The sequence below is a fragment of the Sitophilus oryzae genome, unplaced genomic scaffold, assembly GCF_002938485.1.
Source record: "Sitophilus oryzae breed Bouriz unplaced genomic scaffold, Soryzae_2.0 scaffold_177_pilon_pilon, whole genome shotgun sequence".
NCBI classification, from domain to species: domain Eukaryota; kingdom Metazoa; phylum Arthropoda; class Insecta; order Coleoptera; family Curculionidae; genus Sitophilus; species Sitophilus oryzae.
In genome coordinates this window covers 9,854,936-9,998,169 of record NW_022146479.1, presented here as the reverse complement: position 1 = coordinate 9,998,169, position 143,234 = coordinate 9,854,936, and the positions used below count along the sequence as shown (strand labels likewise).

At 32.2% G+C, this 143,234-nt stretch overlaps 7 protein-coding genes across 14 annotated transcripts; 1 reads left to right on the top strand and 6 right to left on the bottom strand.

Annotated features, from left to right (window-relative positions):
* Positions 1-1,040: 1,040 nt before the first annotated feature.
* On the bottom strand, positions 1,041-2,232 carry LOC115882444 (transmembrane protein 205). Its single transcript, XM_030900509.1, has 3 exons — positions 1,828-2,232; positions 1,409-1,754; positions 1,041-1,348 (listed from the first exon to the last, which is right to left on the bottom strand). The coding sequence occupies exons 1-3, from the start codon at positions 2,064-2,066 to the stop codon at positions 1,055-1,057; spliced, it is 879 nt and encodes a 292-aa protein (XP_030756369.1). The 5' UTR covers positions 2,067-2,232; the 3' UTR covers positions 1,041-1,054.
* A 12,991-nt stretch (positions 2,233-15,223) lies between these two features.
* On the top strand, positions 15,224-22,537 carry LOC115882165 (rho GTPase-activating protein conundrum-like). Of its 6 annotated transcripts, none has more exons than XM_030900040.1 (11): positions 15,224-15,632; positions 17,352-17,508; positions 17,813-18,057; positions 18,113-18,240; positions 19,668-19,914; positions 19,972-20,148; positions 20,201-20,351; positions 20,401-20,745; positions 20,803-21,004; positions 21,075-21,282; positions 22,035-22,537. In XM_030900040.1, the coding sequence occupies exons 2-11, from the start codon at positions 17,412-17,414 to the stop codon at positions 22,131-22,133; spliced, it is 1,899 nt and encodes a 632-aa protein (XP_030755900.1). In that variant the 5' UTR covers positions 15,224-15,632; positions 17,352-17,411; the 3' UTR covers positions 22,134-22,537. The 6 variants fall into 6 exon arrangements, with proteins under 6 accessions (XP_030755900.1, XP_030755901.1, XP_030755905.1 ...); XM_030900041.1 differs by lacking the exon at positions 15,224-15,632 and adding an exon at positions 15,689-15,880; XM_030900045.1 differs by lacking the exon at positions 15,224-15,632 and adding an exon at positions 15,690-15,760.
* On the bottom strand, positions 22,530-23,714 carry LOC115882166 (putative hydroxypyruvate isomerase). Its single transcript, XM_030900046.1, has 4 exons — positions 23,617-23,714; positions 23,267-23,499; positions 23,106-23,217; positions 22,530-23,054 (listed from the first exon to the last, which is right to left on the bottom strand). The coding sequence occupies exons 1-4, from the start codon at positions 23,652-23,654 to the stop codon at positions 22,571-22,573; spliced, it is 867 nt and encodes a 288-aa protein (XP_030755906.1). The 5' UTR covers positions 23,655-23,714; the 3' UTR covers positions 22,530-22,570.
* A 465-nt stretch (positions 23,715-24,179) lies between these two features.
* On the bottom strand, positions 24,180-30,797 carry LOC115882348 (transcription factor Ken 1). Its single transcript, XM_030900371.1, has 4 exons — positions 30,436-30,797; positions 26,439-26,773; positions 26,049-26,387; positions 24,180-25,986 (listed from the first exon to the last, which is right to left on the bottom strand). Exons 2-4 carry the CDS (start codon positions 26,748-26,750, stop codon positions 24,973-24,975), a joined length of 1,665 nt encoding a protein of 554 aa, XP_030756231.1. The 5' UTR covers positions 26,751-26,773; positions 30,436-30,797; the 3' UTR covers positions 24,180-24,972.
* A 32,583-nt stretch (positions 30,798-63,380) lies between these two features.
* Positions 63,381-116,302, bottom strand: LOC115882386 (tyrosine-protein kinase Drl-like). Its single transcript, XM_030900437.1, has 12 exons — positions 116,167-116,302; positions 96,488-96,615; positions 85,225-85,337; positions 85,007-85,134; positions 78,521-78,686; positions 77,736-77,961; positions 72,220-72,385; positions 70,851-71,010; positions 69,926-70,072; positions 69,408-69,567; positions 67,295-67,431; positions 63,381-63,716 (listed from the first exon to the last, which is right to left on the bottom strand). Exons 1-12 carry the CDS (start codon positions 116,285-116,287, stop codon positions 63,605-63,607), a joined length of 1,764 nt encoding a protein of 587 aa, XP_030756297.1. The 5' UTR covers positions 116,288-116,302; the 3' UTR covers positions 63,381-63,604.
* Positions 116,303-117,375: 1,073 nt separating this feature from the next.
* Positions 117,376-121,926, bottom strand: LOC115882509 (protein 60A-like). Of its 3 annotated transcripts, none has more exons than XM_030900595.1 (5): positions 121,461-121,926; positions 121,205-121,408; positions 120,409-120,542; positions 120,170-120,354; positions 117,376-117,712 (listed from the first exon to the last, which is right to left on the bottom strand). In XM_030900595.1, exons 1-5 carry the CDS (start codon positions 121,813-121,815, stop codon positions 117,505-117,507), a joined length of 1,086 nt encoding a protein of 361 aa, XP_030756455.1. In that variant the 5' UTR covers positions 121,816-121,926; the 3' UTR covers positions 117,376-117,504. The 3 variants fall into 3 exon arrangements, with proteins under 3 accessions (XP_030756455.1, XP_030756454.1, XP_030756456.1); XM_030900594.1 differs by having other exon boundaries at positions 120,409-120,632; positions 121,461-121,924; XM_030900596.1 differs by having other exon boundaries at positions 117,583-117,712; positions 120,162-120,354; positions 120,409-120,632; positions 121,461-121,924.
* A 7,213-nt stretch (positions 121,927-129,139) lies between these two features.
* LOC115882452 lies at positions 129,140-138,264 on the bottom strand. Its single transcript, XM_030900517.1, has 3 exons — positions 138,063-138,264; positions 131,745-131,833; positions 129,140-131,643 (listed from the first exon to the last, which is right to left on the bottom strand). The coding sequence occupies exons 2-3, from the start codon at positions 131,799-131,801 to the stop codon at positions 129,862-129,864; spliced, it is 1,839 nt and encodes a 612-aa protein (XP_030756377.1). The 5' UTR covers positions 131,802-131,833; positions 138,063-138,264; the 3' UTR covers positions 129,140-129,861.
* Positions 138,265-143,234: the final 4,970 nt, after the last annotated feature.

Sequence of the window (143,234 nt, the reverse complement as noted above, 5' to 3'; positions counted from 1 at the left end):
GTCGACCGTTCGATTTTAAAATAATATTTGGACAGAACCTGGACGTCCATACGCGAGTTTCCGATTCCTATAATTTTAATCTAATCAGAACTATCACATCGCATCTCGTACCAAAAATATACCAGACGTTTAGTGTAACCCTTGTTTATATATATACAAGGGTGTAACGATTAAGAATTGTAAGTTAAGTTGCATAGGTAATTATATTTCATCTCCTGCCTACTCTCCCTAGAAAATTTGGGCTATTATTTCAAGGTTGTTGAAATTCTTCATACCGACATCTACCTATGTTGTACATTGTACAATCTGTGTGTACAATGTTCATGAAGAATTTCAAACAGTCTCAAACAAATATATCATTAAAAAGTTCAATGAAATAATTCTTGGTATAAGAAAGGATGTAGAGGTTTTAGAAGAATTACATGGTACAGGTACAATGGAGTTGAATATTTAGTACATATATCCTAAACTTTATAGTATTTAAGAGGTATATAATATAATCTATCAGGTTAGTTATAACTGTAAGTTGGCGTTTTAACATTGAGGATTTAGGTATACCAAGTTTCGGAGTAATAATAATGAAGAAATCTTGTATATCCTGAAGTTATTCCAAAAAGATTAAACAAGATTCGTACATATCGATGTGATATCGATAAGTGAAACTAAGTAAAGGTGTTTCGTTTGAAGAGTTTCTCAGTATAGGTGTATTAGTATTAGCTTTATGTTTTAATTATGTTCTTGCCTGGTGTTAATATGAGAGTTGAACTTTCTTGACATGAATTATAAAATTTCACTTGACTTGACCACCTTATTCGATTATTAAGTTTATTGCATTAAAACTATAACAAATTTAATTGATTCAAGTTTTATTATAAAAAAACAGTCCAAATATTTTTTGTTCAGTGAGAAAGGAACACAACAAACTGCTGTACCAAAACGTATAGCAGAATAATACTGATTTCATTATAAAAACCTAAATGTATAAATAAATACCTATAGTCTATGTCAGATCAGGCAACTTAAAATTAATAAATAAATAATTAAATAAAAGTGTCTATATAGATAAAGCACACAGTTTACATGCTAGATAATACAAGTGTAGTGATGTACAGCCTAACGCACACATATTTCCTATCGCCACAGTCATATGTACTTTTCTAAAAGCTTTCAAAATCTTTATATAATGAGGGCACTTGTGTAATTTTCCTAATTCAAATTGTCCTACTTCCATTCCAGTGCCTGCCTCCTTCTCGATGGCAGTTTTCGAAGAGATGAGAGCAGTGAGTGGAGGGACCAAATAGAGGAAGATGAGCAGCTCAATGAGAAAGCAAAAGGACATTGCAAACGCCTACAGAGGAAAGAACTATTAGTTGTTGTTTTTTGGTAAGTCTTTTTTAAATGTACCTACCTGAACTCCTATTTCCAAATTCTTCAATTCATTGGTTTTGACTCTTAGAAAAATAGCCAGAGTGACCATGCTGAGCATACTGTTAAGTAGAAAGTATCTAGGGAACAGTACTTTTTGAACACTTCCAAAAGTATGCCTTGGCAGTGAAAAATAGAGAGACAGTCCTGATATGAATGTCATCCAGATTTGAGCTCCAAAGTGAGCACTAAATGATCCTAAGTACAGCAGCGTCCATACAGGTGATATAGTTGCCACTGTCGACTTGTTGGACAGGTAGATATAGGCTAAGTAGAGGACAGATATTGTCACTACAAAATGAGCTGGTTGAGTTGTACTTGTGATTATTCTGAAACAAGAAATGAAATTTCTGTTAGGCCTTCACATTTCTAATTGGTTTAACATTCAGTAAAAGTACTTACCTATATGCTTTTGTACTTTGGAAACTCTTAATATAGTCGTTGATCATAAAGACGAGCACTTTGGTCCAGTAGGTCATCACAGCCAAAATATCTTGGGTGTATTCCTTATGGGAATCCTTTTTTTCAGACAGCAGACAAACATTCTTCAGAGAAGCAAGCTCCTTCAAGCTTGTTGTGGTGGTTGTAGATGAAGGCAGTTCATAACTGGTTTTCTCACTTGGTATATGACCCACGCACATTTTCTCGTTCAAATTTTTATCAGATAAAATACTATTTTAAAAATCACAGCGAGCGTTTTCACAGCACGAATTTTAAAATTACGCGACGTGAACGATCTACTTGCAGTCAGTCTCACTTAATGAGATACTTCAGTACTCTGATGTGGATCTTATAGTAAAAGGTTTTATAACTGAATGCCCCCCCCCTGCTCTCTAGAGCTGGGCATTTTGTTTTTAAAAAAATATATATTTTTGATATAACATAATCCGACTGACATAAATGCATTGTTGTAGTATAATATATATAGTTCTTTAATTTTTGTAAATTCAGTTTGGTAATATCAAGTAAATTTTCTTTATAATAAGGGCATGCAAATTTTTTTACTATGGTTCATGTATTGAATTAATTGATCTAATGTATTTAATTATTGATATCGATTTTTTATCCATTCTTAGTTATTTAACTTTTAATTGTTTCATTAGAAAATACCTTTTCACACGGCTCTTTCTTTTACAAAAAAAAATATATTATATATCTTTAAAATTATGCAATACAATTATATTAATCTACTGTCTATTGTTCTGATATAATCATTTTTTATTTTAAAAAAAATATGTATTTTAAAAGTTATTTGATATTTGTTTATTATTATCTACAAATTATATATTTTTATTATATTTGGTTTATATACATTTTCTTGATTTTTTTTAAATACTATACATATGTATAAAAATATAATTGTTTATCTAATCTGAATGATCATCGAGAATGTTTTAAGTTTATTGAATTTTGTAATAACATTTTGAAATTATTGCCATATTTTTGAAATTGTTTCTAGAATGAGGGGAGAATAGGTTTTTAATTTTTTATTTAATAAAAATAACATCATTAGTTATTTCATTTAAATAATTTTAATTTTAGTAACATTTATTTTATTATATTTAATTTTTAATGTGTATCGACTGTTGAAGAACTGTTGAAAAAAAAATTGTTTTTATTAAATGGTCATCTGAAATACCTAAAGCATTTATTGATATGTAGGGAGTTTTTTTTGCACATATTTTCAATGTGGTTCTACAAGATCCTCTTTGGTTCTTCTTTTAACGAAGAAGTAATTTTTAAAACGAATTCCAAGTCATTGGTGTAGGACATGGGGAAATTTGCTCCATTTATTTTAATTTTACCGTTATATTTGTGGCTGCATAGGAATAAGACAGGTGTAAAATGTTCAGATATAGGATTTGAAAAGCTATCGAAAAAAATTCTAAGATGCTACGTGACCAAAATGCTCGTCTCGTAATATTATATAATATTTCACCACCTTTTTCTGTGGGATATTTTGTATTTATGGTTCTAAAAATATACAGTTTTGAGTGCCATCTTTGTTTGTATAGTGGGATATAACGCCACTTGTTCAAAATGTATATTTTTTGCAATTGAACAAATTACATACTCTGAGGAGACATTTTCCAATCAAAAATAAATAGATCAAAGTCTGTTTCGGTTGATTTTCCAATAAAAAACATATTCTTATTTTAGGAATTTGAGTAATCCAAATGTTTTGACAACATTTCACTGTCTATTTGGAAATTCCAAGGATAATTTTCAAAATATCTTATCACTGATTCTTGTACCCGTAAAAATCTTTATATTTTTTATTTTTTTTATTATCCTCTTTTGACGTACGCGTTCTGGAAAACTACTATTACTTTACTATATCAACAGTAAATATTTATGAATCATCAATAATCATATGCTGTTTTCTTTTAATTTTCTTAAAATTATTTTCTCTAAACGTAAAACTACTTTTAGATGTTCCTAGAAGTACATATCTATTTTGCTAGTTAATAAAAAAAAACAAATAGAAAAATTACTAAAACCTTGAGAATATTTCTAATATAGTATTGTAAAGTTTTGTTATAGAAAAATATGAATGAACTCAAGAGGGGAATTCTGTTGTCCAAAAAGGATGGGCTATTTCGAAAGAAATATGATTTTTTCTCAGAAAATCCGATGGGTTATAACGTGAAACACTTAATTTATGCAAATTAATGTGGTAATTCTATAGACGCACGAGATGTGTTTCGATGAAATCATCCAATAGACACAAAAACCCTCGAACATGCACTATCAAATTTTATTTATCAGGTGATTTTTAATTTCAATAATTATTTATTGTATGTAGGGTTTCCAGACAAGTTTTTGTAAATTCCGGACCAGTGAGCTCTGAAATCCGGACTAAAAATAAATTATAAGTTTAATTAAGTATGTAAAGTTTGTCTCATCTGACAGTCAAGAGTGTTCTGTCATTTTAATTGATTTTTTCAAATTTCGACTGGATGGGCCACTCCGGACACCTTAAAAACCCGGACATGTCCGGGTAAGTCCGGACGTATGGAAATCCGGTCTATGTGGAATTTTCTGCAATTATCTTGCTATATTTTAATCTAACCAATGTCGAGTGTATGTTCTGGTGTGATGTTTTTGAATTAATTATGTATTTATAACTATTGAAAACAGGCCAATTCTATTGAAAATGAAGCTCTGTGGTTAAATTAACATTATTATGCACATACGCAAATATTGACGGCCTGAATAAATAATTTTTTTAATTATTAAGTCAGTGTAAAATATATTTAGCGCTCTTTGACAACTTCATTCAGTTATTAACTCACTAAACATGCTAAATACGTAGAGAAACATTGGGTAACAATTTAGTGACATCAGAAATAATTGTTTCATTTAAATTATTTATTAAATAATACTTTAAACATGTGTTCATTTATAAAAACAATATCGATTTGGGTTGCAATTTTCATTTAGGTCATCTCAATACAGCGTTTATAATAGTTGTTCAGATGCACATTTTGCACAAAATGTTGCATGCAAATGATACGTAACAATATTTCGTTAAAAATCTTGGCGCGACTTCTTTATGAACTGTTTTTATTAGCAGGAATTAGACATTTATTGACAGGTTTAAGGTGCGCTAGATAAAACTAATTGAAAAGCAAGCAGGTGATTTATTTACGCACAGTTGTATATTTTGGACTTAAAAAATTCTGAGAGTCTTATGACTAACAATCAAATAACACGTTTTATATGGAAAGTTCTCAAAAACGAATTCTGCTTGCGTATTTGGCCACTTACGTATTTTTTGCGTTTATTGTTATTAAATCTGATAAAAATTAATTATGTCGAATATATCGGAAGATTTACATTTCTATATCAGATTAATAGAATTTCTAGATACTCGAGACCTCTTGAAAAGTCGAAGTAGTTAAAAAAATCAAATCAGGGGGTCATACTTGTAGAAGTCACCAAATCTTTGTAATAGGCTACATAGGGTCGTAATCTTCTGTATATTATTGTTATAAGATATGTATGGCTTTCATACATAATATCTTATGTCATCATCATCATCATTTTCAGCTTATTCAACCATTTCCAATTATGGTGTAGCCTCCCTTACATATTTATATAATGTGCCATTTTGTCCATTTTTAAAGGTTTTGGAATAATAGTAAGAATTGGCCTAAAACTATGAAAATTTCAGCATTTGTAGGAAATTTTATGCAGATTCAGAATTTATACGCCTTGTTAGATACGCTTAGGTACCTTATTGGCTTTGTGAGAAAATTAATTTTTTGGACCCTTGTTTTTGAGCTATTTTTGAAGTCGGTTAAAACGTCCTCTATATCTCTTACTGTTTTCGTAACACTACATTGACCTATCTTTTCTTATTCTCCACCTTTTAATTAGTAATTGACAGCATTTTTAAATTTACTGGATTTTTCAGACGTTGGTTTAGTTGTACGTTTTCAATGCACATTGAATGTTTTGCAATCTTCTAACTAAATAGACAAATATATACATCATCAAGTGTATACGTGCGAATTTAGCGTCATGCTTAGTTCATTGAAACTATAACGGTTAAGTGACCAATTACGAACTCTCTATCATCCAATTGTTTCATTAATTTGGCAAATAGGACACCCATTTTGCTAAGTGCACTAGCAAGTCACAGTGGTCACTTGATTGATTTCTTTTTTAATTTTTGAACTTGTGACATATCTACAGTTCTTCCTTATTTATTATCTACATAAACGGTTTTTTAAATTCAATTTTAGGAAGTAGGAAATGTTCTATTTTCTATTTGTATCACGCAGAGTGGTAGCTTCTTGGAATTACTATTTATTTATATAGAATTCTTTTGACTGCTACACTTAACTAATTATTTAAAAAATATTAGAAATTATTCTATTTTTAATATTTCTATAACTTATATTTTTTGTCTTTAAAATAACGTTTCTATTGTACTTCATTTAAATAATTAAGAAAGGATAAATATACAAACTTAAAAACCTTGAAAGACGTTTTTTTCCTGTAAAGGATCTAAATATTTCATTAATATTAGTCACATTTTTTTATATTAATGAAAGGATAATAATTACGTGACTATTAAAATAATTGCAGATCTGGACTGGCCCAGTTTTCTAAACAAAACAATGAAAAATTTCCCAAAAGTGTTTTTTTTCTAAACACCCAACGTGTAGGCAGTTATATCGATACAGCCTTATCATTACATGAAATTTTCACTCGTTTTATGCCTTGGACTTAATAGCAATCTTGTTATGGTCGTAAAATTATAATACTTTTATTCCTGTTTTTTTAATAATAAACCAACTGAAATATTTTTGCATGTTATACAGCATTTAAATCGTGGGATTTTTATTTTTGTCACAAAACAATATTTTTCCAAGAAGTTCTACAGACTACAGTAGTTACCAGTAGTTACAAATTAGCTCGAATTTTTTTGGTATTAAAGTTATTATAGAAATTAAACAAATTATGAAAAATGGCATGATGGTCATTATGGTCCTACACAATATCTGCACGCGATGTAAATTTTTGAAAAATTAACAAAAAAAATTACAGCTTTATTATTTTGCAGTGCATGAAAGATAAGAGACCTAAATGTGTTTATGTTCTAGTCGGTTTATTTTTGATTTGTAATAATTATGTTGTACATTTGTTTTTCATGAGTTAAAATTCGATTAAATTTTGAAAATCATCTTTGTTTTTTGTTTCTCATCATTATACAAACCTTAGATCCAAATAGAAGAACTAGAAACCAAATCAAAACAATCGTGTTTAATAATCATGAATGATACTTTCTTTTATCTCAATTTTATGTGGGTAAATTGAATATTATAGAATCAAAGTTCGCCTTTAAAGGAAAATTAGGAATTAATAAAGATAAATTTGAGATTTTTATCATGTGCTGTCTATGCTGTGTCTGATTTTTACTGTGGCCGATGCACTATCAAACGGGAAATCAAAGTTTATTGATTGAATGAAAAATAAAAGACTTCTGGAATGTGGATGTTAGAGGAAATCTGTTTGAATACTTGGCTTAATTGGCCATGTTAATTAATTGGAACACGAGCAACTGAGTGGTTGGGTCGAATTACACACATGTTACGTCACGAGTCTCTGCTGCAGATTGTGTTAAAAGTCTGCGAGTGGTAGGGTAGCTTTCTTCATGGTCTACGTGATACTCGACTCGTATTCAAGCCTAGTGCGAATAAAAACCCAACCTGTCCGCAATTATATCGATACAGCCTTATCATTACATAAAATTTTCATTCGTTTTATGCCTTGGAATTAATTTAATGGCAATTTTGATAGGGCCGGGAGTCGCTGTGTCTGGACGACGGACGATACCGATTCTGACGAAACCACGGAATTATTGACCTGGCTCAAAGTTCAACAATTATTTTACAGCTTTTATTTTTGTCGTTTTATTTAATATGCATAGGTACGGTTTGGAGTAGGGGTTTCAATTTCCGAGATCGGGATTCCGTTTTGAAATTTCAGACTTGTTGCAGAGCTGCAACAAGTCAATTTTAAAAAGCTTTAAGTCTTAAGTCATTTCTAAAATCAAACTGATTTAAATCTTAAGTCAAATTCAACATAAAAATCAAATGATTTAAGTCTTAATAAGGGTTTGACTTGAATCATTTTCTTTTAAGTCAAGTCATTTTCGTAAAGACTTAAATCATTATAATGTAATTTAAGTCGTTTTTACGAGTTAAGTCGGCAAAATGACTTAAATCAAAATAACCACCGTCAAGTCAAGACACCCAAAATTCAATTTTTAAGTACTAGTCAAGTCGTAATTTTTTAATGTTAATACCTAAAACATTTCTTATATTACCGATTGTCGATTTCCTTATATTACCTATATTATTAATTTACTGTAGGTACAAATGAGACTAAAACAATTGTTAATTTAATCTACTACCTATGTTGCCATATTATCAACAAATTATATTTTTTAACTAAAAAAAGTTTCAAATTTTCTTTAAAAAAATTCCAAATTTTCATAAATTTTTTTTCGCGAAGACTCAACTTTCGAAGAAGACTCACCCTGTATATATGGAAATGTCGAAAAAATGCTCGGTTTTGACTATTTTTATTATTTAGTGCATTTTCAAAGACGTTAGACACATAGTAAACATAGTCATAAAATTACGAAAATTTTAGGATTTGTAGGAAATTTTATGTAGATTAAAAATATATAATATACTTTTGAAGGCTTAGATACATTGTCTTTATGAGAAAATACGTTTTTTGGACCCTTGTTTTTCAGCGATTTTTGATGAAGGTTAAAACGTCCTCTACATCAATTACTGTTCTCGTAAGATTACATATTTTCTTATTCTGTACCTTTTAATTAGGAAATAACAGAGCAGTTTTAATAAAATCGGTAACATGACGAAAATCGCCAATTTTGATGACTATTGAAATTGTAAATTTCTTTCTGAGAGGGGAGATGAGACCCCCATTATCCCTCCCGCGTATATTAAATATAGCAAACATGGAAATATAACCTTTTGATATCGACGTTCTGCTTAGTATAAATAAAATATGATCTTTGAAAGACTAAAGCGTACAAAGTCTAATCATTTTAGATAGGGAATTTAATTTTTTCGAGATTTTTGGGATCCCGGGATTTAATATCGGGATTTCGGCGATAAATATGACGGGATTTCGGGATCCCGGGGTCCCGGTTTAGAAATTATTAAATAATTCCTTAATTCTGGCATATCATATTATGGAGAAAGCACTGTGTACTTTCAATGAATTTATGGCTTTATTTAGTTCGTTAATTTGTGTTTGTAGTTCCTCAAGACTATTGACAATTAGGACTATGTCATCAGTGAATCTTAGCTTAGATGGTAATATAATATATTCTCCATCTTTTGTTGGTCCATTCTAGTTGACGGAAGATTTCTTCTAGTGTTGCTGTAAACACCTTTGGGGATATTGCATCTCCCTGTCGTACTCCTTTGTCAGTTGGGAATTCTGGAATTTTTTTATTTATCAATTTGCTTGCATCTGGTAGTAGGCTTTTTGGTCTATAGTATCTGATGTAGTCTTGCGGTATGTGTTTTGTCCTTAAGAAGCTGATGTATGTTTTTGCTTGAATTTTCCAAGTCCTTCTACCAACGTACTTAAGTATTTCAGCTGTTATTCCGTCGTTCCCTGCTGCTTTTCCATTTTTCATATCTTTAAGCGCCTTTTCTACTTCCAGGGGAACTCACGATAATATACCAAGACCTTTAAATGCTTAAATGTTTTTTATGTTACCTTTAAAATATATATTGTAAATCTAAAATTAATAGTTAGTTTAAAAATACTTTCCTAATATATTTTCTTTTTCTTTTCAGGCAACCAAAAGTTCAGCCTCGACTGTGTCAAGGTAAGTGCCCTTATGTTTTCAAAATGACTGGCAATTAGGTATTATAACCTTATGAAGTGTATGTATTTATTATTATTAATGGAAGGATCTTTGAGTTAATTGAACAGGCTTCCAAGATCAACAACTTATATCCGTGGAATATTTCTTAAAATATATTTTGCTTGCTGCACTTTTTCAAAAATATTTTCAGCTGTTTATATGTGCGTTCCAGATTTTTCCAGTGACAGTATTATTATTTTCCTTAACTTAAAATAATTTATTGTTATTTTATAATCCTAGGTGTTAAAAAAATTATTGAACGTAAATATTTTCTCGCCAGATACTAAAATTTGTGAATATACGTCGAAAATATATTTTTGTAAAAATGAAATAAATAAGTGTGAACGTCATAAATGAGAACGATTGTATCAGCATATTGTAAACTCATGTCAAAATAGAATTTATTGCATTTCCAGCTAAACTACTTCACTGATTAAACTATGACGTTTTTTTTTCATTGTTCCATGTCACAAAAGTTTAAAGTGCAAATAATTAAAAAGTCTCTTTTTCAAAATTCTTAAGGAAAGGTCATGTCTTTTATCATCTAATTTATTACATAATATTTTTTAGCAATATCTCCCTTAATGAGACATTGACTTTTGATCATCACATTAACAAATAAAACAACAACCTTCATCTACAGGGTGAGTAAAATTAATGTATTTTGTGTTTACGTGTTAAAAGTGGCTTAGTAAAGATGCTGTAATATATCCATATTGTTCTTTGTAAATTTATTTATATTTTCTTCAGTTTTGTTGCAAAGCTGAATGATCCCGTCAGTTCTCTAGACGGTCTTTAATTCAGTTCAGGTAAAACGGACCGTTTTGACTGAACAGCTAAAACGTGATGTGCATACGGGGCATTATATGAACAATAAAAGTAAGATTTTATTTAATTTCGGAGACTTGTTAATTTCTTTTAGCATACTGTATACACTAAATTAACAAATATTTGTTGATTTATATAGTAATAGGTCTCATGGAACCGTTGGAATCGGTTTTTTAGCCTTTCTTATCAAGGCTGAATTTGATAAGCAAATATGGATTATTGAGTTCAAAAGCTATAATAATACTTATTTTATCTGGAGTAAGTAATTGTACGCTGAAATCTTGCGTACGATACTCTTGTCACGTCGTGTATTATTGTGCAACAAGTTTTCACCAACCCCTGTATAAAAGAGCAATTTATAAAGGTGAAAGGTGGTATAAAAAGTTCGACAATGTAGGATCGGGTTTATTTTTGCCAGAAACTGCTGTATCTGTTTTGAAAAAATCGCGATCATGTGTCTTTAGTATTTATATATTTTTACACGCATGTGATGTACGTAACATCATACGTATATCACTCTGCCAAATAAATCTATCGGAAAAAATGTGCCTGGCCTGGCCTACACTGCTCTCATTGACTTTTTGTTTTATTTTCAAGCAGTTGAATCATATGTATATTGGCCCATCTTAATGCAGAATTGTTATTTTTATGCTTTAACATTTCGTCGGTACTGTGGATATTATTTTTGAAACGCTCAGTTACTGCCAAAAAGGATCATTCAACTCGTTTATGTCATTTAAAAACTTCGATATATCTCAGATCGAATCTTAATATCATATTGAAACTTTTTCTAAACATTGGATTATTTCAATTAAGGCCAAACAATTTCACGCTGTGTTAGAATTTGCAAAACTCGATATTGATACTTACTGCACAGTCATTAATTTTTAATTAAATATTTAATTAGTTTCACGAAGTTATTCTTAATTCTGTAGTAAATCTTTTTAAAAATAACGAGTGTCAGATATATATATTTTTTGACTTAATACTATAGGCAACTAACAATACACGGACGCTCAAAGATAAACTTATCATGCTTGGCTATATTATGAAAATTTGCCAATAGGACCACTTTAGTGTAGATCTCTAAAATCTAAAATCACATTAGCTGTCACTCAGGGCCTATTTTACCATAAGGCCCATAAGACCCGGGCCTTGGGCCCGGTGGTCTGGGGGGCCCGTTAAAGGTTGTAAAATATTCATAATTTTAGAATTTTATCAGAAAAGAGGGCCCGAATTTTTGCTTGGGCCTTAGGGCCCGACCAGATGAAAAATAGGCCCTGAGAGCATATTATTTCGTATATTTTTCATTTTATTGATTTTATGGAAAGCACTGTTCATTAAAATGTTGTATCCTATGTTATAGGGCTTGTTTCTCTCTACAATTTTCTGTCTCACAATGTACCGTTTGTGTCCAGGAAGAGTTCATAGTTTCATAGTTGTCGATTTTCGAAAGAAATCAGTACATGCATATTATTTCGTATATTTTTCATTTTATTGATTTTATGGAAAGCACAAAGCACTGTTGATTAAAATGTTGTATCCTATGTTATAGGGCTTGTTTCTCTCTACAATTTTCTGTCTCACAATGTACCGTTTGTGTCCAGGAAGAGTTCATAGTTTCATAGTTGTCGATTTTCGAAAGAAATCAGTACATGTATATTATTTCGTATATTTTTCATTTTATTGATTTTATGGAAAGCACTGTTCATTAAAATGTTATATCCTATGTTATAGGGCTTGTTTCTCTCTACAATTTTTTGTCTCACAATGTACCGTTTGTGTCCAGGAAGAGTTCATAGGTTCATAGTTGTCGATTTTCGAAAGAAATCAGTACATCCAGGGCCTATTTTACCATAAGGCCCGGGTTGTCTGGGAAGCCCGTTAAAGGTTGTAAAATATTCATAATTTTTGAATTTTATCGGAAAAGAGGGCCCGAATTTTTGCTTGGGCCTTAGGGCCCGATCAGATTAAAAATAGGCCCTGCTGTCACTCGGTAGATTTTTAAGATTTTTTTTTATTTCACTTTTTTAGAACATTTTTTCAAGTGAAACAATAATTTTTTTTTTCAAATTAAAATTGATTCGGATATGTAATTTTAAAATTATATAGGATTATTGGCCTTTCCTTGTTTTTGTTATTAAAATTCCTTATTTATAATAATTTAGTTGTAATTATTAATAGTTTACTTTCACGATATGACTTCTAAATTATTCTACGTAAGAAAACAGTTACATTTTTTATTGAAAATGAAACTTTTTCCGGTAAGGGTGTGGATCCGGTGGCTGACCTTGAAGGCCATATTTGCTGCATTTGATCATCGATACTACGCAAGCGCACATCTTCGATGTTGCCAATTTGCAGTTTATTTTCGAATTATTTGCAGTTGAAAAATTTTTTTTAGTGTTAATCAATAATAATACAAATTCTATATAATTAATTTTATAATTTCAGATTTATCTTGATATCCAAAATTAAGATAAGAAGAATAATGAAGATTGTGAAATGAAAGAATTATTAATATATCAAATTGTACTAATAATAACATTTATTTATATATATACATTAAAATTAAAAATTATCATGTACGGATTTCTTCTTAATGGTTTTAAACTTATTAGAATTATTTTATTTCTTTCAAGTTATTTAATTTCTAGTTATTTACAGGCAACAATAGTTTTGATTATATGTATTGATGTTTTGAAATACTACCATGACGAGTCTTATACATAGAACAATACACGTCATGTTACTAATATAATATACTTTGATTATAATATTTGTATCATAATTTCTTAAAAATATCAAGTTAGTGGATTAACAGCAATTTTAGACATATATTTTATCGAAGAGTGTGTTGATAAGACTAAAATAAGCTTTATGTTTTATCTTTTTCTCTTTAGAAGGGAGATGGTTTGTGTCGTAGAATACATTACAGTATTTAATATTGTGTACTTTGATATTCTTTTCTTAATTTACTGTAATTTCTTGCTATAATGCCAAATCTTGTCAATATGGTGAAGGTTGAGATATTTGATCTTATTAGTTTTACACCTGTGTTTATACAAGACCAAATTAAGATTAGTTTGTAATTAGTTTGTGATTTATATTAAGATCTTTCTTATAATATTTGTCATGTCTTAATCCTAATACTATATTATGCTTTGTCTGGAAAATAAATGTTAAAATATCTTAATTTTGCATATCCTATTCCATCCTTCCATTAGGAAAAATATGGTTTATAAATCATATTATGCTAAGAAAATCACATAAATTAGGTGTAAGAATAGAGAAATCTTAAGGTAGCAGAAAAATTAATGCAATATATGTATAAGCAGAATTAAACAAGTTAACTGTAAATGTTGCTCAAGATGATTCTACAGTTTTAATTACGGAGGCTAAAAGGCCTTTTAAGGCCTCCATAGTTTTGATGGAATGTTAAAAAAAACTATTATGAACATGACATGGAGCTACAGCATTGAAAAATAAAAAACAACTTGGACACATCCCTTTTAATATTTACCGAATTTTTAATAAAGCACTTTTTAAACGTATAGCATAATAATCTAGAGCAATTAGATTAATTATAGGAATCTAGAATTTTATTTCTATTTAATTTTATTGACTATAAAAATACATAATAAGCGTTCACGTTTCACGTGTTGTGCGAAATATTTAAAATAATAATATAAATAATTATAGTAATATAAATAAAAAATATAAATAATATACCGCGTACTATGATTGAAAAAAATAGCGTCAGCGATGACTATGAAATGAAGATCGCTGTCATTTTATATGGGAAATGTCCTCAATCGTCATTTCCCAGCCAACTGGACGCCGATTTTTCGATCATACTGTATATATTGACAAAAAAACACAGAAAAGCACATATATGTTTACTACTAAAAATAATTCCAAAATAACTTGCAATCTGGCAACATCGAAGATGTGCGCATGCGTAGTGTCTGTGACTATATGCAGCAAAAACTCGTTTCAAGGTCAGCCACCGGATCCACACCATTACCCTTTTTCCTAACATAAATGGGGAATTTAGAAGTACCATACTACCCTAAGTCTATACCATACTACCATAACTACCATAGCACTCTAACTACCATAGCACTCTAACTACCATAACCCTCCACCCTGCATAATCATGAATTCTTATCCTTAATCTAAGTTTATGACTATGGAGGGCTTTTAGCCTCCATATTCATAATACACCTTTCAATTTTTAGAGATCAACTGATATTAGGCAACTTACTATACACTATCGAGGATTTAAGGTAGTTTCCAGCTTGGGATAATGACGTCACTACAGTAGTTTCTTGCAATTTTTACGTAGATGGTGCTAGTGGTAGTGCATTAATTTTAGAAACTTTTTGAATGATTGGGTAGGGGATTGAAGCCACGTGGTATGGTTCTTCACGGTTATATCTATCTCCTTCTCTCATTAATGTCTGCATTTATTCTTTATTTTTTTCTAAGACGTGCCGGAGATGACTTAAATTTAAAATGAGTAGGACTGCCTTAAGTAGGCTTTGTTTTTAATAGCGCTCTGTTGACGTACAAAATGAAATTGTTGCTTGTTGCTGGCTTAATGTCTAGTGAAATAAGGCGATGGCTTTGAAATGCAATAGTACCATTTTTACTTAGTACTGTTTTATGTTTACGTTGAATTTACATCGGCCAGTCAAGGTTTTATAACAATTTCTTTATTAAGCGAAACCTGATTTTTTAGGCAAGGTGTTGGTGGAAAAGTAAAAGAACCCCGTGTTTTGATTTGCTTCTGAAAAATCTGGTGTAAATATTTATAATTATAATTCTATTATTTTTATCGGGGAGGTGATGATAAAATGAAGAAAAGTAAACAATAATATTTTTATATCCTTATCAAAAAGCGAGTGATCAATTAGTTATTAAAGAAACGAAGTTAGATGTTTATTGGGTAAGTGCATGTACTTTATTTGTTTGTAGATATAGAGTTATTAGCTGTATTATAAAAACAATCATATGTTAAAGATAAAACTGTGATAATAGCAGCACATAACATCAAACTTTTGACCAAGTTAAAAGGTATTTGAAGTGATATCTTGTTCGTGTTCTATTGTAGTCAGTTGAATGTTGGTATGTCCTCTTTATACACAGCTTGAATACATAATTAACGGTGCTGTAGGTACCTCAAAATTCCGCAAGGTGAATATAAATAAATATCTATTTGCGATTTGTCATTTAACACAGATATTTTATGTATTTGCTGTTTTATTTCCATAATTAAAACTATTTAATATGATAAATGTCTCTTAAAGATTATCAAGGAGTGCTGTTAAGGTAGAAATTATGTAACAAGTTATATGATTTTATTTATTTTTAATTATTCGCAGGAAAGAAATATTTATATTTTTTTAAATGTCGCGTTAAAATATTAAGGGGGATTCCAAAAAGTCCTTGTGAGGTAAATGTATATTTATTTGATCTAATTTTCAAAAATTGAGATACGTTTTATCAGAACAAATAAAAAAAATGTTACAGCACTGTATAACGAAACAAAACAAGGTTGTTAGCAAACATTGCTATCGGTTTATCTCATTCTACAGTTAATTTTTGTATATTCCTATGTTTTTAATATATGTTACAAACCTGAGTTAAATCAATTTTTGGTTAAGTGAAAGAAAAACCGTTTAAAGGTATAAAATTATAAATTATATTTTATCTAATACCTACATAATTTGCAAATTACTATGAATGCGATGCGCAATATATATGATAAAATTTTTCGAGTGACTTGATAAAAGCTGAAATCTGTGACGATTATTGCAAATATGTGTGTGTGTGTGTGTCATTTTGTTTTTTCTAAAAGTTTTTTTCGCTGTGCATTCTGAATAAAAATCAGTGCGACAGAAAAAAGACACAGCTGCCATTGTTTGTATTTTTTTTACCATAACTAATTTTATTCTTATTGTCTTTTAAGAGTTTGTGCAACGAAAATGTCTTTATTTGTCAATTTCAGTTCGTTCAACCAGAAAAGATCGGTCGATATTTCGCCGGTTCTTAAGAAATCCGTTATATAAAATTTCGACATGACTAAATTGCATTTGTAATTTTTATAGATCGGGTTGAAAGAGGAAGTTTTACTCAGTTTACTTCTTATAATTACTATAGCGATATGTAAATTAGAGCTATGCCGACGAGTTTTGTTATTAATTGCGATTAATTGCCCGTTTTCAAATAGTTTCTCGAAATTCGGGGTCAAATTTTATGAAAGTATTTCTACGCCATTGAATCGGTTCATTTTGTGCTGTAAATCATTCTATAACTTTTATTTTTACTCTCTTGTTATCTTGAATTATTTCGCAAGTCTTAATTTCATTCAAATTTCATTAAGCAAACATGTAAGTGAATCATTCTAAAGATTGCCATAAAAGATATTCTAAGGTCTGATCGGCCTAAAACTATATTCAAAATATTACCTATTTTAAAATCTTTCTTTTTTTATCTACCCCGTATAATCTAATCACTGACGTACTTATAAATATTTTAATGTCTGTTTGATTACTATTTGTGTATTTAAGTAAAGAGCACTTACAGATTTTTTTATGCTATGACAGTTTTATTTTTAGTATAGTTCTGTAATGTTAAATACTGGATTAAAAAATTGATTTTTTAGAAGCGAAATAAAAGATAATAGGAATGTCTCATCAAAAATAAATGTGCTAAAGTTTGAGCAATGGAATCGGAGGACGTCTTGAGATATTACCTTGATGAAGTAAAGGATACTCAAAATGATATTAGCAATTTAGAGGAGGAGGAACATATTCCTAACGGTAAGCGCCTAAACTCTTTAATTGGTCGCAATTGAATTAAACGAAAATGATTTTCGATAAACAATAGAACATTTTATGGCTTAGTAATCCTTTTAATCATTTTATTACACACATTAATAAAGTATATATACATACAGATTATTCAGATAATTCTATTTACTTGGTTTGTTCTTTGAGTCATGTCATGTCGAATTTGTTTTGACAAAGGGGGACATCATTAAATCACATCACATAATATTAAATTAAATCGTTATTTGGATGGCATGTACTTTTGTCGATCTAAAAAAATGTCCTGACCTTTTAGAAGCCGAACAGGCCACAGATTTTCTTTTGAAAGTCGGACTAGAAAACTTGAGTCAGTTTCACCAGCAAGGTAAAGAGATTCCAGAGAATGTGCTGATCGACTCTGTAAATCAGAGGCATTTGACTGAAAAACAGACGCAAACAATCCGATCTCGAGTAGCGACATTAAATAAAACTTTACGAAACAGACAGCCCAGGAGGAAACATAGACAAGATGTGAGAGATGTCGCCTGGGGGAACGTAGAGGTAAAACTCTATTCTAAAATGGACCTTTCTGTTTTTTTAATGACCTGGATTACAGACTTCTAGTACAGGATCTCGTTCAAGAAGCGCAACTCCAGACTCTCTGGATTCTGGGGATAATCCTAACTCAAACAACGAGGATCTTACGTCAGACGAAGATCAACAGCTTTCATCCTTACCTCCATTGTAAGTAACGTTTGATAAGTTGATACAGGCTTCTCTAAAATCCAGGGTAATTCAAATTCGGAGCCCCACCATTAGCATCTCGATAACTATACGGGCATGGCTAAATTAGGGCAAAGTTTTGGTTTGGTTTGGTTTTGGTCCCAAAATTGATTTTTCCAAGAAATATTTGATTTTTCAAAGAAAATAATATAGTGAAACACCTCTGCACTATTCAGCAAGTTATCTAAAATAAAGTTAATTAGTTCCGGAGATATTCGAGAAAAACCGAAAATTGAAAATTTTGATTTTATTTTTTCTGATTTTATTTGGTATCCCAAAACTAAAAGCACATTTTCATTGGCATTTCTTCCAGTTACACAACGTTGTTTTCAGATTTGTCATGCGACGTTTTGTCTTTTGCCCACCTTCATCGAATTTATATTTTCTTAAAGGTCCCATATTAGATTTTTACACATCTAAATAAATAATTTATTTGCGATTCTAACGATGTATGGCATATTCCTCGTATCTACTATAGTTTTCGAGATCCCAATGAAGGGGTTGTTTGAATTACTCTAGATACCAGAGTCACACCAGAGTATTTGGTAAGGTTTAGGTAAATATTTTACTTCTTCACTAAAAGAGTTGTTTTTAATCTTTGACGTTCATTTTATTAGAAACCGGGCGATGTTTTTCCCTGTATTTAATAAATCTGTTTTCCTTTCTATTTTTTGATCCCTATGGTGTCCCAAAAAGTGGGGGTGTTGTAGAAAAATACGAAAAAATATGATTTCCCATTATAGAAGGTCTAGCTATATTGGCAGTGGGTATGTTTGTCATGCCTGTTTGTTCAGTGTGTTTTTGTTTTCTGTTTATATGTGGCATACTAACCAATTTATTCTTTGTGTTTAAACTGCTTTATTTTTCTAGATTTTTTTATTGCTTACAGTAGTATTTCTCGTATTTCTCTTCAAATTTGGTGTTCTGGTTATTATTTTGAGATTTTTTTTTATTTTTGCTCTCTGACTATTTTGGTTGAATAGTCAGAGAGCATCTGTATTCGCGATTTTTCTATTATATGGCATCAAATCGCATATTTTTCTTAAGTTGGCAAGAATTTCCTATAAGGTACAAATTTAATTACCCCGATTGTTCTCTATCTGAAATATGCACATTTTATTATTAATTTTTAATCAATTTCATTATCTTCCTCTCAGTGTCTTTTATTAGCACATTTATATAGAGCATTTTCACACATTGTTCTTTTACAGCGAAATGAAACGAGCTTGTGCAGTTTTGTCATCCTTTTTTTTATTTTTGCTTTATTGTATTGATTATTACTCAAGGCCGTTAAATATAAAATATGTTGTTTTTTCTTTTTAACAAACGGTACACATCTATCTCATCGATATTTCGTCCTTTTTTTGTGATAAAAAATATATTTTTAGCACCTCAGATCATTCGACTCAAGTTAACCAAAAATCTAAAATAAAATGGACTTCAAGTGAGCCTCTTCAAACGAAAAAATTCACCAAGCACGATAACAAGGGAGACATCGCTCACTTGGGCTCTGAAAATGTCGTTTTAAAAGGGTACCAACAGCTAACTGAGAATGGTTCGTTACCACGACCTCAGAGATCAAGGAGTGGTAGCGATCCTACTACAGAAGTCCATTTAAACTCACATAAACACCAGGCAAGTGATAAATGCTAGTATACATTTATTTACGACTCTAACATTTTTGGTTTATAGGAATTATTTAGAGAGCCAGAAAATTTTCATACTCAGCTTACCAGAACTAATAATATAGTCACCACTCATAATAATTGCAGTACTGTGTACATCACTCCCATAGAAGTGAATGAGGATGTCACATTAAGTTTTGAAGGTGTCATTAAACAAAACGAAAATAATAACTTTCAGTCCACTGTAAGAAATTAAAAAAAAACAATTAAAATAAATTTTTAAAATATATTTTTAGGAATGGCAGTTGGATGAAGGCGTGTGCATTGAAGAATTCAGCGATGTTGAATATCAACATCTAAAACCGCTGTTATATGTTGAAGTGGTTGCCATATTAGATCATTATCACATAAGCTATCATAAGAAAAAGGCCAGTATCAAAAACAAAGGTTCGTTATCTGGTGAAAATCGTTTCATTTTCATAAAAAGCGTTTCTAGGCGGTAACGTCTTTGGGGTTAACCTCACTTCTTTGGTGATGCGTGATTTGGCTCGTCCCACTGACAACTCCATGGTACCTCAAGTATTTCAAAGTATAGTGGAACATTTGAGTAGCAGGTGTATCAACGAAGATGGCATTCTAAGACTGACTGGTCAGAAGCAAAAATTAGAACAGCTCTGTCATGAAATCGAATTGAAGTTCTATAATAACAGGAAGCACGTTGAAAAGTTGCTTAAGGAAGCTACAGTTCACGAGCTAACGGGTGTTCTGAAGAAGCTTCTGAGAGATTTACCAGATCCGATATTCACCATGGAATTGTTTGATATGTTTTATAAAACTGGCTGTAAGAAGTTTTCATTATATCCAAGTTTACAAATATATAATTTATTATGATTTTTAGCAATACCAAATATTGAAGACAAGGTCAGGGCTCTGAATTTGCTCGTTCTAATGTTACCCATCGAGCATAGGAACACTTTTAGGCTTTTGTTGCAATTCTTTTTGAAAATAATCGAAAATGAGAGTAGGAACAGAATGGGGTTAAGGAATGTCGCGATGATCACGGCGCCATCTTTCTTTCCTCCTAAACTACTTCTGCCCAAGTAATTTTATTAATTTTTTAATTGTTTTATTTCATTCAGTGTTCAAAGATTATATTAGTGGCGTTTTCAGGGATAATCGTAAACACTTCGATCAGAAAGTAACCAATGAGGAATTAGCAAAACAAATCAACGGTGCGGCTGTGTGTTGCTGTATTATGGAGACTTTGTTAAAGACAGGGGATAAACTATGGACAGTGCCCAATTATCTGGTCTTTCAAGCCAGAGAAGCTCAAAAGAAAGCTCAGGTTAAAAAGGATATGGGAAAAGACAAAAAACTTGTGAGTCTTTTTTATTCAATATTTGGTTTTACTATTTAATGTTTTATTAATCTTTGTAGCTAGACCAGAAGTAATATATCGTCAGTGAAACTTGTTAACCTGCTAACTTTTACTTTAATTAAATAATACGTTTAATACATAATTTTTACGTTAAATTTTCAACAAAATTTTATTGAGATTGAGTTTCGTTATTCCCCAACAAATATTATTATCTCTTGATCATATTAACGCGTGAATATACTTGCTATTTGCTACATGTGTACATATTTTTTATACGGTTTCTTTTCTCTGGTATAAAATCAGGAATAGAGTTTAACACATTTCACCGACGATATTAGTTTTTTCAGTAATGTTGTCTGCTTCACAATAAATCAAAGTAAAGGAAGAAATATCAGAAATACTAATTTTTTACTCTTGGCTTTTACTTTGGCTGCTCTACGCACATAACCCCGTATAAAAGGTTCCTGTATGGTGGGGGTACTTAACAGGGTGAAAAGTTCTTCCCTTTATACGGTATTCTGTCGCGCTTGAGTTTACTGACATTATGGAATTTATTCCATAATCTCCGCTTGGGCTCCCGTACTACTAGTTTTGTTTGAGATATTTATTATTTTGATTTACAACCAAGCATGTGGATGTTTTATGTTAAACAGTAGCGACCTTCAATAATGAGATTTATTTTTTGTTGTAACTTTGTGTGCGGAGTTTTTTTAATGAAGATTATCATTATTAAAACGTATTCTAATTTTTAGCGATCTGCTAAGACCAAATTGGTGAGAAGTAGTACTCAGTATGAGCCAGGTGCTATGAACGTGCCTAGAATGAAGAAGGACTTTTTATTTAATATTTAGACTTAGATTATTATTAACTCATTCCTTACTATAATAAGAACCACATAGGCGTACTTAAAAAAGATTTTTGAGCAATTTTAATAATTAAAGGCGACAATTATTTATCCGCGTGATTATAATTATAATTTGTCTTAAATTTTAAGTGAAAAAAAATGTGTTTGAAATGTGAAATTTTTTAAAGCAGTGTGGTTCCTAAATACTGATTCAGAACAGTGGGAAAGATTACTCAAAAATATTCAACCAAATACCCTTAAGTATCAGGAACAAATAGTATTAAATTTAGTCTGTAATGTCTTAACTGTTGCTCATCAATAACTTTTACATTGTGATCGTAACTTTATTAATATTTAATACTTATTAAAAATAGTTTTTATGTATTGTGCCAAAATAAAGACATTTTAAATGACAAAAAATCTGTATTTATTTGAACAGTAAAATCACAAAGTGTAGCCTAACTTTTTAACCCAACCCAGTCCGTCGACAGTTCCATTTAAAGGCGTATATTCTAACCCAATCCAATCATTGTATCCTATATTTTTGATCGCGCCAAGAACGTACTTGTAGTTTATTTCTCCAGGTGTGTCAGGTTCATTTCTATTAGGCGCCTGAGCGATTTGAATGTGCCCTATAAGGGATTTTAGCTCTTCAAGAGTGTGTGTTATATCTCCTCTTATCAGCTGTAGATGAAAAATGTCTAATTGAAGCTTTAAGTTAGGACTGTTCACACTTTTTAATACATTCACAGCTTTTTCATAAGAGTTGAGGTAATATTTAGGTACAGAATAATTATTGATTGGCTCTATGACCCCTAGTAGGTTTTCTTTTTCTAGTATTTTTGAAGCAAACTTAAGATTTTCTATGTAGGTTTTATCATGGTCATCTGTTACTTGACCTTCCACGCGTCCTGACATTATATGAATCCTTAAAAAAAGTTTATATATTCTCTCTGCTTATACATATTAAATAACTTACTTTCTTGCTCCTAGAGCTTTAGCATATTCCACTGTGGTGTTAAGTGATTGTTTAAATTCATTTTGTTTACCTGGTAGAGCTGCATATCCTAATTCTCCCTTAGTAACATCACCTATACAAAACACTTTTTATTTAGTATGAAGTTAGAAGTAATGCCTTACCTGTGAATATATTTATAAGAATTTGCTCAATGCCAGCAGCATTCTTAGCTTTGACCACTTGTTCTTTCGAAAAACCAAAAGGAAACCCCGATTCAACGGCGCTAAATCCGGCTTGTTTGGCGGCCGCGTATCTGTCCAAGAAGGGCGTTTCTTTAAAAAGGAACGCTAAATTTGCGCAAAATTTCGACATTTCTTGGGATAATCTTGCTTGAGGTAATACAAAGACACATAACCTTAAAACAAGCAAATCTCAGTACTGTATTAAGCAATTTTAGAGTTTTCTTAAAAGATAAGAAGATATCTAATAGCGAAAACAAAAAATATTGTTTTAAGTAAATAATGTTTCTTACAGGATAAATGAGTTAGCATGTTTAAATATGATGTTCATTTTGAACAAATATAAATGACCTTAAAGAAAAGCTTGTTTAATATAGTAATTTTATTTAAGAAAATTATGTTATATCTTGCAGATTTTTAAAAGCTACTTAAACCGCGAATATGCAGCGTAGACATCTAACGAGTTTAAATTATATTAACGTTCATTGATAAAGCAGTGATCTGTATTTTTTCTGTTCATAGATATACAAAGTTTATATATAAGTATTCTCCCGCTAGATGTCACTGTTTATTCCTAAAGTTCTTAAGCAATATACTGGACAAGAAATAATTCGGAATTGCTTGGCATTGTAATTTATTTTTTTTATATATTTTTCTTTAGCTGACCTTAAATATCGTGGGGATATGAGATTTTTTTTTATTTAAAAAAAAAATATAATTAAATTTAGACGATTTGGGTGTCATTGTATTTATTTCTTAAGGGAATTTGTACTTAGAAAGGGTGGTATATTAGGAGTAGCGTTTATAAATAAAAGTCTTGGAGGGCATTAGGTAGAGGGTTTTTAATAAAATTGCGGAAAAAAATATAACTTTATTGTCATTTAATTACACTATATACAAGCTAAGTTATTTACAAAAACTAAAAAAAATATTAAGTTACCACATTTGTACCACTTTTGTTGGCTACGTTGCCGTGCGTTGCGAATAATTTTTTTTTTCAAAGTGCAGCGATTTGTCTGGTTGTCGTTAAGTAAGTTAGGAGCTCGCCAAAAGGAAAGAAAGATGCATAAGTTAGATAGATTTATTATTGTAATTCTTAAAATTTATTTCTTTGGTGTGTATATTAAAAAAAATATACGTTCGTACGTTCCAGTTTTGTAGTAAAAACTATAAGCATGTTATATACAAATTTTTCACATACAGCAACTAAAAACGCTCCGTCCGGATTGGCTCTGATTCTAAATAAATTATCACCGATTCGTAATGCGTATGTAGTAATGTGTTTAATCCTTTGGCGCTTTTAGTTAGTGTATTATAAATGATCCACTTGTGATGTATATAACAGTGGACGGTTATCAAATGAGAATCTAATAAGTAAACATAATGTTCAATAAGTCGGACCAGCCGAATTTGAAAGCACTTGTCATACACACCACGCGTAGTTTTAGGTACGTAAAGTCAAAAATTGAACACATCGGTTGTATTTAATCCCTATTAGAAATACATATAAATTTGTTTCGAACAGTTAGCGAGTGCGAGATACTCAAAAGGCACTGATCTGTTAGCATATCACAACGTGCGATGCGTCGTTCTCAGATATATTCGTTTTACGACAGCATCGCAGACGGAATGTAAAAGGTATATGGACGCTACTTGAGCTCGTGCATGTTTTTGCTCAGAAGCAAGTTATTGTGGGGACCCGACAAGTGCCTGATCAGCTCCGGCAGCGATTCGAACGACAAAGGACAGAAACAGCAATTGAAGCGTCCAGAGCTGCCGTCGCTCGAGGAAATCACGTTCCGATGCACGGAACACAAGTGTTTTAGTAAGTGAGCTTTCTGTTTGAACATAGCGACGCATAGTCTACACGCGAACGGCTTTTCCCCCGTGTGCACTCGCAGGTGAGTCTTCAAATTCCACGACATCCCGAACTGCTTGCCACAGTACTCACAACGATACTCACGAACTTGGACGGCGGGCAAGGGCGCTTTACTGCCCGTCGCCTGCTGGGATGTCTCTGGTCCATCTTCCCCTCCCGCAAAGCTGGGCGGGGGTTCCCGAGACTCGTCGCCTCCCGAAGGAGGGTTCACTTGGGTCTGACACAGCGACCAGGGACCCCAAGTGTGCTCGAAGGCTGGGTAAGTCTCCGAAACGAGCCCCTGGTCCGCACTGGGAGGCCGGTACTTCACTAACACGTTATCGGGAGCCGAAGAGGTGTCTGGGTGAGTGCCAGGCGTCGGCGTGTGAGTCCTGTCTACGAGGAATGGCGGCGCCGATAGGGATAAGGGATGGTGAGCTGCTAGTAGCGGCGGCAAATTTTTATAGCGATGAGTGTGGTGGCTAGAGTCGTCTATGTACGATGGCGAGAAGGGTACAAATGGTGGGTTTTGGGCTGGCGAATTGTGGAAACCTGGACGTCGTTTTCGATGGGGCGTCACCACGTAGTTGTCCGGACTCTGGACTAGAGTGATCAGCTTGGAGTCAGGTATGGGAGGTTTTATTTGGGAGTAATCCTCTTGGTGCTTCAGGTCGATAGGCTCCATGTAAACGTGCTTGCGTTTCATTCGATGGTGGTGGAACTGGGACAGCTCGTGGACTTTAGGCGCGATCTTCACCGACGTCTGTCCGATTTTTAGGGCGTCCGAGTTTTTTTGTTCCCCTCTCTGAAATTAATGGAATACGGAACTGTATATATATCTTGAAATATTTCATATTTGCGAGTTACCTCTGAATTGGTGTCTTGATCTGGCGCCGGCTCGTTGATGTCCGAATTTTTCGTGGTTATCGACAAATTGACAGGATTGGGAGAGCCGTGGTTCTGGTCCTGCGAAGAGGCGTCTTCGTTCGGATCGTCCTCGTCGTCTTTGATCTCTCCCTCTTCCTTTTCCTCATCATCGGTCTCTCTTTTGATCGCCACAGGGTCACCCGTTTCGTTTTCTCTCTCCCAGCTGCCTCCGCCGTCATCAGACTGACTTTTGGCCTCTTCAGAACTCGAAGACTGCCAAACGTCCGACTGGATTTGGAACAGCTCGAAAAGCTCTTGGATGCTCTCAAGTTCACTAGACTGAAAACGTAAAACTTAACTTTTTTTGACGGAAAAGAAGGTGTTTCTTACTTTGATACAGGCCTGTCCATTGTACAGGAAGTCCAGCAGGTGTCTGAGATGGCAACTTTTGATACCCGGCAGAAGTACTTGTGTCGGATTGTTGGCATGAATGCTCTCCCCTAATATTCTCCTGACCAAAGGACTCGCCGTGGCTATGACGAGCTTGTGGGCGCTTAATGTTGTCTTGTCATCGCATACAAACGTCATGTCAGCATAGTTCTCTGACGTGAAGCAAGTCTTGATCTCGTCCACTATAGTAGCATGATGTTTGCCGTAGTGCAATGTCAAGAGCCCGTGCGAATCTTGTTCCTCTGAGTACATGGCGATTTTCGTTGTAGGACTACCTGAAATGTTCAACAACTTAAAAATTACAATCATTCATTTAATTTTCTTTAAACTGATATCAAAATATGTGATACTTTTTCTAAATACATTTGATTTGAATATCGCCCTTTAATTGTTAATTATCTACCAATTTAATTACGTATGCAGGATGTCCCAGAAATAACCACCTTTTTCTCCACCCCTTAAAAAAGTTCGGTTCTCTTCCAAAAAAAATATTTTTTGCTAAACCGCTGGATCTGTTCTGGATTTTCTTTCTTGTAAATTTAATCTAATACCTATGTTGCCATATTATTAAGAAATTATGTTTTTTAACTAAAAACTAAAAAAAATTCCAAAATTTTTTTAAAAAAATCCGATTTTTCAATTTTTTTTTTTCGTGAAGAAAACCTCAGAGGCGTGTTTCTGGGGTTGAACTATACTACCAGTTAAAACACTTGCACTCATTTCTGGGACACCCTGTATATTTGCGATAAAAAATACCCTAAAACATGTTTCGACGTTTGAAAAAGAACTTGAAGGCTAACAATAAAGAGCGGGACAAGGAAACAAAAATCAATAGCATAAAATGAATTATCAATTTTCTGATTGCATTCGAAACGTTCCAAATAAATTTCGTTTGATCGATTGGACGCGAAGAGAATGAAAAATAGCTCCGATTAAATATCAAATTTGCGTTTATTTCGATATTTCCACAGGTTTCTCGGCAAAGAGAAAAAAATAACAAAAAGAAAATAGTGACCCAGTTCGCCGTTAATACATTCTAGTTTTTCTAACTGTTGTGTAAAATCTAATCTATGTTTTTACTTTTATTTCGAAATGTGCAGTGAGATGCCAAACCTGAATTTAGTTCACATAAAAATGGGTTTATAATATTTTGACATACTTATCACAATATATTCTAAGGAAGATGCATAACGTACCTCAAAAAATACAATTTAAATATAAAAAAAATTATCAAGATAGTCTTAATACAATATATTTGAAGGTTAATCAATATCGTTTAAACATTTTTTCCATATATGGGGTATCCCCAAACAATTTTATATTGTACATATTGACAGGTATTCTCAAATAAACTATCATAATTCCTATATCTGTATGAAAAAGCTCTCTATATTGCATTATATTTTATAAACGATTTTTAATAGGTAGTTATGCGTGTCAGTTTTACAATTTCATTATATTACAGTAATTTTTTTCTCAATTCGAGCTTTCAGCGAGATGTGAAGATTTTAAAAGAAAATTTAAGGCATTAGGAAATACTGTTACGTCACGTTTCACTGTCCTCATTTTCTCATTCATCTTCCGTTTGCCTAGCGCTATTTATTAATACAAGATCGTGCTGCGAGCTGCCTTTACAGATATTTAGATCAACATACAGAGTGTGTCTAAAAAGCTAATCATCGCCATCTTTAGTGTCCAAAAAGAAAATTAAGCCAGACTCTTTATATGTGATGATTCTATTAGATACATTGTCTTATTTTTAATTCTAAATTTGATTTTAAGGTGTACTGTTTTCCAAATCAAACACTACCGTGACGCTGTTTTTTTTTCAATCGTATGGTATATTAATCTTAACGAGCATTTCCAGATGTTTGTCGTGTGTAAAACCAATCACAGATACTCTATTGTTTATGGAAAACGTCAGTCGCTGGTAAATTCTATTCAATAAATATTACATAATTTCTGTAGTTTTTCACTTTGTTTTATTGTACAATGATACGCGTTCCTTTTTTTCATTCTGACCTTGGCGTTGTTTAAACAAATTCGTTTTAAACCGCTCATATGCAAAAACTAATTGTATATCAAATTACTTTTCTAGTTAACTTGGAATGCGAATCTCTTGAAAATCTGCTGTTTTCTTGTCGTCGGGGAATCATAATTATGTCAGAGAGTGTACACTTAAATATTTTTTTAATGCACAGCAAAATGAAAATGACTTTCGTTTTGGTTTAGGGATTTTCTGAAGTCTTAAATTGTTCTAATAAATATCAGTCATTTGCTTGTGCTAAACAGAACGAACTATTATGTCACCGTTTAAGTTTGTCGAAAGTAAAACAGTTCTGTATTTCCTAAAAAGTAAAAGTGCTTTGGTAGAAGGTCGTAGCTACATTTGAATTTGTGTGTTAAACAGAAAGCTAGATAGATATATTTCTTTTTTTCCGCGGCTTAGCTAAAAAGTAAAAGTGTCTTAAATCGGAATTTATAACAATATTAATGTTTCCTAAATAGAGCAGCCGTAGTTGAAAAAGGAATAGTATATAAGGTTACCAAAGGCGAAGAATAGCGGCAGGTTTTGTAATTTTTTAAATTAGCGGCGAAAATAAAAGTTAAAATGAAAATACACGCCGTGTCGTAACGTTAATTATATAAAAAATACAATTATTGAATTAGCAGAAAGAATTAATGTTGCAAAATTAGTTCAAAAAAGTAAAAGTAGAACGAAGCTCTTGCAAGTGAGTGCGAAGCCTTGGTTCAATACCAGTGGCTCTCTTTTCCACTTTTGAACCACCAAACAACATATTATTACTCTAATAAAAGTTGTAGTAATTCTAAAGGGGTTGATATTTTATTTGGAAAAAGAAAAAGTAAAATGCAACAGGTATTAGCCGATACAGTGGGCAGCAATACATAAAAGTAGGCCAAAAATTATTTCAGATAATTTAGATAATCGGATAAAAAATTATGTTAGATAGAACAAGATATAAAATATAGTAATATTTTACAATATTCTCTATATCTATATTAGGACAAATAGATGATATTTCCAAGATAAGAAAATAGTGAAATTAGTACTGATATTAAAAGAATTTTACAGTTTTTCACTTGATAACGGTCAGAGATACGGACCGAAACGTTGTGTAAGTTAAAAAAAAATGATAATATTAGTCCGAAATTCTTTTAATATTAATACTGATTCATTGTCTACCACATTCAAAGTGAAATTAGTAGATATGACTTGACTGGAAAGCAAAGGAAGAGTGAGAGGAAGAGAAATAGTAAAATTAGCTAGAGAAGGCGGGGAAACATAAAGTAAATTATGGGGAATGGTTATTAAGAAAAAAGAAAAACTGCCGAGGTTATAATTACTTGTTGGGATGAAGGGTTTGTTAATGCAGTTAGTGATTTATGAGGAATTGTTAATTAGGTAATGGCCCATAAAGGACGAAGAGGATGTGAAAAAGGTGACAAAGGATTTGTTAATATGGCAATTATGAAAAAATATCAATGAACAATACGATTATGGCATAGCAGAGAAAGAAAAAAAATGGCGGTAACAGAGTTTAGTGGATTGTATGAAACTATCAATAAGCAAAGAGGCTGAGGGTAGACTTAACGGTGAGGTAAAATAATGAGACGCTGTGGAAGAGTGAGGGGGTGGATTACGAGGGATTATTGGTAAAAAAGTGGCTAAGGGTAGTCTTGGTGAAGGTGAAAAGATGTCAGAGGAAATATTGATGAAAAAGTGAAACTGCGAGAATATTTGGTGCAATTATCAGAAAAAGGCGAGAGAAGAAGTAGCAGCAGCGGTGCGCGGTTTCTATAGTGTCCGTGACGCAACTTGTAGAAACGCGAGTCGGGTTACGTAAGAGCACGAGGCGCGCCAAGGCGTGCGCGAGCGGGATTCGCAGCAGGAACAGGTGGTCGGCGCGACACTTACCCGATCAAATGCTAATCCAGGAGGCGAGCTCGGTCCAGGGAGCAGCCGCAGCCACTGGGAACACCACCGGAACAGTCCCGAGAGCAACACCGAGCCATGCTCGCACCACGAACGCACTGCACAGAGCCGCTGCGGTTGGCTGGCTGAGTCCTTCGCGCGACCAATGAAAGTAAAAGTGAGGCTGAGCGGCGCTCGTTGAGTATGTCGAGTCCTGTGGCGCGCACCCTCGACTCGACTGGACCGGACTGGCTCCTTCTCAATTTCTCCCTTTTCTTCCTCCCACTCTGGTTCTTTCTCTGCGAGGCCCAAGGTCGCGGCTCACTGCCCGTGCGATCCGCGTTTTCATGCTCTGCCGACGGCGGATGTGCGACAGAGAGATCTATTTCGGAGAGTTTGAACCGCGAACCGAGTCCGCGCTGGGGTATTTTCGCATTGGCGCGCTCGCTATTCATTTGCTTTCACCAAGCCGGCCAAGGAGACTCGTCTCGGGGCCCGGCGTGGGGCTCGCGCCCGGACTTTCACAACGAACCGAGCCTAGGAGAAGGGGGGCCGCGGGCCGCTCGCCGCTCGCGCTGTTGTATAATACGATGAAATAACAATCCCGCAATCCGGCGCCGCGATCGCAGACCTTTTATTCGGCTCTTCTTTGCCCGAGTCACCTCGTCCCCTTCATCCTCTCGATTAAACCATAAGGCGCCGCCTATACTCGATCATAATTCGCACGAAATTTTTCTCTCGTATCAAATTCTAACAACTAATAATTATTACCAATTACGAATTCATAAGACAAAACCGGGAACTACTACATACACAGGGTGTTCCTTAATGACATGCTAATATTTAAGGAGGTGATTCTTGGACTCATTCTAAGAAAAACACTTCATATGAATATATGTCATAAACATTTTAACTTTTAGATACAGGGTGGTAAAATTTTCTAATATTTTTTTTTCAAATATCTCTGATGGTATATATTTATGATACACGACTTACATGCCTCAAAATGGTTTATTTTGATATACAAAAAAATTGTTTCATTTCTTAATTTTCTTCCAGCCGATGCAGAAATGATTTCCACACAACAGTCACCGCATCATATTTTCAGCGATTTGACCCTGAAATAAAGTGACTTTAATTTTTTAAGCAAAAACTATGCGCCGGACGAAAAAAATCAAGAGACAAGAAATTTTAAAAAGAGAAGTCAGTGGTGTACCACCTTTTTCTCCAAAAATATACAATGTAAAACCCGTATGGACGGCACTGGTTGAAATAAATAAAATTCTCTGTACACCAAAAAAGGTATTTTGATGCATGGAAGACGTGTATTAAGTTTCATAAAGATATCTTTAATACAATCAGAGTTATTATGAAAAAAAAAATTAGAAAAATTTACCACAGTCAGAAATTAAGATGTGTAGGACATTCATATGAAGTTTTTCTCTTAAAATAGGTTCAAGAATCATGCCCTTAAATATTAGCATGTCATTATTTCACCCATAAGAGTGTCTCTGGGTTGTATATTCATGTTTTATTGTCGGAGACAAATGCAGACCATTTCTTCCTGTCTTGTGCCAATGGTTTTGCTCTTGTCCTCATATTAAATAATTGTAACAACTAATATTGAATAAAATTGAGCACTACTATACAGGGTGTCCCAGAAATAAGTGCAAGTATTTTAAGGAGTGGTAGATCTCGATAAAAGAAACATATTTTCTCTTTATCGTTTTTCAAATAAGTCCAAAATAACGAAGTTATTTTACATTGAAAATTTCCAAAAAAAAAGATTTTTTGCTAAAATTTTGAGCACCACTGGATCTTTTCTGGATTTTCTTTCTTGTAAATTTAATCTACTACCTATGTTGCCATATTATCAAGAAATTATTTTTTTTAAATAAAAACTAAAAAAATTTCCAAAAAAAATTTCAAAAAATTCCGAATTTCCAAAAAAAATTTTTTCGCGAAAATAACCTCATAGGCGTGTTTCTGGGGTTGAATTATACTACCAGTTAAAATACTTGCACTTATTTCTGGGACACCCTGTATATGTATATATAAAATCGAAAAATCACATTGTACCTATAAGAGGGTTGTATATTCTAATTATGATTAAGAATTTATAAGAGAAAATTGGGAAGTACTACATATACATACTACATATACAGGGTGAGTCTTAAATAAGTGTAAGTGTTTTTAGGGGTAATATATTTCGACTCCAGAAACGGTCTATGAGGTTCTTTTCGCAATTTTTTTTTGAAAATTTGGAATTTTTGAAAAAAATTGAATTGATTTTTAATTTAAAAACATAATATCTTCATTATATGGCAACGTAGATAGTAGATTAAATTTACAAGAAAGAAACCCACAAGATACAGTTCTTTGTAGAGATATAGATTTCAAAATTTAACCAAATATTGTTTTTTTCTTAATTTTTCCAAGTAAATATCTCGATTATAATATCTATTATCTAAATCTCGAAAAATCCCATTGTACCCATAAGGGTGTTTGGGTTGTATATTATTCATGTTTTATGATCATAGACAAATGCAGACCATTTCTTCCTGTTTTGGGGCAGTTGTTTTGCTCTTATCCACGTACTTCGATGTTTCTATTGGTCTTTTTCTATTTCTATTACCATGAGTCCTCGCTTTCTATAATTTCTTTACTGGAATGTCGTTGTTCATCCTTTGTAAGTATCCCCAACAACTCAATTGTCGTTGTTTTAGAAATTCTTGTAATTATAGTCCAATTCTCTTAGTCCATTATTTCTTATTTTGTCTTTTCGTGTCACACCCTGGCCCTTTTAAGGTATTTCATTTCAATCGCTTGTATCTTACTACTTTGACGCTGATTTAGTATCCAAGATTTGTATCCATAAGTATTGGTCTGTATATTATTTTTAAAACTTTTATCTTGGTTTTACTTGATATTTCCTTTTTGTTTATAAACCCCTTATTCATTGCATAGTCATAGTATATATTATTAGCTTTTTGCATCCTGATATTTATTTCCACACACTGCACCACCTTACCAGCACACCCTATATCTCAAAGACTAAGGCCTTGCGCACACATATTTATCTAGACTTCTAAATGCGTACCTGAAGACTTCATGTCACGAATCACTCTCTATGTTAGTTTTATTAGGATATTATTTTTTATTACGATTAGGAAGATTTTTTAAAAGCTGATTTTTTTGGCTAACCTTACTAGACTATTGTCCCAGTACAGCTTTAAGATATAAAGGGCATCTAATCACATACAATTTCTATGATGTACAAAAGCACATTTCTGTCTTTATGGTGCTTTTAAAAAATATTTAATTATTACTTTGTACTTTTTTTTGTTATTTGCTTTTTAGGAAATCCGTATTTAAATTTATTTTATTAAAAGATATGATTTTCTTCGTGAATTAATTTTTTACACAACGAAAAGTAGCGTAAAATTACGACCGAATATCATTTCAATTCAGGAAACTTATTTTCTCCGCTTATAAAGGAATTTATATCAAAACTAAAATGGTTTCTATTGTTAAGTTAAATTAGTTAATGATTTCGACCTCTTTTAATGATAATTATTAATAAAATGGTGAATTTAACTGACTTAACTGTTACTTCATGGATATTCATTCCGAAAATGCTTCACCAGAACTATTCGTAAAATTTCATTCAAAACATTTTATCAAGTATTTTTGTTTTTTTATGTATTTTTTAAAATATATCCAATAATAGTGAATGACATATCCGGTTAATTGTGATATAGCAAATAATAATATAAGTAGTTTTTTTAAATGGGCTATCTAGTAAGTAATTCCAATTTTCTTGTTGGTCTTTTAAGAGAAATAGACCTCCGATTTAGATTACTAAGAAAGGGAAAGTACCTATATTTTACCACTTTCTCTATAACGTAACGTCTGTGTCTGGATCGCAAGTAATTTACAATATCAGCTTCAAAATCGCTTGTTAATAATTACCAACGATTACATAACATTTTTACAGAAACCCACGTACAAATTCAGCGGAAAGACAAATAAAACAATCAGAAGTTTTCAATTCATTTATAAAATATTTTTAAAACGTTTTTATTCTACACTGAATTGCACGAAAAACGGACACCTGAAAATTGTCATTTGTTTTGAAGCTCAGTATATTTTGTTCAAGTGGGCCGATTTTTATATTTTTTTAAGCAATATGCAGCTAAATTATTTGACTTTTCAGCCTCCTTTTAAATTAAAAATTAAAGTCATCGTCTGTCTGTTAAACGAGGAAAAACAACAATGTTGTTATTTTGGCGAAAGTTGGAAACACACTGTGGAGTGGTTTAATAAAGTAAGACATTTAAAAACCACTTTATCATCAAGGTGCATCTTTTCTCGATTGTTTGTTTTTTGACTCATCTCAATATGTTTATTTTTATTGCAGATATTTACATTTTATACTTTGTTTCACATATAATTGTGAAACATATCGACTATTTGTTGCTTTTATTGAACAAAGTAGAGATCAACTTCTATACTTAAAACCGTCTCTGCTAGAGTACATAACTGTCAACAAGAAATGATAGTAAGTATGCCTTTTACGTATAAGAAACAAAAAACAAACTATCGAGAACAGATGCACCTTGGTAAGTCTTTTTAAATTGTTTAGTTTGTTAAATTACGAGTATAGTTTAGAGTGTTTTAAACTTTCGCCCAAGTAACAAAGTTTTTTTTCCTTGTATATTAGTCAGATGGGGATTTATATAGGCTAAAAAGTCTAAAATAATGTAGCTACACATTGCTTAAAAAATCATGAATATCGGCCCACTAGAACAGAATAATTATATTAAGGTGTCTGTCTGTATTTAAGTCATATGACATTTGAACCTTAAATCTGATTGAATTATTATATTGAAAATATTCGCAAATCTGTTTTTGCAAATCTGACTCTCGTAGAAAATAATGGCGATAAAACATTTTCTTTATTATCGTGAAACAATTTTCCTTTAAAATAAAAGTTAGAGTGATTAAGAAAGTAAGTGTTGAAGTTTATTGGACAATAAAACAGTAAGTAGGTACTTCTGATAGCTGATATCGAAAGTGCAATTTCTGACTAATAATTCGAACATAGCACAGATAAAAAGAATTAAACATCGGTGACAGCACTAAAAAACTATTCAATGAATAGATTGTTGGTGTCTTACAAGGCGATACCTGATTAAAATTCATTGTAAAATGTAGCTACATATTAAGTAAGGTTCTTGCGATGATTAAAAAGTAAAACATGTACGTAACCGTCGTTATTATGAATACATAATTATCGCCGATAGATTTATTTATTATTTTAATTAAAAATGTTCCTTTGCAGCGTGTATACAGGAAATTTTCTGTTTTCTATGCAAATCGGTGTCCTTCGAATCGACACGGGCTTTGTTCTTTCATAAATAAACACGATTTTTTTCAATCGATCAGAGAGTAAAAGGATAAGATTACATGATGGCAGGTGTGCGCGCATTATTGCATATGTGTATATTATACACCCACGGCTAATACAGAAACCCTAAAAAACTAGCCGCCATGTAACAATGCGAACTTAACTAGTTTTGTAAACTAACGCCGCGACAATCGCGCACTTTCTTTAAAAATGAAAGAACAATAGTTCATTATTTAAAATCACGTTTTTTCTCTCTTTCTATCGCGTTTTGCAATCTGACATAGCTGTTCGCCATAATTGTATCTGGCAACTAACTGTGTAATGACAATTACAGTTTTAATCTATTTAATCGGAACATCCCGATTGTGATGTTACAATCGGAACGCTATCCATAAGTCCATAATTGGAACATTCTTCTAAAGACTTGTCAATTGCATAGCACGGCGTCTGCTTGCTCTGTCTTTTGGGTTACTCCCTTTTTGAGTAACATGCTTTAACTTAAATGATAAATTAGTTCAATTCTGATCTTAATATCTACCCATGGCAACCATCAATTTCGTGAATGAGTATACAGTACAACCTCTTTAAAGGGAACAAATGTTAATCGGAGCATCCCAATTGCGATGTTATAATCGGAACGCTACCTCCGTAATCGGAACGTTCCTATAAAGACTTGTCATTTACATAGCACGGTATCTCCTTGCTCTGTTTTTGCCTTCCTCCCTCTTTGAGTAGCATGCTTGAACTTGAATGATAAATCAGTTCACTTCTGATCTTAGTTTCTACGCATGACGATCGTCAATTTCGTGAATGAGTATACAGTACAACCGCTTTATTTAAAGGGAACACATGTTAATCGGAGCATCCCAATTGCGATGTTATAATCGGAACGCTACCTTCGTAATTGAAACGTTCCTATACAGACTTGTCAATTACATAGCACGATGTCTCCTTGCTCTGTCTTTTGCGTTCCTTCTTCTTTGAGTAACATGCTTGAACTTCAATGATATATCAGTTCACTTCTGATCTTAATATCTACGCATGATGATCGTCAATTTCGTGAATGAGTATATAGTACAATTTCTTTAAAGGGAACACATGTCAATCGGAGCATCCCAATTGCGATGTTATAATCGGAACGCTACCTTCGTAATCGGAACGTTCCTATAAAGACTTGTGAATTACATAATACGGTGTCCCTTTGCTCTGTCTTTTGCCTTCCTCCCGCTTTGAGTAGCATGCTTGAACTTAAATGATAAATCAGTTCACTTCTGATCTTAATATCTACGCTTAACGACTGACGATCGTCAATTTCGTCAACGAGTACAGTGCAACAGTACGCGGCAGTACAACCTATTTAATGGGAACAAACCTTAATCGGAATATCCTATAAATACACTGTCAATGAGAGTGTTGTCAATTACGTAGCACTATGTCTCCTTGCTCTGCCTATCGCATTCATCCCTCTTTGAGAAACACGTTTGAACTTGAATGTATAAATCAGTTTCGTAAATCAGTAATTTCATTAGAAATCGATCAAATGATAATATTGAAACGAAAACATGTAACGTTGGAATTTAAACAGCCAAGGCATTTCAAAAACTATTCGTAAAATGGAGATTTTTGTGGATCCCAAGGGTGGTTTCAAAGGTTTAAAAAACGGTTCAATAAATAATGCCTAAACTTTAATGGTTCATTTCTTGAAAAAATTCTTGGTATTTTTTTGGAGAAATGAACCCACCACTTTTTTTACATGGAGATCTAATTTCAGCTTTTCATACCTGTATAGCTTGGGCATCGCAGAATATGATTCTACACAAAATTATGATATTTTGGTGAAACTAGGGAACACTTTGTGGAATATATTTAAAAAGCAAGGAATTTGATGTAGGTGCATCTTTTTTCGATAGTTCATCTCAATAGCTTTACTTTTTTGGATATATTCGCTTTTGGAGAAGACACTAACATTTTTTAGTAATTTTTATATTAAAACCATGCCTTTGCTTTTAGACCCAGTCAATAGACCTATAAAATAGTGTTTATGATTTATGTAATGTCACTGTTATTGAAAAATCATTTTATTATTGCCTGTTGGGTAGTTACCTTAGCAAGGTTTAGAGTCCAGAAGTTGTATCCGCTATAGTTGCTTTAATTGAAGATGATAGAGATCAAAATTATGTCGCTAACAGATGTAGATGTGCACGAAGGACAGTGCAGTCGCTTCCTCTAGACAAGTTCATATGCTAGATATCCAGGAACCTTCGTATGGGAACTTCGAATCGAGACGATCGACATATTGTAAGTTTATCGTTAAGAAACCGCCGTTTGCCAGCTTTTCAAATTTGTAATGAATTGCACCTAAGGAACGTACATGCAAGTGAACAGACTATAAGAAGAAGATTAAACTAAACGAAACAAATCTTATGTCAAGCAGGCCTGCTTCGGGACTACTTACTGGGTCTGTTGACTAGGACCAAAAGCAGAGGCATGGTTTTAATGCAAATATTATCAAAAATGTTAAAAGTGGTGTCTTCAAAAGCGAATATCTCCAACAAAAATAAAGTTATTGAGATGAACCAAAAAACAAACAATCAAGAAAGGATATACATCTATTATATATATACAAATATGGTCTCTCTATTTAATCAATGGCGATTGAATAAGCTCATGTTATAGTTATAGCCCCTATCTTTGAGTAATGGAATAGAAAATTAACTTAAAAACTCATGTTATAGTTTAACACATTAAAAATTTGAGTGAAATTCAGTTTAGAGTATTTTCGCTCATTACTAATCATATGTCATACGCGCTTCGATACCGAATAAGCTATTCCCCTGTTCCTCAGTTTGTAATTATCTGTTCGAGTCGTAGGTTGTCTTGTCCCTTCGAAGGGGTGCCAGGGTCACAAGCCCACAGTGTGTGTATAAAGTGTGATGTAAAGTGTGACTGTGGCGGCGTGGAGTGGTAAAATAAATATATTTTATGTTAAGAACATTTTTTTTCACATCGCAGAACCAGCCCAAACATAGCATAGATTCAAATTCGACTGCGCCAAAGCCGCAATGCTGATGTTTCCTTTGACTAATTAGCGTAGCGAAAATCTAGGTACTTTCTCTCAATCATGAATTGGGAACTGGAACATTTGGCAGAATAACATTTTTTTTAATTTTCAGGAGCAAAAGTATCTGGATTTTCCTGAGGGATTTTCGTTATTAAAAGTTAGTTTAGAAATTAGAAATATTCGAGAAGGTGGCCGAGCTGACGAATGCTCTTAATAAAGCGGATTTTGCGATGTGGATGCAACTTTTTCTAGACATCTAACTTAAAAAAGTTCCTGTATAAAGAGTTAAAAATATATTTTTGATATTATAATAATAGTAAGTTATATTTGGTTTTATTTGTTTTTTTCAAATAAAATGACAAATAAAAATATTTTTGAAGGTTCTACAGTTTTTCATTTGGTTTGTTAAAAACGAAATATTTTAAATGATTTTTTAAAGCTATATGTAAAGCTAACTTGTTATTTTATTATTAAGTGAACAGATGCCTCCCAAAAGTGAATTTTAGAAATGGACATATGTTCGAGACCATGTCCTAAACTGAAACTTACCTTTGAAAGGCACCTGCCCACCTGTTTTAAAATAACAAGTTAGCTTACATATAGCTTTAAAAAAATCATTTAGAATATATTTCAATACTGAGTGAAATTAATACTCAGATATGAGTACTAATCGAGTTAAGTGTAATACAAAGTTGAGTAAAAAGTCACTCTAATAAAGGTGTACTTGAACTCAACACTTAGTGAGTTCACTCATTTTAAAGTTAATAAATTATCAAAATCGAGTCTTTCTGTTTCATCTCGGATTGAGTGAAAACACTCAGTGGCTTTTCACTCTTGTGAATTGAGGGCACTCACCTCAGTTCTGTAGAGTAGACATTTCACTCAATCGGGTGTGGACAGAAATTGAGAAAGTATTGAGTGAAATCTGAGTGAAATTTCACCAATCAATTTTTTACAGTGCATGGTTTTAATGCAAATATTATCAAAAATGTTAAAAGTGGTGTCTTCAAAAGCGAATATCTCCAACAAAAATAAAGTTATTGAGATGAACCAAAACAAACAATCAAGAAAGGATATACATCTATTATATATATATATATATATATATATATATATATATATATATATATATATATATATATATATATATATATATATATATATATATATATATATATATATAATATGTTCCAGAGGGTGTTTCAAACTTTCACCAAGATATCATCGTTGTGTTTTCCCTCGTATATAATTGACAGATGGGAACTTTAATTTTAAATTTAGAAAGATATACTAAAAAGTCAAATAAAGTAGCTACATATTGCTTAGAAAACCATAACAAAATATATTAAACTTTAAAATACAAATCAAAATTTTAAGGTGTCCGTTTTTCGTGCCTGTGAGTGTAAGAGGTTTTTACAATTAGCTATTCCGATTAAAGAGGTTGCACTGTATGTCAATTGATCTAATCTAAACCTTGTCTAGTCTACATATTCCGCGATAATTTGGTAATAAATCATCCAGAATTAAATTAGTAAAAAAATTGGTAATATAGTTAAGTACAGTTGTTATTCTTCTTGTGCAAACATATGTAGTAATCAGAAAAGGTGGGCAGGCAAGGGAAACAATTCATTATCTAAAAAGTCGAGTTATGTAGCGTGACTCCGGATTGGGCAAAAGTAAAAAAATGGATTTTATTTTTAAATTTTGGCGATGAATTTAATTGCAGATTGTGTTTGCGGTGACTATCGCGCAAACTGTGCTGTCTGTTGCCGTGTCAGTTCAACCAAGACCACTTTCACTTCCCTACAAAGCGCGGACCTTGAAAGTTTCAAACAGGTAAATTCAGTCTCGAGGACAGTCGAACCAACACAGAACCTATCAATTACTTAATACAAAACTCGCCTGTATTACGCCACTTGTTATTTATGAGATTCACATCATCACTGTTGCGTTGTTTTATTTATTTTTTCTTTCTTTGCTTATTACTTGTATCGGATAAAAATATCGCATTCTGATTTCTCGGCCTTATCGTGAATATCTACAATTTTTTTTAAATATTGCCTTTAGACTATCTGATTGTATAGACGTATACTTTTCTCTGTATTCTGTAACCTACAAATTCATACTATACGACGTCATCTCAGGGCAAGTCAGTGAAGTGTTTATCAAGTATCGATAAAACCATCTTAGAAGTTTTTTTGAAATATTTCCTTAGACTATCTTATATATAGACTTAAAACCGGACTATCTGATGTTTAAATGTGCTGATTAAATGTTACTGTCGCAGGACCCTGACAAAAGCCAGTCTCTGACACGGTTTTACAGAGGGTAGTTCTCCATCTTCGATATCAGTCGTACCAAAGTTTATGGCTCGAACGAATGGTTGACATCTCGGCGCACTCAGTGATGAAGTGTTCTAGTGTTTCTCCATTTTCCCCACAGAATCTGCATTCGCCGTTTTTCTTAGCTCCTATCTATTGAGATTTTCATTGAGGAGACAGTGTCCTGTTTTTTTTTTAATAACAAAGGGCCGTTCTCTGCCGGACACACTGCGACCTATGAAACTCCTCAGATGTTACAACCTTTGGTGTTACAACAGCAAAAGAAAACACTAATTCACCACAATACACCAAAACACTTTAGCATGTTACCATCAGCAAAACTATGTTAGCATCATCAGCAGATGATTAAAACTAAGATTTCAAATATTAGATGATTGAAACTAAGAATTGTAATCATCTGTTGAGGATGCTAACATGGTTATCGAAACTCGCGTCCAATACAAAAGTATTTTGGTGTATTGTGGTGGATTAGTGTTTTATTGTGTTATAAATTATGATAATTAAAAAATATTGATAAAATAACTGACTTTTTATTAATATAATTAACATGTACTAACAATCTCAGTTTTTCACTAGTATAATTATCTTTCAACTAGTATCATCCTTTCCATAGCATTGAACTAAATAAATTTTGCGTTTCTTGTATTTTAAAACAGCAAAAAGATGAGGTTAATGTATAATTTATAATAAACATCTGTCCAGGAATGAGAAAGAAATTACATTACCATAGAAAACTAAAACTGTATAGAAATTTGGAAAAGTATAAACGGGATTAACCATTTTAAAACAAGCAAAGCTTTTATAAAAAATGCAGTTTTCTCAAATTTTAACAGTAAAGTATCTCCTTTTGTGAATACTGTATATTATATATTCAGTATTTTTTGTAAACCATTTTTATAATAATCTTATAAAATAATAGGTATGTTATGTGATCACCTTCTTCTCTGAAGAAATCACCATATTATAAAATGTATAACGGCGAAAAGAAAAAAAAACGTAACATTTTCTGCATCGGTAAAAGATTCAAGGACCTAACTTTCTCTGATATTTTTCAAAATACCCTTGTTTCGAGCTTTTGTGTGTTTGGTATTAAAGCAGACCGATACGTGTGTGAGTGAGGTAACATTGAAAGTAAAAGTAAAAACTAAAAGGAACTCTTTAACGTCTCAGGAATCGATTCGAGTTAAGAACAGGACTAGAAACAGCTATTGTTGTATTATTTAAAACTTGCGTTCGTTTGCAGCTCGATTCTGATTTTTTTTCGTATTGAAAGAGCGTACGCGCGCCGAAAAAAAATAATGTCAAGTATTATTATGTAAAGGATTAATGAAAGACTTTTTACGTAATCCAGCGGTATATCGGTGACATATTAAGTACTTGCTCATATACTGAAGGGAAAGCTTTATTATTAACTTTAGTTTCGTTCAGTACTTGTAACAATTTCTTTTTATGTAACCCAGATAGTTTGCAATATGACTATCTTTGATATGGGATGCGACTCCAATACACACAATGAGGTATGGGGAAGCACTAACACTAACACTAGAGGTGAGTGTTTACTTGAATTTCTCTTAGCATGCAATCTTGAAGTTCTCAATGTAGGGAACAGCCCCACGTTTGTGACAAAAACGCGGGCAGAAGTGTTAGATTTAACAATCGGGAGTGCTGGTGTAATCAGTTACGTGAAACAATGGAGGGTCTCAACGGAACCCTCCCTATCAGATCATGCAGAATCATCGAGTTCAAATTAGAGGAATCACACCCCAAACAGAAACTCGAAGGAATCCAAGAAAACAGACTGGGACATGTATAACACCAATCTCGTAGACAACCTAAACCGTATAGATGCAAGTAGGGCCAGAAACCATCTGCATCTAGAATTGTACGCAAGGGAAGTCAGCGGTGCAATATTGGATGCATATGAATCTAGTTGCCCCGAAAGTAAAGGCACACAAAAAGTAACAAGAAGCCCTGGTGGAACAAGAAGTTGGCCAAACTTAGATCGGAGGTCCGACGACTCTTTAATAGAACTAAATCCAGTGGCGAATGGCAGCTCTACAGCGAGAAATTAACTGAGTATAAGAAGGAGATAAGAAGGGCAAAGCGGTCTGACTTTAGATCCTTTGCGAAAACATCACTTCTACTCCTGATGCAGCTAGATTACACAAAGCTATGGCCAAGAGTGGATCTATCCCCATCATGGCACTTAAGAAATCTGACGGAAGCTACACGGAGGGAGAGAAAGAGAGAGCAAATCTCCTACTTTATACACACTTTCCAGGTAGCATACCTATTGATACTTATGTAGCTCCCACTGAACCTCACAATCCTTGTAGGGAAGATTGGGAAGTGGCCAAGCTAGTAATAACAGAACAAAAGCTGAAATGGGCGATCGACACCTTTCAGCCCTATAAAGCAGCAGGAGTGGATGGGATCTTTCCTGCCCTTCTAAAGGAGGGTCAGCAAATAGCTACTCACCATCTACTAAGCATTACAAGAAGCAGTCTAGCGATGGGATATATACCAACCACATGGAGAAGAGCAAAAGTAATCTTCATACCCAAAAAACTGACTGGACAAATCCCAAGTCATTTAGGCCTATTAGTCTCACATCGTTCATACTAAAAACGCTGGAGAAAGTAGTTTGACAACCATATTGAAGAAAATCATCTAAAGGTTAAACCACTGCATGATAGTCAGCATGCATATAGAACGGGCAGATCCACAGAAACTGCTCTGTACCAATTAACGGAGCAAATACAGACAAAAGAAAGAAACAAGAGGGGTGAACAGAACTATTATTCGCTGGTTTTGGGAAATGCTGTCAACACGAACAGCAGAGGCTCAGATGGGCACCAAAACTGTAGCTGTCAAAACAACGCAAGGAACTCCACAAGGTGGAGTAACCTCCCCCTTTGCTGTGGAGCTTGGTGGTGGATGAACTACTAGATGAATTAACTCTAGCGGGAATACACTGCATTGGGTATGCAGATGACATAGTCATGATCGCTCGGGGGAAACATGAAGGCACCTTGTGTGATATTATCCAAAGAGGACGTATCACTGAGAGATGGTGTAGGACTGTCGGGCTGAGTATCAACTCAGACAAAACCGCGATAGTGCCATTCACCAGAAGGCGAAGTCTGAAAAACTTGAAAAGAATCCAACTAGATGGAAAGAAAATACTGCCAACACAGGAAGTTAAATACCTGGGAATAACCCTGACAGTAAACTCCTGTGAACAGGCATATTAAGAACACTACCAGCAAAGCCATAAAGGCTCTCATGATATGCAGAAGACTGGCTGGAAATAGATGGGGCTGCTCCCCAACATTTTGCGCTGGATGTATACCCATGATAGTAAGACCCATGATTACTTATGGAGCAGTTGCCTGGCACACACAAAACTAGAGCAACGGACGGCAAGGCTAAACCTATGCAAAGTCCAGAGACTAGCATGTGTGTGCATCACAGGAGCCATGAGAACCTGTCCAACAGCAGCAATGGAGGTCATTCTAGATCTAACACCACTGCACATTGTCATTGGTAGATATGCCAATGCGACAATGATTAGAATGGTCGCTAACGGAATTAGTACTGGAGAATTGTCAGATCAGGGGCTTGGAACACCCTCAAAAAGGAAATACCACTTCTGCAACTCCCAATGGACGATATGCCAAGAACGTACAACTTGACAAACATGTCAATGTAGTATTGAGCAATAAGAAGGATTGGAAGAGCGAAACGCTTGCCCAGCAGTTAAAAAGACCATACCATAACTTGGTATACTGATGCTTCCAAAACCAATACGGGAACAGGGATCGGAGTGTTTGGGCCGAGAGCTAATTACTCCGAACCAATGGGCACTTACCCCTAGTATCCTACAGGCAGAAATCTACGCTATCGAGAGATGCGTACAACTTATCTTAGATAGGAACTATCGGAAACAAGAAATAGCCATCTTATCTGATAGTCAAGCAGCATTAAAGGCGATCAACTCAGTATCAATCAATTCGAAATTGGTCAAAGAATGCATAGAGAAGCTGAATAAATTAGCCAAAGAAAACAAAGTCCTCCTGCACTGGGTGCCTGCTCACCAAGGGATAGAAGGCAATGAAAAAGCAAATAATCTAGCTAGGAAAGGAGCGAACACTCCACTAACTGGACCAGAACCGTTCTGCTTTCCAAGTGGTAACCAACTCAAGGCGGAACTCAAGAACTTGGAAGATTCCATCCGCAACCTGGAATGGAAATCTTGCAATGGTCTAGGACACTCGAAGAAGTTTCTGAGGGCTTATGATCAAGAAAAATCACAGATCTTCCTGGGTCTGAGTAAGAACAATCTTCGGATTGTCACGGGGTTTTTAACAGGACACTGTCTCCTCAATGAACACCTCAGTAGATTGAAACTAAGAAGAAACGGCGAATGTAGATTCTGTGGGGAAGATGGTGAAACACCAGTACACCTCATCACTGAGTGCGCCGAGACGACAACCATTCGTGCCATGAATTTTGGTACGACTGATATTGGAGATGGAGAACTACCCTCTATAAAACCGTCCCAGATACTGGCTTTTGTCAAAGCCCTGGGACTGTATGATGAGTTATGATTCAAGAAAGGGGGACACAATGGATCTGTAAGGTCGAAGTGATTAACCCCCCTCCCACTCATTCTAAATTCTAAATTCTAAAAATCTTTGATATAAAATTTCGAAGCATTCATCTTCTTTTCCACATCTCCAGTTTGCCGATTTTTTTCCTTACAAAAATCCACTAAAATTTAATTATTTAACACCAAGAACACAAAAATGCTAATGGTCATTATAAAAAAACCTTGGAGATTTTGTAATATTTTTGAAATATGATGTGAACATCAAGGTTCCTGAATGTCTTATTTTTGCGAAAAAAATTATTACGACTCTTATTTTTGCAAATTAATTCGTAAATAGCTTAAGAACTGAATAGTCTACACGTTTTCTTTTTCTAGGCCTTCAAAATATTAATAGCTTCAGTTTTATTAGTAAATTTTATGTGTTTTACGAGTACGTTCACGATTAATAAGGTAATTAGGCAATAGCCGTGGTTTTGTCAAAATTGGCAATATTGCGGAAATTGCTGCTTTAAAATCATGATTGTTGATACTTTATAGCCTTTAAAAAAACAAAAACGCTATTATTTAGACTTTTATATTATTAGCTATTATATTTTAAAATTGAATATAATAATTAAACAATGTAACTATTTATAACATTTGTTTTTTTTAAATCCATATATATATATTTTTTTCCTTTCTTGGGTAGGAGGTTTTTTTTTATTAATTGAAAATGGAAACTTTTTTTTATTATGCGACGTTTCGCCTCATCATGGTGGGCTTTCTCAGGCACTTTATTCTAAAAAAATATAAAATATCACAATTTTTCTTTTTTCCCTTTCTTAACTAACAATAAAAAATAATAAAATGTGTCATACAGAAACATAAATTTTGTCATGTACTATAAAAATAAAAAATCAATAATATTAAAAATACACAACACAATTCAAAACAATACAGTCATTAGTTACTTTAGAAAATGCTTATATATATATATATATATATATATATATATATATATATATATATATATATATATATATATATATATATATATATATATATATATATACAGGGTGTTTCAAAAACAAATGCGAAAATCTTCAGGGTGATTCCTTGTTCAAAATAAAGGGTAGTTTGTTTCATAAACGTTGGGTCAAAGTCAACCATTAGGGAGATATTGCGGTACAAAGATGGCGGAAAAATAATGTTTTTATTTTTTATCTTGAAACGAAAAGAGATAGACTAATAAAATTTTATGGAAGCATTACTGTTGAAAACACACTTCTGGTAATTTTTTTCACTTTTTAAAATGAGTGGAAGGGTTGAAATAAACTACCCCTATCATTTCTTGTTAACGAAATTTAAAGAAAAAATCTTATCAAACACATGCAAAAAATTAATTTGGATAGATTAGTTTGTTTAGAACCTTTTTTTATCTCTTGTATTTTTTTCATAAACTCACCGATTTGAAATTAAAATAAAATGTAAAGCATTACATGTCAGGACAAAAAACATTTTCTGATAAAGAATCTAGTGGGCTGCTGTAATTTTTTAGAAAAAATCTAGTCGGCCGCTGTTACTTTTTAGGATGTTCCTAATATTATTTTATTTGACATTACTCTACTGCAATACGTTATTATCTAGATGATTATTATGATCGTTATTATCACTAGATTCTTAATCTAAAAAATGTTTTTGTTCTGACATGTAATGCTTTACATTTTATTTTTTAATTTCCAATCGGTGAGTTTTATCAAAAACACAAGAGGTAAAAAAGTTTCTAAACAAACTAAACTATCCAAATTAAAGCATTTGCATGTGTTTGATAAGATTTTTCTTTAAATTTCGTTAACAAGATGATAGGGGTAGTTTATTTCAACCCCTTCCACTCATTTTAAAAAAGTAAAAAAATTACCTGAAAGTGTGTTTTCATAACAGTAATGCTTCCATAAAATTTCATTAGTCTATCTTTTTTCGTTTTCAAGATAAAAAATAAAAACATTATTTTTCCGCCATCTTTGTACAGCGATATCTCCCTAATGGTTGACTTTTGACCCAACGTTTATAAAGCAAACTACCCTTTATTTTGAACAAGGAATCACCCCCTAAAGTTTTTCGCATTTGTTTTGAAACACCCTGTATATTAAAATATTAAAATAATAATTTTCATGTAAATACCTTGAAACCGCAGCCCCCTTGCTACCACCAGTCTATATAGAAGAATGTAAGTGAATGATAAGAATTAAGGTTTTTGATTGTTTTTTCCCTATCTATATGGTCGTTCTTGTTTTTTAATATACAAAGTGTTTACTCGTTAATTTGAATTTTTCAAAAATAGTTAAGACCCCAACTAACTATATTAAATTAAGTTATGATATATTTGTGACAAATTGTTAGTATCTTGTCTAGAGTTAATTGAATTTTTTTCTTTTTTAAATATGGAGCATCTCTTTTACAGTTAATTTTTTATAATTTTTGTCCGTAGTCAAAATTTTTGTGTTTTTAAAATTAAATTCGTGATTCTCCTCAGTCTCATGTACATGTAAGGCTGTTGTTGCATTTTTCGTATATTTGTGTCCTTTTATTCTGTTTTTTTTTATACCTATATATTTTTTATCACAATTTATACATGGAATCGAATAAATTAAATTAGACTGTTTTTGTGTGGGTGTTTTAGATTTTAGTCGAGTAAAAAATAATTTTGTTAAATTTTGCGCTTTATGGCTTATTTTGACATTATGTTTTTTAAATAAGTCACTTAACCTTTCTGATAATCCGTTTATATATGGTAAAGCTATGTATTTTTGCTGAACACTTATATTATCTTTATTTATTAGTTTTGTGCTATTATAATGTTTAAAAGTACGTTGTTTTATGCATTTTTTTATGAAATTTTCTGGGTAGTTATTATTTAATAGAGTGTGTTTGATTTTTTCTAAAATTTTAGGGCGGTACTTAGGTGTTGTAAGAAATAAGCCTCTGTCTATCAAGTTTATCACCACATTTCTTTTTTGGCTGATTGAGTGATGCGAATAATAATTTAGATACCATGTTTCTTTTGTGTACCACATTGTTTCTATCTTTTTTGTTTCAATATTTTTAATTAGAGTTAAGTCAAGAAAATTAATTTTATTATTAGACTCTATTTCAAGTGTAAACTGTATTTTTTTATGAAAATTATTAAAAGCTTGTAATATATCATTGATGTTATTATTTGGTACAGCTAGCAGGCAATCATCCACATATCTTTTGAAAAACAGAATATGTATATTTAAATTTTTAATTTAATTTTCTTCGAGATACTCCATAACCATTTGAGCTATTGTTGACGCCATCGGTGAACCCATTGCACAACCATCAATCTGTTTGTAAAATTTATCCTTAAACTGAAAATAGTTATTATCTAATATCAAAAAAATATTTTTTTTAAATACACAAATATTTATAATAGTTTTTTGTATTTTAGACAATTTAAAAAAAATCTCTTCTTTACGGTGAGCTTCTAGACGGTAACAGAAAACCGGGTGGACCAACTAACTCAAAATATACAAGGATATTTTCCATGAAAACTTAAAGGGGATAAGCATGCAGAATAAACATTTGGTGTTGCGCACAATAGAACGCAGTGGAGAAGAATTATAAACTCAGTTAACAACGACAATCAAAAAGTAAAGAGGCAACAAAGTAATGAGATTTTTTAATGTCTGGACTGCGGAAGAGAGATAACATCATCTATTGGGCTTTTTAGTCGCAGAAAAGCTCATGAAAGAAAACGCCTTGCGTAACCATCTTCTGATGCGTGCCAAATACTCGTCAGCGAGTAATGGCAGTAAGTAAGTAAGTAACTTGTCCGGAATTTCCAAAAACTTGTATGGAAGCCCTAGGTATATATTTTTCAATCTTAGCAAGGTTATAATTAATACTTGATATCATATTTTATTTTTTAACGTGTATTTGTCAAAAAGAAATGACATTCTAATATTTTTTTGTGAATATACTGTATGCTAAACTGCGTGAAGACAAGATTTAGCTTTACAATAATTATTAAAAAAATACAGGATTTAACAGACAATGAGTTAGAAGCCTACGCGTATATTTTTCCTCATATAAAAGCACTCGTTTAAAATTCGTAGTAACCCACCTTTTACTGAATAAATTGTTTTAAGAGGAAGTACCAATAAAATATATAGAACGTCAGATTAGGTAGTTTGGTGACCTTTTGCAGTGTTAGAAGGCTAGCTGTATCAAATTAATAATTTTTATGATAAATAGCCATTAAAATATTTTTTGTTTCTTTAGAGTTGGACTAATACATTAAAAAGAATATATTTTATCATTTCACTGTTAAAAATCTTTAAGAATAATGTGGTGAGGTCTTAGGTGCCATTTCAATAACTACTTGCACTACTTTGACACCAAAAGCTGAGGATAACCTTGATTATAGCTATTAAGTAACGCTCACAGTAAAACAGCGTAATTTTATTATTGTTTCGTATAGAAAGGCATAACAAGTATAGAAGGTTCTTATATTTAAATTCCTTCACTAATAAATATTAAATAAAAGAGAATGCTGTGTGTGTGTGCGGGCTGACCAGGATTGGATCCAATAAAAATATATTATAAGTATATAATATAGATTTTTTTTGAATCAAGTTGAATGGGAACGAATCATATTTCAAGGTTATTTTCTAAATAAAAGTTTAAACTAAACATTCACTTGCTGCCTTGATGTGGCAACACACTAAATGACAAGATCCCTTACTTTCATACCAAATGTCACTGATAATTTTCTCAATTTGTTGTGGAATTTGACGAAGAAGGAGGAAAAGCCCGAACTATAGCAAAATTATAATGAAACACTGTAAAAAATCTGATTATTGCTTTGCAAATACTTTTTGAAAAGATCATTCTTTGACATTTTTATGTGAACAAAAAATAACACGTTTTAGCAGTCGTGGCGGCTCCCAATTTTTTCAACAATCATACAAAACATAATATTTCGAAGAAATTTAAGTAGATACAATAGATCCTTATTCTATCCTTGAAATATTTTAAAAAGTATTCTGTTGGCTATGCAAATGTATTCTATATGATTTTTATATGCGAGTTAATTTTTTTCATTTTTTATTCAATTTTATATTAAATGTGTTTAAATTTGGAAAAGATGAAAAATTCGATGCGTTTATAGCATGTCTTTAATACAGGTCTTAGAAAATAATATAGATGTTTGAAAAATAGTAAACATAGTTTGAAAACACACTTGAAAATTTCATAGTTTATAGCAAATTTTATGTAGATGTAGACATTTAAATACTTTAAAAAATGTCTATACCTATGTGGCGGATTCATTTCTCCAAAAAATATATATAAAATATACAAATAAAAAAATAAAAGTAAGTAACTATTAAATACTTTAATTATGATAGAAAATTGCTAATTTTTGAACCATTGTTTTTGGAATATTATTGATCATAAATTATAACTAACAGCACTTTTATAAAAATAGACCAAAATCATCAATTTTCAGACCATACGCATGGAAAAAGTCAAAAATTGATCATTTTTGGCTATTTTTTACTCGTTTTCAAAACCGTTCGAAAAATAATAAACGAAGCGATGAATTTGTGGAAAATATTATGTAGATTAGGAATATGTACAACTTTAAACGCTTTAAAAAATGCTTTGGTTATGTGAGAATTGATTTTTTAAATCTGATATTGAGTTATTTTTGATGATGGTTAAAACTTTTCCTACATAGGTATATATAATACTGTACTCGTAGAGAGAGCAGCAATACTTAGGTCTTAGGTGTTTATATATCTTAGGTTAATCTTAGGTGCTTACATATCTTCTGTTTAGAATTTAGAATTTAGAATGAGTGGGCGGGGGGTTAATCACTTCGACCTTACAGATCCATTGTGTCCCCCTTTCTTGAATCATAACTCATCATACAGTCCCAGGGCTTTGACAAAAGCCAGTATCTGGGACGGTTTTATAGAGGGTAGTTCTCCATCACCAATATCAGTCGTACCAAAATTCATGGCACGAATGGTTGTCGTCTCGGCGCACTCAGTGATGAGGTGTACTGGTGTTTCACCATCTTCCCCACAGAATCTGCATTCGCCGTTTCTTCTTAGTTTCAATCTACTGAGGTGTTCATTGAGGAGACAGTGCCCTGTTAAAAACCCCGTGACAATCCGAAGATTGTTCTTACTCAGACCCAGGAAGATCTGTGATTTTTCTTGATCATAAGCCCTCAGAAACTTCTTCGAGTGTCTTAGACCATTGCAAGATTTCCATTCCAGGTTGCGGATGGAATCTTCCAAGTTCTTTAGTTCCGCCTTGAGTTGGTTACCACTTGGAAAGCAGAACGGTTCTGGTCCACTTAGTGGAGTGTTCGCTCCTTTCCTAGCTAGATTATTTGCTTTTTCATTGCCTTCTATCCCTTGGTGAGCAGGCACCCAGTGTAGGAGGATTTGTTTTCTTTGCCTAATTTATTCAGCTTCTCTATGCATTGTTTGACCAATTTCGAATTGATTGATACTGAGTTGATCGCTTTTAACGCTGCTTGACTATCAGACAAGATGGCTATTTCTTGTTTCCGATAGTTCCTATCAAAGATAAGTTGTACGCATCTTTCGATAGCGTAGATTATAGCCTGTAGGATACTAGGGTAAGTGCCCATTGGTTCGGAGTATTTAGCTCTCGGCCCAAACACTCCGATCCCTGTTCCCGTATTGGTTTTGGAAGCATCAGTATACCAAGTTATGGTCTTTTAACTGCTGGGCAAGCGTTTCGCTCTTCCAATCCTTTTTATTGATCAATACTACATTGAGATGTTTCTCAAAGTTGTACGTTCTTGGCATACGTCCACTGGGAGTTGCAGAAGTGGTATTTCCTTTTTGAGGGTGTTCCAAGCCCCTGATCTGACAATTCTCCCAGTACTAATTCCGTTAGTGACCATTCTAATCATTGTCGCATTGGCATATCTACCAATGACAATGTGCAGTGGTGTTAGATCTAGAATGACCTCCATTGCTGCTGTTGGACAGGTTCTCATGGCTCCTGTACAATACATAACAGCAGTTTTATCAAAATCGCTGACAAAATTGGTCAGTTTTCATATATGCATGGGAAATGCATATTATACGATATGCTCAGCTCTTAAATAAGTAGTAATAATGGTAAAAATATTTTGAAAATTTCAGGGTATTGTTTTAGGTACATGTTTGAGGTCATGAGGCGTTTAGGAACTTTAAAAAATATTTTTATTGGTTGGAAGAATTCTTTTGACAGGAAATTTTGAATTAGCGATAGAATTAATAGATAATTATAAAAATAAATATTTCATCTCCACTGCTTTTTTTAATCCATCGAAAAAAGAGCTATATTTATTCCCTTCCGGCGTAAAATTGATTGTATTGCTGCTCTCTGTAAAAATTCATTAGCTATAATGTTACGTAACTCCCAGCTGTTATTCTTTCCTGTTTCACTGGTACTCGCTATTCGTTGCTCGAAATGCTTTAGAAGAAAAAAAGGAGAAAAATTATTTCAATGTCACATTCAAGATTAATTTCTCGCCAACTAAATTATTAACCTTGAATAAATATGACGACTACCGAGTGTTATTTTTTTTTCTAAGTTTGTTCGAGATGATTTCAACATTGTGTTATTCATACACTTTATTTTTTTTCACTTTCCATCAAGGAATGACGGACATGATTAACCTTAAGCGCTCGAGCTTGGTTGGCTTATTACCCAGTTTAGTTTTCTGCAATTTTCTGGATTTTTAACTATAGCCATTGAAGAATAATAATATTTGGAGATTTACTCGAGCGTAGTTGGGACCTATTAATTGTACTGTGAAAATTAGATGCTAAAAAGAAAAAAAAAAGGTTATATGAGGTATGCTCTCTTTTACTGGTGCGGGGAGCGTGTACAGGTTTTTCAAAAATGTAAAAAAGTCCCAAAGAAATACTTCGCCGTTTCAGGTATTAATAGTGCAATTGAGTTTCCTGCCTTTCATAGTTTTCTCTATTCCCGATATCTGTTTTGTCAGTGCTGTTTGATTTTTGTTTGTCGAATTAATAAAATATATTAAATTTGGTTCTGGAAGGTAGAATAATACGCCATACATTAAGTCTTATCATATTTAAGTTTATTACAATAAGCCTTATCTATAAAATATTGGTTTGATATTGTAAAAGAAATTGTGTTATCTTTTTATGGCAATTTCGCCAAGCTTTTGTTCCAAAATAGTATTTGATAAAATCTGCCGAGGCCTAAGACATTAAACAGGGTTAGGTATATTTGATAATTTATATTTATTAAATTAAATATGTTTTACTGGGGAACCAGCCTGGAAATATCTGAAGTTACCACTGATTAGTAATATCATTATTGGTATTAATAATAATTCATCAGATGAGAATATTCCAATATCAACGTTAATAAATAAATGTAATAATCTGTGTATTTTTTAAATGTTTTTTCGTTTTTCTTTAAAATTAGAGGTAAAATAAAAGACGTGTAGAATATAACTTTCTGGTAATATGTTTGTGTTAAAATATAATTTTTACATAAGACAATGGCCTTTTTACCAAATAATAAAATTTTGGGAGTAGTATATACAGGGTGTTTCAAAACAAATGCGAAAAACTTCAGGGGGTGATTCCTTGTTCAAAATAAAGGGTAGTTTGCTTCATAAACGTTGGGTCAAAAGTCAACCATTAGGGAGATATTGCGGTACAAAGATGGCGGAAAAATAATGTTTTTATTTTTTATCTTGAAAACGAAAAGAGATAGACTAATAAAATTTTATGGGAACATTACTGTTATGAAAACACACTTTCTGGTAATTTTTTCATTTTTTTTTAAAATGAGTGGAAGGGAGTTGAAATAAACTACCCCTATCATTCTTGTTAACGAAATTTAAAGAAAAATCTTATCAAACACATGCAAAAAAATTAATTTGGATAGTTTAGTCTGTTTAGAAACTTTTTTATCTCTTGTATTTTTTTGATAAATCTCACCGATTTCAAATTAAAAAATAAAATTTAAAGCATTACATGTCAGGACAAAAAACATTTTCTGATAAAGAATCTAGTGGGCTGCTGTAATTTTTTTAGGAAAAAATTTAATCGGCCGCTGTTACTTTTTAGGATGTTCCTAATATTATTTTATTTGACATTACTCTACTGCAATACGTTATTATCTAGATGATTATTATTATCGTTATTGTCACTAGATTATTAATCTAAAAATGTTTTTTGTCCTGACATGTAATGCTTTACATTTTATTTTTTAATTTCCAATCGGTGAGTTTTATCAAAAAAACACAAGAGGGGAAAAAGTTTCTAAACAAACTAAACTATCCAAATTAAAAAATTGCATGTGTTTGATAAGATTTTTCTTTAAATTTCGTTAACAAGAATCATATGGGTAGTTTATTTCAACCCCTTCCACTCATTTTAAAAAAGTAAAAAAATTACCTGAAAGTGTGTTTTCATATCAGTAATGCTTCCATAAAATTTATTAGTCTATCTCTTTTCGTTTTCAAGATAAAAAATAAAAACATTATTTTTCCGCCATCTTTGTACCGCGATATCTCCCTAATGGTTGACTTTTGACCCAACGTTTATAAAGCAAACTACCCTTTATTTTGAACAAGGAATCAGCCCCTAAAGTTTTTCGCATTTGTTTTGAAACACCCTGTATATCCGATATATATCATGTGATATTATATTTATATAAATATTCATATTTTCGAACCTTGATATTAAATAAACTCTAGGGCAGTTTGTTTCTCTATGGGCACCAATATAAACTATAAACAAATCTATAAAGGGTTCATTTCTGTGAAGTGTAGAAAAAACATCCGAACTACATTTGAATACCCACGTTGCAAAAATTATGAGACTTCTTTTCGGGGTGTCGTTTTTTTTTTGTAAGAAAAGCAATAAATTACAGTCTAAGCAGTCTAAATGGCCATTTTTTTCTCTCCACCGGTCATCTGAATATTTTATTGGCCCTTTAAAAGTTGGAAATGTATCGGATTTCACTTACCCATCGCATTTTGGCCGAGCACCTTCAAAACAAAATCGCTCCCTTGAGCAATAGGAGGCAATAAGCCTTTCGTAAAATTCTCAACGTTGTAATGACCATAAAACGAGACAAAAAATCGTTTCACTTTCAGTTTCGGTGTTGAAAGTGAAGCCATATTTTCTGCCGGTAGAGCTATAAGTGTTTTTGTCAATAGAATATCGAAAATATTGGTCGCCGGTCTCGGCTAGGCTCTAGAGAGGCAACCTTATGAGGCGCACACAAAATAAATATTTAGAAGTATAATGCGACTTTCAAAAGAGATAAAACGGAGGGAGCCTATTGGTCGGAAGGTTTTATGACACCATCGCTACTAGTATGGCGGACCTAGTTCAGTTTTATGGCCCCCGTCGTGGGTCGTCCTTTAAATTTTTATCAAATCCCCTAATTGTTTGTTGTTTTCTCTCTCTCTCTCTCTCTCGTCTTTTTTTCTATTAGTTTTCTGTGATTTTTCCGTCTGAAGTTTGAATTTGTTGCATCTTAATAATAATTTTTATTAACTAAACTATTTCCAAAACTGTGTAATATATTATACATTTTAATAATTTTATTTACTAGATTTTTTTTGGTCGCAGTTGTCATTACACCAGTTTTTCTAATTTAGTTATGTTATTTCTATAGGTAACGTTGTATTTTGTGGTAGTTTCTGTTGTTAGTTTTTGTAAAGGTTTTTTTTAGTTCTCTTTGTTCTATTTTCTTCTAGTTTTGTTAGTGTATATTTAGTTTTTAAAGTAATAATTGTTTTTATTAAATTATTATTGATTTAGTGTGCGTATAAGTATATATTATGATATTTTTTAATAATTGTCTTATGTTTATAGTTTTGTTGTTTTTTGGTTTTATTTCTTCTGTTGATGTTAGTTTAACTAGATTAGATATTATTTTTAGTATTCTATTTTGTTATGTTTATTTTGTCTTTTGTATTTTCCATGTGAAAATAACGCATGATTTATTTTTGTTTTTATTCATGTACTATCTATGTATTAAAATCCACGTCTTGATGAGAATCGACAAATTTAATGACTGTGGAAAAGTCTTAAAATAGTATACGTAGTCAGAAAATATTGAAAATTTCAGCGTTTGTGGGAAATTTTATGTAGATTAATAATATGTACATCATTAAGAGTTGAAATGATAGGGTGTATAATAAAATTCATCAAATCACCATTTAATTTTTATGACGTGTTGTGAACTCAAAAGTGGCACAACTTCAATGATTTATTAAAAATAATGGAAAAAGGAGTATGTTGATAGTTAAGGAAGTGAAATAAAACAAATTTTGAACGTCAATTATTTTTTATTACACCAAAATACAAATATCTCATATATATTATGGTACCTTTATTTTTGTTTGAATAGAAGAACATTTATTTTATATTTGACTTAGTTATAAATATGTGTGTATTTCAACATTTAAGACATTTATCTTTTACCATCTGAGATTATACGAATTACATAGACCTAAGTGACATATTTTTTCCTTTCGATAATATTTATAACAACTATAAAGACGCAGGATAAGTTTTTTGGAACAATGACATTTTAGAAAACTCAACTAACTCAAAATTGGTTCGTTTTTTCATTACATCGGTCCCACCACCACTATAAGGCGTGTCTAAGATGCTTTTTTGTTTGCCAAACATACACAATTATACAGTACCTTAAAGATAACGTCTTTCATTTAATCTATGAGTAGTTTTTCCATAAACAAGACCACCATAGTTTATTTTAAACGGAATTATTTTAATTTTGTGCATAGTACTTTAAATTTATTTTCTTCTAAACATTTCCCATTGCCTATTTTAAAATATATGTTTTTGACTAACTCCATATAGATATATTTTTTAAATAATACTTTAATGGTATCAAATTTATTATTTTAAAATCATTATTCTCTTTTTAGTTTTACATCTTTTAAAATGTTTTCGATATTTTTGGCTATCTTTTTGAAAAACTTTTTCTATTAATTTAATTTTTTAATTCCAGCTCTTTTGATTGATTTGACTAAAAAACTAATTGAATGTATGGCTGTTTTTATTATTTATTTTATTAGGCCAAATATACAAAATACAAAATACTTAAGCTCTAATATATTTAATGTATTGTTTTGTTGCTGTCTAAAATAATATTTATGTACGTACCAATATTCACACATGGAATTAGCCTTTATTAACATAATATGAAAATGTTTAATGACATAAACCAATATAAATTTTGATAAGAAATATTTAAGTTTATTCAAAAATTTAATTCAATCAGATAATGGATGTATGTCCAGGGTGTCCCATATCCCCACCTTAAGAGTTTAAAAATGACGATTACTTACGAAAGTTTTTGGAGAAAAACGAATATTAGCACTTTTATTTTCTTTTTCTTTTATGACTATTTGAATTAGAATAGATACAACAAAATAAATTACACATTGAAGCTTTATTGTTTTAAAAAATAACCAGTATTATTTTTTTTTTTCATTTTTCAGTTTTGTAAGATTACCCATAACCAATATAGGTAATGTATCGCACTTATTCGATAAAAATCATATTAATGATTAATGCTTTTCTTTTCTTATTAATGATTTTCTGAAAAGATCTTACCAAAAAACCTTTTCTCTATTTCTCTCAAAGACATGAATTCTTATGGAAATGCCGTTAATATGAATTTTTCGAATAAGTGCATATACCGGATGCGTCTCAAAGGTAGCTCACATCTATAACTCTTTATTTTTTCAAATAAAAAACCGATGTTTGGTATGTTAGTATAAGACATAAATTAGAATTGATTGACTGACGTATTAAATTCTTTTCGATCACTTCCTGTTTCACCCGAAATGACTACAACTTTTTATTTTTAAATGGCACCCCCGGTATTTTTTTACTTTATTCGATAGAAAATGACACTCTGAATAGAATGACATATCATATGTCAACTTTTGAACGAGGGTGGCTCATTAGCATATTTGGAAAAAGGATTTTTTCGAATAATTTGGTACCACACACTTGGTATTTCGAGTCAAATTGTCGTAATGAATCGCATGTTGCAATTTGAAATAAACCATATTCGAAAATGTCAAAAGTTGACATATGATAGGTCTTTTTATTTAGAGTGTCATTTTCTATCGAATAAAGTAAAAAAATGACCGAAAACAATTGAATACGTCAAACAGTCCTAATTTACGTCATATACTAACATACCATATAACATCGATTTTTTATTTGAAAAAATAAAAAAGTTATAGGGGTGAGCCACTTTTGAGAGGCATCCGGTATTGTTGGTATACATATACTATGATTTATGTATCATATCTTTGGTTTTGAAACCTTGGAAGCTGTAAAAAATCAGGCAAGTTAAACATCGTCTTGTCGAACAAGAAAAATAACAATAATAATAATATGAAATTTATTTTGCTACATCTGTTCAAAGGGTCATAAAAAATAAAAATAAAATCTAAAATATTCCCTTTTTTCCAAAAATTTGCGGAAGTACTGGTAATTTTTAAACTTAAGTGGCATTTTGAACAGCATCAGCATCATTAAAATGGAAAACTATAATTTTAGTATGTTTATTGTGTATTTTTTGTTTAGTAGTTCTTAACGATTTGAAAATTGTCCATCCTGTATGTTCTGCAATGAAATATCTGAACAAACCTAATATTAGTGATAATCTAATAAATGTAAATAATAAAAAATAATATTCACTTTGTTCAAGGTTAACTAATAAACATATGCGACGTTTTATCAGAAAATAAGTCATTTTGCACTAGTATGTCGATCATAACCTTGTAAGCACCTCCTCTGCCATCTTCGATTGAGAATTGTTTAAGATTTTTTTTGCATATGTATACTTAGACGGCCAAGGTTGAGTAGGATAGAACAAATAGTGGTTCTTTTACTAATTAAACTTGGTGCTACTACTATACCTAGCGAAATGGTTTGAAAAAATATTGGTTTTCATGTGTGTCGAAGGTCGTTTTCATTTTAAGCTTTGGCTGTGTCGTACTAACACAAATACTGTCATATACCGTATGATCGTAAACAAATATTATTAGGTATGCCATGTGAATTGTGTTTTAATTTTAACTCTCCTATAAATAATTTCTTTACAATCATATAGTAAGTTAAGCGGGGTCCACACGCAACGACTTTTCCTATTATTTGCTTGCGTCGACAACGTAACAGACCGAGTTGTGTCCACATTACAACGACTTGTCGTTCAGTCTTTTGAAACACTGTTGTGGTTAGTTTTTCCTATGTCTTTAAAGTTAAAAAAGGCAAGTTAAACGTCTCTACACCAGAATTTCTTGGGGTGTCGTTAAGAAAATTAAGTTAATTAAAATACCATAGAGAGTGTTTAATAATAAATATATTCATCCCAGCACCCGAACGAGTAAATTTATTATGTTTCGATAATTCTGTTCTGTAAACAGTTCTAAGTGATTTTTTTTTGTTACCGTATCCCTAGTCGCTTCAGGGTAAACCTCCTTGAATTTTTCAATAATAATCTCGTAGGCCTGATTTTTATTCCCCTTTTGATTAATTAGGCGAATTAAATTCAAGCAAGGAAAACTCTTGTACATTTTAATGAACTCACTAAGAAGCTCATGTGAACCTTGCTGTAGGTCAGGTATTTGATTGGCTGATTAAAATTAAAATAAAAGCACAAAAAAATCGTTGTAAGCGTCCACACACAAATGACTTTTCTGTGCAAACCGACGAAATTTATGCCCAGGAGCTACAATATAACTCAGTCTTGGGACTTTGTGCAGTTCTAAAATTTGTTCAAACTTGCTGTTCAAACGCTGCGTTTTTTCAGCGCAAGCAAACTGCACAATAAGTCGTTGCGTCTGGTCCGCGCTTTAGGTAAAAAGCTATATTATTTATATTAATCTGAGTGGAATTGATTAAAAATATATTTTCTTTAATTAATTATTAATATTATACATTATCTTTTTATTGTTGTACTAATACTAAGAGTTGATCCCTAGATTTTCTTTAATATATTAAACCCTGTTAATCCCATACTTTCAACCCTTACTTTCATAAGGGTTTGTCAAAAAGTTTTACAATATAATTAAACAACAATAATACTGAAAATGTGCGCGAGATTTTATTTACAATATTATCTTTTTGTAGAAATAATTCCGCGGCTTATTTATACAGAAAGTATTAATATTTATTTTGACGCGCACTCTTGAACACTTAAATTGTTTATATATAGGCAACATTAACACATTTATTAATCTATATTATTTCTATGAAAACAAAGGAGAATATTAACAAATTTATGAAAAGAAGCATTCCTTCGTGGACTTTTTCAAGAAAAAAAAAGTTCTTAGAAATCTATCTTTCCAAAGAGGGTTTTGTGTTCTAGATAATGTTTATTTATTCTGTTCTAATCTATAGAGCGTTAAAAAGCCGAAAGGCTCTTGTGAAAAGCCCACTTCTGTTTGTTTATAGATAAAATCATTTTGGTAGTAAAGCGTCAGCTAACCGGCCAGTCTCTGGCCCGGCAGGCAGAAACAAAAGTTTTACAATTTTGTCAAATTTACAGAACCACTCGAAAACCCAAGTTTTATTGCCTCTATAATTAAAAACATAAAGAGACCTAAACGTCTGTTTTCTATTTGATTAGGGGTTTGCTAAAAATGACACCATTTGATACGCAAACAAAGATTTTTTCGTCTCTGTCTCACCCTCTTCTTATACAAACAGATCAACCACTCTAAAGTCCCTCACACACTTTTCGGTATTTTGCCCGGTTTTTCTGGACTGTTCAGTTAAAAACGTTGGTGTATGAGTGTGTTTGGTCCAGGATTTGGCCTTTCTTTCACATATATGGAAAATTTAATTTGCGGAATATCATACAGGGAAAAGAAAATATAGACTCGGACACACAAGAAAAGTGTAAAAAAGAAAATTGACTCTGTTTTCAGTTGAGTAAAATGAGACAAGGTGTGGGGTTGCTTGACCGTGCTTTCTACTCGCGCGTTTTTAGCTGAGCGGTTAAAACCAAGCAAAATAAGTGTATGTGGGCCTTAAGACACGCTTTTCTAATAATTCTGAAATAATCATAATAACACGAGTTTCTACCCTAACCATTTTTTTGATTATTGCAAGTAAATCATTTTGAAAATAATGAGACAATCTCATATAATCACTCACGGAGAATAATTAAATAAAATATAATATGAGGAACCATACATTTTTTATAAATCTTATGGGCACAGTATTATCAGGATATTTTGTTCTAATCCGGATAAATTTTGTGCGCCACTGATTAATAGTATACAAATATATATATATATATATATATATATATATATATATATATATATATATATATATATATATATATATATATATATATATATATATATATATATATATATATATATATATATATATATATATATATATATATATATATACAATTAATGTAATAATAAGTAAAGTTAGTAAAGTCAGTTTAAATATTGCGCAATAGTGCAGTATTTAAAATTCTAATTTTAACAATAATTTATACAAATATTTCAGTCTTACAGTGAGCATATATGCACATTAAGTTTTCTTTAAGTCAAAGGTAATTTATTTTGCTCGCAAGTATCTTTGACCATTATATTGGGTACGTCTTAAAAGTGGCTCACCCCTATAACTTTTTTATTGTTTCAGATAAAAAAAACGGGATTTGGTATGTTAGTATATGACATAAATTAAGATTGATTGACGTACGACTCCCTGTTTCACCGGAAATTACTACAACTTTTGATTTTTAAATGGCACCCTCGGTATTTTTTTACTTTATTCGATAGTAATGACACTCTGAATCGAATGACATATCATATGTCAACTTTTGACATATTCGCTCAAAAACAAATTGTATGTTAAATTTCAATCTAGAGTGTCATGGCTATGTTAAAAACACTAATTTTTAATCAAGGAGCCTTGGAAAAATAGATTTGATTGTCTAATGTTTTTAGTATCTAGTCCTGGCCGGTTAAAAGATGCTCAAATCGTATTTTTAATCATATCTCAATTTTTTCAAATGGAACGAAGGTGGCTCATTAGAATATTTGGAAAAAGAATTTTTTTACGAATAATTTGATACCACACACTTGGTATTTCGAGTCAAATTGTCGTTATGAACCGCATGTTACAATTTTAAATAAACCATATGCGAAAATGTCAAAAGTTGACATATGATATGTCATTCTATTCAGAGTGTCATTTTCTATCGAATAAAGTTAAAAAATACCGAGGGTGCGATTTAAAAATCAAAAGTTGTAGTCATTTCCGGCGAAACCGGAAGTGACCGAAAATAATTGAATCCGTCAATCAATCCTAATTTATGTCATATACTAACATACCAAATATCGTTGTTTTATCTGAAAAAATAAAAAAGTTATAGGAGGGAGCCACTTTTGAGACGCACCCGGTATATGCCTAGTATAAATATGATTTAGTATATTTCCAGTAAATATACCTCTATTTTTTCGTATGCCGACAATTATACGACATATTATAATATGCTAAAAAGGAAATGAACATTTTAAGCAATCAGATAGTTTAAGTTAAGCAGTCAAATAGGCTGAATTACCTTTTCAGTTTCTTCAGCGGTTTGCAGTGATTTTTCGATTATTTTTTTAATCGAGTATGTAGTTAGTTGGGTTTTTATACAAATCTACATAAAGCTGTAAAAAATTCGTTCAAATATGCTAAAAGTTGATTTAGTTGCGGACGATCTGCCGGATTGTTTAACCAACAATACGTCATCACGGCATATCTGAAACAAGAGAAAAATATCTAACTTAGTTATTTCAAGGCTGATATTTGTAGAATTAAAAAAATAATCCGCAAATTGACTAGCTAGTTAGAGCAATATCTATGGGAAAATTATATCATAAAACAAAGTGGTTATGCAATGTCTCTCAAATCTTTCTTTCTTTTTATAAATAATAGGTAATTAAAGTCATGATAGTTTAGTTAATATAAATTTAACTTTTTATTGCTACATTCAAACAGAGAAAGTTGTACCTATGTATAATGGTTGAGTAGATTTTTTAAAATCTTCTTGCATTTCTCCAGAAAAAATACTGAGACCCTATTGAATCGATAGCAAATATACAGGGTGTTTCAAAACAAATGCGAAAAACTTTTGGGGGTGATTCCTTGTTTAAAATAAAGGGTAGTTTGCTTCATAAACGTTGGGTCAAAAGTCAACCATTAGGGAGATATCGCGGTACAAAGATGGCGGAAAATTAATGTTTTTATTTTTTATCTTGAAAACAAAAAGAGATAGACTAATGAAATTTTATGGAAGCATTACTGTTATGAAAACACACTTTCTGGTAATTTTTTCACTTTTTTAAAATTAGTGGAAGGGGTTGAAATAAACTACCCCTATCATTCTTGTTAACGAAATTTAAAGAAAAATCTTATCAAACACATGCAAGTGCTTTAATTTGGATAGTTTAGTTTGTTTAGAAACGTTTTCATCTCTTGTGTTTTTTTGATAAAACTCACCGATTTGAAATTAAAAAATAAAATGTAAAGCCTTACATGTCAGGACTAAAAACATTTTTAGATTAAGAATCTAGTGATAATAACGATAATAATAATCATCTAGATAATATCGTATTGCAGTAGAGTAATGTCAAATAAAATAATATTAGGAACATCCTAAAAAGTAACAGCGGCCGACTAGATTTTTTCCTAAAAAATTACAGCAGCCCGCTAGATTCTTTATCAGAAAATGTTTTTTGTCCTGATATGTAATGCTTTACATTTTATTTTTTAATTTCAAATTAAAAAAGATTTTTATTTAAATTTCGTTAACAAGAATGATAGGGGTAGTTTATTTCAACCCCTTCCACTCATTTTAAAAAAGTGAAAAAATTACCAGAAAGTGTGTTTTCATAACAGTAATGCTTCCATAAAATTTTATTAGTCTATCTCTTTTCGTTTTCAAGATAAAAAATAAAAACATTATTTTTCCGCCATCTTTGTACCGCGATATCTCCCTAATGGTTGACTTTTGACCCAACGTTTATGAAGTAAACTACCCTTTATTTTGAACAAGGAATCACCCCCTGAAGTTTTTCGCATTTGTTTTGAAACACCCTGTATATAAGACCTTTAATACAAATTAATTATAATAAATGGATAGCTAAGATTAAAAATTATCCTGCTTCTAGTACCATACTTCTAAGGCCAAAATGTATTTTATTGTTCGTTTTACACATTTGAATCTTTATTTTTCTGTATTTTTTACACACTTTCAAAGGCTTAGTTGTGATATTTTGAAAATACCAATGTTTATAGAGAAAATTTTATGTAGGATAGATGTATAAAGCTTTAGGAGCTTAAATGCTTTAATCACAGAAGAAGTATGTGCTTTAATCATGTGAGAAAATTAATTTTCTGTACTTTGGCTTTGTGAGAAAATTAATTTTATGGACCCTTGTTGTTCAGTGTTTTTTTATGAACATTACAACTACCCCTAGATCAATTACTGTTCTTGAAAGACTACAATGGCTTGTATTTTTTTATTCTACACCTTTTAATTAGTAAATAACAGCAGTTTTAATAAAGTCGGTGACATAACAAAAATCGCAAATTTTCATGATTATATAATGTATAGAAAACTGTCGAAAAAATGTCCATTTTTGTGCTATTTTTTTATGCATTTAATATAGTTAAATCTTCCCATAAATCGAATACTCTATTCGTAGCACCACAATTGTCTATATATTGTCTTATTCTAGGCCTTTTAATTAGTTAATAACAGTAGTTTTATCAAAATCGGTGACTTGACACAACTTCTTGACTTTTTATTTTTGACACAACTTCTTGACTTTTTTTCCATACATATACTATATGTATGGAAAAAAGACGAAAAATTCGCCATTTTCGCTATTTTTTACACATACACTTCTCAAAGGTCTTAGAAAACATAGTAAACGTCGTTGTCAAATTTTGAAAATTACAGGTAATTAATTATGACATTTTTAATAAATAGTATCAAATTTATTAGCAAAGTATTGTTATTATTTATTCTTAAACTTTAATAATAATAATTCTTAATTATTATAATATTTCGTATAGAATAAATGATATTACAATAATCGCGGTAAAATTTTGGAAAGCAGCTGATATAATAACACAGTAACTAAGCCAGTGAAATGTTCCTATAACATTACGGTTTGTAGTACAGCCGAAGACAGAGAGATATTATGTCACGTTTTCTCTTTTGGAGAGCACTTTCGTTTTCATTCTCACATAATATCGACTTGAAAATATGCAAACAATATTAAAATGATTTCAAAATATATTTCATTGTGTGTTGCACTCGCTTTTGCAGCAAGAGGTTAAAATTAACGCTTTTTTTCATAAATTTTTGATGCCAATTAATTTTGTAGATTTTCTCAAATTAGTCAATTAACATTTTAATTTTTGAGAAAATTTGAAACTTTTACAATAATTATATTTCTCAATATTTATTATATCTAGTGATGAGAAAATGTAAGACCAAGGCTAAGACTCCCTTGCTCCTATTTGCAAATCATGCACATTTTTAATAGATTTTTAATAGTGGCCCTTTCAACATAAAAGATCTTTAAATAAAAAATCAATCTTTATTCAAAAAACAATATTTGTTTAATGAAAACTTTTATTTTTTAATACATTACATTCAAAACGAGTAGACCCTTTAAAATGTTATGCAAAAGTCAGGAATACACTATTTGCAATAAATAAAAACAATAATTTGGAATAAATAAATAACTTTTTATATTATTTATTTATTTGAATGATTAAAAACCATGAGCGCCTGAACTAAATACGGCAATATTCTGTATAATTCGACTAAAAAACTTATACGACTGGCAGTAGTTTCAGGAAAATATTTTTTATTATTTTTTCATCCTGTATTATATTGAATCAATATTTTTTAAGATTATTTTTTGAACAATCATTTTGGATAAATCAGTAATTTATTATTTCATATAAACGTAAAAAAATGCAACACCCAAAGAGTTTTGCATGCTTGGTCCTGGTCTTACAGATAAAACGCTAGTCTTGGTATTTGACCAAGATCAAGACCAGTCTCGCCCTAAAATTCAAGAAATTCATCGTTAAATATTGCGGAAACTCGAAAATGTCGATTAATTTTGTAGATTTTCTCAAATTAGTCAAGATCTATTAGAGATGCCAATCAAAAATAAATTTGTTCGTATTTTCGTAATTTTTGGGCAATCTATGTCTGTATAATTTTTTTAATTATAGTATTACAATTACTTTCACTTAATTTCCTATCCTTCAAAAATTATTAGTTTATTTTAGTCCAGGTTTGTTAATACTTACAATTCGTCAGGGCAGCCTATCGGCTGAGTGAGCCTATAACCAGTACGTAAATGTGTGGACATTTCATATGGGTCAATGTCAGCATACGGCTGTTGACACAATGTTGTCAGCTCCCATAAAACTACACCAAAAGACCACTGAAATTTGGAAAAAATATACCTACTATGTGTTATCAATATACTGTACTACATATCTATAATTCCTATCTGTAAAAGGCAAAATTAGTCGATTTTATAAAATACCTATGCTTTTACTATTCTAAAAGAAAATTTCAAGGTAAAATGTAGAATATCATTCAACCGACTACATCGGTTCCCCAAAAGACGTTTTTTTTCCTTTCCAAACCAAATGCAGCCACAATTCTCATACCTTAAGTGAGATGGATGTAAAGAAAAAAATCGAAGGTTTTTACGAGTAAAAAGCATTGTTAGTCCGCGCAAAATATATTAAAAAAAGCGTCTTAATTGTTTCTATAAGCTCAAAGAAGGTCATCATATCAATTACGAAAATTAGGAAATCTCATCTGGTTATTTTTAGATAATATATTTATGATGAAACATCCATTCACTTATTAATATTATCTAAAGGATCTCGGACTTTCAAGGTGTTTATCTAACTTTTAAAAAACCTCTTCCTTTATTTTATACAGGGGAGATTGCACGATGACCTCAAAAGAAAATCATTCTTTTTCCTCATATAAATGATGTTTTATCTCTGAAAGTTTTTTTAACTAATTGATTTTTTTTGTGTGCTATCAAAAAAATGTAGAGTACTTAAGAAGACACTGTTTGATTAAGGGTCATTTTTCAATAGTTTTGTAGGGAATTTCATGCAGATTTAGAATTGTGTATGTTGTATCGCCGACATGATAAAAATGATGAATAAGTTTTTCTCATTTTATTTTACAGAAAAATGTGTTTGAAACTTTTTAAAGAACTCCTTAAAATAAAGCAAGTTGTTTTAATAGCTTCTACGAATTCCTTTTGGAGTTATCAATCCTGTCCTGAATGGAATAACAAACATGGCACCTCAAATACAAATTTTAATGCCAAATTGATGATATTGTTGCCAAATAAAAGTAATTTAAAAAAATGTAATTTTTTTATTGTCATATTGATCTTTACATAAAAAAATAGTTTAGTGGTACTATGGAGGAAATAGTCTACAGGCTATAAAGCCACTTATTTTCTGTACATTTTACAAATAGGCCTGAACATTTATTAAATACTATAAATTGTAAAAAGAAGAATTCCTGCAAGAATAATTATTAAGAACTGTAAATATAAGAAGAATAATTATATTTTATAAAGATTATCGAGAGATAATAATATAATTAAGAGACATAATAAATGAATTAAATATTCTGTTACAAGTGGAAGATAAAAGACTAACTAGGTTATCTCAGAATACTGGGAGAAAATTTCTATTATGTTTTTTCTGTACTTTTGTAACTTTTCATAGAGAACATAACTTAGGATATTTTTGACAGATCTCTGCAGAAGAAAATCAAAATAGATTTGTCATATTATGACATAACTTGTGATTGTTATGTTTGTTTGATTAGGACTGGATTTTTTAAAATTTAGCCTAATTTAGTATTTTTGTATCTCTCATAACTTAAATATCAATTGGTACAAATTATTTAAAATGAACAATTTGCTTCGTTAGGGACTTCTGTAAAAAGTTTCAAATACATTTTTCTGTAAAATAAAATGGGGAAAACTCATTCATCATATGTGAGAAAATTTTTTGATAATGCTTTTGCCATAATCATAAACGAATGTAGAGGTCTTCAAAAAACCTTCTTGCCGTCTTGGTAAAAGAGTTTGTGTATAACTCTTCTTTGTCTCGAGTTTAGTACATGAGAAAGATGTAAAAAATGAACAAGGTGCTATTTGATTCTTTGCAACCAAGTTTATTCACCTTGATAACCTTGAATCATGCCTCATTCACACTTTAAAGCAGACTATAACGGAGGTCAGTCAAATATTTAATTTGCTTTTTTAATTTCCTCTTAGAATGTTAAATTCAGTACGGGTTTTATAGATACGTGGTACGTTCCTTAGCATATTTTGTCTCTCTTTTATAAGAGCTGGGTACAAAAAAATCTTACCACATCAGTTTGGAAAGTCCATTGGTCATAAATAAGGCTTTCCAGAGCCATCCATTTCACGGGTTTGTTTTCTTTGTCCCCCATGCAGAAGTAATCATTAGGGAATAGGTCCCTGGACAAACAGTTGTCTGTTATTTTGATATCGAACTTCTCGCCGACCCTGTAACAGAATCGAAACAAATTACGAATGTTTTTTTCTCTGTGTAGCGAACTACAGCAGACATGACATGGAGTAAATTAAAAATTACTCCTTTAAAACTTCACATTCCCTCTCACTAGGCTGAATGCCAATCGAAGAACATTCTAAAGCCATATAATATGGTGTACGGTGTTTTTAAGGCGCTTGCCACTTTATAACGTGCATATTTTCTAAGAAAATCAGTTTATATTTTATATATGGGCTAATTTCATGCGTGAGAGACGCTACGGGTGAAAAAATGCTTGCATATTTCGCGTTATTATGGTACAGGGTGATCAGAATTATTACGTTATCAAAAAAACATCATAAAATATCTTACACGGCGTTTCTAGCAGCCATATCCTTGTAACAAATATTTTTGCTATGCAGGTACATTAATCCTAAAAGAATTTGTATAGCCATATCTACTAGAACTTGGGTCGATATAGTAGTATTGTCTTTCCTTTGACGACAGTTAATTAAGAACCTAAAATAAGAGCATTTTTTTAAGTCATATATACAGGGTGGTCCGAGGTGTAATCGGGAAACTTGGGCAAAATATTATGCAGAAGCGTAAAATATTCATGTAAATGCACGTCCTCAAAGGATTTCCGGAGATACAGAGTGCATAAGTTTCATTTTTATTTCGGCTTTTTACAGATAATTTCTATATTTGGATGAAAATTCTTTTGACATGGGAAATTGGATTTCGATGTCAGTATGCCTCCTATTTGTAGGGGGGGGGGCACCTACCTGTATTTAAATGTTTTGAAGACTAATAGCTTTTCACTCATAGCTGTATTATACCCCTAGTGAAAGAAAAAATATACATTTCCGCTGTTTTTTTACGCAAAAAATTCTTTTCATAAAAATCGCTACGGGCAACCGTTAAAAAATAAACCTGTTGACTATATAGTTAGTCGACTGAAATGATAAATTTGGAAACATTTTATTTTTTAATTTAATGAAGTATTTTTCTGGAAAAAAATATGATAAAACAGTTTCTTTTGAACCTCTGACACAAAAGCATTTTCAACTAGTGTATAACTAGTGTTTATTTTTTGTCAGTCTTCTTCAATCTTGAGACCTTTTTTGCATAATGAACAGCGAAGTATATTTTTTTTTATTTCAGTAGTGTAATACAGGTACGGACGAAATTATTACTTCAAAACAATAGTTTATCTGCAGAATATGTTGCCAAAGTTTCCAGATTACAATTTGGCCCACCCTGTATATAAATAATCATAATAATAATTATATAGGACCTTTTCAAATTCCCTCTGCTGGCATACGAATAAACCAGCAAAGGTTTGGTGGGATTATCCAAGTTAACACATAACACGGTTAAGACGTTTTTGTGGTCCATCCCGAACATCATGGTACCCTCTGCCAAAAATAGGTTTAAAAGTCGTTTGGAGACGGTATCTGTAAAAATAAAAACGTTTTTATGGCTTCATTGAAAATATGCATATAAAAGCGAGCCCTAACGTCGTGTGTATTTATTACAACCCTGATGGGTGCTAATTCCGTAGAAATTCTTTGACAACTTTTATGGATCTCAAAATGCCATAAAAAGTAGACATGGGAGCCTCGAGGGTAGGGCATAAACCAAAGAAGTTACGATAAAATCAATAGAATGATTGACAGGGTCGCCAGAGCACAAAGGGAGACATTTTTAAATAAAGAAATAAATTAACTAACACATGTATTCTCCGGAAAAAAAAGGTTTAAGAAAAAAATCTCGTGTTTTCTTTTATTGTTAAAAAGTGCTATTTAAATAGGATCGTTTAATATCAATTTAAATTAATTTTATTTAAAAAAAAATTCACAAAAATAGTTTAGATATACAGGGTGAGTCTTAGATAAGTGTAAATATTTTCAGAGTTGGTAGATCTCCTTAAAAGAAACATATTTTCTCTTTACCGTTTTTCAAATAACTCCAAAATAACCAAGTTATTTTACTTTGAAAATTTAAGAAAAAACTGTTTTGGTTAAATATTGAAAACACTGTCTCTTTTCCGGGGTTTCTTTAATTTTTTAGAAAATTCTTTAAATTTAAGTTAAAAATCATAATATGAAGATATTATAATTTTTTATTTACAATTTTTAAAATTTTAGAAAATTTTTTTCAAATAAATCTAAAAGTATCTAATTTTATGGACATGTTTCTGGAGGTCGAGATATACTACCCCTAAAAATATTTGCACTTATTTAAAACTCACCCTGTATAACATAATAGACATGCTTTAACTATTTCTGATTAGTTTTTTCTCTCCAATATAATTATAATTGTTTTTATAATTTTGTTCAGGCCTCACAGAATGATGAAAAAGAAAAAAAAAATCGAATATTATTGGATGGGATATTATAATTTACATAAAATTGCATTTGTCATTTTTTTCCTTATTGTGTAGAATATTAATTAGACGCTTTTCAGGGAAAATACATATTATTAGTAACAATAACGTTCGTAGAAATTAGTACTTAGTCTGTAGGTACATGTTAATTATTTTTAATCGATATTTCTTAATCTATAATTAAACTTTTTCTGCTGCCATCTCATTAAAATAGATTCAACTAAATTTATTGAATGACGTTATTTCTCGGCCATCTATCTATTACACTTCGCATTACCTTTCGTGGTTTTGATGAAAACTGTTTTTTCCTGATACTTTCCAACGCAGACCTTACCAAAGATTCCTTCTTCTTTCACATTGTCGATGGATATAGTTTCGCGGGGTACCGCAAGAGTGCGCAACCTCTTCGTTGGGTCAATCAGTCTTGGATCGTTCACGGAGACCTGTAAAGGAAAATCGAGCACAAATATCGCCAATAAAAACTTTATTTTCCGCCATTTTCACCCGCTCCACGAAAAACTTTTAATAACTCAACTTTTCAAAAATTAAACGTCTAAAGTTTAATAGTATTTGTCGCTGTTAAAGAAGGAAGTTGGCTAAATTGATTTAGTAGGGATATTTATTAAAAAAAAATATGTATATTATAAAATCAGGGAAAATATAAGAATCTTTAAGGTATTTTAAATATTTTTTAATTTCCTGGATATATTTTCAACATATTTTTTAAAGAAAAACACGTTTTATGATCTCATCATGGGCTCTTTTGATTATGTCATATTAGAATTCAATCTTACAACGAAAGTAAAATACATTGACATGTTACTGATAATAGCTTTTGGAGGTGTTATAGAGGAAATGATGTGTCTTCCTACATGAAGGGGAGATATAAGCTCAGCTTTGTCACATAATGAAGTTTTCTTCCTCGGTGTACCTGCAATCTTAACCGAATATAATTTTATATTAAAAAATAATAAACTATACAGGGTGTGTTCCCCAGGGTGATCGGTACTGAAAATATTAGCACTTATTTAAGATACACCCAGTACACAGGGTGTCGCAATATTCCGTGGACATAGAAGTACTACGTATTTTTAGAATCAAAATAAGTTATTCATTGGACACAATTTACCTCTATACAAAAGTGCTTCGTTTATCCGCTAGAGGGCATTAAACTTTAAAAAAGTACACATATTTTTTCAGATATTTTTAGAACCGTTTTTCCGATTTGAATGAGATCTTGGGTGTCTATGTTTTGGTAGGTGCTTCAACATTTGGTTTTCACAAAAATCAAGAAAAAGTATATAATATAATTATACTAAAATTTTTGGTGGGGGTGGTCAAATGTTAGGGCACTTAGCAAAGCATAGACTCCCAAATCTCATACAAATCGGAATAACGGTTCTTAAAATATCTGAAAAAATTTGATTATTTTTTTAAATTTTGATACCCTCTAGCGGACAAACGAAGCACCCTGTATACAGGGTGTTTCAAAAGAGGGTGTCATCTCTCTCTGTGGTCTCCTGTCTGTGGGGAGATTCCTCTCGAAATAAAATTTATCTTTCATATTAACATAGAGTCCGATTCTGCTTTGTTTCGTAGCTATACAACGGGTTAAAGTCCTTTATAAATAATAATATTTACATTTTTTTATAATTTTCTTCCAAGTGCTTTTAGCGATTCGAATGAAATTTTGGGGGTAAAAGTTACTATAAGTGCGACATATTTTAATGCTTAAAAAATATCGACGTATTCACCAGGGGCGTGCATATACCTAGGTTATCACTATAAGCCTAAAACAATATGTACGCCACTGACTTTTCTCTCTTGTTAGCAAAGGCAGTGGCGGATACAGGGGGGGTCCATGGGGCCCGGCCCCCCCCTAAGATCTATAAATTGGGTTAAATATTAGCCTTTTGGATTAAAAATGGCGCACTAATAAGCATATTCTACATTATTTTTTTATTTGGGCCCCCCCTAAAATAAATTTTTGTATCCGCCCCTGAGCAAAGATATGTAGACTTGTAGACCGTTAAATGCTGATTAAAAGTTGTCTCTTGATATTTTGTCGATTACGGTCTCCTTGATGAGATGAACGCAGTTTAATTAATTTGCCTTAATCCAATTCTAATAGCAACCTTTAAAAAATTTAAATGTCATTAACTTGCCAAAATGTAAATAAGTACTGATTGATTGCCCATCAAAAAATATTAAAAAAAAGTTCCTATAAATATGGATGCGGAAATGCACAGTTTTAAAGTTACAGGATGTTAAAACTTTTAAAAAATAGGATTTTTATAATTATCTTAAATACCAGTATTTTATGATAGGCAGTAGCACTGGACATTGTACATGAGTGTTATAAATTTTAATAAAATTTAGTAATAAGTTACACTAAATAAATAATTTATTACGTTTATTTATATTTTAATTTTATTAATTGTGATTAATAAAATTGCGTTTATCTCATGGAGGAGATTCAAATGGACAAAATAACAAGATTTTAATTGCCATTAAATGGCCTACACAATTTTGCTAATAAGAGGAAAAATGTCAGTGGCGTACATGTATTTTTAGAAAAATATTCCAGTGTAACCCATATGCACGTCCCTTGTGAATTTCTCGACAATTTTTAGCATAAAAATATGTGGCACCCGTAGTAACTTTTATCCTCCAAATTTCACTCGAATTGCTAAAAGCACTTGGAAGAAAATTAAAATAAATTTAAAAAAAATGAAGACTTTAATCACTGGCAGGTATGAAACAAAGCAGAATCGGACCCATGTTGATATGAAAAATAATCTATTTTTACCTGAGAAATCTTCCCACGAAAAGCGGTACAGCGGTTTTTTTGGAACACCCTGTATACTGATTTCTAAATGGTTTGTTTTTTCTAAAGCTAAATTGGAAAGAGGAATTAAGTGCAGATGAGCGTAAATATCTGAAAAGAAAACAACGAAAAAAATTAAATATCGCAACATGCTCCGCTTGGTCCAACTCTTTTTTCCAATTAGTCGACGTCTATCAAAGGAAAATTGTTTCTGCGTGGCAAAAACAGATAACTGAAATGAGAAAGCAAGGAAGACAATTGTTGGTAGAGCGACCGACATCGCAAAAGCTATTAATGTCCTTTCGGGGGGCCCTTTAAATATTATCCGTGGCAACAGAGGCTCTTCCTGATTGATTTCACACAAATCTGAAGGGCCGCAGACTCTCTATGCGAAAGCAGATAAGCCGAGCGAGAGGGCGGGGTGGAATTTAATGTCTAAAGTAAATACTATTGCGAAATTCTCCAGGGTTTTAATATGGCAGATTGCTTAGTCATTGCCTGTCTATCCGTTTCTCGCTCTTTAGCTATCCACATTTGATTTACTATGTTCTTAAATAACGAGAGCATTCTCAGTTGCAGTCTTTAAATTTATTTATGTAATAGCTTCTTTTTATATTTATTTAAGCAATTTTTGTATATTATCATCATCATCAGCAATTCCAGCATATTCAACCATTAATTTTAGGGTTGTTTTATATATCATTAACTTTGATTTGTTTTTTTTGCAAATATTTGCAAGAGTGTTGTTTAGGATTTATATCTATCGGAGTCTATAAAATTATTTTTATCGACTTTAATTTTTGTATATACAGGGTGGTCCGAACTGTATTCCGGAAGCTTCGACAACATATTCTGCAGATAAAAATAAGTAAAAAAGTTCTTGTAAATGTATGTCCTAAAATGCTTAGTTCCGGAGATACAAGGTGTAGAAGCTTCATTTTTATTTCGATTTTTTCCAAATAATTTCAGAAATAACGTCAACATTTGGATGAAAATTGGTGTCTGGGAGTTTTTTGACATGAGAAATTTGATTTCGACGTCAATATGGCTCCTACTTGTAGAGGGCGCCACCTATTTATTTTTAACTGGTTTGAAGAGTAATAACTTTTTGTCCGTCCCTGTATAAAACTAGCTAGTTAAAAGATATACATTTACGATATTTTTTACGTAAAAAAGGTCTCTTGGTAAAAATCGCTACAAGTAATGGTTCTCGAGATATTTGGATTAGAAATTACCAATACCTGTCGTCATTGACATAAATTAAACATGTTGACTAATTAGTTATTAGACTAAAATCATAAATTTGCAATGTTTCTGTGCAAAACGTTCAACAGAAATTGTTTTATCATCATTTTTTCTAAGAGAAATTTATGATTATCTAGTTTAAAAAAATAAAAAGTTCCCAAATTTCTCATTTCAGTCAAATAACTATCTACTCAACACGTTTATTTTTAGTCAATAATGACATGTATTGACTATTTCAATTGTAAATATCTTGAGAACGGTTGCTCGTAGCGATTTTTACCGAGAGACATTTTTTACGTAGAAAATCACGGAAATGTATATTTTTTCACTCAGTAGTTTTATACTGGTACGGACAAAAAGTTATTACTCTTCAAAACAGTTCAAAACACATGTAGGTGGCGCCCGCTACAAACAGGTGTCATTTTGACATTAAAATCAAATTTCTCATGTGAAAAAACTCCCAGACACCAATTTTCATCCAAATATTGAGGTTACTTCAGAAATTATTTGGAAAAAATCGAAATAAAAATGAAACTTCTACACCCTGTATCTCCGAAACTAGGCATTTTAGGACATACATTTATATAAACTTTTTTACTTATTTTTATCAGTAAAATATGCTGCCGAAGTTTCCGGAATACAGTTCGGACCACCCTGTATAGAAAATAAAATGACAATAGATACTTCTACTTACTTTGAAAGCATAATTTTATCAGCTGTCCTATAACAGACCAACGCGTTGTTAAAATTCGTATGTACCTGGAAAGTCCATTTGAACAATGCACTATGTCACTGCCACATTTATGACAATAACTGTTACACTGGGAGTTTTAATGTATATGAAAGGAATAAATAGTAAAACATGTGAATAGGCAAAGTTTGGTTGCACACACGATAACGTTGGCCGTATAACAAAAGTTCCTGCTCTAGGTTTAGTTTTTCCTTTCTTTTTTGTAAAATTATACGGCGTGATAGCAGATAAAAATATTTTAGTTATTCTTTCTGACGTACTTCGGTCTTAAATAAGACTAGAAAACATTTTGTGTGTCATTTCTTCATTATTTCTTCTTGTACATCCTCGGGTGTTTTATCACCAAGTTTTGGAATAAAAACTCCTGGATAAAATGGCAGTACTACTAGAAGCCATCCTTGTCTTCATATGCTGATAGAACATTTCTCCTCTAGAAAGCTAAAGAGGTGAAGAAGACCTTCACCTCTTTAGCTTGTTCTCGACTTTTTACAATTATAATAAAAATAAAAAATAAATATAACTAACTAAAAAGTCTTGCCAGATATGCCAGGGATATACAAGAAGTCACCCATGTCTCCAGATGAGAAGGAAGAATGCCCATCAGGAATACCATAATAATTAAAATCCAGTCTATTTTTATTTTTAACAGCTTCTTATAACAAAAAAAGAGAAGAAAAAAATTAACAACTCTAGTTAAACTAATCCCTTGGTCTTCTCTTTGCTCACCACTAAATACCAGGCGTGTCCAAAAGTGTGAAAAAAAAGGATGGAAAATGCCATTAGGAGCATATGTCCACCTGTTAATGGTGCACCTCCTAGTATATTTTATCCACATCTAAGTATCTGGTTGGAAGGAATACATAATTATACAATTTTTCGCAAATTTTAGCTGTGGATTTAAAAAAGAACACCTGCCATTGACAATTCCTACGTGAAAATCTAAAATTCCGGTATGGTTATTTTTCCTTACCTGTGAAATTAACATTACTTGAGAAGAAGCATAGTACGACACCCTGTAATTGCTGTTGTTCTCTGAATACCTGCAGCAATCACTGGTAGCGTATGGCACTGGCGATGGCGGATTCTTCTGCAAGTCGTCAATGGTTGCGTAACTTCCGCTCTCTGTGCTTGGGGGTCTGCCGAATCCTTGTCTCAAAAACATGTGCGGGTTGCTGTCATATAAAGCCGTCATGTATCTGAAAGTGACAAGTTTGTTATTAGGGTGATCGCCCCTTCCGGAATAAAAAATCCTCCTTAAAAGGGCGTTAAAATCTCTTCGGCTCAATTTTTCCCGTCACTTACTTTTGGGTCTAAAAACTAGACCATGATAACTACTAGATGCTTTGAGTTAAGTATTTTTTTATACATTTACAAAGGTATAGTCATAAAATTTTTATAATTATAGTGTTTGTATGATATTTTATGTAGATTTAGAGAATATGAAACTTTTAGGGCTTAAATGGTTTTGTTATTTGAGAGAACTATTTTTTCAACTCTTGTTTCATAGCAATTTTTGATGATACATCATGTCATTTAACTTTTACACTAAAACTAAACTATAATGAGATAGTAGATGCTTTCATGTATTATGTAAGAAATATTTGCAATAGTAATGAAACATTGTAGAGGCGTTTAAAATATTTTATAGAGAAAAATATTTTTTTCTTTGTGTAAATGTGGGAAAGGAGTTTAATTGACAGGACCGATCGTTATTCTATTAATCGAACATGAAGGGGAGGGAGTTAGGTCGCTTACGTGTGTTCCTGGTCTTGTTTTTTCCTCTTGATGTAATAGGCTGAAGTTATAACCACAAATAGGGCTAAGGTGATCAGAGTTAGAACACAAGCCACTGCGAAATCGGACAAACTTCCGAAGTAACTCGGGTCCAAACGGATCGAATCGTTTTGCAAATTGCCGATACCTGTAATACGAAATTTTGAAATGAGTGTTTTTATATATACTGGAGTGACGAAAAAACAGAACACCTATATACCGGGTGCGTCCCAAAAGTGGCTCACTCCTGTAACTTTTTTATTTTTTCAGATAAAAAAAACGATATTTGGTATGTTAGTACATATATGACATAAATTAGGATTGTTGTGCGTATTCAATTGTTTTTGGTTACTTCCTGTTTCACCGAAAATGACTACAACTTTTGATTTTTAAATGGTACCCTCGGTATTGTTTACTTTATTCGATAGAAAATGTCACTCTGAATAGAATGATATATCACATGTCAAATTTTGACATTTTTGCTGTAAAAAAGATCGTATTTTAAATTTCAATCTAGAGAGTGCAATGGCTGTGTTAAAAACACCAATTTTTAATCAAGGAGCCTTGGAAAAATAAACAACGGTGTCTTGTCCTGGCCAGTTAAAAGATGCCCAAATCGTATGTTTAATCATATGTCAATTTTTTCAAATGGAACGAGGGTGGCTCATTAGCATATTTGGAAAAAGCATTTTTTTACGAATAATTTGGTACCACACACTTGGTATTTCGAGTCAAATTGTCGTTATGATCCGCATGTTACAATTTCAAATAAACCATATGAGAAAATATCAAAAGTTGACATATGATATGTCATTCTAGTCAGAGTGTCATTTTCTATCGTATTAAGTAAAAAAATATCGAGAATGCCATTTAAAAATCAAAAGTGGTTGTCATTTTCGGTAAAACAGGAAGTGACCAAAAACAATTGAATACGTCAATCAATCCTAATTTATGTCATATCCTAAAGTCTCGTTTTTTTATCTGAAAAAATAAAAAAGTTATAGGGGTGAGCCACTTTTGAGACGCACCCGGTATATTTATCCGAATTCGATAATTTTTAAGTTGTCTGATAGAGCTGGAAACCTAATCGATTGCTAAGTCAGAAGCTGCCATAATGTACACAAGAATTATTAAAATGTTATGAATATACATGTTCTCCTTTTTTGTCACTCAGTATACTAAATTAAAACCAAGTTTAATTTATAATAAAACTTTACTAGTTGCAACTTTTTTGTGTGTAAGAAAGGCCAAATGTCATTGAGCAAATGAAAACGAACGCGCTCTCTTTGTCTGTGGTTTTGTTATCTTCAGCCAATATACAGTTTTAATATCCGTTCTATAAGGATCTTTACTTCTTTTTAGTCGGACGGTATAACATACAAGAGCGTATATACAGGTCCCTTAACTGTTATTTAATGAAGGTTTGGATTATTAAAATTTACTGGCGATTCTGGGAGCCTTCTTTATAGCCTTGTTTTAATTTTATTAAAGTCTATGTGGGCTACGTGTGCAGCACACGCAACTCCGACACTCCAATTCCATTCATCGAGGGCATTTTCCCAAATTAATCTAATTTGGTACCATCAATTTCTTATTAGCTAATTATTTATTGAAAACCCTTCTTCATGGCTACGGTCTAAGACTGGCTTATTTAATAAACCTCAAAATCGAAAAAAGTATGTCAGTAAAAAGAGGGTTTCCATACGTCCGAATTTTTAAGGTGTTCTGGGTGGTCCTGCTGGAATTTGAAAAAATGTTACATAATATCTACGGCATATCTGGTCAATTTTTTTGTTTTTGGTGTACTCGTGGATGTGAATTGTGAATTCTTTTGTTATGATTACGCGCCTTATGCATACAAGTTTGTTCAACGATCGATGTTGTGTCTGGCACTTTAATTCACATTTAAATTGTATTTTCTGTCGTTTTTTGAGTGCCATCTATTGAAGTCTTCCCTGGCTTGTTGGATAGATTTTAGATAATTGTATATGCACGGGTAAATTGGTTTCAAAGTATCGATATACAGGTTGTTAATTTGTTTATTACTCGCGGCAAGAGCTTTATGGTTGAAATATGGCAACCTCGGCCAGCTCGTCGAGAGACGACGCGACGCGACGGGACGAGTCGGCTTAGCTTAGTACTCATTTGGAATAGGATGGGCGAGGAGCGGTGTTGCCATTCTGTTCCCCAATAAGTAACCGTCCAGTTAACAATATGTATAGCGTGCATGTAGGAACTTCATTGGTTACTACATGCTCAAAGTTTTCTCTTCTATTAAAAAAGGATATTACAATATTGATATAATTTGTAACATATGTAGTAAAAATTATAGTATTGCTCACAAAGGAAAATGGATATACTTAACACTCACCTGCTTTTATTCTAAGTAGTCTCACCGTCTGTCTACCCAGTCAGGGAAGAATATTGACAGACGTCACCCAAACATAACAGAAAATATAATTTACCTGTGAATTAAAATCACACACAACTCTCACTGCCAATTTTCAGGCTTATTCTAGTTTTAATTTAGATAAATAAATTCATAAATTATTTTTCGACCGGATTTTGTCCGGATTTCACAGCCCATTTGTCCGGAATCTTGTATGGAAACCCTAAGTAAAAATCTATTTAGAGAATAAGTTATATCTTTTAAAAAGACAGCGACGCTCTTTAAAGCTTGAGTTGGAAACAGTTTAGAGAAAATTATTAAAAATACTATGTATTTCATATTAACGACTCGCATTTAAGGTACACTGCTTGTTTTAAAAGAACTCTAATGCATACAAATGTCTTCTGAAAAATGCATGTAAAACATTAAGGAAAAATGTTCAATATATTATGCAAAATGATTTACAGTTTCGTTGTTTTAAAGTAGAATTTTCAGACTTCTGTGTGCACCTGATACAATATAAAAATCGTTTAAAATAAAAGAAATTGAAAAAAGGGTTTTAATAAAGGATTAGCCGAAGTAAGCGTCGAATGTTTAATTTCCATGTCGTTATTTGAAAAGTAAAATCTATGCTTTAATCCAATATTAATCGGGTTTGCGAAACGTAAAGAGGGACTTTGGAACTTTTGATCCCGTAATGGGGATAGCAATTTCATTAATTAACAATGGGAAGTTTAACTGAAAAATAATTTGTATAATCCTACCTGCAGCGCGTTGAATATGACCATATTTATTGCGAAAATCTATATTCAATAAACAATTTTCATATTTATATCAGGCGCGGATACAGGTTGATAATTAATGGAAAAGCCAAATTTAATCAAAACATATCACATATACATACATTTTAATAAATATAGAACCTTTCCATTTATTATGATGAGCAATAGAAACACTTTTTTTAATCAGTCAATTAGATCGGTCGTACTTAGACGGATTGTATGATTAAAATAAGGATAAATTGAATTTTTTCCGTGATATTCCTTTTCCCCCATATAGGCGGTATTACAAAATACGCTGTCAAACATGTTTATAAGCCTTTTCCCTTTCATAATATTGAGATTCTGAGGACCCTTTTCAATTTTGATTTCAATTACGTTGGGTCGCTTTTGCGATACATTTTAGGAGAATAAGTGTCCTTCAGATTTAAATTCCTTTAAATAGTTGACAAAATTCGAATATTCCGCATGAAAACCCACTTTTCATGATTATTTTTTACTTTACTATTAAATTGTCTTTGTTGTAATGTTGCAATACGCAGTATTTTAATTATATTCGAGTGACACAGACAAGGAGAAAACCTATTTTATCAAAATTCGATATTTTTGGCTGGCTGCTTTATCTTGCCTTGAATAAAGTGATTAGGCCGCTTTTTAACGGTACCACTTAGAGCGGCCGTATTTTAGCGGTATGGAGTAACGTAAAGTACGACCGCTAATATAGGGCCGCTGTTTAACCGCTACAACGCGGTACCGCTTACATACGGCCGTATTTTGACGGCGAGCTGCGCCGCTAAAAAAGGTGTGTGTACTTCGCACATCGGTGTGTGTTCATCCGAAGCATTCGGCTCGAAAATAACGGCACCATAATTTCTGAAGCGGTCTCTCTGTACAATGGAATATTAAAAGCACTTTTTTGAAGGTGGACAGTGTTTGATTTGAACTGATAGAAAAGCAACTCAAAGCGAAAAGCGGCAGCATTTTAACGCACCGTATTTAATGTTACTTTAGAATAATATTCACCCTCAAAGCGGCCGTACTACTCGTTGGTGAAGACACGGCCGCTAAAATACTTCCGTATTTTTACAGAAGAAATGGGGAATCATAAGAGGACATCGATCAGAACTATACCCAGGCATCTCAATGACTGTGTCAGAAATCGGGAGTCAGCAACACACTATTAGCCTGGATTTCCCATTAAATTGTCTGATAGAGCTGAAAACCTAATCGATTGCTAAGTCAGAAGCTGCCTTCATGTACACCAAGAATTATTAAAATCTTTTGAATTTATATAGGTATTCTCCTGTTTATATCACTCAGTATATACTGTATCAAAATGCAGTATTTTAATTAGCTTCAAATAAATTATATTTGTTTAATTAAATTATAATAACATATTATATTAATATATGAGATATACTATTAATACTATTAATCATATTAACGCTTTGCTAATTTTATATCAATGTTGGCGTCGGACTGGATATCCTGTTTGCCATTTGCACGCATCAGGGCGCCGCTAAAAACACTTGTTGATGTCATGTTAGATTTGTTTTGACTGCGGCAATACAAGGGCCTTGTCATTTCAGCGAAAATCTAGGGAAATCCGTTCTATTCCGCATTGAAATTTTCATTAGTTTATTTTATTTCACGCCCGTACAGAAAATATTTTCTTGCCTCCAATATTTACGCGAGGGTATCAAGGGGGAGGAGGTCAAGCCGTTTTCGGGAAAAAATTGTGTAAAAATGTGAAAAAATCAGATTAATTTAAAGTATCACGTGTTTCTAGATTTAAAAATCCTCAAAAACGTATCACGTAATTAATGGACGCCTCTAACTTGATTGTTCTCTCTGTTCCGAATAGATGAGTAAAAGATTTCGTTTAACAAAGCCTGTTCAATAAAGACACAATTCCGTCGAGAATAGCTCTCGACGTCACATTATTTAACCCAACAATTCAGTTTCGCTCTCTATTTCGCTGTTAAAATCTGATAGGTGTCGCTTGTCAAGAGTTGAAATTTAAATAAACCCACTGAGAAGTCTGAGACACGGTTCAAACAAAATTCCAGACGCTTCTCTAGTAATGAAATATCACCTGGTATCGAAACGCCGAAGTTTCAGATGCATTTTGATGGAATAGAGGAGATCTTAGTGTATACAGGGTGTTACATTTTCGTGTTTCTTATGGGTTTTTTCGTTTAAAAGTAGAGGTACAAAGATGCGGTTTTCATAACAAAGTGCTTTGCAACTTTTTATGAAACTGAAAATGCTACACACAAATTTATCCAAACCTTTTTACTTCCTAAAATATAGGGCGCATTTTAAAATGGTAGAATTTTTCACGTAGAATCAAGTAACTATTTTTTGCTGCGATCTGTCATAAAACAAACATTTTTTTTTAATGTGAGACACTGTATTTTATTTCTTTTATGTTGTTTGCATTGTCATGAGCTTTCTATATACTATATATTTTTCTAAAAATATAATATACTCACTATTTATTTTCATAGATGCCAGGTAAAGAATGCATTATTTCACTTTATATGCACTGAAAAAGAACTGCTTTTGAATAATACGCTGTCATTCAGAGTTATTAGGCTCGTTCCAACAGCATCAGAAAACTGTCCAAAATAGTTAACCGAATAGTAATCTATGTTTTTCGTTCTTGGATAAAAAAAACATAACTTTGTCATATTTAATGAATGACAGCTCCCTGCAAAAATCGAGTTACGCCAGTTTTTTCGATAAGTTATAAGGTAACCAACACAAATAGAGCAACAATTTCAAATTTGCTCTGTATTACAGGAACTAGAAGAACTAGGACAAATCTAGGTGTATTGCATCTTTAGTTTCATAAAAAAAGTAGCACAGTGATGTGAAAACCGCATCTTTCTACCTCTACTCATAAAAGAAATCCTGTAAAACACACGAAAGTGGGACACCTTGTACACTCAAAAAAGAAAATGCTGGAAATTCAAAACGACATTTAAGCTGTTCTTTAATAAATTTTAAAGTAGTTTTCAATTTTAGCCTGGAAATAGAAATAGTTAACGTGTTTCTTTTTTCACTGGCACGGCTGGAAATTTTTCGTAAAATAATTCACATGCTTTCATTTAAATAGCGTTATAATGATATATCTTTGGGCTTCCCGGCATTTTGTTTTGATTCATCGGCAAAGTTTGGCCGAGAAAAATTTTCCCAACCACAACACGCCTTTAACGATAGAGGGAACAAAGAACCAAGTGCAATTTTCTAACAAAAATCTACAGAGTTAGGAACATCTCAACAAATATCACTTACCTTTGTAGCAGACTTTATTTCTTTTAAATTTTACTATGGTGGTGTTACTTTTTTCTCTTGTACTGACGAACAAACTGATGAATACTGTTATTTCGGCCGTTTTTAGACCCGTGCACATCATAGTGATTCTGGAAAATACAATTTTCCAACGTATTTACCAAAAAAATGTCCGCTAGGATACCTATCAATTTTAACCATATTCAATTAAATATACAAACCTGAATGTCTGCACAGATGTCGGAATCACACCATTTGATGAAACATTCATCTGCGGGGGCAGCAACACCCCTTTATTTCCCGGTCCATACTTTACTTCTAATATATAGGGTAACTGAAATATCAATAACTGTTAATATTCCCACCCCTATTTTATTATGCGGCTCGTAAAAACAACCCTCTAATTTTTGTTTTGACTATATCATATAAATATTTTAATCCAAAATGTTATTTTTTATTGATTGATACTTTTTTGTTAGACGGATTGACTGTTTGGTCATTTTTTTTTTCTTTACAAAACACAAAATAAGTTATTTCTTGTATTTTATCTGAGTAAACACTTGAATTGGTAATGTATCTCACAAACAAAAGCCATCCATCAGGGTGAAATGTGCTCAATTGAAAAAAGAAAACTTTTTGTGTGTTTCGGATTACCTTAAGAAAATATATTGATATAGACAGTTTTCCAGAATATCTTACATAAAATATATATTTTTTTTAATTTTAAGTTACACATATTTGTTAGGATTTTTGTTATAAATTAATTCATTTTAAGCGCCGTCTACACATAACGTTTTAAATGTCATTGGTCAGAACGTGTCAAGTCAAAGCTTTTATATCTATATAAAGAAAGGGCAGTGTTTAGTGTGATAAAGCCCCAATTAACTATAATTGGTTTGGGAGAGCAATATATACACAAAATAAGTACTGTATCGTATATTTTTTTATTGGCCAGTATTAATAACCGGACACATTTTCCGCATTTGTTAAAGTCATGTTTCCAGAAATTACAAATCAATACCTACTACTAATGCAGAGGAAAAAGCTGTTGTCAAGTGATATTAATATCGATTTTCGTATAAAAAATTGAAAACCGAGAAACTTGCGCCTTTTTACTACAGTTTTTCGCTTCTTATTTTGTAGTTTCGAGTAGGGATGTTCGTATATATCGATTCTTTGGTATTTGGTATACCTATATATCTTTATTTCGAGTTTATCGATTTCCTTATTGATACAGAGGAATTTGTTCTGAATCTGGTTTAATTTACTTCAGCTATTCACCTCTGACTTTATACTTTTGAAGAGAGATGTTTCTTTTCAAAAAATATATTGATATTTTGGTATATTTTTAATTCAAGTCTATCTTATTTCCTTCGTGATAGGGTGTACCATATTGAAGAATGTTTCATCCTATAAAATATATATCCATACTATGGTATATTTTAACCATGTCTATTGATTTTATTCAAAATACATTACAATATATTTTAAGGTTTATTGTTGTCTATCCGCACCTTTTACTACTAACTACTAATTTGCTTCTAAATTTGTAGTATTAAATAGGGATGTTTCTTTCAAAAAAGTCGATACCTTTGTCAGGGTCGCAAATCGACACTGCCTTTAAGTGTGCTCAAGCCTTTTGGGGGGACTCAGCTCACTTAAAAGGTAATATTGATTTGAGGGGGGACAATCATCAGGGCGGTGCTAATATTGAGGTTGAGGGGCTAAACACTAATGACTAATCATATCTGTTCTTGAAGATCGATTCTTAAATTTAACTATCGATACATAAAGGACAGCTCTGATAAAAAAATATTTTTTTTAAACATTTCTTTTTTTTTAATGGAACAAAGAGCATATGAAATAGTTTCGTTTTATGATCGACCCGGTTTTTGGGGGCGCCTTAAAAATTTGCCGTTAAAATTTTATGCCTGCATTTTTTTCCTTCTTCCATGCCGAACAAAGAAAAAAAACACCTTTCGGTTTTATCTATTCCATTAAAAAGCTTTTTGTATTCTCCTGTCAGAAGTGCTTATTTAGTTAGGAATATCCAGGATTTAATATTAAGGAAATATTCCCGGGCTTTTCACTGCGAACTCGTCCTGGCGTTCGCTTCAAAAGTCATATAATCTCTTGCTTTTTGTCTCTTAATCAAAACGTAAAGTGGAAAATAATATTGAATTTGCTGTATCTGCCCTGGCCACCTCACTTTTAAAAGCTTTTTTATAAGTTCATTAAATATTTACAAGCTTATGTATGAAAAATATTACCAGTTTATCCATATCGAGTAAATGATTGGGTAAACTATCGATACTTGAAAGTTAGTGGGCCAAATAAAATTGAGCTATAAAGTAGATTGTATCTATAACCTTGCAACATTGATAGAAGGCATAAACATAAGCCCTAGCCGGGTAGATTTCTCACGGATGGCCATAAAAGTCGGGATTAGACTTTAACTCTTTTGATTTAGGCCAAATTATTTACGATACACACTAATAATCCGTTTCTGGAGATTAATAAGGAACGGCCTATTAAATTTCAGTCATTTATATTCCTTAAAAGTGAAAATAATGTCTTAATAATCATTAATTTTTTGGGCAAAAAATAAAAGTAGAAATTAAATACACTAATAGGGAATGTCGAAATTAAAAAAATATCGATATTTTGTGTCTATATGCTGTGTGTGTTCTATACTATATACTCTCACACTCTATCAATTTATTAATGAAACATTTATAACAATATAATCCATACGAAGTTACTCCATAATTTTTTTGAATAAAGTTCATTTGAAGTAAATCTCAATATCTTATATGAGTACCATATTATGTCTTTTTTCAGGAATTGCTTGTAATTTTTTTTGGATGGATAATTTTAAGTTAACTGAAAAATCTTAATTTATAAACAAACAGAATGAATTGAACAAAATAAATTGGCACAGAGTGTTTTGTCACCTGCAGTTTCCTTAAGTGTCCAGGTTTTGCATTCATAGGTCATGCCTAGTAGTACACATTGGTCAAATGTTTTCTTCTTTAGATAAAGTTGCATTCTATATTTGAATATGATTGAGTTTCTTCCATATGTACTCCATGCCAACTTAATTCTTCTGTTCATTTCTGGTGGTAGAGACGTAGAGATCCTGAGCTATGTATTAGTTTTTTCCTAAGTATAAATATATAAATTCTCCTACTATTTCTAGTGTGGTGTTATTTATTAGAATGGTTTTTATGTCTACTAGTTCCTTGTGTGTTACTTTAATTTTAGTAAAGCCCCTTACATTACATTCAGTAACGAAGGTTAGCAATACATTTTTTATAGTTCTTCCTTTGACTGTTTATGAATTTCAATTTACTATTTACAAAGCAATCGAAATATTATTGGAAATCGGACTGGGTTCTTTTGAATTTTCTCTAGCTTAAAAGCCAATAGCAAATTAAAACTCTTGAAACCTTTTTTTCAATTTTATCGCTATATTTTCCATTTTCACTACGCAAAAGAAAATCATTCGGTCTGCGTTGACTTATTTTACAGAGAAAATTTTATCTCCACGAAAAATCATGGCCTTCTTTTCAATTTAAAAATGATATTAGGTTTGGGTATAATTTTACAAATACTTCTAATTTATTATCTTCAAAATAAATACGTGTTAATACGAAATACAAAGGAATTTATCAAAAATAACATTAATGTGTGTTAATTAATTGTACGACCATAGAGAAGGAAAAGCTATTATTATTTAATTTTAACCCCTTTTAAAAATTTTAAGATTCGTTTAATTTTTTCCCTTTTGCTGTCTAATTGAGACATTTTTTGTAATTTGGAGTCCATTACGATCCAAAGAAAGAAGCATTTTTACAATTTGCCTGTTTCATTGTTCCAAATTTCTCAGTCTTTTCCCTCCGGAACGTTAATTACAATTAGAAACAAAATCCTTAATAAAATTAATTACATCCTTTATTGACTTATAGCCTGGAATCAGGAGAAATATATTATTATTCTCAACACACATTATTTGGGGTACGAAAAAAATAGGAAAATGATCCTGCTTACAAGGCAATTCTCTAAAAAAATATACCTAAGTCCTCCTTTGTACTAGTATCAAAGAAGTATTTTTAGACAAGTGCCTGATGGGTAATTAATGAGATGAAGAAGCCTTTTTGTGAAATTTTCAGTTTCCTTAACCCGTTAAACATTTATTAACATTTGAGTGAGAACATCCCACAAATATCGAATGTCATTGGAAGTTAAAGCATTTCTATTATTAATTAATTTATATTGCTAATTAATTTTAAATTGGATTAAATTACTGATATCGTCTGTGAGTCGTAACACGGCACCGAAATGAATTCTAATCATTGACAAAGGTTAATTAAAACCCAAAATAAGCAAATGGGAATTAATTTTTAACGGCAGAGCGCCGGGATCGTGTTTATCCATTTACTATTCTTGTAATTGAAGAATTCCGTGTAATTAGAACCTAACAGCTCCCCTTTCTAAGAAAATTACCAATGGAGATACAAAGCAATGGAAATTAATCAAATAATTATTATTTCATGAAATCTCACGGCTCGTTTTTGGAGATGCTTTTTCATCGGCTTTGGGGGGAGGGGGGTTATTTAATTAAAAATTCTGAAACTATACATCTTGGCGCTTTAATTTTTCATTCTCGTTAAAGAACCCACCCTGGCTCGAAGCAGTCCAAATATTGTACAAATTAGTTCTTCCTCAAACTAAAAGATTCACTTCCTTGAAAGAATCCCTTAGCCTCGTCTAAGATAAAATTTTACTTGTATAGATTTCGTATGAGAACCACACAGATAGAAATAAGCAGACCATAAAGGTCGTAACACAATAAAATTTAAGAAAAAACTCATAGACGTATTTCTGAGGTGGAAATATACTACCCCTCAATATATTTGCACTTATTTAAGGCTCACCCTGTATATTATATTAAATATTATTCCAAAGAGGCATTAATTATCGGGTATTTATGCACAAGAACTTTTCTGTGGCTACAAATAATAAGAAACGGTGAGTTTTACGCGAAATAATATAACAAAGGAGAATAAGTGAAATAGTTTAGCGAGAATAGAATTATTTACGAGGTTGTTTATGAAAAGCTGCTTTTCCTCAACTTTGCCGAATCCTGAGAAGTATAATAGATAGGGAAAGTCGCTTCAGGACTACAATCAACCTTTTGATTTCCTCTCTGGAAACGTAGTCGCCGGTTCAAAGGACAAAGTGTTTGTTTTTCTAATAATACCACTAGGTCAGATTTCTGTTTGTCTCTTCTTTTATCCCTCCCAGGCATTGTAACAAACATCTTGGGTCATTATTCGATAATTGAGGCCCGACATCACTGAATTCAATACGAACAAAAAAAAAACAACTACAACTACACATTCTCTTTTATATTTCTATAGGAAATCTAAAAAAAATATGTGTAGGGGCTCTGGTGCAATATATAATTTTAAAATACCGTTTAGTCCTGGCTTAATTTTTCCTGGATTTGTGGGAAATTTAAGGAAAAATTCTAAATCCAGGCCGTAAGTTTTCCAGACCATAATGGTAGATTGATTAGATTCGTTCAGGAGGAACATTTTTCCTGCTTTTTTTCTCGATAAAGAAAATTATTGTTTTATTCCTAATATTTTCTACGAAAAGTTCGCTTGATGTTATATAAGGAGAGAAGATATGATTAGACATAGAGATCTGGATTAAATTTATACGAAGTATCGACTTTTTTGAAAGGAACATCCCTATTTAATACTACAAATTAGAAATGAAGGTGTAGTAAAAGGTGCGGATAGACAACAATAAACCTTACATTGTTTTGTGAATAAAATCTATAGACGTGGGTTAAAAATATATATATATAAGTAAAATAGAGCAGATATACTATAATGAATTTTATAGGGTAAACTGTAACATTAAGGAAATCGAAAATATACAAATTGAATTAAAAATATATCAAAGTATCGATATATATTTTTGGAAAGTACATAAGTAAATAGCTGAAATAAAATAAAGCAGATACACTACAATGAACTTTATAAATAGACTGTATCACAAAGGGAATCGATAAATCTGCTTTAAAAATATACAAAAGTATCGATACTATTTTTTAGAAAGAAACACCTCTATTCAAAACTACAAAATCAGAAGTGAATAGCTGAAGTAAAATAAAGCAGATATACTACAAGTTACAAGTCCCTCTATATCACGAAGGAAATTGATAAACCCGAATTAAAAACATATCAGAGAATCGATATATTTTTTGGAAACGAACATCCCTACTCAAAACTACACAATAAGAAGTGAAAAACTGTAGTAAAACGGCGCAAGATCATCACTATTCAAAACTGCAAAACCAGAAGTGAACAGTTGAAGTTAAAAATATTATTTTTTGCAAAAAAGAATTATAATTGAGGAATTCTAATAATAATTAATTAGAAAAAAAACAGCCTTCTCTGTCGATTCACTGGACCCTGAAAGTGTAAAAAATTACCGAACTCGAAAACAACAGTAAATTAGAGAATTTATTCGGAAATTGGGAATGTTTGGCATTCAATTAAACTTGTTAGTTGTCACCGAAGTGTCCGGATTTGTCTTTAAATCCCTCCGGAATAAAACGGGGATGTTATCTGATTTCTCAGATATTGTAACTTGGCAAGGGGCTTATTAAAAGGAGCCCTTATATTTTCTTTATACGCTCCCTTCCCGTATCAACGTCACCCTTCAACGATAATACACTTAAAATTAAATCTTAGTTAGCAGTGGTGTTTATTCTAAATATTTAACTCCCTTGGAACAAACTGTTTGCCTTTTTTCGAGACAAAGAAAATTATTTATGAGGCTCCTGTTTCTTGTTATTCTACACTTTGAGGGATGCATATTAAAAAACGTTCTCTGTAAGAATAACGATAAAATAATGACCTACCTTTATAAAATATAGTTTTAAATGTTATTTTAATGACCCCTCTTTGTTTCTAATTTAAACAAAAAAAGGGAGGATATATTAAGAGGAAGGGTGTTTGTGAAAGTATCGCGACGGGAACTATAAAAGATATATACATCTCATAAACGTTTTTTCTCATGACTAAACTATAAGCAATTTTATGGGATAAAACCTTGCCAAAAACTACAACTGTTGGTCCTTTTATTGTTATGTTCGAGCATTAAAGTTTTTATCGCCGTTTTGCTATGTAAAAATGTTTCTAGAAAATTACCTAAGCCTTGAAAGGGCAGCGGCGTTTTGCTAACTTTTAAAATATAAAGCATTCGTATTACTTCGAAACTGTTTGTTGTTCAGTTGTAATTTTGACACGTTAGGGCCCCCTAAGTTACGCCCTAAACGTCTAATTAGTAATCGTTCAAGTGTGCTTTCTTAGAAAATGGCAAGTCTTTGATTTGCTCCCCCTGCTGGCTTTCTTATTTTGTAGGCTTATACGAAATATCCCGCCGCTCCACAAATTCATTTCGGCCCTATTTTATGTTACCGTTGAATATATATTTTATAATTCGTTTGATGTTGTCTAAAGAAATATACTTGTAATTTCTATTTCATTATTTTTTTCTTTTTCAAAAAAAGTTCGAAGCTATGGCAATGAAAGAAAGAAGCAGATATAGGTACTACAAATGCACTTTATAAGGTACACTGTATCACGAAAGAATTCGATAGACCTGTATTAAAAATATACGAAAGTAGCGATATCTTGTTTTAAAAGAAACATTCCTATTCGGAGCTACAAAAACAGAAGGGAACATATAGAGTAAAAAAGAGCAGATACACTACATTGAACTTATAGACCTGGATTAAAAATAATTCGATAGACCTGGATTAAAATATACCAAAGTATCGATTTTTTTTTGAAAACACATACCTCTATGCGAAGCTACAAAATCAGAAATGAATAGTTAAAGTAAAAAAGTGCAGATATACTGCAGTAGCACTTTATAGGATACACTGTATCACGAAAGAACTTGATAGACCTGAATTAAAAATATACCAAAGTCTCGATAATTTTTTTTTGAAAGCACACATCTCTATGGGAAGCTACAAAATCAGAAATGAATAGTCAAAGTAAAAAAAAGCAGATATACTACAATTGCACTTTATAGGATACAGTTTATCACGAAGGAACTCGATAGACCTGAATTAAAATATACCAAAGTATCGATATCTTGTTTTAAAAGTAACATTCCTATTCGGAGCTACAAAAACAGAAGTGAATATATAGAGTAAAAAAGAGCAGATATACTACATTGAACTTATAGGATGCACTGTATCACGAAATAATTCGATAGACCTGGATTAAAAATATACCAAAGTATATCGATATTTTTTTTTTGAAAACACATACCCCTATGCGAAGCTACAAAATCAGAAATGAATAGTTAAAGTAAAATAGAGCAGACATACTACAATAATTGCATTTTATAGGATACACTTTATCGCGAAGGAACTCGATAGACCTGAATTAAAATATACCAAAGTATCGATATATTTTTTGAAAAGAAACCGAGTCCTCTTCGGAACTACAAACACACAAGTGAATAGATAAAGTAAAAAAGAGTAGATTAATGACCCCTGAAATACTACAATAGTCTTTATAGGGTGCACTATATGATGAAGGAAATAGAAGTGTCTGGATTAAAAATATTCGATAAGTGTATTTTTAGTATCGAGAATATCGAGTAAAATATCGATATATTTTTTGGAAAAGAACATACCTATTCGAAACTACAAAATCAGAAGTGCATGGCTGAAGTAAAAAAGGGAAGATCTTAATCTTTAAATAGTAAATAAACTCAAAACGTTTGTTTTTTCGAAGTAAAGAAATAGATCTCGATAGTATCTCCTATACCGAAAGGAAAACAATACCTTATATACGAATTACATTTATGATGCACCCTTCTTCAAAAAAGCTCTATCTATAAGACTGTGTCCTATAAATTCGCTACATTGCTTTCATTCGTCGGAAGTAATAAATAATCTTTTCGAAAGCCTTTCTCTTTAAACATCATAAATTTAGTTCAACACAGAAAAAAGATAGAAAGAACTAAAAGAATAGTTCGCTATATCTTCTTCATTTTTCTTGGATAGATATCAAGTTCATTTAATGAATATTAAATGGTTTTCTTCGGCCTTGTCTTTTTCGATTTATTTTGAAAATATGTACTACTATTATCTGTGCATTTTCTTGGATTTTTGTTTTTACCTCTTCAATATTAAAGGAGCGTATAGTTCGCAAAAAAAGTTTTAATTAGGGAGAGAAATTTCTTGCACTTGTTCATTTGAGGAAAATCCGTGGAAAGTGATATTTTCTTGGTGTCTTCGCAAAACGAGCAAAAAGGTATTGGAAATGTAATCTCACGACAAATTTTCCAATTTGTCTCATTGTGGAGGTTATTTTCTGAAAGATTTAACAATCCACTGAGTCAGTAAAATAATGTTATGTTCTGGAAACGCTTAAAGCTAAATTATTCGTACGCGAATATGGATTTATTTAGTTAATTAACACTTTTTTTACACACCACCGGTTCAAAAGCAAATACATTTTCTAATAATTGAGCTATAAACTAATTCAGGACCGCGACGGATAAATAAAAAATAAAATTGGTTTATGCCCTTTGTAAATGCGGAACGACCATTTTATTTATTAGGGAATGAAATTGAACTAAAACGGCAAACTCCCTTTTTATGGCCATAGATAAAAACCAGCAACGATATAAAATACACCGAAAAAAAAACGCACAGATATGTTCATAGATCTTGAAAAGCGTTCTGTTTTTTTTTGCCACTAGAAGAAAATCTACAAAATAAAAAGTCATTTTTAGTAAACACCACAGCGTTGATCCAAAAAAAATTGTCAGTGGTATATTATCGTTGCTAGAGGTATATCACCTCCCGTCCTCAGAAGCAAAAAATATACACACAAATAAATATATCTATTTTATCTATATCTTTATATCTATTCAAAAACACTTTAACGTTTTAGCAGACACGTCTATTATAAACCTTTGCCGGTCTGTTAAAAGTTAAAATGACAATATATGAAGTCAAACTTCTAACTAACAATTACTACCTGTTAACAATTACTTAATTCATTAGAGAACGATTTCGTTTTGAACTATTCCAGTCACATATCACATCAAGGCGGAATACTTCTAGTTTTATTTACTATTTTGGTTTACACCCTGGAACGCTCGTGTGGTTTACCTCCGTTGATAAATTTTTAAAACCTTTAAATTAAAAAAACGTTTCAACCATATTTTTCTAGATGTTTGTTAATCGTCTGTGGAATTTTAAATGAATATTGTTTGCTCGTCTATGCCGTAAATATTGAACGTATTCACTTTTCTGTGCATTTTTGAACAAATTTAACGGGTAAAACAAATAGAGTTTCATATTAAACTGCCTTTTATAGATGTTCTCTGGATTTTTTGTAATATTTCTAGCTCTCTCGGAGAATGAAATGAAAATTTTTCATTTTTTTTATTTTTACCAAACAACCTGCAACACAAATTAAATTTCGTTTCTTCTCCAAGCAAATTGTGTTTTAAAAAATACGAAAACACTTGACGAAGCTTTGTAGAGGCTTTAGCGGAGTCTTATCAAAATTTTACCCTAAACTTGCATTCATATACTGTACAAAGATATCGAAAAGATTACGTTCGAAGTAAAATTGTGTAGCCAAATGGAATGGTTTGTCTTATTTACCAAGAAGTTTTCTTACTCCTTTTTTAAAAGGTCCTTTTGCTCCACTGGATATTTTTAAACAAGGTGCAGATACTTTGTGAAACTTTATTTCATCCGGCTTATGTTTATTCAGAAAAATTTTAATTACTAGCAAGTTTGTTTATTCTTTTCGTTTTTTGGAAGCAAGATAATTAAAATCTACGAGAGTTTATCTTTGGTCATCTAATGACTGGATGACAGATCCCGAAAAAAATCTTATACTTATATAGGGAAGAGACTTTCCCTAATGTAAAAAAGCAATTTTAAATTTTCTTTGTTCTATTTGTTTTGTATTTTGTATTTCACAAGTCCCGGGCTTATAAAAGCTTTTGGCAGAGTTTTATCGAAATTTCACCTCAAAATTCAATTCAAAAATAGAAATGTATCGAAAAGCTTACTCCGGAGTTAATATTGCGTAGTCAGATGGAATGGTTTTGTTCCAAAAACGTATTTACACTTTTTTAAAGAGATTTTTTTCAGTTTTTTTACGTCAATTTCGATTCGAATTTAGTGTGTTCGATGCCGGGTTTATTTTTAAAAGTTTCTTATTAAGTCGGAAAATTTTTAATTAGTTATAAATTTGTTTTCAGCAGTTGGAAAGTAATTTAACTGGGAAATAATCGAAAAATTTTCGATATTAAGACAGGTAGTTCCACAGACTTTTGACAAAAAGACATCTAAAATTTAAAAAGGGCACTTCCACGGCTTACAGGGAAATAGAAATGTAATTGAACAACACTTACCGAATAATTCAGCAAGCTCTGCCATGAAAATTTGATGGTATCGACATCTTTTGGCACCAGAACCACAAAATTGATAGCATAGTCGTTCACCACTCCTTTATTCACGTAATATAGTTCCGTATTTATTCCTGAAACATACCAGAAAATTAATAGTTAATTATATTATATTTTTTTTTTATGCACTGGTACTGGACGCCGTTTTTTTCGATCATTCGGTACATATTTATTATAAATAACATTCTTACAATCAAGTATGTATCTTTATATTAACATAACTGTATAACTGTAACATAAAAAAAATTACATAACTGTTTATATATATTTATATAAAAATATGGATGATGCCGATGCCACAAAGACCCCTTGATTAATGTTCAAACTTCTTTCTTCAAATTTCGAAGATTCTATAGTAAGACATTGGTGTAGAGTTTTAAGTGGTACCAGGATTACATCTTCATTTCTTTCTTTAGTTTGATTCTTAAGCCCCAGTAAATAACTCTCGAACACTCAGAAATGCTTTTTTAAAAAATTTATTTATTACAAAAAATTGGTTTTAGTACATGTGTATGCTATGATGGTTGACAATCAACTGCCTAATTAAAATGAATTAGAATAAAAAGTATATGTCAGCTTAATTGTCTTGGTGGGAACGGCTGTCTCTCTTCTTCTTATTGAAGGATAGGAATCTTCTGATATATTTCGCGTGGGACAATTTCTGGCCATTTGTAGCCAATATTTATGTTTCCGTTTCTCATCGTACGTTACAACTCGACAACTCGTTGATTTTGTTCTCGTATTGAGTTACATCTCCTATCTTCCTCTAGGAGATGCGAGACCTTGTCGTTGGTGGGGAAGTTCCTAGACAGGTGCTAGGCCGTCTGGCACTTTGGCTGTGTCTAAGAATCATCTCATTGTATATTGTATTATCCTTAGCTGTAGTTTCGTAGCCAGGGAGTTGCACCAAGACATATAACGATGCCGGATGGGACTACTATGTCCGTTACGCCAGGCATCCTTTACTATCTGTGGCCATGTATCACCGGTAGAGGGTGTGGGGTGGTCTTAGTTTAGCCGCCCGGACCAAGAGGAGACAAAATCGCCAAAAACCTAAATTCTATGATGACGGGACCAGGTTGACCAGGTCAAAGGGATGCGTGGCTAAATAGAAAACTAGCCTCAACCGTGGATGTGTGTATACTCTCGTATGAGGTAGATTTCCATTCCTCGGAGGATAAACAGTTGTTGTCAGAGAAGGATGGGAAAATACCCTATCCCCCCTACAACAGGAAAATCCCTATGTATGATGAGTTATACACTGTATGATGAGTTATAACTCAAGAAAGGGGAGATATAATAGATATTTAAGGTCGGCGGTGATTAACTCCCTTTCCGCTCATTCTACATTCTTTTACATTTTACCTTGCCTCTCTAATGGAATTAATAAAACTGCGTAACATAAATGATAATGCAAACATATATAAAAACCTCGTATGAATATTGGGCTTAAAACGAGAGACTCCTGTACAGATTCTTTCGATTTTCATTTTTACCCATTACTATTCTCTATAGATATTTTTATATTCGTATAAATATAGACAGCATAGAGGCATTGATGCCATGACATAGTTCGATTAGTATAGGGATCCTTTTTATAGTCCTGATAAAAACGAAACTCTATAAAATAAAAATATATGGTCGTAAAATCCAGTGGTTTACAAAATGTGCGTCTCCAAATCACTGTCTAATCTAGTTTCGTGGTTTAAAATGTGAAAAAAATTTAACTAAAAGTTTTAGCTGTACGTAATTGGAATTTAGTTAACAAAAATAACAGTCTTAAACCGATACATTTAAGTGGCAAGTTTTTAATATTAAGAGAACATCGAATTTTAGGGTAGGAGTTTCAAATTTAATTTAAGTCTTTATACTAAGCTGTTTACTATATTAAACACCTGCGGTTCTTCATTAAATAAAAGTAAAGTTTTTAATAGCGAGAGGTAAAGTTGACAAGCTAATTTAGTATCCGCCTTTAATACTTTTTAACTCGCATTTAGTTTTATACATATTAACGGAAAACTTTCTTAAATGATATCGAATTTTTTATATAGTGCCAAGCACTTTAGTATATTGTAAAAGTTTGCCTCCAAAGTATCCCATGCTCGAAAAAATAGTAGCAAGTTTCTGATTCTTTGTTGTCATACGGACGTCAAAAGATAAGGTTTCGAATACAGGAATTCCTTGTTTTACACGGATTCGCTTATACATGTTTACATTTTTGACACCATTGACTTATTTTACGCGGTTCATTTATACACAGTTTTATTAATTCCATATTAACAAATCAAAGAGTTGTCGAGTTCTAACATACAATAAGAAATGGCAAGAAATTGACCCACGCGCAGGTCCTTTGTATCAGAGATCAAATTAAAGAAATTGCTGATTTAGGAAAGTTGCCTGAAGAGGAATTTAATGATTTTCATCAGGAAAATGTAAGTAACCTACTTGAATCACATATTTTAGACAAGTAATCAAATAATTGGAGTAGAAGAATGAAGCAATAAAGAAGGAAATGAAGATGTAGTCCTAATACCGCAGGAGTTGAAACTGGAAACTTTACACAAATGTTTTAGCATAGCACATGATCTTAGGAAGTTGAAGGAACAGCTCTTTGTGGCTTATTTATAATAAGGTTTCAATTTTTTTACGAAAAAAAAACCTGGCAGACTTGTTTCGGAGGTCGAAATATACCAGCCTTAAATTATTTACTTTTTAAACATTCACCCTGTATACTTTATGTAATCCAATAGTCAAGAAGCACCAAAAGCGATCAACTCATTAACCATCAGTTCGAAGTTGATCAAAGAATGCCTAGAGAATCTGAAGAAATTAGGCAAAGAAAATAAAGTTCTACTCTGGGTGCCAGCTCTCCAAGAGATAGAAGGCAACTTGAAAAATGAAAAAGCAAACGATCTAGCTAGAAAAGGAGCCAACACTCCACTAACTGGACCAAAGCCGTTCGGCCTTCCAAGTGGAAACCAACTTAAAGTGGAACTGAAGAACCTGGAAGACTCCATCCGTAACCTGGAATGGGAATCCTCCAACGGAAGACACTTCAAAAGTTCTCAGAACTTACGACCGAAAAAAATCGAAGATTTTCCTTGATTTATTTAAGAACAATCTTCGGATTGTCACGGGGTTTTTAACAGGCCTCTTCAACGAACACCTCAGTAGATTGAAGCTAAGAAACAACGGCGAATGCAGATTCTGTAGGAAAAATGTGAGAACACCTCGTCACTGAGTAAGCCGAGACGACAACCATTTGTGCCATAAACTTTGGTACGACTGATATCGGAGATGGAAAACTATCCTCTGCGAAGCCGTTTCAGATACTGGCTTTAGTCAAAGCCCTGTGACTGTATGATGAGTTATAAATCGTTATAAAGGGGACACGCAATAGATCTGTAAGGTTGCAGTGGTTAACTCCAAAACTCCCAAACATTCTACATTCTACATACTTTGTGTAATAAAAAGTTTGTTTCAATATACGCGGCGTTTTCAAAGAAAGCAACGAGTTTTATATTTATTTATTGAAAACATAGAGTCGGTGTTTCTTTTATACAAAAGTGAAGTACTACTCAAGCTTTTGTGATGTAGGTTAAATAGATAGTTAAAATTCTATGACAAAACACGAGGAACACCAGAACGATTGTAATAAAATCGTAAAATTAGGTTATTGTGGTTATTAAAGTTTTATTTTCATCAACTCCATTCCGGAAAACAGTAACTCATCAAAAATTTAACTATCGATTGTCTAAAAATTCTGCGTAATGGTGTTAGATGCTCAATAAAGCTTATAAGTGAAATATAAATGGGCCTTATTGCAATATGAATGGAGGTAGTTTAGATAAAATTGTACCGAAAATAAACCGGAAGATAGGATGAGATCCTGGCTGTATGCAATTTATATCGGAATGAAAAATGTAGGAAAAGAGTAAACATATTTGGAGCCGATAAAATAATAAAAAAATCCCCTAGAGATCTCATCGCACTCGTTTGGCAACGAGTTTATTTTTCATACCCTTTAAATATGCACATATCTCGTAAAACCAAATAGTTTTCTGGATAAATTGGACTTAAAAATTAAACATTTCGAAAAAAATGTGCTTTAAACAATGTCTAAAGAATTTATGGACGCGTAACATGATGTTAAATTATAGAACGACATTTTTTTGGTGGCAAACAAAAGATGCGACACCAGCGACAATTTTAGCGGTTTTTAATAGTTTCCTGTGAGTGTAGTGAACTTTATATAAAATTTATTACAATGGTGATTTATCCAGCTTCATGTATAAAAACTGCAGCGAGAAGAATGAACCAAGAATTATATTTCTAGGTAAATAAACAACTAATTTTCTGCACTCCTAGTTCTACTATCTCTAGTTTTTTTACTATATGATATATGCGATACAGGGTGGTCCGAATTATACTCGGGAAACTACGGCAGCATATTCTGCAGAAAAAAAGTAACAAAGTTCGTATATAAGACTATCCACTCAAGATGTTAATTTTTTGTTAGTAATGACGTGTATTGACTATTTCCATTCTGAATATCTGAAGAACGGTTTCTCAGTAGCGATTTTTACCAAGAGACATTTTTTACGTAAAAAATTACGGAAATGTAAATTTTTTACTCAGTAGTTTACAGGTACAGACGAAAAGTTGTTACTATTCAAAATAGTTTAAAAATACGTAAAAAACACATGTTGGTGGCGCCCCCTACAAATAGGACTCATATTGACTTAGAAATCAAATTTATCGATCGACGCCTTTTTTATCCAAATATCGACACTGTTAGTTCAGGGGGGGGGGACTGTATGATGCGTTATAACTCAAGAAAGGGGGACACAATAGATCTGTAAGCACCCTCCCACTCATTCTAAGTTCTAAAATTCTAGTTCAGAAATTATTTGGAAAACCCCGAAATAAAAATGAAATTTCTGCACCCTGTATCTCCGAAACGAAGCATTTTAGGTCATACATTTATACGAACTTGTTTACTTATTTTTTTCTGCAGAATATGCTGCCGAAGTTTCTCGAATGCAATTCTGACCACCCTGTATGTTTGGTATATTGGTCCATGCTAGTTTTGTGCCTTTTGTAGACATTTTAATACTTTTTTCTTTGAGTAATTGGCATAATGCCGCCTAAAAAAGCATCATTCACCATAGGTGAATAGAATTCGAAATAGAGAAATAGAGAAAATATGGGGGGTTTGGGATAAAATTAAAAAAAAGAAGGAAGTTTTTAATTAAAAATTACTTCTAGTGTATATTCAATTATTAACGGCACTTTTACAATTTAAATCTTATTTTCCAGAGACAGACTTAGAGCGAAGCGTAGTGTAAAAATTAATAATTTTCCTTCCGAACCACTGGGCACTATAATCGACTGTTGCAAGGGCTGTATTTTTTACTTCTTTTCCAGAGTGTACCTACGTACATTAGAGCGCTTGTATTTCGGTAAATTTATAATATTTTTTAATTAACTTGATAAATTCTTCGGATTTATGTATTTATAATTTGTAAAATATAAAATAGCTAGGAAATTATTAAATCGTTATTAATATTGAGAGTTAATTGGCAAGAATTATACCTGAGAGTTGTACAATCAGAAACTCCACATGGAAATTGATACGTTTGAAAACTTAATATAGCTGGATTAATATCAGAGTTGTTTCTGTTCGTTTTACATTTTCAGATCGAGATTCATTGTTTAACATCGAATGTTTCGCATGAAATAAGATATAAATACGGTCCTAGCCGTAGTAATATTGAGCAGAGTTATGTTTAATTAATGAAATTTCGTACGATTAGAATCCTGCTTCTGCTAGTTGGTTACGAGGGGCACATAATAGTTTTTATTTTGTAGATAGTTTGATACCTTAAATTGGCAAAGAACACGGTAAAACTTCACGGAGCTTTGTAGACATTGGTAGCTTCTTATCAAAATGTTACCTTTAATTTGCATTCATATACTGTATAAAGATGTCGAAAAGCTTACATTCGAAGTAAAATTGTGTAGTCAAATGGAATGGTTTGTCTTATTTACCAAAATACTTCGTTACTCCTTTTTTATCATCATTATATTTCATTATCATCCCAGCTTATATTTATTCAGAAAAATCTTAATTACTAGCAAGGTTGTTTATTTTTTTCGTTTTTTTGGGAGCAGGATAACTAAAATCTAAGTGAGTTCAAGGGCGTAGATAAGGGGGGGGGGGGTACTGGGGGACCACCCCCATAGCATACACCTATCTACGCCCCTGAGTGAGTTTATCTTTGGTCGTCTAATGACTGGATGACAGATTGCGAAGAAAATGATATACCCATAAGGAAAAAACTTTCTGTAACGTAAAAAAAGCAATTTTAAATTTTCTGTTCTATTTGTTTTGTATTTGGTATTTCACGAGTCCCAGATTTGCTTATAAAAGCTTTTGGCAGAGTTTTATCGAAATTACACCTCAAAATTCAATTGAAAAATAGAAATATATATAAAAGCTTATTCTGGAGTTGTATGAAATGTATTTAAACATTTTTAAAGGGATTGTGTTCAGTTTTTTACGTCGATTTCGTATGATTACATCCTGCTGCTTGGTTACGAGGGGCACACAATATTTTTTCTCATAGATAGTTTTCAGCCTTAAATTAGCAACGATCGGCGAAACTAACTAGTTAACCCTCATAAATGTAGCTGCTGGAGTTTTTGTCTCAGCCATTCTGAACTGCTGTCGATATTATAAAATTGTAACTGTGCGTGTTTTAGGAGAAATATTTTCTGCGGAATGTACTTTCATGTGCAGCTTGATAAAATGGAACATGTAAATTACTGAAATGATTACTTTTTGCTTGTTTTGCTAACTACATATATTATGTATCTGGAAAAAGGCCGTAATACTACGTAAATAAAAGTTTTGTTGCATTTTAACCCCTCTGCGTTGTACAATCAACCATATTGTTCAATCGCGACTGTTCGGTCGCGGTCGCGTTGCTCGATACCTTTTAAATTGTTTTTTGAATTAAATTTACTTTGTTTCATTTTAACCCAACGAAAAAAATCGCCCCAACAAATAATTTTCTACAGTACTGTTCCCTAAAATATTCAATATGATAAATTTACAATAACCAAAAAAGCTTTCAATCTTGATGAATTACGATCATTAGTGGGCGAATGCACAAAAAACATATCAATAATTTTAAGTTGTGTTTCTGTTGGTCGGTGAAATAATGTATTTTAATACAATTTTTACCCAAGTGCCATTTTGTGATTTATTACTAGGGCAAAGTTAATTTAATGGAACGAATTTTCGTCCCAACAGTGCAGTCCTTCAATTAAAAAATCTTTATACCAGCTATGTGCTGTTTCAGAAAATAATGATAATAAAACACCATTTAGAAATAGGATTTCCATATAAGTTTTTGGAAATTCCAAAAAAAGTGAGTTCCGTAATCCGGTAAAAAATAAATTATGAATTAATTTACGTAAAGTTTGTCTAACGAGGAGAATATCTCACAGTGTTGTCTGTCATTTTAATTAACAGGTAAATTGTATTTTGTGTCTTTGTTTGGATGTCGTCTAACGATATTCTTCACTAACTTGTTGGAAGGACGGACAGAATTTACTAAAAGCGAAATTAATAGAAGCAGTTGAAAAAGTTTTACTCTTTTGCCTTTGTAAGCAGTACTAAGATTTGTACTGTATACGTTACAAATTATATCAGAATTGGATTGTCCTTTAATAGAAGACAAAACCTTGATCATTTCATTATTTACTACACACTTACATCTTGGTATTATTAAATGCTTAATTTTATTGGTAAAATTAAATATTAGTACGTTACATGCCGATATTCCCAAACCAATTTATCCGTTGCATATACAATTAGAATGGGCTAAAGCCCAACGACTCAGGGAGGATTTCGACAGATGACATTCAAATAGTGACAGAAAATACGATTTACTTGTCAATTAAAATGACAGGCACAACTGACACCGTCATGGATCATTAAACAGACTTATGTATATTCAGAATGTACATATTTATAATCGTAACTTGAATATCCTGTAATAAATGTACATATACAGGGTGTTTCAAAACAAATGCGAAAAACTTCAGGGGGTGATTCCTTGTTCAAAATAAAGGGGAGTTTGCTTCATAAACGTTGGGTCAAAAGTCAACCATTAGGGAGATATCGCGGTACAAAGATGGCGGAGAAATAATGTTTTTATTTTTTATCTTGAAAACGAAAAGAGATAGACTTATGAAATTTTATGGAAGCATTACTGTTATGAAAACACCCTTTCTGGTAATTTTTTCACTTTTTTAAAATGAGTGGAAGGGGTTGAAATAAACTACCCCTATCATTCTTGTTAACGAAATTTAAAGAAAAATCTTATCAAACACATGCAAAAAAATTAATTTGGATAGTTTAGTTTGTTTAGAAACTTTTTTATCTCTTGTATTTTTTTGATAAAACTCACCGATTTGAAATTAAAAAATAAAATGTAAAGCATTACATGTCAGGACAAAAAACATTTTCTGATAAAGAATCTAGTGGGCTGCTGTAATTTTTTTAGGAAAAAATCTAGTTGGCCGCTGTTACTTTTTAGGATGTTTCTAATATTATTTTATTTGACATTACTCTACCGCAATACGTTATTACATAGATGATTATTATTATCGTTATTTTCTTTCTAAGATTCTTAATCTAAAAATGTGTTTTGTCCTGACATGTAAAGATTCACATTTTATTTTTTAATTTCAAATCGGTGAGTTTTATCAAAAAAACACAAGAGATAAAAAAGTTTCTAAACAAACTAAACTATCCAAATTAATTTTTTTGCATGTGTTTGATAAGATTTTTCTTTAAATTTCGTTAACAAGTATGATAGGGGTAGTTTATTTCAACCCCTTCCACTCATTTTAAAAAAGTGAAAAAATTACCAGAAAGTGTGTTTTCATAACAGTAATGCTTCCATAAAATTTCATTAGTCTATCTCTTTTCGTTTTCAAGATAAAAAATAAAAACATTATTTTTCCGCCATTTTTGTACCGCGATATCTCCCTAATGGTTGATTTTTGACCCAACGTTTATAAAGCAAACTCCCCTTTATTTTGAACAAGGAATCACCCCCTGAAGTTTTTCACATTTGTTTTGAAACACCCTGTATAATCGTAACAAAATAGTCAAAATAATTCACAATTCACATCCACGAGTGCACCGAAAAGAAAAAAAAAACAGATAGATATGGATACATTTGAACGATGTCGGTTTAGTAGATAATATGTGACATTGTAATGATTAAAATATTCCACGACAAGGTTAAGTTGTTTTACGGTTACATTTTCCCGACATTTTTTGAAATTCCGGCCGGACCACCTCTGACACCTTAAAAATTCGGACATGTTCGGGTAAATCCAGACTTATAAAAACCCTATCTAAAAAGATTTTTTCTTTCTGGTTTAATACAATTGATAGCTCTATTTTTAAATTATCAGATTTATTTCCAGAAGATATACCATAAATTGCAGAAAAAAAAATAGTTTTTATGTCTTTTTCCACAAAAAAAAATGAAAATATATATCTTGGGGTTAGTTTCTCCTTTTTTTCTTCTGGAATATATTTCGAAGGAATCCTGCATAATTTTGGAATAATTTACACTGAAAACAGATAAATAAAAACAAGTTGGAGGAATATAATCATAAGGAATACGGCGAAAAATTTCAATTTAAAATAATAACGACTAGCAATTCGGAATATTATTCGATGGAAATCAGAAAAATGGAAATAAAGGAGTGCTCCGATTTGCTCAGTGGATTTTAAATACATCCTAACTTTATTCCGGAAATTATCTGAAAAATAAAATTCTCGGGAAGAAATACATGGTGTTTCCCACAAAGTTTACACTAATATAAGGGATTTTTACAGAAGAGGATATAAAAATATGAAAAAAAATAGACTGCTAATATCATTCCTTCTTTCTTGTTGCCAAGGGAAACTTCTCTAATGTTTATTAAACAAACATCTATAGGCTGAAGCGTTTGATATTGTTGACAATGGAGGACAGGTCAACAAGGATACAATCCCTATATAACCCAAAATAAACATTAAGGACATTTATTTCGTAACATAACAGTAAACATAAGGAATTTCCATATATTTGAAAATCCAGGAACAATATAATGAAATACTTATAGAAAAAGGAGAAAATATTTAAAGAAGTAATATTTATTCAAAACAATTTCGAATGTCACTGCCACAACGAACAATAGGACCAAACCTGCTGGGACAGAATCAGTTTGCAGGACAATATAAACAAGAAGTGATGGCTGGGAGGAAACACATTTATCTAAAATCGTCCTGTCTGGTGTCATTTCACTTTTAAATGTTACACCTGAACTAACTTCTACTGCAAAGTCGAGAGGAAAAAGAAATTCCATTAAAATTTATTTTCCCTTTTTATAAAAAAAAATATTTCAAAGCCGTTATAATTATTTTACCGAATTTAAAGTTACGTTAAGAAGTTAATTAAAATTTCGACAGTTATATATTATAGAGAGTATTTTTCATTTAGCTTGTTGTTTTTGATAAAATGTCTCTTTGTAGTTCTCCCGCATAAATTGTGAAAATGACACGTTAACAGGGTTTCTCCAGGGTGAGAAAATGCGTCATTTTCCTATCCTTAATTGTGGCTCGTGGCAATTCACACAACTCCAGATATTCTTGTGCCCAATTTAGGTCTTAACCGGCTAGTTGGGAGAGAGATTGCCATTTGGGCAATTTTAATGAGTTGTTTTCTATTTCCCTTTATCTTGTTCAGCTCCGTGCAAATTGATACGTTCGTTTTGGCAGCTTTCGGTTACTATGGCTGCCATTTCAATTTTCAGCCTCTGCCAAGAGATGTAAACATATTACATTTTTTTTCTTATTTCTTCGTCTTCTGAAACATCCCTGGATCCTTTTCCGTATTTTTAAACGTTTATCAATTCCCTTTTTATTGCTCTTTGAGGGGAGGGTGACGTTTTTTTCAGCTTTCAGAAATTATTTTTATATTTTAAAGCTCCATATAACCGAAAAAAACGGCGTCCAGTTGAAAAAAAAACATAATATGACAGCGATCTTCGTTTCGTAACTTCGATGATATTGTAGACGAATCAAATCTAATTCGTCGAGGTGGCTATCGGCCTGATTTACTGCGACCTTTTCAGATCTATTGTGGTCCTCAAAACAAATGACAAATATATAAATAATACTAGCGTGTACCAGCGACTTCGTTCGCGTCGAATTAATCATTTGTAATGGTGATGATAAAGCAAAGCAAGAATTTCCGTTAACATAAAAACTGGATAAAATTTTCTCACATTTATGTCAGCATGAGAAAAACAATATGGCGATATTATTATATAATTTGGTAATATTTGAGGGGTAGTTTCATCTCGTTGAAATTTGACTTTCGAAAAATCCGTTTGCCAAAAATAAGCTTTTTACGTCAGGCAGTTTAAGCAGAATCGTGGTTAAGAAATTACCCAATTTTTTGGAACACCCTGTATGATTTTTTAAAAAATTTCAAAATATGTAAAAAAAACAAATAAATTATGCTTGTCCAAGCGTTTTCCCGAAAGACTAACCGTTTTTAAAATAACAAATATTGTAATATCTGAGGGGCGTTTTCACCTTTTTAGAATTTGAGATTCGAGAAGCCCCTCCTTATCGAACCTCTACACCCCACAGTCAATCCCTTTGCCAAAAATCAGCTTTAAACGCCAAGCAGTTTAAGCAGAATCGTGATTACTCAATGGTCATATTTTCTGAAACACCCTGTATAAATTTGTAAAAAATCTTAAAATATGTAAAACAACAAAATAAAATATACGTGTTTAAGAGTTTTTCCGAAAAACTCACCGGTTTTTAAATAAAAAATATTTTAATATTTGAGGGATAGTTTCACCCCCTTAGAATTCGAGTTTCGAAAAATCCCATCTTATCGAACCTCTACACCCTAAAGTCAATCTGTTTTCCAAAAATCAGCTTTTTACGTCACGCGCTTTAAGCAGGATCGTGATTAATCAATGACCAGATTTTTCGGAACACCCTGTATACATTTTTAAAAAATCTTAAAATATGTAAAAAAAACAAAATAAAATATACGTTTAGTAAAATATACGTGTTTAAGCGTTGTTAGAGAACGTTTAGTAAAATATACGCGTTTTTTTCGGAAACTTGACCGTTTTTTAAATAAAAAATATTGTAATATTTGAAGGGTGGTTTCACCCTCTTGGAACTGGAATTTCGAAAAATCCTTTCTTATCGAACCTCTACACCCTAGAATCAACCTGTATGCCAAAAATGAGCTTCTTACGTTGAGTGGTTTGAGCAGGATCGTGATTAATCAGTACAGTACGTCTGTCCGTTCTATAGCTACGGGGTATCCGTGAGAGGGGAAACGATATTCTCTCGATGTTTTTCGTAAAAAATTAGACGACGCGTCTCATCAATAAAAATTCGACAAATTTACAAGTAGCCAATAAAATGAGTGGGCGGACCGATTTACGGTGACGTACTCGGCAAGTCGACGTATAAAATATATTGTTGTTTATTTAAATGTTTTTTGTCCGCATTCCTTTCATAGACACAGATCCAGCAGACGTACTGTATGTCAGTCACTTAAGGATTTTATATATTAGTATAGATTTATAAATAACTAGCGTGTACCAGCGACTTCGTTCGCGTCGAATTAATCATTTGTAATGGTGATGATACAGCAAAGCAAGAATTTCCATTAAAAACTGGATAAAATTTTCTCACATTTATGTCAGCATGAGAAAAAACAATAGGGCGATATTATTATATAACTTGGTAATATTTGAGGGGTAGTTTCATCTGGTTGGAATTTGACTTTCGAAAAATCCGTCTGCCAAAAATAAGCTTTTTACGTCAAGCAGTTTAAGCAGAATCGTGATTACTCAATGGTCATATTTTCTGAAACACCCTGTATAAATTTGTAAAAAATCTTAAAATATGTAAAACAACAAAATAAAATATACGTGTTTAAGAGTTTTTCCGAAAAACTCACCAGGTTTTAAATAAAATATTTTATTATTTGAGGGATAGTTTCACCCTATTATCCGCTCGAGTTTTAAAAAATCCCTTCTTATCGAACCTCTACATCCTAAAAGTCAATCTGTTTTTCCAAAATCAGCTTTTACGTCAAGCGCTTTAAGCAGGATCGTGATTAATCAATGACCAGGACTTTTCGAAACACCCTGTATACATTTTTAAAAAAATCTTAAAATATGTAAAAAAACAAAATAAAATATACCGTGTTTAACTAGCGTTTTTTCGGAAACTTGACCGTTTTTAAATAAAAATATTGCCTTAAATATTTGAGGGGTGGTTTCACCCTCTTGGAACTGGAATTCCGAAAAATCCTTTTCTTATCGAACCTCACCCTAGAATCAACCTGTATACTTTAGAGTGAGCTTCTTACGTTGAGTGGTTTAGGCAGGATCATTGATTAATCAGTATGTCCAGTCCACTTAAGGATTTTTTATATTAGTATAGATTTATAAATAATTAATAATAATATTTATATATTTGTGTAGTAAATTAACAAAAAAATAGTCATAGGTTAACAGAATTGGAGTGATTTTACAGGAAAAATTATATTAATATCGAGTATGATAATTTTTCTAGTTTTTTTGGAAAATATTTGAAATTTTCGATTCGTGTTATTTTTGATCGCTGATATCTTTGAGACGGTTGATCTGAGGAACTTTGACCGTTTTTTCTCGCGAGGATGTGGAAACAAACCATTCCGAAATTATTGAAACCAAAGACATTATAAATATAGACCGAACATCTCATTCATAAATACTCGTTGGTAGTGTATCAAACATTCCAATGTGTCAAACAAGGACAGAAGAGACAGAGAAGTCTAAAATTTCCGACCCCGGCAACTAGACTCATTTGGATTGTTCTAATGGCCAGTGGCGTATGGTTTTTGGAACGAATTTAATTAGTAAAGTAAAAGTAAATTAATTAGTACAATTTTTACTCCATATTAATATACTACATTAACAGTTTTTCATCAGATGAGTTTTGTTATAAGGTCTAATATAATAATATAATTAATATCCCACATATACCTATGTTGAAACGTTAGTAGGTGCTTTTCGAAAATCGCTCCTACGTCGATTTTCAATTTAAACTTTCAGTTACTTCTATATAAACTTTCAGTTACTTTTGAATATTTACAGGGTGACTCAGGCTTCCGAAACAGTTCTATATTAGGTGTGTGGTTGGTGACTTTTCTTTCAATTTTTTTTCAGAATATGGAGGCAATGGTAAAGCACATTTTAGACATTTTTGTTAACATAGGTGGCCGGAACATATTTTCAAACTAAAGTTGTAGATTTGCCATTAAATTTCCATTCCAGAAATACCTAGGGTTGCCACCTGTCCTTTTTTGAAAAGGACAGTCCTTTTTTAGAATAACTTGTCTTTTTGACTTTTTTTTTACTTAAAAAGTTATTTTTATTTTCTTATTTTCCCTGAGAAAATTACCTACAGCAAACAGAAATATTCTTTTCGTCCAAATTTAATTAGAGATGTAGAAACTTATAAAATGTTTTCTTGTTTAAAATAGGTAACAGTATTTAGAACTTCCCATTTTAATCTCAAATGATAATTTAGGTTTTGGTTTTACCTTTGATGTAAAAGAACTTTAATTAGTAGTGAAGTAACGATTTGGATTTAGTTCGCAATCAGTAGCTTCCTTAGCAAAGAATTACTGTGTAGATGTTTAATCTTGTGCCAGTAATAACTTCCTATACCTAGAAATCAATATTAAATGAAAATTGTGTGTTTTTTGAAAATATAGAAGACAAAGATTTGACTCTTTCAGTTACTTCTTCTTTAGCCAGTAGCGATGAGGCTCTGATACAGAGGCAAGTGCCTTTTAGTCTCTCAATGAGAGGCATTTATCATTAAAGAAATTATCAAATTACAGAAATTGCTACAGTATGGGATTTCTGTCGCATAATAATGAATATTACGTTTATTTACAAATCAATTACTTTTAAAGGTACCTTCATCGAACAATCAAATTTGAGTTAAATGTCCCAATCTTCATATGAACTGTATTAAATTATATGTATTGCGGTTTAGATACACCCTGTATGTTTGGCAAAATATTTTGAAAATGTGCGTTACAGTGGCCCCATCTTATGTAAAAATTGAAATAAAGAACCTGAAATAAAACGTAATGGGTAAAAGAAACTTTTTTGAAGACCTGGGTCCAAGCTTCATGTGGTATGTATAAAACTAGTAGCCTAAAATTTATTTTGGTTCGTCCATTCTAAAAAAGGAATTAGAAACACACCAAATACAAATAACTCCTAGGAAGGGTATTTGTACGGTGAGTAAGTGTTTAAACGGGCCGAAGGGGTAGATATAATAATGCACAATGAAATGTAGAAAGGGCCGGTAAACACCTTTGTTTATTTGTTGAGCAAAATTCCTTTAGAATATCGTATATAATGACCAAAGGAAATATGACGCAATTTTAGAAAAAATGTCACTTTCAGCTTATAAATAAGGGTTTAAAATGCAACGTTTATATTCAAATTTGTTATGATCTACACAACAGTTAAGTAGTAATTGGGACGAATTATAGAATTCAATTTACCAGCTACTACGTTCTTGTTTTAATAGCTCAAAGTGGCAAATGCTGGTAAAATTATTTTTGTTGACAGAGGCTCACTTTGTGAGACACTTGTACGGCAATTACGGCACTGGCGGAAACAATACCACCACCTGTGAAAGGACAAATTCGGGTAATTTGGGCTTATTTTCCACACATTTGACACTGTCATTACCATGCTTGAAAATTCGCAGATTCAAAGGGTACGTTAAACAAGAAACCAAAGGCTACTGAAAACACTGAAAGAGTTCAAAGCTTCGAGACTTGATTCCGACTTCAAGGCATACCTAAGTAAAACTGGTAGTACGCTATAACGGACCAAAGGGGCGTGCCGAAGGGTGGTGGGACGGACGGCTCATTTCATTCTGGAAGATTAGCAGCGACGTTGCCAATGTAGTTCCTGAACGTTTCAGCACATTAAAACTGAGTAAACATATCAACTAATGAGTAACACTATATATCCTCACAATTTAATATATTATTACGTAGCGCAAAATAAATATTAATTTAATTAAAAGGATATTTATATATTTGTGCATTTTGTGAGATATGTGTTGAGTAAATTAACAAAAAAATAGTCATAGGTTAACAGAATTGGAGTGATTTTAAAAATATAAATATTTGAGATTTTCGATTCGTGTTATTTTTGATCGCTGATATCTTTGAGACGGTTGATCTGAGGAACTTTGACCGTTTTTTCTCGCGAGGATGTGGAAACAAACCATTCCGAAATTATTGAAACTCTAAAATAAAAAATAAAAATTTCTGTGTTATTTAAATGGAAAAACAACAAACCTTAATATTAATATTATGGGTTCTACTAGGCGCCAAAATTTTTGTTTTTAAATGTACATTCAACTTTTCAACACCATACGGATTTTTTTTTATTCTGAAACACCCTAATGTTTAGTGAGTATTTTTATCCAGTCAGCTTAAGGAGAGAGTCCCATACTGCTCCGAGACTATCTCGGCCGGACATAGAAGTATTTACACCAAAAAAACTATTTTAAAGTAAAAAAGCTTTTACTTGGACACAGATAGATATCGATAGGTTAAATACAGTTTTAGCTGGTCGGATGAACAAGGCATATTTCAGGAAGTCGAATATAATTCAACATTATTACTTTCGTGGTTAAGGGTGTGAGACGGTATTAGCTTTGGAGGAAAAAGAGAACAAGCGGAAAACTAGCAAGTTTGATAATAATATTAAAAAGTTAAAGTACGCCGCGCTGGCATCGCTGAGGTGAGTTAGGGAACTTTTGAATCTGGCCCTAACAAAGGCTCTTAACCTTCATTACATAAATTTCCGTTCGATCATGTCGTTAATATAAGGAGATATAGAGAGTATGAGTTATGTTTCAGACCACTTTGAATAAGTTCAAGCGCTTTCATGTAATTATGATCGAGCCAACTTTCGATAGCTTAATTTTGATTGTTCCTCCGGCATTTTTATACCAGTTTTTACCATTAAGAGTTCGTACTAGGAATGGGCGGCAATGAATTTTACCTATCCAGAAGTTATCACAATTCATACGCAGTCAGTACAATTTAATTTTCGATATGGTGATAGTTATCGATTTATTACCGAAATCCGATAGTTATCGATAATTATCGATAGTTGATAGATTGATATATCGAAAAAAAAATCATCCCTAATTGTAAGTATATCTAGTACTATATCCTCTCATCTCATAAAAAGTGGCCTTATGAAATTGTAAAGAAAATTGAAAATATAAATTAATAATAATTTTGAAATATTCAATTATTGATGTCTTTAAAAATGTAAATAAAAATTGCTCACAATAATAAATTTTGATATATCGCATAATTATAACACATAATTATTCATATACATATTAATATTTCGATTTATGCAGGGTGGGTCTTAAATAAGTGCAAATATTTTGTAGGGCTGGTAGATGTCGATAAAAGAAACATATTTTCTCTTTACCGTTTTTCAAATAAGTCCAAAATAACCGAGTTATTTTACTTAAAAATAATTTTTTGCTTAAATTTTGAGAACCTCTGGATTTTTTCCGGGTTTTCTTTAATGTAAAGTTAATCTCCTACCTACGTTGCCATATTATCAAGAAATTATGTTTTTTAACTAAAAATTAAAAAAAAAAATGTTGGCGAAAAAAAAACTCACAATGAGCTTTCTGGGGTCCAAATATACTACCCCTAAAAATATTTGCACTTATTTAAGATTCGCCCTGTATATCGATACCTAGTTCTCAATAACCAATGCTTATGAAAAAGCTAGCAGTACATTGATATAAAAAGATATATCTATAATTTTGATATTCGAGAATACCACATATTGACATTTGATGGCTATCGATATATCGAAAAAAAACATCCCTATTTCTTATTCGTTTTTTGATGGGAATATCGAAAAGGGAAGAACAAATATTTTTAAAGTTTGATTGTCTTAACTTTGACCTTACATAGCGATGATATGCATCAAAAATTAAATGATTTATTGCATTTCTTGTCACGTTTGCAATGTTTCCAAAAGCTTGCAGACGAAATTTCTACCTATTTAGCGCTTATTTAATAGTATAACCACCATGAATGGGTGTACGTTTTCCGAACTTAATTCAAATTAATGAAAGATTTTTGCAGGGTGCCTTATTGCACCCTTTATTGGGGAAATTTTTCAAGCGCCATCTCTTTCGAGATTTTCCTTTTAAAAAATGAAGATTGACTGGAAAAGCTGTCTCATTTGCCACTGGAGACATTTGTTATACACCTTGGAAACCCCATCTCGACTGTCTGTATCCAATGAATACAATTTCAAGCTTCTTTTCATGTAATAAATCTAACTTTTAGTTACATATGCAGGGGATTTGCCGAATATATGCGCAGTTTTAAAGTTTTCCGAGCTGTTAATTATTTTCTCCAAGCTTCAATTTTTACGGATTTTTCCCAAAAAATTATTTATGTTCTTTATAAATAATCAGTTCTGGTCTTGTCATTGTACTTTAATATTAAAAAGTTTAAGAAATATCTTATCCGAGATGAATCCTTATATAATGGTCTTTCTTAAAGGTTTGTCGTGTACCTTCACTCAAGAGAACCAGAGCTATTCTAATGATCTTATTGCGTGTTTCCAAACACTTTCCCTATTTACTTAGAACTCTTACCTTGTTATATCTGTCACAATAGCACAAAATGATATTTCTAGCGACACAAACGAGCGATCAATTAGTTAAAAATTGAGCGAAGCAGTTTTTTTATCTTGTGTTATAAGCAGGCTTTTTAAAGTTGCAGTACATTAAAAGTTCGTTCTAGTAAAGTGAGTTACATACTGAAAGCATTTGAACATTTTTACCCTTTCAAGTTCCTTAATTTGCCCTTTAATTTAAATGAAACGTATTTTGCACGTTGTTTTGCCTAAAGGGTTAAGAAAAACCATTAAAAACTTTCAGTCGGAACGCTGTTTTTGTTGTTGGAACTGAAATAGGAAACGATAAATTAACTCGGCAACAATTGAAAACGAAATTGATTTAGAGAATTTAATTTTATTTATTTGTTCCAACTGTCTCTGAAATTTAATAACAAATTTTCAAAGTTATTAATATTATTATGTCCCTTGTCCCTTGGCTATTGATTTTTTATGGCTTATGAAAACTTGAAAAATAATCTGACTCTTAATAGGCTTACTTATAAAAAATAAACAATAAAGTTTGATTTCAGTAAAAAAAATCATACTCTTTAATTATTACATGGTTAAAAATATGAAAGTATCCCATTTCAAACAAATATCTTTACAAGGTTTGATACTTTATAATAATAAAAAAGTAGTTATATGTGTTAATAAAAAGTTACTGTAGGCGCGAAATTTGATTTTAAAAAGCGAGTATAAAAATGGCTTGAAATAGTTTACACTGGGAAGAAGTGGATTTCTTTTGAGAAGCTTACCTAATAGTCGAGACATTTCTTCTTCGGTGATAAAAAAGTTCAAGTGTGCACTGGTCATGTCGCTTTTGAATAGTATGAACGTGAAGGAAAAGAGCGACAGGATGAGGAGCCTCAGCCACATTTTGATACATCCAGCGCCGATATTGAGGCACCACTGAGCGTCGGGACGCTCACGACGGATAGAGCGATATAAATACAAGCGCATTCGAACAGGTCCGATATATCCACGCACACTCGACAATTATTGTTGTCACTTTTGCACCGAGGCCTCATTCAACAATTATCATTCGCTCAATAAATTAAATGCTTTATATTTTCCAAAAATGTCAATCAACACCTCTTCAACTTCGGCGACTTGCTCAGAAGATCAAATTTTTATCGTCAAGGATCCTAGAACAACACAGTTAGCATAATTATATAAATTTGAGCATTTATGGAAAACAAATATTTAGTTTACCTATTAACCTCTAATTATATACTTCTTAAAATCGAAACGTGTCTTTGTCAGAAAAACTGTCAAAAATGAATTTTCTCAAAAAAAAACTATAGTTTTTTTTTGAAAAAAATCATTTTTTGGATCCTTGCCTTTGAGCGATTTTTGATTTTGTAAAACCTAATACTGCACTCGCAAGTCTACAATGCTCTCTATATTTTCTTGTTGTACTAGCAAAAATCGGTGACTTGACCAAAATCGACAATAATCATGATTGTAAAAAAGTGGTAGAATAACTAATAGTTATTCTACGAGTATCGAAAAATAATAACCTAAGTCAGCAATTTGATCTTTTATAGGTAATTTTATGTAGATTAAAAGTATCTATACTTTTAAGAAGATTAAATGGATGGGTTTTGTTGGGAAATTAGTCCTATTCTACATATTTTAATTAATTAATGAAAAATATGGCTTAATCGCTAATTTTTATTAATTTAATTTTTTGTTTTTTTTCTATCATTTATAGGCATTGGGAAAATAGTAAACATGGTAAAAAACTTGATCATTTTTAGGAAATTTTACATTGATGAAGAATATGTATTCCTTTGAAGGCTTGAGTACTTTGTTTATATGAAAAAAAATTGTGGGCCTGAATCTCTCCATTTTTCTGTATTTTAAAATAATTATCATCAGACTGTAAAATCGGATTTTTTTAAATTAATTTAAAAGAATTACTAAACACGAAAAGTTGTAGATATAAATATAGAACTACAGTATAAAAATTCAAAGTTTTTATTATAATTTGGACATAATATATGCGTCAATTTCATTACATAAACATAGTACAAAAATACAAATATATTATTACAATATCCGTGTATATGTTACAAAAATACAAACATAATTTATTGGCACGCACATTCAGTGACAACCATATCCCTGTATTTTTTTAAAATTGTGTATTCCTCGTCTTTATAGAGGATGTTCAGTGGGTCCAGTTGCTTTGCAGCGCAAACGGGTTCAGGGACATCCTCTTCATTTTTCAGGAATACTAAACTCTGCACCAAGGCATGGTTGGTGGCTGAAATAGGCCTTTTCAACGGAAAGCTGCACCTAAACAGAGACATTTCATGTGTTAAATGACCTTTTATAATGTTTAAAAATAGTCAAAAATGGGTAAAATTTCTACTTTTTTCCATACATAATAGTCATAAAATTTGGCGATTTTGGTCAGATCGTGGATTTTGGTAAAAATGCCGTTATGGACTAACTAAAAGGTGTAGAATAAGAAAATATAGGCCATTGTGGCCTTGCTATAACAGGAATGGAAGTAGAGGACGTTTTAACCATCATCAAAAATAGTTCAAAAACAGGGGTCCAAAAAATTAATTTTCTCACAAAACTAAGCTGTCTAAGCCTTTAAATAATTCCATAATTTTATTACAATGTTTACTATATGTTCTCTATCTTTCTCAGACCTTTAAAAATGAGTAAAAAAGTCGCCAAAAATGGGATTTTTTCGACCCATGAAAATTGGAAAATTGACGATTTTTGTCATGTCACCGATTTGTATGTAACTGGTGTTATTTATTAATTACTGCCAACACAGGAAGTTAAATACCTGGGAATAACCCTGGACAGTAAACTCCTGTGGAACAGGCATATTAAGAACACTACCAGCAAAGCCATAAAGGCTCTCATGATATGCAGAAGACTGGCCGGAAATAGATGGGGCTGCTCCCCTAACATTTTGCGCTGGATGTATACCATGATAGTAAGACCCATGATTACTTATGGAGCAGTTGCCTGGTACACAAAACTAGAGCAACGGACGGCAAGGCTAAACCTATGCAAAGTCCAGAGACTAGCATGTGTTTGCATCACAGGAGCCATGAGAACCTGTCCAATAGCAGCAATGGAGGTCATTCTAGATCTAACACCACTGCACATTGTCATTGGTAGATATGCCAATGCGACAATGATTAGAATGGTCACTAACGGAATTAGTACTGGGAGAATTGTCAGATCAGGGGCTTGGAACACCCTCAAAAAGGAAATACAACTCATGCAACTCCCAGTGGACGATATGCCAAGAACGTACAACTTTGACAAACATGTCAATGTAGTATTGAGCAATAAGAAGGATTGGAAGAGCGAAACGCTTGCCCAGCAGTTAAAAGATCATACCATAACTTGGTATACTGATGCTTCCAAAACCAATACGGGAACAGGGATCGGAGTGATTGGGCCGAGAGCTAATTACTCCGAACCAATGGGCACTTACCCTAGTATCCTACAGGCAGAAATCTACGCTATCGAGAGATGCGTACAACTTATCTTAGATAGGAACTATCGGAAACAAGAAATAGCCATCTTATCTGATAGTCAAGCAGCGTTAAAGGCGATCAACTCAGTCTCAATCAATTCGAAATTGGTCAAAGAATACATAGAGAAGCTGAATAAATTAGGCAAAGAAAACAAAGTCCTCCTACACTGGGTGCCTGCTCACCAAGGGATAAAAGGCAATGAAAAAGCAAATAATCTAGGTAGAAAAGGAGCGAACACTCCACTAACTGGACCAGAACCGTTCTGCTTTCCAAGTGGTAACCAACTCAAGGAGGAACTCAAGAACTTGGAAGATTCCATCCGCAACCTGGAATGGAAATCTTGCAATGGTCTAGGACACTCGAAGAAGTTTCTGAGGGCTTATGATCAATAAAAATCACAGATCTTCCTAGGTCTGAGTAAGAACAATCTTCGGATTGTCAGGGGTTTTTAACAGGACACTGTCTCCTCAATGAACACCTCAGTAGATTGAAACTAAGAAAAAATGGCGAATGCAGATTCTGTGGGGAAGATGGTGAACACCAGTACACCTCATCACTGAGTGCGCCGAGACGACAACCATTCGTGCCATGAATTTTGGTACGACTGATATTGGAGATGGAGAACTACCCTCTATAAAACCGTCCCAGATACTGGCTTTTGTCAAAGCCCTGGGACTGTATGATGAGTTATGATTCAAGAAAGGGGGACACAATGGATCTGTAAGGTCGAAGTGATTAACCCCCCTCCCACTCATTCTAAATTCTAATTCTAAAAAAAATTCTATTTATTAATTAAAAGGTGTAAAATCAGAAAATATAGGTCATTGTAGTCTTACATGAACAGTAATGGACGTAGGGGACGCTTTAACCATACCATCATAAAAACTAGTTCAATAACAGGAGCTATCTAAGCCTTCAAAGGTGTATATATTCTAAATGTTATTACTTATTGACTAATGAAGAAGTGTAGCACTAATAGTGTAGAATAAGAAAATATAAGCCACCCAACGTCAAAGATCGCTCAAAAACAGAGTTCGAAAAATTATTTTCTGAGAACCAGACCAAATCAATTAAGTCTTTCAATAAAGTGTAAATATTCCTATTCTATATAAAATTTTGTACTTGTAATTTTTTTGTTGTTTGTTTATTATTTGTTTTAGATCCTTAAATATTTATCGAAAATAGTCAGAAATGGTCAAATTTTTAACTTATTTATTGCTACTTATTCAACATACATATTTACCTTCCTCTGCAAAATGCTGATGTATATCCTGCCGGTGCAATGATGAAGTCGTCCCACATAAGTTCTCTGAAAGAGATTTTATAAGGGTACATGCTGCACCCAGTGTCTGCCTCCAGGTCTTCCATAAATTCGAACATCTCGAAACCCGAGGTGTCTCTGGGCGGCCTCAGGTTAATCTGGAACAACTAATAATTTATCTCGAGTGTTGTCGAGTTGCTAATTCCAGTAAGCGCACTCACCTTATTATCATTTTTCAAGAAAGAAATGATATAAGGCAGATTCTGACTTGTAGAGGACTGAAGAATCAAACCAAGAGTTTCTAAAGATGTAAAATGGGATCCCTCATCCTTCTGGGAAGATGCGTAGGGAGATACTGAAAGATATATTTCTTCTAGAGATCTACCGGACTTTAACCACAGGCGGAATAGGTATGAAATGTCTATCGACAGCCATCCAACATATTCTAGAAAGAGATAAAAATAATTTCCTTTCATTAAACCGGGGATGGCGAAGCTTTTTGAGACATAGGACAAATTTTGTTCATATTTTTTTAGGGGGCAGGATTGGGTAGAAAATTTTACATATTCTACCGTATTTTCTACACGTAGAATATTATTTTTCTACACCAACTATTTGTTCGTATTTTCTACATGTCCGACATGTCCATTTCTACAATGTCATATTTATTATTTAACTAAGAGTTTTTATATTATTTGAAATAGAGATGGTCTATCCAACGGGAGGATTCAACAATGACAGTTGTCTCTGTCATTATAATTCACAGGCATATCGTATTTTCTGTTTTTTTTTTGGATCAACTGATTTGTTGGAGAGATTATAGTAAGTTTTAGATTTAACAAAAACTATTTTTCAATAGTAAAACTCATAACAGAACAAGAAAAAAAAATGATAACACCTAACAAATCGATAAAAATAAGAACTACAGTATCAGTTAAAAATCTAGCGTGGGTCTAACTAGGTCAGAGATTCGCCATCACTTGATTAATCTAGTTATTTTACATTTTCAAATAATACCTGCTGTAGTTAGTTTTTCTCCAACCTTTTTCAACTTGATTGGTCCACTCTTGGTCTCGATAGGTGTATATAGGGATATTTTGTACATTGAACGTGATCCATAGTATTGAGTCGATTCCTCTTGATACAGTCTCAGTTCTGCATCGATCAGGGATTCAGACTCCGGGAAGTTCTTCAATGGAAAGGCCAGTTTGTGATACTTGCCTACACAATAAAACAATTTGTGACAAAGCAAGTTATTTTTTATTATATATACCTTTTGATGTGAGCTTCAGAATGTTTAATGAAACTATAAGGTCGCTGGTTTGAACTTTGTTGAGGATTTCCTCGCCGAAATATAAAGCAGCTCTTTTGACCCTTTTGCTAGTTACCTCTTGTTTTAAAAATTTGTACACGTCAAGAAGAAACTTTGAACTGGATCTATTTATAATTTCCGGATTGAAGCTTGGTCTTTTCGAAACGCCAAGCATCGCCATGAAATCTTGTTGTAGTTGTTCTCTCTGTTTTTTCGTTAAGTGGATTGGGATCTCTCTAGGGCACATATCCTCATTCGGGTTGGTTAACGACGGTAATATTTGCAAACAACTAATTAGTAATGGCAAAAGATTCATTTTATTATCGGTGAAATGAATTAAAAAATGTATTTAATCTGTTATTATTGGGGCTCAGTCGAACGAACTATTAAAAATGGCACGTTTCATTTCATTTCTGCTCTTTTTTCTTCGGAATTCTGTGTGTTTTTTGTGCCTCACGATCATTCTTGTTTTATTTAGATACCATGTTCCGTAAAAATAATTATATTTGTTATTAAAAATATAACTAATGCTAAATTAAAATATTCTCTCTTAAAGACTTTTTTACATAGTTGTTAGTTTTCTTTCAAATCAATAACAAAGGTTTAATAAATTAATGTCTTACAGAATGAAAGCATTTTAGCCCTTGTATGTACACATATCCATACTCTACATAAAATTTCCTATAAACTATGGCCAGTTTTTCGACTTTTTCCATACATATAGTCATGAAAATTGGAGGTTTTGTTCAAGTCACCGATTTTGATAAAATTGCTGTTATTAATTAATTAAAATGTGTAGAATAAGAAAATAAAGCATATTGTAGCCTTACTAAAACCAACTAACTGCTATTAATAGAGGTAGGGATAGTTTTAACCACCCAAAAATCGCACAAAAACAAGAGTTACAAAATTAAAAACGTAATTTTCTAACAAAACCAAAGCATTTTAGCATTTAAAAACATTTCTTATAAAGGCAGAAATTTTCAAAATTATTTGACTATGCTTAGGTACTATTTTTGAAACAAGACTTTTGAAAATCTGATAATAATTAATAATTAAAAATATTTATAATATATAACGAAAATTATCATTTTACTAAACTAAAATCTTATATCTATCTTTGTATCTAATTAAATATTACATTTTTATATTTTACGTTGTGTTTTTATATTTTAATTTTTATATTATTTTTAATAAGTTGTTCTTGACATATTGGTGGAGTAATTATATATCTACGTAATTGAAAAATAAATAATTTTAATAAAATTAAATATATTTTTTGTTTTGCAAACAAATAAATAATGCTACTAGTTTAAATAAATTTTTATTTTAAAATACAATAATATTTTTATTATCTTTACGCTTTAAATTTCATTATATTTAGAAGCGCAAGTCTTTCTTAAAGTGTCGTGGATTCAGATTTAGGCAACCAGTTCTACATGTTCTGGTTTAATATGGTATAAACGTGAAACTACTATTTCTACTCAAACATTTTAAATATTTTATATAGTGTTGTAGTTATTGTACTCTTTACCTGTGCCGATATTTTATGGACAGCCCGTATGTGTTACAATGAAATTGTTAACTGTCCCTTGTGGGTAGTTCGGAGTTAAATTTTTATTTTTCTCTTTAAATTACGCTGTTTCATGTGATAAATAAAACAACACCTGAACTGGGATAAAATATGAGCCCAAGTTCCGTCTCGCTTATCTAGATTAACTTATTTCTTTCGGAGATAGATATGGAAGTTAGGATATAATTCTATGGCAAACATGTCCCCGGAATCTTCTTTTGTTCTGTGACAGCTTTTTGGCCGAGACCGCTTACCGAATTTATTATTATTATGCTAGTTCTCTTTCTACAGAGCAAAACAAACGCATCTAATAAACTTTTCACCCTCAATTACGAGTCTATGGCATCGTGCCCGCAGCTATTTGGACAAACAAGCGAACGATTTTTAATAATACAGGAAAAATTTATGTTTCATGAGTCATTTATTGATTTCCCAACGTTATTAAATTTCGTTATCGATAAAGACGTTATGGTCATAGCGGGGGAGGTCTCGGTATTATGCCGTAAATTCCATATAATCATATCCTTACGCCATATCCTGTCAGATTTTTATGAATTTGTTTTTGTTTTATTATTAGAGCTCTTCATACCACCATAAAAATATTCTCTGGGATTTAGGACTATAAAAATATCAACGCTTTCCTTCCTCCATCTACCACTCATATCTGTAATTATATAATTTACTTATTCAAAATTTGTTTGATACAATAATATGTGGACATTTACTTTTTTTTAACTGTCTAATCTCAATAAAATTTTCTATTAACTGTCAAATATTTAGAATTTTTTCATTATGTTGACTATTTTTCTAAGGCCTATGGAGGCACATATTCTGTGAACACATCGACTTTTTCATTGCATTTCACCTATCATCAAAAATCGCTGAGTGACTTTTAACTTTCATCAAAAATAGCTGAAAAACAAGGGTCCAAAATGTTTTTCTCACAAAGCCAAGGTTACCCCTCAAAGATGTACATATTCTGAATCTACATAAAATTTCCGACAAATACTGAAATTTTCATAATTTTGAGACTATATTTCTAAGGCCTTTGAAAACGCGTAAAAAATAGCCAAAAATTAGCATTAATGTGACCGATTTTGTTAAAACTACTATTATTGACTAATTAAAAGGCCTAGAATAAGAAAATATAGACCATTGTAATCTTACGAGAACAGCAATGGATCTAGGGGGCGTTTTAACTATCTTCAAAAATAGATCAATAACAAGGGTAAATAAATTATTTTCTTTCGCAAAACTAAAATATCTAAAACCTTCAACAGGTGTGTATTCTGAATCAATATAAAAAATTTTACAAATGCTGATATTTTCATAATTTTAGGACTATGTTTACTATTCAAAGATCTTTTAAAATGTTTAAAAATAGCCATAAATGGGCGATTTTTCGACTTTTTTTCCTACATAATAGTCATAAAAATTTGCAACTATGGTCAATCCAATGATTTAAAAAAAAAACAGCTATTATTATTATAAAAAATACTTAGACAAAAAATCATTATGATTTTTTTCCAAACAAAATGGTGTTCGCTAAATTTTCTTGGAGAAGATAGTATTTTAATTTTTACGAAAACTAAGTAAACGAAGCGTTATAGCGAATTCTGTCTGTTTGGTACTGAAAAATAATTAAAATTTCTAGGGAGGGTTTATTTTATTTTTACAGGTTGACTTTTTATTCCTAACATTTATTTATCAAAACTTATTCTTATCGATAACCTGTATCCAGTTTCCGACGTCCTATATGTCTTGCTTTTCAAAAACTAAAGAGGAATAGATGTTAACAATACTAATTTCATGGAGAAATCCATTTTGAGAGAGCCACACCTCAATTCAAACTGTATGAATGTAATAGTAAGGGAGCCCTGTATAGACTTAACATATATCACTGAAAATCCATTTTACTAACGTGAAAGTTAAAGAAGCTCCTATTCAAAAGACTGATGATTTGGACGATACCAAAAGTTATAGCTGATTTTTTAGAAATATGTAGTTCTTAGCACCACACTTTCACAGAAGAAGAAATAACTTCTTCTGTGACACTTGAATGATTTTAGTTACCTGATGATTTTAGTTACTTCAGCTTTAGGAAATCGGCAAATTGCTGACGTACTCGAGTTTTTCTAAAGATCATTTTTTTACTAGTCTGATCGGCTGCCATACACGCACGACCCTGTATAAAAGGTTCATGTTTGGTGGGACTACTTAAAAGGATACAAGATTTCTCCCATTTTGTTATATTCTGTCATTTCATTTTCGTTATACCATACTAATTAATTAGGTTAAACTTGTTCTAGTGAAGACCTAAACCCAGACATTGGGATCAGAGCTCGAATTGAGATGGCTAGATCAAACTTCCTAAAATTGCGGAACCTACTGTGCGATAAACGTCTCAACATCCATATAAAAAACAACTTCGTGAAGTGCTACGTACTTTCCACACTTCTCTACGGGGTTGAGTCGTGGACACTCAAAGTAAGCTAAATGAATAAGTTGGAAGTATTTGAGATGTGGGTATATCGCAGAATGCTGAGAATACCATGGACTGACCGTGTCTCGAATGAACGAGTTCTAAACCAAATGAACAAGGACCGAGAACTCCTCGACATAATAAAAAAGAGGAAAGCAGCCTATTTGAGCCATATCATGAGACATAGCAAGTATGCATTCCTTCAGCTCATCATCGAGGGTAAAATTGAGGGAAAGCGCAGACCCGGACGACGGCAATGCTCCTGGCTGAAGAACATCAGAGATTGGACAGGCCTGGACTCACATACTTTGCTGAGAAGAGCGAAAAATAGAGAGGAATTTGCCATGGTTGTTGCCGATCTTCACTGAATGGAGAAGGCACTTTAAGAAGAAGAAGAAGAAACTTGTTCTGTTTTTGCGATTTTATATCACTTAACTTAAATTCAACACCTATCTATATATATCTTTACTTTTTTACCTCTCTTACCAAGTTCCAGACAGTTCACAGTCGGCAATTTTTATATCTAATTTTACTTTTAAAACTAATTGTTAAAGTTTTCATTGTATATAAAATAAAGTATTAATTAAGAAGAAAAAAAGTAAAAAATATACATAGGATAGAGAAGCGTAAAAGAGTCAATTTTTATCAAAGCAGCAACATTAGAAGAAGCAGCTTTGATTCCTCAATATCCTCAGTAAATCCTAAAGTTTCCCCGTGGGCTCCCCTACTATAACATCTCTATCTTTGTCTGCCTCTGCTCCAATGTAATTTCTGATTTGATTGCTTCAACTCCTGTAACTTATGTTATTATAATATTCACCTGGGACTCAATGCAATTAGCTGTTTATACTAAACTAATAAGGTTGTTTTACTGTTTTATGTTGGCTAGTATTAATAATGGCGTATATTTTAATGAACAAAGACAAAGAAAAAACACCTGTTTTAAAAAGAAATATTTTATTTCATTAGTAAATTGTCAAAAATTGATTAAAATTTCTAGGATTGTTTTGCTACTTTAGAAAAGAACAATAATTGAGACGTCTGTACGACTCATTATAGAACTAACTCATTTACAAGATTATTCAAAATTTATAGTCTACTCTGTAACCTCCATAGAATTTCTAATAAATGTTGAAATTTTCAGATATTTTTATTTTGTTTCCTATTTTTCTACGACTTTTGAAACCATGTAAAAATAGCAGCAAAAAATGGATATATTTTCGACTTTGTTTTATACATACAGGGTGGTCCGAATTGTATTCGGGAAACGTATAAAGGTATGTCCTAAAATGCTTCGTTTCGGAGATGCAGGGTGTAGAAGTTTCATTTTTATTTCGTTTTTTTTCAACATCAATATTTAGATTTCAATATTGAATCAATATTGGATTAAAATTGGTGTATGGATGTTTTTTGACATGAGAAATATTATTTCGATGTCTATATGACTCCTACTTGTTGGGGGCGCCACCTAAATGAGTTTTAACTGATTTGAAGACTAATAAGTTTGTGTCCGTACCTGTATAAAACTACTGCGTGAAAAAAATATACACTTCCGTAATTTTTTAGGTAAAAATGTCTCTTGGTAAAAATCTACGAGTAACCGTTCTCAATATATTTAGAAGGAAATAGTCAATACATGTCATTATTGGCAAAAAATAAGCATGTTGGGTAGATAGTTATTTGACTGAAATGATAAATTTGAGAACTTTGTATTTTTTTAAGCTAATGATGATTTTTTCTAGAAATAAATTACTATAAAAAAGTTTCTGTTCAATCTTTGGCACAAAAACATTTCAAATTTATTATTTCAGACTAATATCTATCCAGTCAGCATGTACATTTTTTTCAATTATCACATGTATTAACTATTTCGATTCCAAATATCTTGAAAACCATTCTCGCAGCAAGTTTGACCAAGAGATATTTTTACGTAAAAATTACGGAAATGTATACAAAACACAATCCTCCTACTTGTAGGGGCGCCTCCTACAAGTAGGAGTCATACTGACATCGAAATCGAATTTGTCACGTCAAAAAACACACAGATACAAATCTTTGTCTAAATATCGGGGGCAGCTCACAAATTATTTGGAAAAAATCGGAATAAAAATGAAACTTCTACAACCTGTATCTCCGAAACGAAGCGTTTGGCACATAAATTTATACGAACTTTTTTACTTATTTTTATCTGCAGAATATGCTGCCGAAGTTTTTCGAATACAATTCGGACCACCCTGTATAGTCACAAAAATTAGGGATTTTGTTCAAGTAACCAACTTTGATGAAATTGCTGTTATTAATTAATTAAAAAGTATAAAATAAAAAAATATAAACCATTGTGGCCTTAGGAGTACATTAAAAGCTGCAAGGATAAGGATAGTTTTAGCTTAGCCATAATCAAAAATCGTTCAAAAACAAGGGTTTAGCACCAAAGCATTTAAGCCTCTTTAAAATTAAATATACTCTTAATCTACGCAAAATTGCCTATAGGCGCTAAAATTTTCAAAATTTTTACTATCTAACAAGTATTTTTTCTTACAATATTTTTAAATTACAAAAAGCAAGGAGTTCGCTATCCATTTTAAACATTAGGGAGCATCAGAAGACCACCATTTGTTCTCATTACTCTCCAAATTGCTATAATGCATTTCTTTTGCTAGCCTTTTATCATAGTTTATATACTACTTCGTCCGTCATACATCGGTGAAGAGATTGATGATGAAAAAAAAACAAATAAATTGATTATTTGTCTTTATATGTACAGGATGAGTCTTAAAAGTGCGAATATATTTAGGGATGGTTTATTTTGACCCCAGAAACACATCTATGAGGTTTTTTCGCGAAATTTTTTAATTTCTAAAATAACTGGGATATTTTGGACATATTTGGAAAACGGTGAAGAGGAAATATGTTTTTTTTTTATTGAGATCTACCAGCCCTAATAATATTTACACTTATTTAAGACTCATCCTGTCTATTATATTCCTTTAAACTTTAAATATTTGATATAATATACGCTTTTAATTAGAGTATTAAAACTAAAGATATTTAAACTAAATATCTTTGATTAAAACGAATTGCTATATATTTCTTAAATGGAAATTTAATCAAAGCGTTCCCTAAATACCTAATTTCAAGTATATTATATATGTTTCATAAAATAATACTGAAAATGTGTTGTCTTCTTTGACAAAAAATTCTGTGAAAGAAAGATTGAGAAACTTTCTTTTATAACGTTTGTTACAATGCGGGAGAGACATTCCTGAATTGAATATGATGTTTGTGTGAAAACATTCAGCAGTATATTCGAAACGTCGCTATGGAAACAAAAACCAATGACGACCCTGCATAGCTGATCTGTATCATTAGAATATGATATTGTTGACGACGAGCCGTAATGAGCTTAAACTTGGGTGTTTGCTACATCCCCTGGATTTAACGATTTAGCACGCCTATATGGATAATTTTCACCGCTATTTCCTACCTTTAAATTATTCTACATTCGCTGTAAAATCCACCCTTTGTTTTGTACTCATTTATTCATAAAATAAAAGGAATTAATTAGGTAAAATAAATCAAAAGAGATTACGAGAAATAACTTTATTTGATGAGAAAAAACAAATGTTAATTTTTCAACAACGTCTTTTTACAATAATGTTTTTTTATGGAGTCAAATAGAACAGAAATAAATAGTAATACTGATTAGATGAAGATTTAGGAGATCCTGTTTTACTGAGTCTTGGAAAAAAGGTTTTAAGAAAAACAGTCGAGTACTACCATGATACATTGTACTTACCCCGCGTACCTGTAGTCATTTTATTTAATTTCCACTCGAAAAGACTAGGTTTGGTTTTTGACTGAGTCGGAAAATAAAATAAAATTATTACACCGTACTGGGACAATACATTAGCTAGGATACAGTTATAAAAAAATAAATTAAATAAATAATAATATAAGTCATGCAGCCAACGGCTGTGGCCGATTAGCGGCACAAGTCAAAATAAAACTGTTTTTTGGAGGAACAGTCAAGAAAAATAACAGAAGAAAAGAATTCGATGACGAGGTTCATTCAGATTATATAACCGAAAAGGCAAATAAAGCAAATCAGTCATGAAATTTCATGTAACATAAAATATAATAAATTAATTCTGAATATAAGGTTCCCTGACTGTTTCAATTCATTTTCTTTTTGATCATATGATAACGCTACGTCCGTCGCCGACAAGGCATCGATCGCCTTCGCAGATTCACTCACAAACATCTTTGGAACTCTAAAATAGCGTCTCTTTTAAATTTTTCTGGTCGTATCAGTTCGCAACTTTAACAAATTCGGAATTATCGTAACCACGAGCGTTAACGAATGTCGTGGCGAGGCCCTTTTTATCTATAGCACGTACCCTGACAAATAGAAAAGCAGCTACCAAACTGGCCACTATCAGGACCAAAAGTAACATAACCAATCCAGCTACGAAACTTGGCACCGACATGCAAATTGTCTCTGGATCGTGCGAAGAAGCGGATTGTATAACGACAGTCTCGTTAGTTTGAGCAGCATTCAGAGCGAAGTTAACGTCGCCAGGAGCAACAACCTGGATAGTCCTGCTCGTGTTCACATCAGTCATTTCTTGAGCCTCGCGTTTATAAACGTGACTGACCACGAAACTCATCACCTCTGGACTTCTCTTGCGTCTGGCACCTTGTAGCTCATCAGGAAGATTCTCTACTGACCTTGGGCGTCCCCCTAGAGTAGCTATTTTACTTTCCAACTCGTCGTTCACGCTGCTCTTCCTTTTCACGGTCGTGTAGAGGCCGTGGTGTCCTGGCAGCGGAGGAGGAGGAAGATGGATCTCGTTACTACCTTGTCCACCAGGATGCGGAGCGGGCGAAGACAAATTCGGTGGGTTTGAAGTGGAAGATGAAGAGGTTTGTGCCTGTGGAGCAGGAACTACGTCGGCGTTTTGTTCAGAGTAAGCTCCGGTAGGTCCTGAAGGGTGTCTGGGGTCGGGGAATGCGGGTGGGAGACCGTATTCGCCCACTGGAGGTGGTCCGTATTCGGCTGCGTGTCCGTAATCACCTCCTCCTCCTAGGGCATTGCCACCCAAAGCCGGTACACCGTATTCTAATCCAGGCCCATGCCCGCATTTCGGCTCGGCGCAGTTATATCTGCACACTTGGATCACGCACTGGAAGTGCACGTTCATGGAGTCAGGGAATTTGAACGCTTGGAAGTAGGCAAAGGACACGACCGAGGCTGACGGTCCGAAGTTCTTTATTTTCTGGAACTTGCTCATTATTTTCGGCCTGACCACGCACCCTACATCGTCGACCAGCGTGATGGGAGTTCTCTTACCGTCGTGGGCCACGCAGTTACGGACTAACATATCGAATTTGTTCTCATCGTCCTTGATAGCGAGCACCATGGTCATCGTTTGACCGATCTTCACTATTCCCGATACCTCCGACGCCCACGGTCCTTTTCCCACTTGTATCTGCATCCAGCATTGCAAGTTGTCGCCCAGGAAGTTAGCCATGACCGCGTGCAGCATGTCTACCTGGAACGGCCTGAACGTGACAGCCTTCTCGTAGTAATCGTACCAGGTGCATCTGAGTTTCCTCGCTTGATCCCACACTTCTTGCACGTAAGGGTCGTACTGAATAATGATAGTATTCTCTACGTAACTTCCGCTAGGAGTCGAACCCCCGTAATTAGCAACGTTATGACTAGCAGAAGACGACATACCGCAACTGTTCAGAAATATCTCGAACGTAGCACTCAAGTGTCCAGTACCCGGTTTTAAATGCACACAATGAGAGTCACTGTAGAACCCTTTGGAGAAGATCATTCCGTAGAAGGGTCGGTCGAACTCGATGTTGACGCGCATGTGCGTCTTCTCGCACTGGACTTGGAGGTGTTTGATCTTGGGCATGTCGGGCGTAGCCAATGGCCAGAGTTCTTCGTGCCCTCCTCCGCCTCCTAGGGGCGCGAGGGACTGAGGTGCATAGCCAGGCCCTGATAAGGGAGCCCCATACACCGATCTGTGTTCCAGAGGAAGGGATGCTGAATCCAGCGGCGCATCACAGTTTGTTTTCTGAAAATATCAAAGCAAATTGGATGAATGTTAGTTAAACGAAGTAGAACAAAATAGAAATTGAAGTGAAACGAATATAAAGAAGACATAGAGTTTCTTACCCCAAATAAATAGAATGCTAAAGTTCCGAGTACGTACAGCATCCGCGACCTTGTCATGGTGTACTCGCCGGTAACGGCCTAAAGTGCGTCTGTAAGAAAATAAAACACACCTTGACAATGAATTGGTGATGGCTATGCGTAGCCTTCCATCGCTCGATGGCGACCTACTGACACACTCTTGATAGTAAGCACAGTTCACCGACCGGCTGCTGTCTGTTCACTGAAGATGCATCAACATCTCGTCACTTTTCAAAACTAATTGCCTACTTCCTACCCTTCGGATCATGTTTATAATTATTAAAGCATGCCTCGCCGAGAAAAATACCTTTTTTCTTTTCTTTCTAGCCCAATTAATAAAAATTTGAACCTTAGATTAGAATAAATACCTAAGTAATCAACTACTCAATTGATCGGCCAATTATTTAAAGTAATTTCTAATAAATGATAATTAATAAAATCTAAAATCTGCTTAGGTATCTTTATTACCAAAACACAAAAGCCGGAAACAAAATGTTATCGACGACATTGCTACATTTCTTCGAGAACGTATAAACCTACTTTTAAAATTTCACCCTAACCAAAGCAATCTCTCTTGTTTTAATACCGATATCAAATTATATCGGTATTTATGTGAAGTAAAATCTCCGTCATAAATATTCTGGTTTTAAGAAGCTTTCTAATATTATACGGACGAGTAAGTGTATCAAACCCAATTACGGCAGATCAATAGAGAAGAAGCATATTTCCCCGCATTTTCTATTGGTTCTTCTTCAATTTTTATTTGAATATATTAGCGAAACAGCGATATTTTTCATTATTATAATAATTGGGCCTTTAATAGTAGCATCTGGAGAGATAAATAGACAGAAGAAGCATATTTCTCCACATTTTCTATTGGTTCTTCTTCAATTTTTATTTGAAGATATCAAACAAATAGCGATATTTTTCATTATTATAATTAATTGGACCTTAAATATTAGCAGCTTGGGCAGCTTCAGAAAATATGCTTCTCAGAGATCAATAAAGAGAATAAGCATATTTTCTTGCATTTTCTATTCGTTTTTCTTCTATTTGTATTTGAAGATATTAGTCAAACAGCGATATTTTTCTTTATGATAATTGGATCTTTAATGTAACATCTTGAGAGATCAGTAAAGAGAAAAAGCATATTTTCCTGCATTTTCTAATTGTTTTTCTTCAATTTGTATTTGAAGATATTAGCCAGACAGCTATATTTTTGATTATAATAATATTTGGATCTTTAATGTAACATCTTTAGCATCTTGAGAAATCAGTGAAGAGAAGAAGCATATTTTCTAGCATTTTCTATTCGTTTTTCTTCAATTTGTATTTGAAGATATTAGTCAAACAGCGATATTTTTCATTATAATAATAAATGGACCTTTAATAGTATCATTTTGAGCATATTGAGAGATCAATAAAGAGAAGAAGCATATTTTCTTGAATTTTTTATTTTATTTTTTAATTTGTATTTGAAGATATTAGCCAAGCAGCGATATTTTTCATTATAATAATAATTGGACCTTTAATAGTAACATCTTGAGCATCTTGAGGAATCAATAAAGAGAAGAAGCGTATGTTCCTGCATTTTCTGTTCGTTTTTCTTCAATTTGCATTTGAAGACATTAGCCAAACAGCGATATTTTTCATGACAATAATAATTGGGCCTTTAATACCAACATCTTGAGCATAAATCAATTAGAACTAACCGTACCCAAAAGTGGCGGCGGTTTTGAATAAAAGAGCACTTTTTGCTGAATGACGATAGATATAGCCAGCGCGAAACTGTTAAATAAATGAGCTCGAATAAGAAAAGAATATATCTGTTATATGATCCGCTAAGGAAAGATCCATATAACATGAGGAAGAATAATCGCACTTGACGGAAAATACACAGAGAGTTAAGCAATTTAAATATCCAATTAGCGAGAAGCAATTAGAAATAAAACGGAATAAAAACTACGACCAGTTAAAGGTAACAGATCGGCCTTGACTAAACTGCAGTTATACGAGATGTTTAGCTTATTATTTTCTTTAAATATCTGTACGTTATACAGGGTAATCCGAATTGTAATCGGGAAACATCGGCAACTTATTGTGCTGATAAAAATAAGTAAAAAAGTTCGTATTTGCGCATGTCCTAAAAATGCTTCGTTTCGGAGATGCAGGGTGTAGAAATTTAATTTTTAATTGTTTTTTTTTGCTAAATAATTTCTGAACTAACGTTTATATTTCGGTGAAAATTGGTGTCTGGATATTTATTGATATGGAAAATTCGATTTCCAAAGGGAAAAACTTTTCGTTCGTACCTGTATTACACTACTGAGTGAAAGAAATATACATTTCCGCGTTTTCCTACCTAAAAAAATGCATGAGCAACCGTTCTTAAGATATTCCGAATCGAAATAATTAATACATGTCACTGAAATAATAAATTTGGAATTTTTTTTTTGTGTCAAAGGTTCAAGAGAAACTGTTTTATAATAAATTTTTCTTTTAAAGTATAAAGTTCCTAAATTTGTCATTGCAGTCAAAATATTTTTTTGCCAATGATGATATGTATTGATCATTTCAATTCCTAATATCTTAAGAGCGGTTGCTTGCTCTTAGCGATTTTTACATCATTTTTTAAGTAGGAAACGGCAAAAATATATATTTTTCCCTCGGGCGTATACGAAAAGATATTACTCATCAAAACAGTTAAAAAAAACTTGTAAGCTAACTACTAGTAGGAGTCATATTGATATCGAATTTCCCATGTTAGAAAACTTCCAAACACCAATTTTCATCCAAATTTTGACGTTAGTTCTGAAATTATTTGGAAAAAATCTATCTAAGTATCTCCGACATCAAGCATTTTAGGACATAAAATTATACGAAATTCTGCAGAATTTGCCACCAAAGTTTCCCGGCTATAATTCAGACCAGCCTGTATTTCGTGAATAGTACAGCATGCAGCAAAAGGATTCTACTTTTATGTGAATGGCAGAAAGTGTAGAAATAACCCAAGGCGTATCAAAGTATCTGTGGACTGTCAAAGTAGCCCCAGTTTACCGTATCTATTTATTATCTATGTTCGAGATTGGAACGGCCTTTGTAGAAAGTGGAACAAGTGCTTCTTGTGATCTAATAGAGTCTGAATTGGTCAAACTCGTTCGAAGAATAACAACCATTTATGGATGCCCCAGGTGCACTTGTTGCATATTAGAAATTTTCATCGCACACACTCTTTGTGCCTTTTAATTGAAATCGCCTGGCGACAATTAGTTTTCCGTGTGTTTTCTCTTTTTTATTGTTTGTCTTCAGCGGGCCAGAACCGGGCTCAGAGAAATTCGACCGACTCAGTGACAGATCTTGTGAAACAATGCACCAAACAATAAACAATAGTCTTCGATAACGCAACGCATAAGAAAATTTATATTTTATAACCTGATTTCTAAAAAATGGTAACTAACAAAATTGAAAATTGTTAAAATTATATATGACCACAAGAAAAAAACGACATAGTGGTCTATGAAATAGCAATCGACATGATAAAACTGCTGTTTTACAAGTACGCCTGACACAGAAACACCGAATGTTAATACGAGCTTCATTTTGAATACGCTTAAAACTAAAACGAGAACGAGATATTTAATTTATTGTTAGGTAAATAATGGAACGTTATAATAAAATTTCAGAGCGATATAAATGAGCTAACATCGCCGAGCTTAATAGAACATGAAAATGGAAGCATTAATTGAAAGCCATGATAACGAATTATTAAAAATGCATGCGAGCAGTTTCAAATTATACGTTTTATAATTGCATAAAAGTGTGTCTGTGGCACACATCCGACGATATTTGCCGAAAATAATCGCCTCGAAATAATTACCTATGTTAATGTGGACGTTGTGGATTTTCTCTTTGGCTTTTATCGATACTTTTCTTTTTATAACCTAGAATATACCCATTTAAATGTTAAATTGCCTATAGAATTCTTAATTAATTATTTATTTCCACCGTAAAAGACGGGCAGCGCATTCTTTTTAGTTGTTCGGCCATTTATTTATCTCATTTCCAAAATATTCATGACGTTTCAACATTAATTAAAAATTTCTTGACCTATTAAGAATGTTTATACTTTCGTTCGGACTTAAAACTTTATTGACAAAGCGAGCTATGAAGTTTTATATTAGTTCATTGTTTTGATGGGTTTAACAGATAATGAATTTTACAAGACGAGTCAACGATAATAATAATGAATGCTCAGATATTTCAATTTAAAAGTATTCTTGAGTATATAAATAGATCGTTAAAAAAATTTGGCGGATTTTTTTTTAATATAACACCCTAATTTTTAGTTTATACAGGATGAGTCTTAAATAAGTACAAATATTTTCAGGGCTGGTATAGATCTATTTACCATTTTTCAAATAAGTCTAAAATAACCGAGATATTTTACTAATACTAGAAATTAAAAAAAAAATTTTGCTTCAATTTTCAGAACCACTGGATCTTTTCTGTGTTTTCTTTTTTTTGTAAATTTAATCTACTATCCATGTTGCAATTTTTTGACGATATTATGTTTTTTAGCAAATTTTTTTTTGCGAAAAAACCTCAGACGTGTTCTTGGGGTCGAAATATACTACCCCTAAAATATTTGCACTTATTTAAGACTCGTGTATCTAAAACTTGTACTACTATTCATGACCTCTGCATTCGAAACGTAGATACTTAAAACCGACATCATAAGAAACGAAATATGCTGGAAATTTTTTGACGATATTATGTTTTTTAGCAAATTTTTTTTTGCGAAAAAACCTCAGACGTGTTTTTGGGGTCGAAATATACTACCCCTAAAATATTTGCACTTATTTAAGACTCGTGTATCTAAAACTTGTACTACTATTCACGACCTCTGCATTCGAAACGTAGATACTTAAAACCGACATCATAAGAAACAAAATATGCTGGGAATATCAAAGAAAGACAGTAAAAAAATTGTGTGGATACAACAAAAGACCCAGGGAATAGATGTAATTCACAGAATCAAATCCCTCAAGTGGCAATAATGGGCAGGACGCCTTGTTAGAAGGACGGACAACAGAAGATGGACCACAAAAATTACAGCCCATGAGGGATTAAGAGAACCAGAAGAAGACTACATCTAAGATGGGACCATGCTATTAGGAAATTAGCAGGGATAACTTGGACCCGCATATCCCACAATAGACAACAATGGACCCAATTAAAAGGAGATTATCTAAATATATGACGATAATCTAAAAATTTAAAGAAATGTTACATATCAGCATAGTAATAAAAATAATAGTGGCGCTATTATTTCTGAATTTTGAGTACTCAAATTAGAGGAAAGTTTTATATAGATATAGAAAAAGATATATGTAAAGATATTGGAGTTAGATGCTACAGGGTGTTCAAAATAAATTAATGAATTTCGACTAATTACTTAAAATAAAAAAAATCTCAATTTATTTAAACGGCACACCCTTTATATTATATCATTTATTATTTTTTCTGATATAGATTTTACAAAACCTTTCAACTATTATTATATTTTATCCATATTTTTATTAGTTATATTAATTCTATTTGCACCCGTATTTTACTTTTTTCTGATAATTCGCTAAATTTGTAAGAAACATGTGTGATGTAGTTGTACATTATTCCTTTACAGTCATACAAACAATATAAGCTACTTTCCGTACTAATATACCGCAAATTAAGAAAAACATTAACGAAAAAGAAAGGACCGTATAGAAATTGATTGATTTTATCGATGTTTGCGTACACCTGTAGTAATAATGTTCTTCGGCGCGATAACAAGCGCATGCCCCATAATCCATTGACACACTGGCTTGCTTTCTATCTACTGTGTGCTCAATATAAAATCTTTTACACAGCTAGAAAGATTGGCAGCCGGTAGCAATCGAAGAAATTTCACTTTGTGATTGTACGCATTTCTTTGCCAGTCTATTATATCTCAGAAGCCGGTTTTTACATCTCAGAAGACATGAAAATACCATACGATAAAAAAAAACGCGTCAGAGTTACCTCGGAAATTAAGATTGCCGCCGTTTTTTTTTCGACCATACCGTATTTTTTTTAAATATAGCTGGGCCATTAAATGCTTCTAATAACAGTTAAACGTTTCATAAAAAAATGTAACGCTACCTGTATTAATGTTAAACACTATTTTCAGTTATGTGTTGAACTAACCGGTAAATGTTTTGTTTATGTTAAATTACTGTGCTTACTATCGCAAGAGTTGATTTTTATTATCACTAACGTTACCTGTGAATAATCCAAATCAGATATGTTAAAGTCCAGTGATAGGGTAGGTCTGGGAGAAGGGCACAGAAATATCGAAGAAAATGATATCAGTCCTTATTGACACTTCACTTGACACAGATCGCGCATATCGTAAGTCACAACGCGGCTTTCTACCACACGACAGCCAGTCCTCAGCGAGTTAAGCTAAAAGTAATACAATTTAAAATGTTCCGTTGGTTTTATATTGGCGTGAAAGTGTGCCCCACTCGCGGACCAGGGGTTTTCGAGCCACCATCTTCGTCCTATTCGGGCGTTGAGGAAGTTCCGGATTTTGACACGCCAATGTCACTTTCTTTTATTTCATTTCTCTAGACGCTCTATTGCACAACAATTGTATCCGGTATTTGTCACCCCAAATGCACTTTCGAACATGCTCTGGTCATCGCTTATTCGTCATCAAATTATGTCACACTGTGCAAAATTATTTGGTTACCAAACCAAGAGTTCACTAATTTTATATAATATCTACAAATCGAATTATCCTGATACACATAGGAATAAAAAATATTTATAACTTTGTGGCGGCTTCCAAATTAAGAAATAATATTAAATATTTATTTTTAAAAATGGTAAAAATTCTGTATATTATTATATTTTTTTGAGTTTCTACAATTAAAATAAAGGTGAACTTCAATAAGGTTTACTTCATTACCATTTGCCTTAGTGTTACAACAACAAGATAAAACAGTAATTCACTACGATACACCAAAACACTTTACTTTTGCACAATATCAGCAGATGATTAAAACTGTTTTATCATCTGCTGATGATGCTAACATGGTTAGCGAAACGCGCGTCCAGTGCAAAAGTAAAGTGTTTTGGTGTATTATGGTGAATTAGTGTTTTATTTTTTTAAGGTTTACTTCGCTTAAATCACACTGTATGATCGTTATCTTGGAACCGACAAGACTGAGTTTTATACAGATATTGTTACTGCAAGTAATAACTGTTGGTGACAGAACTTGGCAGGCAAAAATCAAAGGAAAAAAAGTTTTTGAAATATTTACAATTTTTTTTAAATGCTGTAAAAATTCTACTGATTAATTTCTCTAAGCCTATAAAAGTACGAACACCAGATATTGACTGAAGTATTACTTTATTTTTTTAAATATTGTGTTGCATTAATAAAAATAATACTTGCTAGCTTATACAGAGTGTCAAAAAATAAATTCTAAATAAGAGCTAGCTAAAAAAATATCTTACTTTTTATTATGTTTTTCTAAATTAAAAATGAAAGTTTCCATCAATGTCAATTATACGAGGGAAAACAAAATGTTGATATTTTGATGAAAGTTTGGAACACCCTGTGGAATGTGTTAACAAGGCAAGGAATTTAACAATTATTTTATATCTAGGTACGTCTTTTTGAAAGTTTGTTTTTTGATTCCTCTCAATAGCTTCATTTTTATTGGAGACGATTTTAACGCAATTTTAGCATTGATTTTGGGTTCTCATCAATACACTTATAAAATAGTGCTTATTGTTTTAAATCATAATAACTTCTTTTAATTTAAATTGAACTTTCTCTATATTCTGCAAGCATCAAATACAAAATTTAATTATCTCTCAAATTATATCACTCTATTTTTTATGTATCTCTTTTGTCTCTTTATCAGGTTTTCATAAAAATGCTATATTTTTGGAATTCGGCTACCAAACTTTCAGCTATCATTTAACCTTATAGATGCTGAACCGAGGGATGTGTTATAAAAAAATATTTTGATTTTTGAAGTTAATTATCAAGTTTTTAACACGAATTTATGAAATTTTACATATAATATGCCAAATCGTAAGGCGGATGAAAGGCTGTATTGGAAACAGCAACAGAAACCTAATACTGAAGCCCTCGCAATGTTTTTTGGGAACGCACCTGTCTGAAATAATTAGAGCGTAAATTGGGCCCCTAAAATTCGCCCAAAAAACGCACGTTTTGACTTCAAAATACCACACAATACACGACAATAAATGAACCACAAAAATTACAGCATCATACTCACGAGGAATTAAGAAACCAGAACAATACGCTTAAGATTAAGATGGAACCATATTAAGAAACTAGCAAGGATATCTTGGACCCATTTAGCCAACCATTATCTAAATATGTAAGGGAGGCTCCACCATAATTGGAAATGGTTGAATGAACTAAAAATGATGATATGGCGATTTAGAAAATGTCTATAACTGACAATCTGGCATTTTTTTTAATCTGAAATTCTTTTTTTTAATGTGCAGCTTCATTCTAAAACTTTTTCACAACAAGGAAATTTGAATATGGCACCATTCTCGTTTTAGATTACTTAATAGTGCTGGGTGTTTATTTGCAGCAATTTATTTTAACCACTATGCTACCCGAAATGTAATCAATCACTCTAGGTGTTGTATCTAGATATTATTATCCCGCTATGCCGCTACTGAGAGGCACATATTAATCTTTTTGAAAATCCACATTTCACAGTAATATGACAAAAAGGTAACTTTACGGGCTCTAACTAATTGTACTCCTATTTCAAATGAAAATTAACACTAAACGTTTTGTAGATCAATTGTTGTTTTCCCCCAATTACAACATTTCTTTAAAAAAGTAATTAAATCTAATTTTTAACTTTCTAGTATCATTAGTGGTCTTTTTTATTGTTTTCCATGAATTATTATTTAATATGTAGTATAGAAACTTAAGTATAGTAGTATATAAGATTGGTGTTTTGAGTTTTAATCTTGTGCGGATGATGCTAACATGGTTAGCGAAACACGCGTCCAGTGTTTAAAAGTAAAGTGTTTTGGTGTATTATGGTGAATTAGTGTTTTATTTTGCTTTCTGAAAGAATATAAACAACTGTTTCAATCCACAAAACCAAACTATTAAGGAATTTCTAAAAATTTCTCATCTGATGCGGACTTATGGGTGACACTGCCAAAAAAAAATTATGGAGATCTCTGTAGCCATATTAGGTATCTAAAATTATTCTGAATGTCTTAACACAGATGCATCTCAATTAAATAGTAATGATGGCCTGAATTGCCTTGTGAAATTAGTAGGCAACATCAAAAGTAATATTAAAAACATATAGTAGGTTAAGTATTTGACAGCATGTATAACTATTGATTTTAATTATTAAAACAGAAACTTATATTTACATAGGAATATATTTTTTTTAATATAAGTATTTTTTAAGGTACTCATTCTAGCGTAAACTGTTTTCGTTTTGATTTGGCCTATTACTTTCTCGTGTCCGGGTACACCAACCCATCGATATGGGTGCATGGCTTTAAGCAGCCAGTGAAAGTTACACAAACTTACCTGCGTCAGTATATATTTTACATATGACATATTTTGTTTCTTAACCGACGCAAACCGTTAGAGATATTTACGTCATAAATATTATGTCTGTTAGGGTTAGAGTAAAACAGTTTTGATTATATTTTCCCAGAAAATAGCTCTTAATTTTAAAAATTGATATTAGTCTCCGTTATATAGGTCTCTCTAGGGTTTCCATACGTCCGGATTTACACGGACATGTCCGCATTTTTAAGGTTTCCGTAATTTTAAAAAATGTCCCGAAAAAACTAACCGTAAAAATGACTTAACTTAATCGTTACATCAAATATATATTATTATTAAACCGGTATTGTTCGAAAGTACCCATATATGGTCAATTTTTTCGTTTTTGGTGCTTTCGTGGATGTAAATTATGATTTTTTTGTCTTTGTTTTGTTACGATTACGTGCATTTTGTGAATATAAGTCCGGCCAACGATCCATTACAGTGATAATTGTGCCTATCCTCAGAACACACTTTGCCTATCATTTTAAATCACAGGTAAATTGTATTTTCTGTCATTTTTTGAAAGTCATCTGTCGAAACCTTCCCTGGCTCGACAGATTTTAGCTCATGCTAATTGTACAACGGCTAAATTGGTTTGGAAGTATCCGTATATAACGAGCAATATTTAATTTTACCAATAAAATTAAGCATTTAATAATGCTCAGATAAATGTGTGTAGTAACTAATGAAATGCTCAAGGTTTTCTCTTCTATTAAAAAGGGACAATCCAATTCTGATATCATATATAACGTATACAGTACAAATCTTAGTACTGCTCACAAAGGTACAGGAGTATACTTATAACTTTTTCAACTGCTTCTAATTTCCCTTTTAAAGTCCGCCCTTCCAACCAGTCAGGGAAGAATATCGTCAGACGACATCCAAACAAAAATACAATTTACCTGTGAATTAAAATGACAGACACCAACTCTCACTGTCAGGTATTTTGTCGTTGTTTTTTGACAATATCTGGATTTTGTTCGGATTTCAGAGTTCACTTGTCCCGAATTTACAAAAACTTGTATTGGCCTAAAAAGCTAAGGGATGAAAATGGATTGAATTGGGTCAACTTTCGATTTTTAATCGATTTTCCATAAGAAGATAGCAGGATCTGTTGCGAAAAAAGATGCGGGTCAATAGAATTCAGCCTGTTGAGTCATTTTAAACAACACTAAAGAGAAATTATATTTATGCATACCGACAAATTAAAGTCCGTCCGTGCGTGCCTTGTTCAATGCTATTTATATAGTGTCGATTTGACACTGGTTTTGACAGTTAAACAGTAATATAGCTGAAAGCCGTTATGAATATTAATTTTTCGTTTTGCTGTTTTGTTTATATTGATAAAAACAACGTTTAAAACTTTGCGTGAATACCAAAATTGTTTCTTGTGTAATTCAGACAAACAAAGAAACTTTTCATTAATATTTCCGATAGCTTGGGCTCGAAAATATATCTCCCCTAATTCCAAAGTCACCCCGACATTACAATACGATATATATTTTGGCGGATTCTCGTTTATGCCCTAGATTACAAATTGCCTATATATCTCCATTAGGTAGAAAACCTATTAAACGATTCTGTAACATTTGTTAGACGCTACCAAGACTCTCAAATAGAAAGTACCTAACCTGAAATCACCAATACATGTGTGTGGTTTCAAATAATATTTATTTATTAATGGATATTTCACTTGGTATCTACCGCACTTATTTCTAAAAAAATATTTTTTTACATTCATTTTATGATTACCTATACAAGGTGTCCCAGAAATAAGTGCAAGTATTTTAACTGGTGTTCAACCCCAGAAA

Coding starts and splice junctions, on each gene's coding strand:
- LOC115882386 (XM_030900437.1), bottom strand. CDS start 116,287: ATGTGGCTGAGGCTCCTCATCCTGTCGCTCTTTTCCTTCACGTTCATA. Junction 85,135..85,224: donor ACATCTGTGCAGACATTCAG/GTTTGTATATTT, acceptor TGTATTTTCCAG/AATCACTATGATGTGCACGG. Junction 72,386..77,735: donor AAGTAATGTTAATTTCACAG/GTAAGGAAAAAT, acceptor TTTCCTTTACAG/GTCTCCGTGAACGATCCAAG.
- LOC115882452 (XM_030900517.1), bottom strand. CDS start 131,801: ATGACAAGGTCGCGGATGCTGTACGTACTCGGAACTTTAGCATTCTAT. Junction 131,644..131,744: donor TAGCATTCTATTTATTTGGG/GTAAGAAACTCT, acceptor TGATATTTTCAG/AAAACAAACTGTGATGCGCC.
- LOC115882348 (XM_030900371.1), bottom strand. CDS start 26,750: ATGTACTCAGAGGAACAAGATTCGCACGGGCTCTTGACATTGCACTAC. Junction 26,388..26,438: donor ATGGACAGGCCTGTATCAAA/GTAAGAAACACC, acceptor TTACGTTTTCAG/TCTAGTGAACTTGAGAGCAT. Junction 25,987..26,048: donor ATCAAGACACCAATTCAGAG/GTAACTCGCAAA, acceptor CATTAATTTCAG/AGAGGGGAACAAAAAAACTC.
- LOC115882509 (XM_030900594.1), bottom strand. CDS start 121,815: ATGAATCTTTTGCCATTACTAATTAGTTGTTTGCAAATATTACCGTCG. Junction 121,409..121,460: donor TCTGAAGCTCACATCAAAAG/GTATATATAATA, acceptor TTTATTGTGTAG/GCAAGTATCACAAACTGGCC. Junction 120,633..121,204: donor AGAAAAACTAACTACAGCAG/GTATTATTTGAA, acceptor ATCTCTTTCTAG/AATATGTTGGATGGCTGTCG.
- LOC115882166 (XM_030900046.1), bottom strand. CDS start 23,654: ATGAACATCATATTTAAACATGCTAACTCATTTATCCT. Junction 23,500..23,616: donor CATGCTAACTCATTTATCCT/GTAAGAAACATT, acceptor GCTTGTTTTAAG/GTTATGTGTCTTTGTATTAC. Junction 23,218..23,266: donor TCTTATAAATATATTCACAG/GTAAGGCATTAC, acceptor TGTTTTGTATAG/GTGATGTTACTAAGGGAGAA.
- LOC115882165 (XM_030900040.1), top strand. CDS start 17,412: ATGGAATCGGAGGACGTCTTGAGATATTACCTTGATGAAGTAAAGGAT. Junction 20,149..20,200: donor ATAATAACTTTCAGTCCACT/GTAAGAAATTAA, acceptor ATATATTTTTAG/GAATGGCAGTTGGATGAAGG. Junction 21,005..21,074: donor CCTAAACTACTTCTGCCCAA/GTAATTTTATTA, acceptor TGGCGTTTTCAG/GGATAATCGTAAACACTTCG.
- LOC115882444 (XM_030900509.1), bottom strand. CDS start 2,066: ATGTGCGTGGGTCATATACCAAGTGAGAAAACCAGTTATGAACTGCCT. Junction 1,755..1,827: donor CAAAGTACAAAAGCATATAG/GTAAGTACTTTT, acceptor TTCTTGTTTCAG/AATAATCACAAGTACAACTC. Junction 1,349..1,408: donor ATTTGGAAATAGGAGTTCAG/GTAGGTACATTT, acceptor TTTCCTCTGTAG/GCGTTTGCAATGTCCTTTTG.